The sequence below is a fragment of the Salvia hispanica genome, chromosome 6 (genome assembly GCF_023119035.1).
Source record: "Salvia hispanica cultivar TCC Black 2014 chromosome 6, UniMelb_Shisp_WGS_1.0, whole genome shotgun sequence".
Lineage (NCBI taxonomy): Eukaryota > Viridiplantae > Streptophyta > Magnoliopsida > Lamiales > Lamiaceae > Salvia > Salvia hispanica.
This window is the reverse complement of record NC_062970.1, coordinates 2,755,683-2,895,848: the sequence shown is the minus strand read 5'-3', so window position 1 is coordinate 2,895,848 and position 140,166 is coordinate 2,755,683. Positions and strand designations below refer to the sequence as shown.

The 140,166-nt window shown below is 35.5% G+C and overlaps 18 protein-coding genes and 2 long non-coding RNA genes across 31 annotated transcripts; 13 read left to right on the top strand and 7 right to left on the bottom strand.

Moving 5' to 3' along the window:
* Positions 1-8,938: 8,938 nt before the first annotated feature.
* LOC125192993 (axial regulator YABBY 5-like) lies at positions 8,939-12,036 on the top strand. 2 transcript variants are annotated; one of them, XM_048090684.1, is made up of 7 exons: positions 8,939-9,129; positions 9,468-9,602; positions 10,363-10,483; positions 10,574-10,622; positions 10,751-10,826; positions 11,045-11,113; positions 11,797-12,036. In XM_048090684.1, exons 1-7 carry the CDS (start codon positions 9,070-9,072, stop codon positions 11,842-11,844), a joined length of 558 nt encoding a protein of 185 aa, XP_047946641.1. In that variant the 5' UTR covers positions 8,939-9,069; the 3' UTR covers positions 11,845-12,036. The 2 variants fall into 2 exon arrangements, with proteins under 2 accessions (XP_047946641.1, XP_047946643.1); XM_048090686.1 differs by having other exon boundaries at positions 8,941-9,129; positions 11,785-12,036.
* A 3,691-nt stretch (positions 12,037-15,727) lies between these two features.
* On the top strand, positions 15,728-21,331 carry LOC125195702 (phospholipase D alpha 1-like). The gene is made up of 5 exons (XM_048093874.1): positions 15,728-15,849; positions 17,237-19,139; positions 19,217-19,443; positions 19,550-20,407; positions 20,556-21,331. The coding sequence occupies exons 1-4, from the start codon at positions 15,754-15,756 to the stop codon at positions 19,754-19,756; spliced, it is 2,433 nt and encodes an 810-aa protein (XP_047949831.1). The 5' UTR covers positions 15,728-15,753; the 3' UTR covers positions 19,757-20,407; positions 20,556-21,331.
* Positions 21,332-22,274: 943 nt separating this feature from the next.
* Positions 22,275-23,186, top strand: LOC125193632. The gene is made up of 5 exons (XM_048091466.1): positions 22,275-22,308; positions 22,403-22,483; positions 22,636-22,792; positions 22,868-22,950; positions 23,023-23,186. Exons 1-5 carry the CDS (start codon positions 22,275-22,277, stop codon positions 23,184-23,186), a joined length of 519 nt encoding a protein of 172 aa, XP_047947423.1.
* A 1,072-nt stretch (positions 23,187-24,258) lies between these two features.
* LOC125195703 (acyl-protein thioesterase 1-like) lies at positions 24,259-25,760 on the top strand. Its single transcript, XM_048093875.1, has 7 exons — positions 24,259-24,272; positions 24,360-24,429; positions 24,515-24,616; positions 24,813-24,963; positions 25,047-25,129; positions 25,481-25,574; positions 25,673-25,760. The coding sequence occupies exons 4-7, from the start codon at positions 24,839-24,841 to the stop codon at positions 25,752-25,754; spliced, it is 384 nt and encodes a 127-aa protein (XP_047949832.1). The 5' UTR covers positions 24,259-24,272; positions 24,360-24,429; positions 24,515-24,616; positions 24,813-24,838; the 3' UTR covers positions 25,755-25,760.
* Positions 25,761-26,522: 762 nt separating this feature from the next.
* LOC125195704 lies at positions 26,523-27,083 on the top strand. Its single transcript, XR_007171773.1, has 3 exons — positions 26,523-26,623; positions 26,901-26,937; positions 27,004-27,083. It is a non-coding gene; the product is annotated as an uncharacterized LOC125195704 (long non-coding RNA).
* A 1,420-nt stretch (positions 27,084-28,503) lies between these two features.
* On the top strand, positions 28,504-30,640 carry LOC125196054 (probable receptor-like protein kinase At5g20050). Its single transcript, XM_048094414.1, has one exon. It carries the CDS (start codon positions 28,629-28,631, stop codon positions 29,988-29,990), a length of 1,362 nt encoding a protein of 453 aa, XP_047950371.1. The 5' UTR covers positions 28,504-28,628; the 3' UTR covers positions 29,991-30,640.
* On the bottom strand, positions 30,041-45,757 carry LOC125193629 (dnaJ homolog subfamily C GRV2). The gene is made up of 20 exons (XM_048091464.1): positions 44,809-45,757; positions 43,016-43,249; positions 42,784-42,871; positions 42,478-42,686; positions 41,457-41,558; positions 41,290-41,352; positions 38,596-40,833; positions 37,513-37,875; positions 36,766-36,906; positions 35,758-36,150; positions 35,108-35,593; positions 34,256-34,479; positions 33,807-34,151; positions 32,980-33,274; positions 32,097-32,507; positions 31,682-32,027; positions 31,266-31,609; positions 30,855-31,004; positions 30,640-30,708; positions 30,041-30,461 (listed from the first exon to the last, which is right to left on the bottom strand). Exons 1-20 carry the CDS (start codon positions 45,262-45,264, stop codon positions 30,273-30,275), a joined length of 7,146 nt encoding a protein of 2,381 aa, XP_047947421.1. The 5' UTR covers positions 45,265-45,757; the 3' UTR covers positions 30,041-30,272.
* Positions 45,758-51,626: 5,869 nt separating this feature from the next.
* On the top strand, positions 51,627-53,128 carry LOC125191804. The gene is made up of 3 exons (XR_007171250.1): positions 51,627-51,830; positions 51,924-52,215; positions 52,993-53,128. It is a non-coding gene; the product is annotated as an uncharacterized LOC125191804 (long non-coding RNA).
* A 10,836-nt stretch (positions 53,129-63,964) lies between these two features.
* Positions 63,965-66,284, top strand: LOC125192657 (strigolactone esterase D14). Its single transcript, XM_048090278.1, has 3 exons — positions 63,965-64,254; positions 64,370-64,540; positions 65,629-66,284. The coding sequence occupies exons 1-3, from the start codon at positions 64,046-64,048 to the stop codon at positions 66,068-66,070; spliced, it is 822 nt and encodes a 273-aa protein (XP_047946235.1). The 5' UTR covers positions 63,965-64,045; the 3' UTR covers positions 66,071-66,284.
* Positions 66,285-66,873: 589 nt separating this feature from the next.
* On the bottom strand, positions 66,874-72,974 carry LOC125193168. Of its 2 annotated transcripts, XM_048090920.1 has the most exons (16): positions 72,833-72,974; positions 72,673-72,750; positions 72,269-72,318; positions 72,063-72,116; positions 71,905-71,957; positions 71,678-71,750; positions 70,966-71,027; positions 70,358-70,426; positions 69,630-69,735; positions 69,173-69,249; positions 68,545-68,651; positions 68,004-68,099; positions 67,856-67,923; positions 67,423-67,465; positions 67,204-67,288; positions 66,874-67,033 (listed from the first exon to the last, which is right to left on the bottom strand). In XM_048090920.1, exons 1-15 carry the CDS (start codon positions 72,896-72,898, stop codon positions 67,208-67,210), a joined length of 1,083 nt encoding a protein of 360 aa, XP_047946877.1. In that variant the 5' UTR covers positions 72,899-72,974; the 3' UTR covers positions 66,874-67,033; positions 67,204-67,207. The 2 variants fall into 2 exon arrangements, with proteins under 2 accessions (XP_047946877.1, XP_047946876.1); XM_048090919.1 differs by lacking the exon at positions 66,874-67,033 and having other exon boundaries at positions 67,057-67,288.
* A 5,950-nt stretch (positions 72,975-78,924) lies between these two features.
* Positions 78,925-82,850, top strand: LOC125193144 (probable inactive receptor kinase At2g26730). Its single transcript, XM_048090887.1, has 2 exons — positions 78,925-80,459; positions 81,851-82,850. The coding sequence occupies exons 1-2, from the start codon at positions 79,112-79,114 to the stop codon at positions 82,519-82,521; spliced, it is 2,019 nt and encodes a 672-aa protein (XP_047946844.1). The 5' UTR covers positions 78,925-79,111; the 3' UTR covers positions 82,522-82,850.
* Positions 81,217-87,105, bottom strand: LOC125193145. Of its 5 annotated transcripts, none has more exons than XR_007171535.1 (6): positions 86,974-87,105; positions 84,955-85,140; positions 84,574-84,770; positions 84,148-84,385; positions 83,743-83,960; positions 81,217-81,491 (listed from the first exon to the last, which is right to left on the bottom strand). XR_007171535.1 is itself a non-coding variant. In XM_048090888.1 (5 exons), the coding sequence occupies exons 2-4, from the start codon at positions 85,086-85,088 to the stop codon at positions 84,378-84,380; spliced, it is 339 nt and encodes a 112-aa protein (XP_047946845.1). In that variant the 5' UTR covers positions 85,089-85,121; positions 86,290-86,388; the 3' UTR covers positions 83,647-83,960; positions 84,148-84,377. The 5 variants fall into 5 exon arrangements, 1 of the variants encoding a protein (XP_047946845.1); XR_007171538.1 differs by having other exon boundaries at positions 81,217-81,485; XR_007171537.1 differs by lacking the exon at positions 81,217-81,491 and adding an exon at positions 83,010-83,209.
* Positions 87,106-88,540: 1,435 nt separating this feature from the next.
* Positions 88,541-93,319, bottom strand: LOC125192004 (NADH-cytochrome b5 reductase-like protein). Its single transcript, XM_048089454.1, has 13 exons — positions 93,056-93,319; positions 92,189-92,231; positions 91,848-91,923; positions 90,734-90,793; positions 90,606-90,656; positions 90,128-90,182; positions 89,967-90,037; positions 89,832-89,883; positions 89,515-89,592; positions 89,319-89,408; positions 89,127-89,240; positions 88,919-88,984; positions 88,541-88,845 (listed from the first exon to the last, which is right to left on the bottom strand). The coding sequence occupies exons 1-13, from the start codon at positions 93,200-93,202 to the stop codon at positions 88,789-88,791; spliced, it is 960 nt and encodes a 319-aa protein (XP_047945411.1). The 5' UTR covers positions 93,203-93,319; the 3' UTR covers positions 88,541-88,788.
* A 4,120-nt stretch (positions 93,320-97,439) lies between these two features.
* LOC125197287 (zinc finger Ran-binding domain-containing protein 2-like) lies at positions 97,440-98,362 on the top strand. Its single transcript, XM_048096011.1, has 3 exons — positions 97,440-97,830; positions 97,993-98,063; positions 98,153-98,362. Exons 1-3 carry the CDS (start codon positions 97,526-97,528, stop codon positions 98,164-98,166), a joined length of 390 nt encoding a protein of 129 aa, XP_047951968.1. The 5' UTR covers positions 97,440-97,525; the 3' UTR covers positions 98,167-98,362.
* Positions 98,363-102,321: 3,959 nt separating this feature from the next.
* Positions 102,322-103,523, top strand: LOC125194180 (xyloglucan endotransglucosylase protein 1-like). The gene is made up of 3 exons (XM_048092252.1): positions 102,322-102,661; positions 102,740-102,933; positions 103,017-103,523. Exons 1-3 carry the CDS (start codon positions 102,395-102,397, stop codon positions 103,390-103,392), a joined length of 837 nt encoding a protein of 278 aa, XP_047948209.1. The 5' UTR covers positions 102,322-102,394; the 3' UTR covers positions 103,393-103,523.
* Positions 103,524-104,568: 1,045 nt separating this feature from the next.
* Positions 104,569-106,108, bottom strand: LOC125194179 (F-box protein At4g19940-like). Its single transcript, XM_048092251.1, has one exon. It carries the CDS (start codon positions 106,045-106,047, stop codon positions 104,866-104,868), a length of 1,182 nt encoding a protein of 393 aa, XP_047948208.1. The 5' UTR covers positions 106,048-106,108; the 3' UTR covers positions 104,569-104,865.
* Positions 106,109-107,661: 1,553 nt separating this feature from the next.
* On the bottom strand, positions 107,662-108,102 carry LOC125193622 (LOB domain-containing protein 24-like). Its single transcript, XM_048091455.1, has 2 exons — positions 107,950-108,102; positions 107,662-107,877 (listed from the first exon to the last, which is right to left on the bottom strand). The coding sequence occupies exons 1-2, from the start codon at positions 108,100-108,102 to the stop codon at positions 107,662-107,664; spliced, it is 369 nt and encodes a 122-aa protein (XP_047947412.1).
* A 4,230-nt stretch (positions 108,103-112,332) lies between these two features.
* Positions 112,333-117,176, top strand: LOC125196170 (ethanolamine-phosphate cytidylyltransferase-like). Of its 3 annotated transcripts, none has more exons than XM_048094575.1 (10): positions 112,333-112,614; positions 113,303-113,707; positions 113,848-114,083; positions 114,429-114,607; positions 114,998-115,069; positions 115,429-115,496; positions 115,632-115,752; positions 115,951-116,016; positions 116,095-116,217; positions 116,823-117,176. In XM_048094575.1, exons 2-10 carry the CDS (start codon positions 113,355-113,357, stop codon positions 116,892-116,894), a joined length of 1,290 nt encoding a protein of 429 aa, XP_047950532.1. In that variant the 5' UTR covers positions 112,333-112,614; positions 113,303-113,354; the 3' UTR covers positions 116,895-117,176. The 3 variants fall into 3 exon arrangements, with proteins under 3 accessions (XP_047950532.1, XP_047950533.1, XP_047950534.1); XM_048094576.1 differs by lacking the exon at positions 112,333-112,614 and adding an exon at positions 112,705-112,821; XM_048094577.1 differs by lacking the exon at positions 112,333-112,614 and adding an exon at positions 112,822-112,956.
* A 1,559-nt stretch (positions 117,177-118,735) lies between these two features.
* Positions 118,736-125,034, top strand: LOC125192549 (SART-1 family protein DOT2). Its single transcript, XM_048090156.1, has 13 exons — positions 118,736-118,799; positions 119,570-120,512; positions 120,637-120,778; positions 120,890-120,944; positions 121,118-121,231; positions 121,349-121,445; positions 121,529-121,595; positions 121,697-121,756; positions 121,847-122,465; positions 123,084-123,448; positions 123,969-124,189; positions 124,491-124,575; positions 124,680-125,034. The coding sequence occupies exons 2-13, from the start codon at positions 119,626-119,628 to the stop codon at positions 124,752-124,754; spliced, it is 2,787 nt and encodes a 928-aa protein (XP_047946113.1). The 5' UTR covers positions 118,736-118,799; positions 119,570-119,625; the 3' UTR covers positions 124,755-125,034.
* Positions 125,035-125,752: 718 nt separating this feature from the next.
* Positions 125,753-132,810, bottom strand: LOC125195881 (galacturonokinase). Of its 4 annotated transcripts, none has more exons than XM_048094155.1 (15): positions 132,674-132,810; positions 132,377-132,542; positions 131,810-131,923; positions 131,394-131,465; positions 131,213-131,256; positions 130,557-130,710; positions 130,059-130,124; positions 129,549-129,628; positions 129,323-129,422; positions 128,085-128,293; positions 127,515-127,555; positions 127,410-127,438; positions 126,841-126,910; positions 126,634-126,723; positions 125,753-126,301 (listed from the first exon to the last, which is right to left on the bottom strand). In XM_048094155.1, the coding sequence occupies exons 2-15, from the start codon at positions 132,407-132,409 to the stop codon at positions 126,057-126,059; spliced, it is 1,347 nt and encodes a 448-aa protein (XP_047950112.1). In that variant the 5' UTR covers positions 132,410-132,542; positions 132,674-132,810; the 3' UTR covers positions 125,753-126,056. The 4 variants fall into 4 exon arrangements, with proteins under 4 accessions (XP_047950112.1, XP_047950114.1, XP_047950111.1 ...); XM_048094157.1 differs by having other exon boundaries at positions 128,085-128,257; XM_048094154.1 differs by lacking the exons at positions 132,377-132,542; positions 132,674-132,810 and adding an exon at positions 132,168-132,292.
* Between the last annotated feature and the right edge of the window lie 7,356 nt (positions 132,811-140,166).

Below are 140,166 nucleotides of genomic sequence, written 5' to 3'. Positions count from 1 at the left end.
TTCTTTTTCTCAGATATCAACATAAGAAAGTTCTGTTTTTTCTCTGAATTGTATCCGATCAAATATTTTGGTAGAACCACCGAAATTGATTTGATCTGAAAGTGATTTCATCACGACTTTCAGATTATCCGTTCTGTTTTCTGTTCAGTATATTGAATCTCCCTAACAATACATGCATACATAATTTCATAAGTTATCGACCAGAGCCACAAACGTGCCAGACTTTTTACTATCACCCAACATGATTGAATTTAGAATTTTAAAAAAATTACCCCACACCCACCCCCAAAACTACTCTAGCACCGCGGCGTGCCCTCGCAGTAGGCGGCACCACTTGCCGGGACGTCTCAGGTGGCGCGGCACCTCCCTCCCCTAGGCCTCCATTGCATATGGCCTTATACATCATGTCAAAGTGTAATGGACAAAATATTTGTAAGTTTCTATTAACAGGAAATAAAAAATAGATATTATGTTTGAGTATATATGTGATAGGACAAAAATATGCCATAAAAGAATTGAACAGTGGTGCCCCGCCAGTAAGTGTAGTGTTTTCATATCCACACATATCTTTACTTGTGTGCTTCCATTATTCTTAGACATGAGGCTCCACAAACACACAATCTATTCTTTTTCTTATACTAAAGTTATTGCCTAATTGATAACACATGGTCCACCATTTTTACAATATTTTGCATGTTAAAATGAATCATTTCTACTGACAATTATTTCATAGTGACTCATCCTCAATTTTAATCGAGATATTGATTTTGTTGTAATGAATCTATGGATTCTTTTTGGGGGAATGATTGACATCATTTTTGTTATTCTTTTGATATGGAATCCGATGGGAATATAGTGGTGAAATAAATTTGAGTCTCCGATCTCAAAAACTAATGATGAATATGTTTTCAATTCGACGGGATTTCATTTTTTTTTTCCTAATGAAATACTTTCATTGAGTTATAGGTTTAGTACAATGATAACGAAAATGAATTATGCCGCCAATTTTTGAAACATCTTGGGAAGAAATTGATCCGGATATAATTTTGTTTATTTAATTATGTAAAATTTTATAATTTTATTTTTCAACATTTAATTGTATTGTATTGTTTTACTTAATATTAATAGTAATTTAAATTAAATTGCATATCAATTCAATAACAATATGAAATCATGGAATGAAAAATAACTAGAAAAATAAAAAATGACAAAAATGAATATATTTTGTGAAGTGCTTAGTGCTCTAGAGTTATACATATAGAAGCATATGGATGTCAACTGAGCCAGTCTAGCAGATTTCGGTGCATTCCTACTCGGGTTGCGGGCCCATAAATGATAAAGTAAAAGAAAATGTATAAAAGATTTTCATAAATGGATAATGACTATTTTTATGGGACGGACAAAAATAGAAATTCAGTCTATTTCTGTGAGACGAAATGATTATAGTTTTTCAGCCCTAACCCTTTAATTTTAGCGGGCTTATCAAGTCAGTCCATCGAGTTCAGGTTGAACCAACATTCCTAATAAGCACATGGCGTAAGAATGTGTAAAAATAGTCGCTCAATCTATGAATAAATGGTTGTAAAAATGTGTAAAATAGTAGTGGAATGAATCTATGAATAATGGTTATAAAAATAGTCGTGGAATCTATTACCATAAGGCTAGCTATACTTATGTTACTCAAATTATTCTTTTTAGAATATTTAAGCAATTAACAACTTTATTGTTTAGTGAAAGCATTGAATTTGTTATTTATAAATGTAGATACATGCAAGTGTAACAAAATTTGGTTGCAACTCTCTACACATCTAGCCCTATAATTTTTCTTATGAAAATGTAAGTAAGTAAATTTTGTTATTTACAAAAATTAACAAACTTAACGTTAACATGCATCATATATAGACTTCAAAATAACTCATCACAAGATGTAACGATATTATCCCAAAAACACTACATAAATATATATAACAGAGAATATTGAGGATTTCTCATGGAGTACATGTTTTTATTTAAGGGACAAACTTAGTTGGGTACGCATTTTGCAAACCGTGGAATCAATGATCAAAACATTATTTATTAAGATGATTTATCAAATTCTAAAGCACAAAAAAGGTAGCAAAAATTGTATATGGTGCACATCCAATAACATTGCAATAGCACTTATGCCACCAAAAAAAAGTCAGTTGTTTTGCTGCTGAATCATATTCTTTGGTGAATTAAAATCGCATTTTCTTTAAGCAAAGTGATAAATAATATTCTTCACTACTTGCTTGCTGCACATGTGTATATTATATGCATTTTTTCTCTCATTATTATTTTAGTTCTATTAGTTACGGTGGAAAGCTGATTTTTTTAATAAGCCAAAGTATTCCTAAATATAAAAAATAAAGATCTAAATATTATTACTAATTGGTAAAATATTAGAAGGTGTATAGTATATTCAAACTTATCAATTGTTTTTCTTAAAATTTATCGCGAATTAACTATTGATTTCGACCAATTATTAGTCAAACCATGAAAAACTATATGTCTTCGCATATGTTCTTTAATTTATTATCTGAATATTAAAATAGGAACATTAGCTTAGAATTTTTCGGTATCATTTCAAAATTTAGTTTTTGTTAATTTCATACTCCATCTGTTCCATTAGAGTTGACACATTTCTTTTTTGTACTCGTCTAAAAAAAATTATTATGAATAATTAAAATGGAGAAAAAGTGAAAAAAAAATGCGTAATATATGCTAGTTACGCTAATGAAACAGAGGAAGTACTCCCTCTGTCCAGCATTAGGAGTCCCGATTGAGTTGAGTGTGGGTTTTAAGAAATGTTTGAGTATGTAATAATTGGAGTGTGTGATAATGGAATGTGGGACCCATTTGCATTATTATTTGTTTTATTCTTTGGATGTGTTTTTACTCATGCTTTTTAGTGTTTTATTTTATAATACTTTTATTTCACTTTTTATGAAAATGTCTAACCGGAACTCCTAATGCCGGTCGAATGAAAATGGTCAACCGGGACTCCTAATACCGGACGGAGGGAGTACATTTTATTTAATCCACATCAAATTTGCGGTGATTCCACTCCACGTTCAAGTACCCAAAAAGTTATTCGGAGATGGAATTGCATAGTTTTCCATAGTCAAGGTATTAATCGATTAACATTGACAGTTTATAGTATAAATGTGACATAGTTTGGATCGATTATATTTGATCGTAAGTATTTTCTAAATTTGTGTTGGAAGTATTGACCCTAAATATATCCAATCGAAAAAAAAAATAGTCTATGAAGTACTCCCTTCGTCTCCGATTAAGAGTCACACTTTTCCATTTCGGTCCGTTCTCAATTAAGAGTCACACTTCATTTTTACCATAAATAGTAAGTAGGTTCCACATTCCACTAACTCAATTAACTCACATTTTATTATAAAACCAATATAAAAATGAGTCTCACATTCCACTAACTTTTTCAACCAACTTTTCTTTACATTTCTTAAAACCCGTGTCTGATCAAAGTGTGACTCCTAGTGGAGGACGGAGGGAGTACTATCTTTTTTACTTGATGGATAGTACTATCAAGAACTATACTATCGGGACACCAATTAGTACTTATGATGTATTCTTTGTATTAAATAAAATAGATTCAGTGCACCAAACAAAATGATTACCTCCTATTTTGTACTATTGAAGTTTAGAATTTAGAGATCAAATCCTATGGTCAAATTGATCGTATTAACTTTTCTTATGATATTAAGATGCCCTAACCATCATAAGAGTGAGTAATTTATAAGGAGACAAATTATAAAGAGAAATTAAACAAAACAACGACGAAATTAATGATCTAGCCTGGTAAAATTAGCAAAAGCTAGAAGGCACTCACGACAAATACAAAAGACTATAGCTTCATAAACAAACACATATTAATACATCTAAACAAAAGGAACATGTCACAAAATCAAAGAATTGATCAAGAGAAGCGTAATTAAATTCAAAACTTTTTCCTAAGTTGGGATCTGAATTACCTAAATGTGTGAGTGCATTTATATTTCTTTTGTTGAAAAGTTTCAACTATAAAAGAAGGCCATTTAAATATTCATTTTCAAAATTACAGCCGAAATCAAAATGCTTCTTTCTATTCTATACCTGTGTGGGGTAAACTTATTGTAATTGTAAATGCTTGAGCCAAAATTGTGTGGTACGATTTTGATTAATTATAATTTTAATTTGAGCTAATTACTAGTATAGTATAGTATAGTAGTATAGTATAGTATAGTATAGTAGTATCTGCAAGTAGGAATAGGATAATCTGTGCACAATGGGCTATAGGCTATAGTCATAGGTGTCTTAGCAACATGTGCTTTTGTATATAAAAGAAGGGACATCTTCAATTAATTATTCCTCATTTCATTGACACTTGGATGTTTTTGAAAGTTGCGTGTATAAAATCTTCGTATGCCGACGAAGACTATCTTTCAACAATTAATACGTTTATTGCAGTATTAATCTTGATATATAATTAAATATCCATGAATGAATTATACTCTATATTACCTTCAATCTTGAAAAATGGTACTAGGATAAATTGTTAGCAAAAAAATAAGACATACTACTTCATTTGTAAGAGAAATATATTATGAATAAATAGAGATTAATTTTGGTGAACGGGCCATTATAAACAAGATTATACTCCTATTTCATGGATATAAGTAATTACTTAATATATACTCCCCCAGGTACCAAGTTAGATTATTTACAAAATAGATTCCCCGGGTCTTTTCTATGGATATCAGCAGTTTGAGAGTAAAATTTGAAAACTACTACTCCAGGTGATTATTTAGTTAATCATGTTCTTTTTCTAAAAATATCTCAAACCTTTTATATAACTGTCGATTCAATTTTTTCCCACAAAATAATATTTCAATTCAAAGGTAATTTCATTACTATTTTAACGACATCTTAATTAAGTACATATGTTCTATTTATATTTAGAAATTTCATAATTTTAATCGAGATATTGAAACATACAAACTTTTGTAACGATACGAATTTTAATGCATAATTGGTAAAGTAAGAGAGCGATAGAAAAAAAAATACTTGAAACATTATTAGCGGAAAGTGTCTCATTAAAGAGAAATTTTTTCTCCTAAAATATAAAATTTCTAATTTTGGATAGACCAAATAGAAATAATTTTCAATTTATAAATCAGTCAAATATCATGATATCTATTATAATAAGTATATAAGTATTATACACGTATAATATCATGTTCTTTCACACAGTATCGGAATATGTTATACTCCCTCCGTCCCTAATAATTTGACATCATTTGATCCGGCACGGATTTTAAGAAATATAATAGAAAGTGGGTTAAAAAAGTTAGTGGCATGTGAGTCCTACTTTTATATTCTCCCTCCGTCATATAACAAATGTCACACTTTCCTTTTTAGTTTGTCCCGCAAAAAATTATATTTTTAGAAAAGTTCCCTCTCACATCAATTATAAAATTATATTTTTACTCATCACTTAACAAACAAAATAACATCTTCTAAAATCTCGTGTCATCCTCCAAGTGTGACATCCACTATGGGACGGAGGGAGTACTACTTTTTAAAATAAAATGTGAATAATGAATTAGTGGAATGTGGGGTCTTCTTTCAAAAATGGTAGAATGTAAAAGATCAACGAATATTTAGGGACGGATGAAAAGGGAAATAAGTGACAAATTTTCAGGGACAGAGGGAGTAATGGTTTTCTATGGCAGCATATTGATATATTTTTAGTACTTAGAGCATCCACAGTGGGAGCGCCCTAAAGCCCGCCCTATGCATCGGGCGCGCCTTAGGGCGCCTCTGCAACACCCGCCCTATGTCATTTCCTTATTCCGCACCCTATGCATCGTCCGCGGATTATGCACACATTTTTGCATAGTCCGGCCTATCCTCCGCCCCATTATAGGGGGTAAGGACGATAGTCCGGACTATACACACATTTTTATTTTTAAATTTTAAATTTTTTTGTATTTTCTTCTATATATATCACCAATTTTCTTACTTCATTTCGCACCTTTCACTCCACTCTCTTCTCCATCTCAATTTCTCTCTAAATTCAATAGTGAAGTCCAACGATTTTCATATTTGCAAGCATAAAATATAAAAATAAAAAATAAATACTGACAATAGGATATGCCTTTAATTTGTGGTGTTTTAATATTTTTATTCTTGCTAATTGATATATTTACAAACATAAAAAATAAAAATACAAATATAAAATAGGAGTTAAAATTATAGGGCGGGCTATAGGGCGTCCCACTGCATGTGAATGGGTTGGAAGATAAAATGCTGATATGACGAAGGATAGGGTGCCCCATTATGTTATTCAAAATGCTCGAGCCTTAGATGAAACAAAAAATTTATAAGACGAGAGGAGTAATCCATAAGCATAATATATTTTCTAGTTAAGAATATTATAATAAATAAATTAATACTCCTATTAGCTAATAACTGATTCAATTATACCTATAACCTTCTGCTCATTCTTATGAATTTAGAAAAAAGTAGCAGTAATATTTTATAAGTATATTATACGATTAAATAGTACTAGTACTTCTTTTTGGCACATTATGAGAGAGAATAAAATAAAGAGATAAATAGTAAATGAAGTAAGAGAGTGAGATGAATATCGAATAAAGTAAGAGAATGCAGATGTGTTGCTTTTTGCAAAATAAGATAAAATAGAAAAGAGGAAATGATGCAGCTATAGTGGGACTACCGAAAAAAAAGTATCATCTACAATAAAATGAAAGGAGTACTACTTTTTTATTAATAATAATTATAATACTAATAATACTATTACTAATAATAATATATGATCACGAAAGTAACTCGACAAAACACAAAAATGTTGGCAATTAAAAAAATAAATACCTTACCATCGCTATAAATTAAGAAAGAATTGAATAATCGACTGTGGACTAAAATTTTAAGTGAGTAGTCCCGACCCAAAAAATATACTCTTGGCCTAATTTAATAAAGTATTAGGTCAACTTGATATGAAAATAAGTCCACCTTTTAGAAAAATTAAGAAAAGATGCTGATAAATGAAATAAACAAATAGTTTGTACAAACATTTTATACTCCCTCCGTCTCACTCAAGATTTCCACATAATCACAAATCTCGTACCAAATATTAAGAGAACCAACTCAAATAAACACCAAACACTCCAAATTGAACGAGCAAACAATAAAGTATTCCTAAGGAAGAGTGACACATACACTTAATTGAAATTATGAAAATTGAGATGATAACACCACAAAAAAAAAAAAAGAAATGAAAAATCAAATGTTTTAAGCTTCCAATTGAATCTCGGATGAAATTCGAAATTATTTTTGTTGGTGTTGTGACTTTTAAGTTGATGATTGGCAATCCCACTTAGAATTAGAATTAAACACATTTTTTTAGACATTCTAATATTGTTAGTTAGGAGAACAATCATGTTCCATGTATATGGTGGATGGGGTTGAGTTTGATATGTCCCACATTGTACCATAATTTATTGCTTCAGACATCGAAAACGACTTGAGATTACCACGTCTGTGTCGTCCAATAACAAGCTTTGTCTAGATGACGTGGATTTTCTATATCTAACAATAATTCACTACTTGAATATATTTATTACTCCATTCCATTATATGATGTATAGTCACTGTTTCACTGTATTATCTTTGATAACAACAAATAAACTTCTTCAAACCGACATAAATTGGTAAAGCAAAATTTAGTGTAGTTCAAAGTCCAATCATATATGTCCTCATGCAAAAATGCCAGTTGCCACCATCTGCTAATTAGGAAATTACTTAAAGACCAGCATGATTCATTTTATTGGACTTAGGAAATGTATGGTTAAAATATATGAATTGCATTATTGGGATAATAATGTACTATATTTGTAATTATGTATTTTTCATAAAAATTAAGTACCTCCCTCCAATTAAGGAGTACAAAGTGGGTATAACGACGAAATGCAATTCAACTGATAAGACGCTTTCTCAGTTAATAGATTAGAGGTTCTAGTCATTTGAGATGCGGATATATATATATAAGTCAAAGTCAAAATACTTAAACCCACTATAATGTCACTCAACACATACACTTCACAAATTAACACGAAATCAAAATAGGCCACTAGGATCAAACACAATAAATCAACTACATAATATATTTTCCAATCAACCAAAAATAGTCATGGAGCAGTACTTTTTTATTTTGATTTATCTATCAAAAACAAGTCTTTATGATTTCCTAATAAAGTGACTTATATTCTATTAATAACAATTTCAACCATTTTTTTCCTATCTTTTTCTTACTTTACTAAGTTAATTCGCATTAAACCTCATGTGGTCAACTATCGCGACCATTTTTCATAGACAATATACGTACATGAATGTAGTCCCGTCTAGTGAATATTGAAAAAATAAATTGTGAAATTATGCAAATTATTGTGCAAATTAAAATATCCATCATCAAATCACTTACTTAAACAATGGAAATTCAAACTCATAATCTTTTTTTAAAAAAATCAATCAATCCCTACATTAAGATTTTCACTACAATAAATTGTAGAGTGAAAAAAAACCGCCCCCCTCGTCCGCCGATAGCAGATCAGATAGAGATAACGAAAGAGACCCATTTTCCAAATTAAAAAAATACTGAAAATAAATTAAATTTGATAATACTGCCAAAACTACTTTCATCTCATCGAAACCCTAACCCTCAATCCTCAACCCCCTATGTATCAGTCTCAACGACGTCGTTTCACCCCACCTTTTTCCATTATTACTCTCTCCAATCTCACCTCACGCAGGTGGCGGTGCCTCTCTAGAAATCATAAATTTCTCAGATTCTACTATATTTTTATTTTATTTAATTCACACATAAATTTGTGTATGTGTGTATATATAATCACTTGTGCTTGCTCATTCACCTCAAAATTTCAAAGCAAAGCTACAAGAGAAAATTAGAGAAGAGAGAGAAAGATTTGAATTTCCCATTTTTGTTGAATTCATCTCAAAATGGATGTGTCCGAGCAATTGCGTTACATCCCTTGCAACTTCTGCAACATCGTTCTTGCGGTACAGTTCATTTTTTTTTCCATCATTAAAATCAAAAGAAAAAGGGTGGATTTATTTATGAATAAAGCTGATTCCTGAGCTTCAGTGATCAGATTTTATTTGGTGGTATTATAACATATGCTCCAGGCGTTTCCTTGTTTGTTTGTGGCGATGATCATCCTCATCTGTCCACTTCACCAATTCTCTCTCTTTTTCCTTCTTTCAATTCAAAGTCACAAAAGAAAAGATTTCACTATACTGTCAAAATTAAGCTTTTTTTTATTAAAGGCACAAAATTGGACCATTTTTTTTGAAAAAGTGGAGAATTTTAGGGTTTTCAAACAGTGTGAATTGTGCAGGTGAGTGTTCCATGCAGCAGCTTGCTTGATGTGGTGACCGTTCGGTGCGGACACTGCAGCAGCCTGTGGACTGTCAACATGGCTGCGGCGGCGTTCCCACCGATGCAGCCGCCCTCTTCCTGCCACCATTTTCAGGTTTTTATTCTTTAATTATTTAATTTCTAGCTTCTGAAATCTAGGGTTTCTGGATCTTGTTTATTTATTTCTTCATTTTTTTTAATTTTTTTTTTTAATTTTTGAAGATGATTACTTTTGGTTTTTAAATGATTAGGTGATTTGATGGATAGGAGATAGGGGTTTTATTTTAAAAAAAATAATTATATTAGGGGGAAAGTTTCTCTCTCTGAAATAAATTGTTATAGGAGTAGTATTTAATAGATGTAGATGTAGATACTGGATTTTGATCAGGAATTGTCCAGTGCAGTGGAAACACATGATTTTTTTCCTAGATTCCGGCTAGATCTTGCAACTGTCAATTCTAGCAGCCATTTTCTTAACTGAATCAGTCATTTCATTATTCTTGTTTTATCCTTTTCATTTTTTATTCATCTTCTGAGTAAACATCTTTTCAGCCTATCCTTTTGGTCTAAATGTGTGTGTGTGTTTGATTTTTAAATTATTTTTTCAACATTTGTTAACTTACTACTTCAAATATAAACTATAATTATGTACTACTACTTAATTATTTGTTTTATATTGCAGGCATCTAACAGCACAGATTCAAATTGCTACTTAAAACACTAATCAAACTTTTATGATTTATGAAAACTAATTTTTTTTGTGTGTATTTTGTAATTATCCCTTTCTTGATTATAAATGTGTTAATTTCAGCATATGTTAATATCACAAATTGAAATTTATAAGCTATAATTATGTAATGTGTTTTTTATTTCAGGCATCTAACACCACAACTACTCCAGCTGAGTACAAGGTTGATCTAGGCTCATCTTCTAAGTGGAACTACAAAATCCAGCCTTCAATTTCGAAGAAGCCTGAGCCCAGAATCGTGAATCGACGTATATTACTTCTTGATTCAATCAATTCTTATTTAATTTTTGCAGTTTCGAGTTCGATTTTCATGATCATGATCATGCTCTTGTGTGCAGCTCCGGAGAAGAGGCAGCGAGTTCCATCAGCTTATAACCAATTCATCAAGTAATGAAATTATCAAAATTTATATATTAGTTCAATTTGTTACTCATTTTCTTAGTCATATCTCATTATTATTAATAGATTGCAACAATTGATTGCTAATTACTCACACCATAAATGTACATAATCAGAGAGGAGATTCAAAGGATCAAGGCCAATAATCCAGACATTAGTCACAGGGAAGCTTTCAGTACTGCTGCAAAAAATGTAAGTTAGTTAGACCAAAATATCTACATTTAATACTATTTCATGTAGTAAGTAATATAGTAGTTTATAGTACAATTATTGCAACGAACGTGAATTGATGAAATAAAATACGAGATTGGATATGTTCGAAAAGGGAAATAACAATTGGACCACATTGAGAGGATTTAATTTGGTTTTGTGTACTGAGTTTGTGGAGTTATTATTTATAAATGGTGCAGTGGGCACACTTTCCTCATATTCATTTTGGGCTGATGTTGGAGACAAATAGCCAACCTAAACTCAATGAGGTAATGTCGATCTACCTTTCCATTTTCTCGAATTATACTTTTGTGAAAATCTAGCTTCATTTCTTCAATATATGAACACACACCTCAGCCATCCACAAAATGACAACCATTCGATATTATCTTTCCCTTATAGGAAAAATTGATCGTGCACCTTTTATGCCAAACTTTCTACATGCTTTTCATGACCAATTATTAAGCACATATTTATAGTTCTCTAACTTAGATATTTTTTTTTCTGAAATTCAAATTGCTTTTCCTGTATGTTAGACTATTTAATCTAGGCAATGACAGATCCAGTTGGGAATAAAAATATTGACAAATGTATCCAAAAAGTATATTTTTTAAGACCATATGTATTTAACTATATATTGTCAAAATTAATTGAAAAGTCCATTTTTACATAGGTCATTTATTTAAAATTTTATTTTGTCATTTGAGCTTTTTATTGAAATAAAAAAAAAAAAAAAAGTCAGTAGCTTATTGACTTCCATGGTTGTCTCAATATTTTTCTGTCTGCTCGAACTTCGAGGCTCTAAGTTGTTAATTCTTTGTGTCGTATTTTGAATCAAAAATTCAGAATCCGCCACTATATCTGGGGACATATACATATTCCTCTGTGTAAGATATGTGTGTGTGTGTGTGTGCATATTTAATTAATTTGTGTTGTGTAGTTTTAATTACAGGGGTCGGAAAAGCATCAATTCAGAAGGACAGCTATACGAAACAAGTGAAATTGATGTACATCAGATCTATGGGAATCCCTAATATATGGAGATATTTCAAGTTAAAGTTTATTTCATTTAAAAAGTGATATTATATCACGTATGTTTTTTAATGTTTTTGCGTGAAATGTAACTCTGGTAATTCCGTATAGACCATATGTAATACTCCATGATATTACTCCATGTGTTTATTTTTGTCAATTTGTACTTCCGATCAATATATAATTAAATTGGCTTTTGATTCTTCTCTTCCTGCTGTGTTTCCGCAATTCAGATTTAACTATACTTGTATATTTTTGGGAACAAATTAATGTGCTCAATATGAGTGTAGTTGAGTATGGCTTTTCGTTTCTGATAATTTGTAAGTTTATTCATTCAAAAGTTAGATATGATGGATTATTGACCTCGGCCGCACTATCAAGATTGCATATAAGTAATAGGAGAAGTATTTTTTTTTTTTGTTAAAATATGGAATCGAGATTTTGGGAATAGATTAAATCAAAGTTTGTAGCTTAGAATTGGGTTTTGTATTTTAAAATTACATCAAGTAGTAACATCTAGTGGACTAATTCCTATTCAAAATACGGTATGTAAATCAATTACAATCGTTGGATTTATCTCTTGAGATTTTCCACTTCTGAATAATAAGACTAGTGTGTCGGTTGGATTGTTATTGTGTCGATCTTATAACGATCCAACACAGTAGTATTTAATTAAGACAAATCTGAATATGATATGTTAAAAAAAAAAAACCATCAACTCGAATACAAACCATACTTGACATTTCAAATCCGAACACGACACGATCTTATTCAGGTTAATACAACAGATCAGCATAGTGATAATTAACTCGATAACAACACAAACCCGGCATAACAATCACATGATAACGACAAAAACCGATTAAGAAATGTTGCAAATGAGATGTGACAAGACGAATACCTAGTAGTGGAGGTTGTAACAATGAAGGAAATGAATGGAATGCAGGCAGCATATGAAAAGTGAGAAAACGATTACATAATGTGAATATAACAAAATAATACAAAAAATAATGAATTAAAATCAGGTATAAGTGAGTTATCTGAATCCAATTCAAACCCAATTTAAAATTACCATGTTGTTATCAGGTCAATTAGATAAAGATACGATCACAATAAGACTTGACACAACGACGCTAAAACATTAATTCTGTGTGTATTTGTGGTCGATGCAACTCTTTTGTAATTTACTTAATTCTTTCATGTAATTGTATTGTTTTAACCACGTACAGAGTAAATTTGTAACCAATTTTGAGATGTCCTCTCATGGAACACAAATTTATTTTGTTAATATCAACAAATATATAAAATAAAAACACAAAAGCAAAGCTATATAAAAAGAGAAAGTTTGAGCATAATTTGGCCACCGCCGCACTCTCCTTCCTCAAATCCACCGCCACTGCCCACTGCTTCCATCTGCAGAGATTCTTTATCAGGCAGCCAACCTTTAATTTCACTTCTTTTTGTGGCAAATTTATAACAACTGCGCAAATTTAAAGCATTTCTAATCATATTTATTTTGGTTTTATTTTTTATACTTGATATAAGATTTTAAGCTTAAAATAAAATTATATTTATGAATACATATTTGTCCAAGGGATTCGAGGAAATCGCAAAAAAATATTGCTAGATATAAATGAAGCTTGAGATTGTAGCACTGTAAATGACATTGTGAATTACAAATTGACGAGCAAGTATGTATGTTTATAGGTGGCCACTAAAAAAATTTCATGATATGGAGTTGGTAGATGATTTTTAGTTAATATTCTAAAAGCTGTATTTAGCCGCCATATTAATAAGAAATATGATAACTATAGGAAAGAAATCAACATCATTTCAATTCACCAAAATCTAAGGTGAATAATGCATATATTATTACCAGATGAATAAAACAAATGGGTTCGAATTTTGCTAGGAGCGCAAAATTCATTTTTATTTGTTCATCTCCTGTTCATAAAATTATCCAATTTTCATCTAAGGAGATGCATTCGCCAATTCTCAAGTGTATATAGCATTCTTATTTGATATTTTTTTCTCTATGGACAACTTGCAAACTTTTATATAATTCCAGCCTAAAAATCTAGTCCATCCGTCTCGGATAAGACGACACATGTCTTCGTCATCACAAGATTTAGGAATTGTTCGTTAATATATTAATTAGAGAAAAAAAAGGAGTTTATAAGTATTAAATGGAGAGTAAAAAAATCAATATTTTAATTAGAGAACTAAGAAAAATGATCAATATATTAATTAATTTGAGAAGATGATTTTTATTATTTCTAAGGATGGTGGGAGCAATAAGTTTGGATATGACGTGGCATATATAATTAATAATTGCGGCAAAAAGGTGGAAAATAAATTAGCTTTCTCGAAAAAAATGTATTTACTTTATTTCTTGTATTCTTATAGGAAGGAAATTAACTCGTTGTCCTTTTTCTCTTGCATCTATATTTGCCAAGAATATGCTTAGGCGGCTTTTAGTTCTACGCCTGAAAACTTTTGAGAGATGAATTACTGAATTATGCCTTTTTTTTACGTTATATATTTGTTAATTTTTTATTGGCTGATTATTTTATTTATAGGTTGATGAAATTAGATGCACAATAAAGCAACTCGCCTAAATTGCCCTCTTTGATGAACTAGTACGGTACAGATAAAAAAATTGAATTTCTTTTTAAACAACATTTTTTTTTATCAAAAGAAAGTAGCATTGAAAAATGTTATAGTACTAAATGTGAATACTACTCTTGATCACAACTCTAGTGTCTATGATAATATTATCTGTTTTGTTTTACATATTTATTTTGATCTTAATACCTGCAAAATCACTGGCTAATTAATTTATGTAAATCATAAAAAATAAAAGCTTAATTTATTGATTTTCTCTCTATAATTTTAAATATATAAATAAAATAACGTTAAACATCAATAACACAAGAGCGGTACTCAGAGCTGGTGCTTTGGTTTCTTGCATAATGTCCAACCCCAATAGAATTCTTAGGTAGCTGAAATTTTGCAGAAATATTAAAGAGAGTATTCAAAACAAAACAAAATAAAACAAAACTGAATTCAAAATATAAAACATAAACAAAACAATTACTAATATTGAATTCAAACTTTTTCCGGTGGGGGGGTGTGACATGTGAAACAATTTGCAGCCTCCCCAGTCATGATTTGTCAACCAAAAACAGCTCAATTTGCTAAATTTAATTGGACCAGTTTAGAAATACTCCCTCCGTCTCATAAGAATATGCACTATTTCCTTTTTAGTTCGTCACACAAGAATATGCATTTTTGAATTTTGTAAAGTTTTTTCTCTTTAGTGAGGTGGAGCTTATTCTCTACTAATAATACTTTAATTTTTTTTCTCTCTACCTCTCTTACTTTACCAATCTTACATTAAAACTCGTGCAAAACCCAAAGTTGATATTCTTTGGGAATGGATGGAGTACTATATTTTATGGAGTAATCAACAGAAACCCAAATTCGATCACCACAAATCATACAACATGTGCAAATTATACTTGAAAAATCAAATGTGACATACAACAATCCAAAAATCAGTACAAAATAATCCATACTTAAATAATCAAAATTAAATGTAATTATATTCAAACTCCAAAATACTCACCTTATTGAATATTTACTACACGCAAATTTCAACTTACGTAAACCTACTCCACAATTTGAAAACAATAATGGATGTCATGGCTGCTAACATAGGTATTTAATTAATTAATTTCTCTTAGATAGTACGTAATCGTTTGTGTCATTTCCTCGCTACACATTAAGTCAAGTCAATACAAAAAAGAGAAGAAGGAGTAGATGAAATATATGTGCATGCGTCGTAACTTTAGAGAGAGAAAATTAGAGAGAGAGAATGGAGGAACAAGTTTTGCTCCATGGAGATCTTCATGCAACTATCTATGAGATCGACAATCTTCATCTTGGATTTCTTTCCAACCTTTATCATAAGGTATTTTATTTATATCTCCATTTTTATGTCACGCCCAACTAATTTTTTATATATATGTACAACACTAGTTATTTCACTATTTGTGTGTGTGAGTTACCCAAGTGGTAGAGAGGCTAATGTCTGAAGCTAAAAGTCTCAAGTTCGGATCCTCTATGGCGTGATCTTTAAATTTAAATTCATTTATCCATAAAAAAAACACCAGTTATGTTTATCTTATAGATAGAATTGATTTTGAAGTTTAAACTCGTTGATTAAATTCATATTTTCATATATCATAAGTACTACTTTCATGGAGTGGTTTAAACGATAATGCATGTTTAAAATAAAAATGAAGGATCATTTTCACTTTTTTAAGCATTCGATTATAAAAATCTATGCAATGCATCTTCTTACTAGACAAGTTCAACATCAGTATTTGAAATTGAATTTCATTCATTGGTGTCGATTTTCGTTTACTTTTAGTGTTTCGAGTGTAATTAATTTGATAGTGAAATAATTAAATAAACTTTGCATCCCTATAGAAATTCTAATTTCTAATTGGGACAAGGATATCATTATTGACTGATAGTGAATGTTGGTGGAGTTTGTTATAATCTGTTACCTAATCCATGCATCGAGTTGGTGATTGGGTCATTTACATTTTACACCACTCAAAAGCCAAAAAAACTTTTATTAATAGAATATAAACACATACTATATATTCTATTTCACATGCATTTTTATTCTGGGAATTAAAATAATGAGAGTTTGAAAAAATGTAAACGTATATATGTGAATTGTGCTAAAAAATTATTCAGCTTGCTTATTTTCAGCCCACAATTCATCTCTGACGTTCATAAAAAAGATTTATTAGCGTAAATTCAGGTGTATTGTAATAGGATCCATCTTTACTGGATAATAAGTAAAATAAAAGGGTTAATAATAAAATCTTTTTACATATTTATGGCCCCGTGAATAATAATGTATGCCTGTAAAATCCGTTTTTCTACGAATATTATATAGTAGTCATTAATTTAATGCTATGATTAATAAAATAATTAATTAACATCATGAATTATATGTAATTCATTTATAAAAAAATGTCTTTATCCTTAGAAAAATGGTCGTTTCCACTGCTCCACACCCAACATCCATGCATGCATGGGTCATGTCAAATTCGAGTTATAGTTCCACTTTCAAATTTCAAAATTTTAAAACTTGAAACCCCAACACGTTTTTATAAGTTATCAATGCTTAATAAATTTATAGATTATGACACTTAAAAAAAAGTACTACTATTCAAATAGTTCATAATTCAATTAAATATTTTGAATATTTAAAATCATATTAATTCCACGAAATAATTTATAAATCAAATTTATACTTTCCCGCGATTAATCAATCATAGGTAGAAGAAGCCGGACATTTCAACAAGCACGCTTCGCGCCTCTACGCCACCATCGACTTAGAGAAAACTCGAGTCGGCCGCACACGACTACTACACGAACACGACTCGAACCCTCAGTGGAACGAATCCTTCCACATCTACTGCGCCCACTCCGCCTCCAAACTCGTCTTCAACATCAAGCTCGACAATCCAATCGGCACCAAACTCGTCGGAACAGCCGAGCTCCCCGTCGCCGACCTCATCCCCGGCGATCGAGTCGAGACGTGGCTCGACATCCTCAACCGCCGCCGCCAGCCGATCCACGGCGGCTCCAGGCTCCGCGTCCGCCTCCACTTCTACGACGTCGCGCGCGAGCGCTGCTGGTCGCGCGGCCTCAAGAGCCGCAACTTCCCCGGCGTTCCGTACACCTTCTTCCCGCAGAGGAAGGGATGCAGAGTCACTCTGTACCAGGACGCGCACGTCGCCGACGGATTCCTCCCTCAGATCCGCCTCGCCGGCGGGAGAATTTACAATCCGCGGCGGTGCTGGGAGGATGTTTTCCGTACGATCTCCGCCGCGAAGCATTTGATCTACATCTGCGGCTGGTCGGTGTACACGAAGATCAAATTGGTGAGGGATCCGGCCGGATCTGAGATAGATCTGGCTAGATCTGAGATAGATCTCGGCGAATTGCTGATTAAGAAGGCGAATCAAGGAGTTAGGGTTTTGATGCTGGTTTGGGATGAGAGGACTTCTGTGAAGCTGTTGAAGAACGATGGATTGCTTGCGACTCACGATGAAGATACCGGCAGTTATTTTCGTAACACAGGTGTGAATTGCGTGCTCTGCCCGCGCAATCCCGATGACGGCCGGAGTTTCGCGCAGGGGGTGGAAATCGGCACTATGTTCTCGCACCACCAGAAATTGCTTGTGGCGGACGCCGCGATGCCTAACGGAGGCGATCGGATTAGGAGGCTGGTGAGCTTCGTCGGCGGAATTGATCTCTGCGACGGAAGATACGATAATCAAAATCACTCTCTGTTCCGAACTCTGAACACGGTCCACGCCGACGACTTCCACCAGGCCAACTGCCGCGGCGCCGACATCCGGAGGGGAGGGCCGAGGGAGCCATGGCACGACATCCACTGCAAGGTGGAGGGCGCCGCCGCGTGGGATGTGCTCTACAATTTCGAGCAGAGGTGGCGGAAGCAGGGCGGGAGAGATCTGCTCCTCCAGCTGCAGGAGCTCCGCGGCGCCTTGGCGCCGCCGTCTCCGGTGATGCTCCCCGAAGATCACGACACGTGGAACGTGCAGATCTTCAGATCTATCGACGGAGGCGCGGCGTTCGGTTTCCCGGAGCTGCCGGAGGAGGCTGCGAGATCCGGTCTGATCAGCGGCAAGGACAGCATCATCGATCGGAGCATTCAGGACGCCTACATCCACGCGATCCGCCGCGCGAACAATTTCATCTACATCGAGAATCAGTACTTCCTCGGCAGCTCATTCTCGTGGCTGGAGACCGATGAGGTCAAAATCGAGGAGGTCGGGGCTCTGCATCTGATTCCCAAGGAGCTGTCGTTGAAGATCGCGTGCAAAATCGCGGAAGGGCAGCCTTTCAAAGTGTACGTGGTGGTGCCGATGTGGCCGGAGGGGTTTCCAGAGAGCGCGGCGGTGCAGACGATCCTGAGCTGGCAGAAACGGACGATGGAGATGATGTACACTGACGTGGCGGAGGCACTGAAAGCGAAAGGCGTAACCGCCGCAGATCTGAGAGACTACTTGACATTCTTCTGCCTCGGAAACAGAGAGACGAAGAGAGATGGAGAATACGAGCCGCCATTGAAACCGGAGCGCGATACGGACTACAGCAGAGCTCAGCAGTCGCGACGCGGCATGATCTATGTCCACTCGAAGATGATGATCGGTAATTGATGCTACATTTCCTAATTCTTCCTTCGAACGATGGTTGATTCGGTGTTTTGTTTTTTTGTTTGGTGGCAGTTGATGATGAATACATAATAGTTGGATCGGCCAACATTAACCAGAGATCGATGGATGGCGCGAGGGACTCAGAGATCGCGATGGGGGCGTATCAGCCGTATCATCTATCATGCAAGAAGGCAGCGAGGGGCGTTATCTATGGCTTTCGAATGGCACTGTGGTACGAGCACCTTGGCCTGTTGGACGACGCGTTTTGTCATCCCGAGAGATTGGAGTGTATACGGAAGGTGATGACAAGTGAATTAGCTCTTAAGACTTATACAATGATTTCAGCTCTCTTTATTTACGCTAATGTAATATTGTGAGATATTTATTTGTTTCGTTTGCTAATAGGTGAATCGTCTATCGGAGAAGAATTGGGATCTTTACACGGCGGAAACTATGGAAGGGGATTTGCCGGGACATCTACTCCCCTATCCCCTTCTGGTCGAGTCTAGTGGTAGAGTGAGTGAGCTGCCGGGAAATGAGAATTTCCCGGATACGACAGCGCCCGTTGTAGGCAATGTTGCTCAGTTCTATCCATCAATCCTGACTACTTGATGTTTCTAGTTTCTTCAAATAAATAACTATGCCAACACATGTGTTAATCCAAATTATATGCATTTGTATATGTTATTTCTGCTCAAGTGAGAAGTTGCATTGTAACGATGAATGTAAATATGAATGAAAACACAACACGTTTATTAATGCGTATCGAAAACGAGAATTAATTTGAGATTTCATTTGGTATTACTCCCTCCGTCCTATATTATTTTACTAGTAGTTTGTGTTCATAGTTTTGTATATGTTCAAAATTAAATTTGTGATTATTAGAATTTGATCAAATTTGAGGGTCCTATATTATTTTACTAGTAGTTTGTGTTCGTAGTTTTGTATATGTTCAAAATTAAATTTGTGATTATTAGAATTTGATCAAATTTGAGGGTACAATTAATCATTTTTTTATTGTATGTGGTCCAATTTTTCTTTAAATCTTAGTACTAGTATTTGTTAAATTATACTATAATCGATTATTAATTAACGAGTATTATTATTTTATTAGCGTAATTTTAGGATTAGTTGTTTTACCTTTCCATTTCCCTATTTATATGTCGTTCGCTTCACAAATTCTTCACAGTTCATCCACCACTAGGTCAAGGCCGCCGCCACCTCCACCACCTCCACGACCGCCGCCATTTATACGGCGCCGAGGTAATTCTGTAACTAGCTTGTTATCACTCAATCAGTTTAACTATTTCTATTATTTTGTGTTATGCTTTCTCTTTTCCAACACAAATCCATTTAATTTATTTTTCCAAATTAGATACTCCTTTTGAGCATATGCCAAATTCGATTTCAGATCTTTGCCTGTGATGCTGTTACTCTGTTTCGGTAGATGCTGATGCTGACTATATAGCCCTTCATATGTTTGACGAAATGCTTCAGAGGGTTTTTATTGGTTGGAAAGATCCTTGTTGCTGCAAATCTGACGTGGAAATTGTTGGCCGTGGAACTGTGTGAGTCTAATGAATATAATGGGTTGATTAATGGGTTATGCAAAGCTGTGTCTAGTGTATACGCGCAGCTGCAAACCCAATGTTTATATTTACGATACATTCATCGTCAACGAATGAATGTTGGAAGATGAGAATTGGATAGCTCATCCGGATGCCTACGGACAATGCGAACCAACAAGCATGAACAGCCTCCACCCAATGTTGTGACATATAATTCAATAATTGAAGGGTTAGGTATCTTTTAATTGATATGTTAAAGATGGTGTTTGATACGGGTGTTTCCCCAACGTCCTCAACAACGATACCAGTGAGTTCCATAGCCAGACCAGAACAGAGCGTGGCAGAGGGGGCACAACGGAAGAAGGGACGTAAGGCTCATACGCAAGTGGAGCCGAGAAGAGATGGGCGACCGAGACGGCAGCAGAAGAAATTTCCTAAGATATATAAATAGGGATTCTGTGTGTTGAGAGAATCAATCAATATATCAGAAATTTCCTAATTTTCTTGTGTCTCGTTAGCAGCAGAAGCAAGAAGAAATTTCCTAAGATATATAAATAGGGATACTTTGTGTCTCGTTAGTTTAGTATTTTGTTATTTAAATGAATATTTATATTTTGGACTTCTTTATTTATTTTTTGAGTCGAGCGTGATTATAAGCTCCGTATCGGGTTTTCTTGTTGGTTCTTTCCCGGTATGATCGAGTCGAACCAAACCTAGGGTCCTTAGATATATAAATAGGGATTCTGTGTGTTGAGAGAATCAATCAATATATCATAAATTTCCTAATTTTCTTGCGTTACTTTTCTGCCAAGTTTTCTTCACCACGGCCAAACCCTTGTTGGCGTGGGAATCTCGGTTGCTCGACAGAGATTTATCTCTGCGAACGGACCTCTCTCCGGCGAATCTCTCGCCTCTGCTATCGTTACGGTTTAAATCGTAACAGTGTTCTATTTGATATGAGAAAGAATGATAGATAGATGTATGCATTGGGCTGTATTTGTGCATCTTGGATTCACACTTGGTGTCACGTTTTAAGCTGCCGATTGAACTTCTTTGAAAGTGTAAAGATGGTGTTCTATTTGATATGACGAAGAAACTTGTAATAGTTTTCATTTTTATTGTGTTATACTACTTGATGATTTAATGTTCATCAAGTTTTGTCTAATTCTTGAAACAAATTTTTGATTTATGCTTCAGTTTTTATGCATTTGATTTTGAGGATCTGAGTCCGCTCTATGTTTGTGTAGGGGAAAAAGAAGTAAAATTGCATGCAAATTTTTTTTTTTAAAAAAGCAAAAATGACTCCCAAATAAATTGAGCTTTGTTTTTTAATTTAGTACTCCATAAATTATAAATTAATTACATTGATACAGTAATTTTTAAAATATTGGAAAAAAAAAAAAATCATAAACCAACAAACAGAGGTAACAAGAATCATGTAGACAAGTATTGCTGAGTTGTGTTTTTATAAAAGAATATAATTAATTATAGGCATAGCAGTAGTAGTAGTACTCCTCTTCTTTGCATTTTTTTTGCTGCTGTGTTCATTTATCGGAAGGAACATGAGCTCCATTGCCCCCTCGGCTGCAGCTTCTGGTTAGTCTTGGTTCATTCCTACCAATCATCGATGTAAAAGGGAACAGAGGAACTAAAAAGAATGAATAAACAATTTTTTGATTGCTTACCTTAGTCTATGGAAATTTACATGAATCTGGTGCAGCATCTGGGAAAACTTTTGAGTTTGGACGAACGCATGTGGTGAAGTCTAAAGGTAAACACGAAGCAACCATTGTGTGGCTCCATGGCCTTGGGGACAATGGCCATAGGTAATCACTGTCTGCTTCCTTCTCTCACTTGACAAATACATTTGACATGTTTGTGATAAATGATATTCCTCTTTGGTTCGATCGGTGTCTCTTGCAGCTCGTGCAACTCTCATTGGAGGCTTCAGCATGGGTGCAGCAGCATCGCTGTACTGTGCTACTTGTTGTTTTGCTCGAGGGAAATTCGAGAATGACAACGAGTTCTCCCCAAATATAAGTGCTGTTGTTGGATTAAGCGGCCTGCTTCCCAGCGCAAAGTTTGTTCCAAACAATACTCTCTTGATTGTCAAATGGCCAATTAATGTTATAATAAAATGATGCCACTTTTCCAGGACTCTGAGTCACAAATTAGAAGGTGTAGCCGAGGCTTTTGAGCGCGCTGCATCCTTGCCTATTCTGCTTTGCCATGGCCAAGGTAATGATAATAATAGCTTTTCAAGAGAGGGATGAACACTGCTGAATTCACACAATGTCTATGTTATTGTAGTGTTTGACAATTTCTCTGCACAATTACTAGTACATGTTTTGATGATAGTGGGAAATAACATTGCAGGGGATGATGAAGTTGCTCATGAATTTGGTGAGAGGTGTCATCAGAAGTTAACTTCCGTTGGATTTCGAGATGTCACGTTTAAATCCTATACGACGTAAGCTATGTTCTCCGGTTACCTAGCCTTGTTTCCCCTTGGTTCAAATTAATGATGGTTAAAAAATGTACTTATCATCCTTCTTTTTCTCTGTTTATTCCAATTTGCAAGGTTTTACGAAATGTATGTAATGTTTTTTGCAGTAATTAAGCTGCTGTATTCATTCACATCATTTGAGAGGAACACTGAGTTTCAGCTGCCATTCAACTGCTTCTGGTTAGTCTTGTTCGCCCCTTTTGGACCGCTCAAAAGGGCCGATTTGGCCTAATCGGCCCTTGGAGTCGAGCCGGAAAAACATTGTGTAAAATTATGTTTATGTTCAAAGGTCATCTCTTTACTTTAATTTCTTTTAAATTGAATATATTGTATTTATCGTAAAATACTTAATTTCTTGATGCATATCTTATTTCCGTTTACCAAAATGGACTCTTAAAAGGTTTTATTTGATCTAAACAATTTACTACTTCAGTTATATTGCTTTTGTTTTATTATCTTAATTAGAATTAAACTTTATTCATATTAGTATATATTTTTTTAATATAAAAAGATTAATATAAACATATTTGTGTGACATAAAATCTCTTTGCGTATTTAAATCATAGCATAATAAAAGAGAATTCTAAGTTTGGTATTGGGTGAATATAGGATGCATATATGCTGTTCTTCATGAAAATATATTACACCAGGGGTCTTTCTCATCACCAAATTTGACAATTATATTTTGTTCTCATTTCTCTCTTTTACCATGTGATTTAAAATAACAATAATCTTAGACTTCTTCAAAGGACAATCTTTTATAATTTCAAAAACATTCGTTTACACTTTACATAGATTTTATGTAGTTCAAAATTTATACTCCATATATAATGCTAGATGATAGAAATATATATAGTTCAAATTCTCCAAAAAGTAGTAATTTGATTAACATTGCGTTTTTTGGCTTTTAAGTGTGTAAAATTAAAATTATAAAAATAAAAATAAATTAATTAAATAATAAAGTATATTATTCTCTTCCCAAATTAATAAAATGAAGAAATAAATTTATTATTTTAAACATCGGTATAAGCATCAAATTATTGCCCTTCCAAATGTAAGGATGAATTAACATATACTAGTATTCAGTTGTAATGATTTATTTTAGTCCATCTAATAAATTATAGTAGTAATTAATTCACAGATAAAGTGGATCTGCCCAACTGCACCTGAACAACCAGTTGCTTTCTATGGAGGCTCTACATCAACAGCTTGTGAGTTTGAGTTAGTCATGTAACTAACTCATCATTATTAATTCCTCAAATTGAAATGCTGAATGATTTATTAGTATATGGTTAGGGTTTGATGTGAATGAGCTTGATGATGGCTATGATGATGTGGATGGTTTGGAAGCTTCGGCTTCGTATGTTGCAAGCTTATTGGCTAATGAACCGGCTCATAGTAAGTTTTTTTGGATTCATGTGATCGTAGGCTGATTCACTTCCTTTCAATTATGTGTCACTTTGTAACAGAAATTATAAAAAATTCTAAAAAAGTAATGAAGTGACGGTTTTGCCCCTTAAACGATTGCGTTATTCCGGTTGCAGCCTCTTGGATACTAATGTCAACTCACTTGGTTCGAATTTTATTTTGACAGTAAAACTCGGGATCGGAGGGTTCAGTATGGGTGCGGCCCAGTCGCTATATTGTGCTACATGTTTTGTAAGAGGGAAATTTGAGAATGGCGAAAACTTCTCCCAAAATATAAGTGCTGTTTTTGGACTAAGCGGTTGGCTTCCATTGGCAGAGTTTGTTCCAACACAATTAACATTTCCAAATTTATGTTTCTTTTCATTATCACAAAATGATTTCTTACCATTTACTTTTCCAGCACTCTGAGTTACAAAATAGATGGTGTGGCTGATGCATCTGCGCGTGCTGCATCCTTGCCTATTCTGCTTTCGCATGGCAAAGGTAAGATTAATGATAGCTTTTCTTTGATATTACTACTTGTTTTGCAAAATATGGATGTCAATCGGGTCGACTCATTGGGTTAAGACCATGTATATAGACTGTCCAAGTCCAACTATATTTTAGATGGATGAGAGTTAGTAGTATTATAAACGAAAATCATTATTGAAGTACTGAATTGGTTTTAAGCTGCATTAACATCTCTAGCCGTATTAACGTGGAATGAGGTAAAAGAATGTTGAACCACTTCAAAGGATCGAACATGAGTCTGATTAAGTTGGAATGAAACATTTCTATCAATTTCTCTACACATTTACATGTCTGATGATATGATACTGGCAAATAACAATGCAGAAGATGATATGGTTGATTATAAATTTGGTGTCAAGTCTTATAAGACGTTCACTTCAACTGGATTTCGAGATGTCACGTTTAAATCCTATGCCATGTAAGCCATCTTCTGCAGTTAGCATTTGTTCTCATAACTAATTACTTCAAATGATTGTTACAAATTTACAATTTACAAAAAGTATCATAATCATACAGGCTTGGCCACACTACTATTCCAGAGGAAATGGATGACCTCTTTGCTTGGCTATCTTTTAAATTGGGACTAGATGGTAAATGATGAAGGTCATATAAAATTAAATAACCATACTCTATTATATTTTCATAGGTAAACTTAGTCAACACCCTTGTATAATTCACAAAATATGTGTCGGTTAAAGTTTACTTAGTGACGAGCATAGACATCATGTATAAGTTTAATGTATGTGAATGCAAATGATCGGCAGAAAACCACCAAACAAGAATCGATCAAATAGTACAATAAAGCACACAAGGAGCTATATGGTTCGGTCGTAAAAGCCTGCATCCACGGAGAAGGCGAACTACTTTATTCACTAATGTTCCAAGAAATTACAGAGATGGATCGAAGCACCTCACATACTCAAATTACTCGTATCTCTCAAGAACTCTCTCAGTTGAATCTTGAAGAAGACGATGATCTCGCATAAAAAGTGTGTGATGTTGTCACAAACTAACTGTGAGAATTTATAATTATGTAATTTTGGGCTAGTGGTGGATTTTTTGGAAACCGCTATTTCAAATCTATTTTTTTTTTAAATTTATATTTTTTATTACGATCTCGATAGCACAAAATGATCAAGTTTCAAGGCACATGCTGAATGATATTAAAAAAATCTCGAAAATTTTTTGATATTATAATTTAGAATTTATAATTATATAACCTTGGGCTAGTGGTGGATTTTCTGGGAAAACCCCTTTTTTTAAAATCCCTCGTTTAATGAATGTATATTAAATTAAATATTTGTATATTTTATTACGATCTTTACATTAATGACTACTTAAACTATCCCATCATTATGCAGCTGGTGTGAGGAGTCATGAGTTTGGACCAACCTATGTGGTGAGCCCTGAAGGTGAACACCAAGCAACCATAGTGTGGCTCCATGGCATTGCAAGCGATGGGTATAGGTAATCAATCTCTCAACTCACAAATACATTTTGTTTTAGGATTGTTATATAACTCATTTTCACCTAATCTCATGACTAACCATCTCACCTCACCCCCTCCTACTAATTTGTCCATCTCCCTCTCCTCATTATTCTCCTCTCCACCCTACTCTACAACCATGCATAAGACTAATTTAATCCTAGCCAAGGTCTATTTTAGTGTATCTTACACTGCATCTCAAGACAATTTTGTTTCATGAACCGAACAGCCATTAATGTACATATCTTTAATTTGCAGCTGGTGTACTCTCTTTGAAACCATTGCCCTTCCAAATGTAAGGATGAATTAACATATACTAGTATTCAGTTGTAATGATTTATTTTAGTCCATGGAGTATCAGATAAAGTGGATCTGCCCAACTGCTCCTAAAAGACCAGTAACTGTGATTGGAGGCTCTACAACAACAGCTTGTAAGTTAGAGTTAGTGTAAGTGATCATTAACTTCCTAAAATCTAAATTCGTTTTGTGTTTGTTGAGAAAAAAATTTAAAAATTTAGAAATGAGAGGCAAAGGGAGAGAGAAGGGACAGTCAGCAGAGATGAATTGGGGACGTGAATTGGAAGGGGGAGATGAATTGGGGCGGTGGACGGTGGATGGTGATGATGGGGGCGGAGCAGCGAGAGGAAGGGACGGAGGGCGGAGCGCCGCTGCTCCCACAGCGGCGACGGCGGCGCGAAGAGGCAGAGAGTGGGAGAGATAGAGGAGGGAGAAAGAGAGAGAAAGAAGAGGGAGAAAGGAGGGAAAGAAAGAGAAGAAGGGGAAGAGCAGATGGTGCGCCGGAGCGATGGCCGGCGGTGGTGGCGCTGGAGTGAGGAAGGAGAACTTTTTTTTTTTTTTTTTAAATTAGGGTTAGGGTAAATGAAGTGGAAGAAGGGTGAGTGATTGGAATGGGAATAATAAACACACTCAACATCCAAATCATCATCCATGTCAGCATAAATGCCAACATCATCACACTCCTTAGTCGGAATACTCGACTCGGGAAATCGTGCCATAAGAGTAAAGTTCATAATTTTTTATGCAACATTTAAAGTTCATAGGAAAAATCAAACTTTTGTGAAAGTTTATGATTTTAGAGGAAATTTACCCTATGATTAAGGTCTTCTTTTCCTAGTCAAGAATAATCAGCTCATGCTATTGATACATACATCTACAAAACTTTGTTTTATCTTAAAATCACAACTTAATTTGAAAGATACTTCTAGCCCATGTTCTTAAATGAACATTATAAACCATATTGTCAAAGATAATAATGATAAAAGTCTCTCTATCTCTCTTTCTCACACACACACTTAGTTGAAGACTTCTTTTTTTGGTCTTAAATAAATCTAGATCTAAAGCACTTCAATATAAAATCTTGCGTTTTCAGTGGCGTCAATCCTTTCTCTATTGCGAATATATTGACCATTAGGAGTCACACTTCCGTTTCTATACTCGTTTTATAAAAATGATAGTAATAAATAGTTATAGTGCAGAAATGATAAAGTAAGAGTTAAAGTAGAGAAATGGTAAATTAAGAGTTAAAGTGGAGAAATGGTAAAGTAAGACTCTCTTATTTTATCATTTCTCCACTTAAATTATTTATTACTATCATTTTTATAAAACGAGTGCAGAAACGGAAGTGTAACTTTTAATAAAGGACAGAGGGAGTATAATTTATGAAATTGAAGAGAATCAAGTCGCATGTACAGATATATAGAGTATATAAATATGCAACTTGCATAACTATAACAACTAAATAAAAATTTGTATCAATTCATTAATCCAATAAAAAGTCTGAACTCCCTATTTATTTTAAAATTTCATTTTCTATAGTAATGAGAGTAGGCCAACGCCCATGAATCATCAAGAAGAAGTAAAACCAAAAAACTGGGAATAAGTCTTTCAATCATATTTTTAAATGCAGAATTGAATCGCTTACCTCTCAAATTCCAAGCTCTGATCATGGAAACAATTTGATCGGAGATGGAAGACAAAAGAGCAATTTTGATCTCCATCGCCGTAATCCTGCTGCTCGTGATCTCCATCGTCATCGCTCGACTCTCCCTCAAGCTCTCCAAGACCTTCTACCTCATCTGCGGCGCCGCCGTCGCCGCCATTCTATCCGTCGCCGCGATCGTCGTGATCCGCACACGCTACAATAGCAGGCGTAGGCAGCTCGAGCACCAGCTCAGCTTCCAGGGGCGCGAGCTGCGGATCGAGTACAGCTTCCTCCGCAAAGTCGCCGGCGTGCCGACCAAATTCCGCCACCGCGAGCTGGAGGAGGCGACGGACGGCTTCCGCGCGGTGATCGGCCGCGGCGGATCCGGCTCCGTCTACAAAGGCATACTCAGCGACGGCACCGCCGTCGCCGTCAAGCGGATCGACGGCGGCGACGAGCGCGGCGAGAAGGCGTTCAAAGCCGAGGTCGCCGCGATCGCCAGCGTGCAGCACGTTAACCTAGCTCGCCTCCTCGGCTACTGCATTGCGCCGCGCGAGGGAGCTCGATTCATCGTCTACGAATTCGTATTCAACGGATCGCTGGATAATTGGATTTTCCCCAAAATTAGGGCTAATCAGAGAAGCGGCTGCTTGAGCTGGAATCTCAGATGCAGAGTTGCGTTGGATGTTGCAAAAGCCCTATCCTATCTCCATCACGATTGCCGATCGTGCGTGCTGCATTTGGATGTCAAGCCGGAGAATATACTCCTCGACGGCGATCACCGTGCCCTAGTTTCCGATTTCGGACTATCGAAGCTCAAGGGGAGAGACGAGAGCCGGGTGGAGACGACGACGATCCGCGGCACCAGAGGCTACATTGCCCCGGAATGGCTTCTCGAAAACGGAATATCGGAGAAATGCGACGTTTACAGCTACGGAATGGTGCTGCTGGAGATGATCGGAGGAAGGAGATGCATAACTGTTCTTGACAAAGGGCATCACTCGAAGAAGAAGTTTCAGTTCTTTCCGAGGATTGTGGTTGAGAAGTTGAAGGAAGGGAAGCTGATGGAGGTTGTTGATGATCGGTTGTTGGTGGAGGGTTCGGGGGTGGATGAACGGGAGCTGCGGCGGATGGTCGGGGTGGCGCTGTGGTGCATACAGGAGAAGCCGAGGACGAGGCCGACCATGGCCGAGGTGGTCGAGATGCTCGAGGGGCGGAGGCCGGTGGAGGAGGCGCCCCACACGCAGATGCTCATCGTGGATCTCTTGTCCGTCGATGAGGACGACGATGATGATGACGGAAGGACGGATAATCGTCGCCGACAGCCGAGGGGTGCGACGGTGGATCACGGTAATCCGTCGTCGTCGGATTACTCGATGGCCTTCTCCGTGATGTCGGGACGTTGAGTCGGAAAAGGGTACGACAATTTTGACATTTATAAATCAAGAATCATAGGTTTGAGGTCACCAACTGTGAAAATGGGTGTATTACAATTTTGGTTTTGAAATACACAAAGTCATCATCATCTGAACTGCTGTACTATACAAAAATGATGACAAACAAGACATGGAAAGAGATCAAGAACTGTACATTTTGCTATACAAAGGGAAAAAATGAATACAAAATGCCTTTTTCTCATCATTCTTGTCTGAGCCAAGTCTATATATAGAATAAATATTGTGGTGTCTCTAGCCTTGGCTTCCATTTGAATCAGTGGTAGGGGGCTTTGATTGAGTTGAATGTGATGGAGGTGCTGCGATTGCGTACGTAAGCCTGGATGATGAACTCTCGATGAGACCGGCAACTCCCGCAGGTGAAGTTTGAGCATTTGAAGGGAGAAACAGATCATGCCTCTGATCTTTATAGGCATTCCATACCTGCATTGTGTTATTGCATAAGGCAAGTCCATCAAACTCCCCTTTTAGTTAATACAAATGGAGACGTATTTTTCGAAACCCAGCGTTGTTTCACAACGACGACTCGATACAGTGTGTCTTGAGGTCTAGATTTGTAAATATTATGCAAAAGATGAAAGATTGAGGAGTTGCAGCTTACACTTGAGGAATCTAGTATAGAACGCACTTTGGTACAATACGCCCCTTCTGCTGCAAATGCATGTAAAACCTAAACATAAACAATTTAAAGGTTAATGATTATTATCAAAGGTCGCCACACTGAAAACTAACATCGCCAGTTACAGGACATAGGAGTATTCAATAATCAAAACATCAATATCAGTAGCCTATCAATCAAATTTGTTAGATTCTGACCTCGATTGCAAGAACCCTGCCAATCGCTGCTTCTGACTCATTCCATTTCATCTGCGCAAAGAGCTCACTTCTTCCTCCAGCTCGCCAATCGAGAAGGCCAAGAAGGACTTCGACAAGACCAACCCTACAGAAACGATATCCCGTATCAATATTAAATCATACTGGCAGTGCAACTTCAAGAATATATATAGTGGAGTAGTATATAATTACAAAGCAAATCTACGACCTACAACCCGGTGCTAGTAGAGTGATATTGCATTATCTTTATACTTATTTTCTGCATTGTAACAGTAGCAACTAACTACATAATGTCTCATTATATAATGCACTGATTAGAAGTAATCATAAGACAGATTGATTTAAGTGGATGGTAGATCATCCTTGAGTACACTGAAAATACAACAGTTATACCTGAGGTTCATCTCTCATTTCCTGTTGGCCAGAGGCATGTTCGGCTGCATCCCAATCAACAAGATGCCCTTTCACCTGTTCACGATACAGATCTGAAGCCATAGTCGCAAGTTGTGCGGATAGAGATGCTGCCATTGCTGGGGTCCAAACAAGTTCTGGAGTCTCTGTTGTTTGCTCAAGTGCAAGGACAACTGCTTCACCAGGACCATCCCTGATCAGAGAGACGAGGCCATCAGGAAGAAATCTAGCCAGGGCTATTGCAACTCTGGGCCCATGCATTGTCTGCCCAACAAGCTTTCCTAGTAATGAAGCCGCTGCCGCTCTTTGCTGCAGCGGAATCTCTTCTGCAGAGAATTTCTATTTAGAAGCAAGACAGAAACATTTCAAAGAAATAACCATGTGTCAGATCAGTATACCTTTTATAGGCAAGAGCACCTCTAGAATGAAAACAACCCCACCATGCTTAGCAGCTGCCCATGCAAGTTCTGGTGTGCTTGCCAAGGCGTAGAGGACATGCAGAGCTCCTTCTCGACAGCTGGGAGATGAATGAAGCATCTGTAGTAATGTAAGCAAACTCGAGGTATCTGCGACCATAGCCTCCAAGCAAGGGGCAAATGTTGTCAAGCGTGATAGCACACTTAAACAAAGCTGGGGAATGTTGCTTGTAGAAGCAGCAGGAAGAGAAAAACACTCGAAGAGGGGTTTTAACTTTTCCTTTGAGGACACAACAGAAGCTAAATTGGGATTTTTCGTCAATAAGTGCTGCATTTACAGAAAAAAAAATCAGATCTCACTCAAGTGTTGAAATAACAAAAACAGCCCAATTTGTACCTGGAGAGATAGCAGACCAAATTGGAGATTCTTTATTAACTCAGTTTCCTCCCTGTTTGTAGGCTTCCCATCAACAGATGCTGAAGAATCATCAGAGGAGGGATGCTCGCCAGATGATTCAGTGGATACATCACCATTAACTTGATTAATTGCGGCAGGTGCATTATGCACAAGATGTGATATATAATCAACTAGGGCAAGACAGAAACTCTCAGGTTCAGTAAGTTCAGAATCTGGTTGATCATTATAGACTCTCAAGTATACATTGCCAATATACAGTTCCTTAGATATTGCTTCATAAAGAAAGGAATGTGAATCTCTCAGTTCACATGAGCCCTCTTGTCTGAGGCTTGCACTCTGCTCCTCCACAAAATTCAACAGTTCTGCTCGAGTGGAGGAATTCCAGATTATCTGCAAAACAATATAAAGACAGGTTGCATCATGCTCTATGTACATATAATATGGCACACACAACAGACCACTCGACATGGAGCTCCATACAACATTCATCTGTGTTGTGAAACTTCAAATCTAGATAATGAAATGCTAACTAACAAATGTTCGAATTCAAATCACTCATAGAATCGTTATGGGAGCATCATACCAAGTAATTAAAGCCTAAAAGACTTCGTAGGCATATGTTTGAGCTTAGCAATAGCAAAAATGTGTAAAATATATTGCAAGGGGGTTCTATCCTATCTCACTTTTCTACTTCTGATAAAAATTTTCTACACATCAAGGCATCTGAAAACACATCCAACAATAATTCCATAGAATTTCACAATCACAATTCACAAGTTAAACTAATATAATTACGATGCAAGAAAGAAAGCTACGCCTTGAGAAACTGAAGGACAAGAGATCTTTGGGTGAGTTCTCTTACCTCAGGAGATTCCAAGTTTGAGTTTAATATGGACAAGAGATCTTTGGGTGAGTTCTCTTTCAGCATGCTTGCAAGTTTAGGAGTCAGTAAAGCTTTAAGGGCATCAGCTGCAGCTTCATTATAGGGTGCCGGAGAGTCACTGCTGCCCAAACCACTAAGCCTTGACAAGGCATTAGATGCCTGAACAGCATGTGAATTTTTTGCTATTTGAACACTAGTACCAACACCATGAGCACCAGTCTTATCTGATTCCTCAGCAGTTGAATCATACTGAAGCAATAACGGTATTAGGTACCTGACCATGCAAAAAAGTCAGCTCTATAAGGCCACATCTGAAATGGAATGGACTCGGGAAAAAACAGCCTTTCACCAGAAACACAAGATGCATCAGGCAACTACTGCAATGAACTACAAATTGACATTGTTCATCAACTGCAGCTTCACACTTCATACATGGGTCTTTCAAAGAACAGTCCTCTAACGAAATTCAACAGCAGTTCAAAGAGGAACTTATTCTCAATAATAGAATATGAGACATTTTACAGTAACCTTCCTTCCAAGAAAATCTAAACAAAGCCTATTCCATTAGCAGAGAAGCTAGAGAGGAGCACCATGGTCCATAAGTACAGTTGCCATAAAAAATTTTATCGCTAAGAGCATCAAATCAGGGAGCAATCAAAGATCATCATAGAAAATGCATAATTAATCATAAAAATCAAATCATCTAACCCTAATTTCTTGCAAACATCCAGTCAAATGGAACTCCATTGTAGAACTTAGATAAAGTCATGAACCTAGACACATAATCATTACATAATCCCACTTACCAGAGGGCACCAGCCTTCAAAAGAGCAGTTTGAAATTCGGAGGAGATAGAAACATGAGCAATAGTCTGAAGCGCAGCATCAACAGCTGCTGGGACCAGCTCAAGTTCCGTGCAATGAACAATGTCATCAACTAAACCAGAGAACTCAAGCATTTCTGTTCTGGCACTTTCAAACTGACTTATGACAGAAAATGTTTGCATTATGTTGGCAACAATAGTGGCAGATGGTTCACTGGAAGGAGTCGTCGGTTGGACCACACACATGCATCGAGAAAGAAGAGTAGCAAGAAGTGGTATTCCACCATCCCTCACAAGCTCTTCACCATTCAATGAAGAGGAACCACACCTAAATTAGGTACACATTGTAAAGATTGTGTGAGCTGAATAAATAAAGTGGAGAGTATTTGCAAATAACAATGATATGGAAACTAAATGGAAGAGTGAGTTTACGTCAGCGAAACAAGCTCCGAGGCTGCAATTAAGAGAGGTGCTCGATCAGAAGAAAGAAAATTAGTATCATCTTTATCCACTGTAATGGCATTTAACAACATTGGATACCCAGCATATTTGAACGGCATCAAGACAGTCCCATAACGCCTGTATAGGATACATTGGCCCTTTAAGAGAAGCAACAACCTCCAAGTTTGAGGTCCCTGCAACCCTTGCATAGTTGCCTGAAGAGGATGAATACAGCATTTGATTAAGAAAAGATGGTGAAATACTATGCAAAATGACCTAGGTAATTACCAAATAATAGATATATAATCCAAATGCACCCTCAGCCCATACAAAGCATTTTTACTAATTTGGTATCATCTATGATAAGATGTTTAGCAAATGTCCCAACTTAAAATATCAACATCAGCTAGGACACCATCTCTCTTCTTGATATGGACAGTTTAAAAGTAAGCTAAATTTGCAAGAGCAGCACTCTAACCAATGAAAAACTTCTGGACAATATCTGAAAAGTATTTGTGTAACTCACTAAATGCTAGTATTTTTAGTCTCAATTGACGATAATAAAGAATGAAATTAAGAAATATGCTCCACTTGTCGATGGTTGATAAGTGGTAACAGACACAAATCTTAAATTTCTCTTGTTTTTACCCCAGTCCCTTGACACCATCTTTATTGGACCAAACTGAAATCACATAAACTATAGGACACCAGTATCTGCTAAGTTCCATTTTGTTTTTCTTTTACAATTATGAGACCTGGTTATCTGTTAAGTTCCATTTTGGTTTAAAAAATAGATGCAGTTGCCGATCTGATGAATAGATAAGATTTTAATCTTGAACGTACCTGCAGGCATTCATAAGCTTTTTGCACTCCTAGAAACTTCTCTCTCCCTTCAGGATTTTTGTCTGGGTGATATTTCATTGCAAGTTTTCTATACTGTCTTTTGAGCTTCTCCTCGTCAATATTCTCGATCTGCTTTGATATGTCCTCAAGTGATCCAAATCCTCGTTTTGTAGGCGCATCATCCCTTGTCACTTCTTCAATTGAAATCTCCAGTATCCTACAAGCTTCTTCTTCAGAAAGATCCATTGGCCTTCGAGTTAATTCCTCTCGCCACATTACCAGCAATGATTGCAAAAACTCAACATGTTCAACAATTGGCCAACTAGGAAATCTAATTTCATCACACAAGTTTCTAAGATAATAACGGTGACACCACATTTCATCCTTCAGCTCTGGATATGTAACTGGGGGCATTGGAGCATAATCATATAAGGAATGGCAATGTTGTGACAATTTCTGAGGGAAATCACCAAGATGCTGCAGAACCTATAAAAACAAAACCATAATTGATATTACTATTAGATGTATTACTTATGAGCTTCTAGGATAATACCAGCAGTATATATTCCATAATATTAATTAAATTCTCTGGAGAATGGTTTTGCATGATTAAGAGAATCTCAGAATCCTAATTGCAGGAATAGCAGTACCTGGCATATTAGATTCTCTGCTCGCATCTTATGTGTCCAAATAATTTCAGGAGTGTCTGAATCAGAGACCATTGCTGCTGCAAAAGCAACTGGCCCACTACGTTCCAGTACATAGAGCAATGACTCAGGTAAGAGGCCCCCCAGAACACTTCGTTTTGCTAAAGGTAGAGAAGAGGAGACTGCAGCTTCCTCCCCTCCATGAAAAGCTTGGTGAACATGAGTCATAGAGAAAAGCTGGGCAATTGAATGAAGATTAGATCCAGGATATGCCAGGGCAAAATAAAAGGCGCCTGTACTGTATAATCTTATCATGGCTTTGGGATTCCTGGTAACTATAGCCTTAAGCAAAGCAGCGGCAGCCTCAACTATGGTTGGTTCACCAGAAAGCAAAGCCTGCATTAGATATTATTCAGGCAAAAATGTTCTATATGATAGATAAATACAATTAACGTTCACTGCGCTGCAATCAGGAATAAAAAAAGAAACTGCTCAAAAATCAACAGTGATGAATGCATATATAATCTAAAAGAAGATGAAGAAAATGAGTAAGGCCACCTCCTAAACAAAGATATCATTGAAAGTTTACCACATCTAAAAGCTGATATTTTCCAGTAAGATACCAAAGAGGAATATTAATGACAAAGGAATTTAAACAAAAAGGGATGATGAGGAAAGCCATAGTAGAAACAAATCCTTGCAGTCTTTATAGTTTGTCAGAAAAATATACTCCACAAGTGATAACCCCCTTTCATGCAAGCAAATTACTATAAATTAAAGCCTCGGATGTTAACTCTTTGTAATAACGGGTGGTGGCATGAGATTAGCACTTTTGACCTTTTTGTTTTTCTGTAACCTCCTATTTCAGATTAACAGGTTATATAAATCATAGATAGGAAAATAAGTAGCTTTAGCAATTTACAGGATTTCAACATTAACGAGCACATAATATCTGAGGACAAATACAGACACCTGCAGATGACCAATTCAAGGACGGCACAATAATATCACCTGAGCTATATGTGGAAGACAGCGTGGACTTGACAAGATTCCCTTTACTCTAGGTGTCGGAGTAACAATCTCTCCTGCATCATCGATATCTGAATGAGCAGCTACCATGCTGTGTAATATGGAAAGTGCCACCTCTGCTACCTGAACAAGGTACCAAGTACCAACACATTTTAGGAACACTATAAACCAAGCAACACAACTACAGTTCAGATACATCAAATGACTGAACAACGCTCAAACTAATGCTATCTGATTCTTTTGCCAAGGCTCTGCTTGACTCCTAGATTTCCTAAGCCTACATGTACAGCGTAAAAGGAAACTCTTAATCATATTTATTACATTAACAACCAATATGGTAAATAAGTACAGATAATGGTTAAAATTCTGTGTTTTTATTTATAGATTTTTTAAAAAGTTTGTATAGAAAGTGTCAGTACCTAATACTAACATGCATTGGCTAAATCCATGACTTGAATGAAGGTACTCCTGAGGTTCTTAGACTGCTTGCTGTAGACTGATGACTGAACCTAGAACCATTTCACGCAGGAATTGAGACCAGTTCACTTAAAGAATTTATCGCATTGTGAGGAAAATTATACTAAGAGGGTGTTTGGCTTAGCTTACAAGCTCCTTAACTCCTTCAAACATCTTATAAGCTCTTGGAGTCATATTGATTTTCGAAGTAAATGAAAAAGTAACAAAACTTTCATGTAGTTGACATCGTTACCATGCTCTATAATGCTATACCTGAACTGGAGTAAGAACAGGAACTCGAACAGCCATTGCCCACCTAAGCTCACGGATGTCTCTTAGTCTCTTCCAGTCAGGCATCCCTGATGCCCAGCATCTGGTCGTCCAGTCAATTTCATTTTTTGACCAAAACCTTCTAACAGTGTCCTTCTCAACGGGCCCAACTTGGGTATTGTTCTTGTCGGTGACCATCCATTCTTTCAAGGGTTCCATGAAAGCAGTAGCAGCAATTAAGTTAGACTGCAATGGTATAGCAGTTCTTTCTGAAGCCTCGTGGACAACGGTTAGTAAATCAACAGCAAGCACACATCCTCCAACCAAAACACATGCCTCCACATTTGAAAGAACTTTCATCAAAACCTAAACCAAAAGCAGAAATGGAATTAGCTTAAAGATATCCAGATATTCAAAGTTTTAATTATAACAGTCGTGCTCTGATCCAGTAACAACATGGCCCTAGATGACAACAGGTAAAGCAACAGATCAATTGCAAACAAGAAAGATAAATAGGTTGGCAACAAATATTAAGGTTAAAATGAGGAACTATATATAGAAAATGAAATTTCATTGACAGTCAAAAGTAGCAAAGTTAAGCATGCATAAGTGAGTATGAGTAACAAGCTTCACTATTTCATGTGAGTATTGCACTGTGCCTCCCTTACACCGAACATGAACATCTACAAAATATAATGTGGGAATTACATGGCAGGTTCCATGAGTCCCTTTTTCAACTCAATTGGGTGTTGTAATAAAAACCATGACTGTGTACTTAGACTCCGGATTGATTGAGTCCATAAATGTGTTTTCAAAATCAAATACATGCCAAAATTGCTGAACTTTTAGCCTTCGATTCTACATTTGCTCTAGTATGTAAATGAATTGCAAAGACAACTATATAATAGCCCAAGTTTCTTTTGGTACCAACTTCAATAGGATGAGAAAGACGTAAAAGGCTACACCCTAATTTGTAGACTGTATATGTCTTTCCAGCTTAAATTCTTTTTACCAGAATTTTGAGTTTGATATTTTTTATTTCTACAGTGGTTAAAGGAGAGGAACTGGAGTAGTGCACTGACTTACCTTTAAAAGGAGAAGAAGCCGGTGTCTTAGAGCTCTATCATTTGTTCGATCCACTAGTACTGTAACATGTGCAGTGCCTTCGAATGGTCCTACCAAGGTATAATGTTGCTCATATACAATTGCCATCGCTCTTGCACAGAGCTCCCTGACTAAGGAACCACCCCCTCCGCCAAAACCATCTAATCTTCCCAAATCACACCAATCATCAGATGAACCCATTTCATCAGGAACAGCGCCATCTACCGTCAGCCCAGTGTCAGCATCACAGAGGAACCGATGATAAAGTGCTCTGAAAAATGCAACTGGGTCACGCAGTGGAAAGTCCTTAGCTCTACCGCTAGCTCCACTCTCAAGCAGCAGGCGCAGATAATATTGACCAACACAAACTTCCTTCGCCAGGCTAGGATACCGAACAGCAAATTCAGCATAGTTCCATGATATCTGTGGCATGGTCTCTTTCCCACTCACAGCTTCCTTGGATGTAGCCCCAGGAACAATATCCTCAGTTCTTCCTTTCTCAAGATCTAATTTGTGAACCTCAGCCTGCAAAGCTTCCATCAACTCCTGCCGAGTACGCTCATTCCAGATCAAGTCAGCACGATTGTGGTCAAGACCAAAAGCTCTCCAGAAACCAGGCCAATTTAATAGCAATCTTCCGCACCCCACTGGTGCATTCTCTGTAACCACCTGGGCAGGAGCAGGGATTCCTGAATTATGGGGGCTAGATGAACCAATATCAGAGTCAAGTCTGCTCGTGACATTTGCTCCAGTAGGCCCAAATGCTGCATAATTATCAGATGAAGCAACAGCTGATGACTGATCACTTTGAGGGACCACTGCAGCAGGAAGATCATTGTTGTCACTGTGGTGAATTCGCGAAGGATGAACAGACGGAATGTACCCACTAGCTGAATCATCTGCCAAGTTGCAATATCCTTCTAATCCTCTTGCATGTCCATTTATCTGTTGTACTTGCTCTCGTACGGTGCCTTCAGTGTCATTAACAGAAGGCAAGCCCGGGCCTTGAGAGGGGATTCCAACAGGACGATTTCTTCTTCGTTGGAGTAATCGCCTCTGTCTTTTACTCATCAAGGAAAGTTCCTGATTAGATATATCTTCATCTTCTGCTCCATTTGATCTAGTGTACAAATATGCAACCAGCCCAGGTGGTAGAACCCTAGACAACAATCCAAGGGCAGGTTGATAAGAATCTGCCCACAAAGCAACAAGTTGCCGGCTGACATCACGTCTTTCACCAGCAGGAAGGTAGAATGCATGTAATAGATGCCGCAGCAATGCACCATCACGTAAAGCGGCATCTCTCATTGATTCAGCAGCAACAGCATCTTCTTCTGCTATTGAACGCATAACTACAGCCACAGTTTCTCGGACACTTTCTGCAGGATGTCCAAATAATGCAAACAAGCGACGACGCAGCCCAGCTACGAGGCGCAGTAATTCAACAAACACTGTGTACTGGGTAGTTTCACAGTGTGGCTCGCATATCATAGCTTCGAGAACTTCAACAATGGTCATTGATAACAATGGTGAAACGGAGGTAGGTTTTATTCTGTTAACAAGAATATTCAGGTTACTTTGTTCAGCAAATAGTACAGATTTTGTATGCATTATTGTTGCATGTTGTTCTCCCTTAGTATCTGATAACATAGCTGTATCCCCTGGACCACCACCAATAAGCATAGCAATAAGCCCTATCGATTCAGCAGCTACTCCCTCAGAACCATTTCTGAGCAGGCCCATGATTCGTCCAACAGCAGCAGGAAATGACATCACATGCGAAGCAGCATTTTTTGACGAGAGCAACCTGCGTAAGCATCCAATGAAACCAATTACAGTAGCAGCTGCTTTAGGCGAAGGTGGTGGCAAGGGTAGGGACTCGGGAGGGAGATTTGGAGCAGCAGGAAGCAATGTGATCAATGCCATCAGAGTCACCTCAGGTACTTCAACAGTAGGGGGAACTCCACTAAATGGAATGCATGCATTAAATTCCCTTATCCTCCGCCACAATTTAGCTCTTGAACCAGGAATAGAGCCTCCTTCAGCCACGGCATCTTTTGCAGCTGCTGCAAGGTGTTTTAAATGCATTGTTGAGGATTCCATATCAGCAACAGGTCGCTGTGGCTGCTGGGGAAATAATAACTGAACTCTGCCACAAGGAGGATCAATCCGATGGCCAGGCATCGTCAACCTTGGCAAAACAGGCACTGGGCATTGACCCTGCACAAGTCAAAGCCATAGCATACTGAGCATATTTTGTACATAATTGCTAATGTAAAATCAATTTCCATGAATAACGGATGTAGAAAAAATTTCACTGCAATACTAGTCAAACTGACTTCAATTCAAAATCAGTAGACATGCATCCGGAATCCGTCAGACTCTCTAATTACTAGTTAATCGACTAAGAAACAAAGGTCTGGTTGATGATACTTCTTTTATAGTATAACCTGGCCTGCTTTAAATTAGCGGTTAGTTTGAAAAGAACAATATCCAAGTAGTGGGTCCAACTGCAATCATACAGGACTGAGATTGATGATAAAGGTTTTAGGTTTATTAGTTTTTCTTTTTAAATGGGTATTGTAGTGAAAATGAAATGAAACAATTGTGTTGGGTGGTTAGCACACTAGAAACTAAACCTTAGACGAGGAAAATTGCAGGTAAAATTTCACTTACTTCAGTTTGCAACACATCCAGAACTGCTGCGAGCAAGCTATCACGAGACGTGCTAGCATATACCTGAAATAATTATAACAGATGAGAATGAATCTTCCAAATCCTTTTCGTTAAAACCCAGAGTCTTGGAGCCTTAAATAGTGCACAAGTAAACCAAATGGACTCACATGAATGGGACATCCATCATTAAATTCCACAGCGAACATCTGTGGCTCCTCAGCAAATCGAACAAGAGCACCAACTGAAGATAAGGGCCTAACAATTACAGCCTGCACCAATTGAGTGAGAATGTGACTACAATCATCATATTTAGTAACATATGAAATAGACACTAGTTGCACACAGCTCCATGGAAATTAAAATCTCCAACATCACTGACTGTGCTCTACCAGTTTCTTCCACTTTTACAACTTGAGATAGAATATGAAAGATTCATGCATATTTGGTCAGAGTTAATTTTTTGGAATGTTAAAAAATATTAAATAGTTTTCCTTCAAACTTGAGATTCTGGATGAGGTGGTCATTCAACATTGCATCAAAGTCAGGACAAAGGCCCCCAAACAAAAAATCTCCGGTTCACGTATTACAGGCATGTAGCGTTAGAAAGGTGTATGGGGTGGGTAGCAATTAATTGCGAACACGTGAGGGGGCATATAAACATCAGATGACAGTGGCACACTAGTATTATTATTGAACAAACGTGACAGACCAGATTACTAAGTAGGAATGGCCCACAAGAAAATTCCAATATAAAAGTAATTAAACATAAGAGGAGCGATGTCGAATAGTGAGCAACCAAACCTGCACAGGGGAAGATTCCTCTGGCACCAATTAATGAATACATATTTCTTTCACACGAATTATATATGGTTAGATCAAGATACAAATGTGTGCAGCACTTATTCTCTTAGGTTAGGCTCCCAACAGTGTTAGGAAGGTTTTCTTGATTACAACTGAAATCAAAGCTGACCCTGCTTGTAAGGGAGAGACGGTCGGCAATTTCACACCAATATTTTTTTTACATGAAATGCTGATATGGAGCCTAATAAACAAATGTTAAAAGGTACCATTCTCTCAAAGGGTAATGTAGGCACCTCTCTACGGTGATAAGAATGTCTTCTTGAAAAGAACACATGAAAGCTCAGAGCATTTGATCCTAAGTAAATGCATTACTAAAGACGGACTTACTTCATAGTTTTCTGGGCGTCTTTCAACAAGTGAGGCCTTTGTTAGGATAAGTTGACGAAAGACAGCGTCACCCAAGTCCCCAAGTCCCCCTTTTGGTCCAATTGCAAGGCTTAAGCCAGAAGAATGTAGCATCCCATGTGCAGCAGTTCGCAACCTTGTAACAGACCAACCACCGAGAGGAGTTTCTTGGGCCCCGACAGCATCGTTACCTACATGTAATGTGTTTAAGATCAGAATATCCATGCAAATCAAATAAGGACACAATATGCTGAATGTTCAAACGTACAACTTGAAGTTAAATCTTACCCCTTCTTTTCACATATTCTGTGATAGTAAGTGACTGAGAGTTATCAACAACTAACGAAACTCCGACCATGGCGTTTGCAGTTTTAGTCTGGAAAAGAATGTTTAAAGAAAATTAACTTAAAATAAGAGAACCGCTCACAGATTTACCCTCCTATATAGCTTTCTGACAACGTTAAAACATTAACATGTAAGGCTAAAATATGACAATGCCAGCAAAACACATTTGGCATACCAAACTCGATATAATGGAAGCATTTGAAGTCCCTGAAGAAGCCTGAAATGCTTTAGATTTCCGTCCATATAGAGAACATAGAACAAACCCGCCACTATCACCATTTTTCCTCCCAAAAGCGTCAGAGAGAAGAAGTATGGCTGGAGAATCCATATCCCTGAAGTCCAAACACCATCGAAGATCTCCAGTCTTCAAGTCAATCACTTCAACTCCAATGTAAGTGACTTTCATTTTCTGCAGAGGAATACTTTAACATAATTACCGTGCACATTTTTTAGCATAGACAAGTTTCAGATGATAAAAGCTAAACCGACATGTCCTAGTAACAAGGGGGGAACAGAAATGTAAAAAAATAGCTGAAACAATGGCTGCTTATTTCTCGTAAGATTCTGACCATAGTAAAAGCAGGCTCCAAGTGTAAATATTCTTCATCTATCTGTAACCAAATGCAACTGCTATCATGCCATTCTTATCCTTTTCAATTTTATCATCCTGCTCCTGCTACTCTCGTCTATTTTTAAGCTATATAATACAGATGAAATGAACATACCCAGTCACCTCATCTCATGGGAAGGTATTCAAATCTAGTGTCATTAATCTAACCATGAATGAGTTAGTATACATTTTTCTGCTCAAGGTTGGAATGTATCCTGTGTGAACAGCCAAATGCTAGTATTTAATAGTTTAATTCAACCTCAGTTGCAATGAATTTCTACAGAGCCCGAACAGTTGCAGCAAGAAGAAAAATACAATTTTCTTGTCAGAGGTAGACACCATGCTTACCAGAGTATATGCTGGAACAAAAAACTAAAATAATGCTCCAGTTACCCACATAGTATAAAATGCCAACTAAGTTAAATAACTATCACAAAATTACAAATTACAACACCAAATAGTTATCCTAACAAGGAAACTGCACTGCCGTAGCAAGAATGCCCATATCACCAACTAAACAAAACTAGACAGCTCCAATATAGAGGAAATAATCAAAACAAGTGCAACATGATACTGTCGTCCTGTAATGGCCTCCAGAAATACTCCTATTATTCAGTTATGGTACCATACAGGAGAATGCAAATATTTGCTACAGAAACTTATTCAATAGAAGAGCACATGATACATGCTTCTCAGTCAATGTCGCCTTTGAAGTATAGACACTAAAATACATAACATATTAGGTATATATCATCTACCAAAGAATATGTTTTCCACACAAGACAAAAATTCAAGGCACCAGAATGAGAGTTCAACATAAATTAAGAGCATTCATGGAAGCATAAGTTCTCCCAAAGTTGTTCCTTACATGAGTAAGCTTCCTATGGTACAAGAGCTAATGATGGGATACATATACATCTCAATTTGGATGATAATAATAATGCAGCTCTTCACTCCCAGAAATTGATATTCAATATACTCCTCAAACTTCAGCATATAAACCCTGGTTTTGTTTCGCTTTAATGTCAAAAGGTAGTGAAGCCACTAAACGGGGAAATATTGCAATATTTTCGCTCCCTTTGCTATATCTTATTGCTACTGTTACCAAATGTTTGAAATATTATTATCTAAGCAGCCAATTCTAATTCCAGCAATACATAATGGATTCATTACATAAAAGCTTCAATCAGTAAAAATCTCCACCAATTTGCACCAACTCTGACAATATCGATTCTCAACAAGAAAGAAAGGAATGTAGTTCAGCTAGTAATCAAGGGAACCTCAAAATGAAACCAATAAATAGCATGGAAATCATCAAAGCAAGTCAAAGAAAAGAAACCAGTCATAATAAAACTTACAAGAGGGATCCATTCCGAGGTCCGCCTTCGTAAATGAAGAACAGGGAACTCCCCCACAACAGCGATTCTGTTCCCTCTAATCCGCTGCAGTTCAGTCAATATACTCGCCCTATACTTGGAAGAAAACTTCATCGCTTTAAACTTCCCACGGCCATCAGTCCGCACACTGATATTAAACTCATTAGAAGTCTCGTCCCTCCCAATGATCGGGGTAGCTCCTTCAAAATCGCTACCGACATCATACGAATTAGTCACGGCCAGCGTGCCTGGATCCAGAGTGATAATCGAGTGATTGGATATGCACAGAATTCTCTTGTAACGGCCGCGCCACGAGTGCTTAACGACGGCATACCGCGCCAGATACTCGGGCTCTTCAGGCGGCGCGGCAGAGGAGGCGGAGGGAGTAGGCGGCTGATTATCGGAGGGGGCGCCGGCGTGGCGGCTGACGAAGTCCATCTGAGGGGCAGGGAGATAGTGCAGAGAGTGGGGGCGCGGCCGACTAGGGCGGAGGAAGGACCATAATCCACCTGCCGGAGATGATGGCGGCAGAGGTCTCTGCCTCGACTGATTGGCACCCAGAGCTCCAAATCTGGAAACCCTAACTTGTCAATCAAGCTCTCAGATTTCAATTTCAACTGACGGCAGAGCTGATCGCCTCAAAAACCCAATCAATCAGCATCTGTGAATTAATCAGAAGATTGTGGCGAAAACGAATGATCTCTTGACAAATTGAATTAATCGAATCGAGGCGCTAGAAATTGGGGGCGATTGGAAGAAATTGGAAGTGAGCTTGAATCAAATTTTGGAAGTAATTGGAAGAAATTGATCTCTGCGGAAGATCGGAGAAACTTAATTGAAGAAGAAATTGATTGAAACAGTCACAATGCTCGACGCTACTATGCCCCCACCACCTTTTTTTTTTGTTTTTCTGGAATTATTTTTTTGTTTCTTTTTTCAAAAATCAGACACCTAAATCACCCAGAAAATCACTAATTTTGGATGAAATTGTTTTCGTCACATCACATACTATATTAGAAAATTAATGTGATTGATTGTGGAGATATGTTTGTGTTGTCTAAAATATTATATAAATATTTGAAAAACACAAAACACTCGTCGTCCATTGGATCTTATGATGCTAATTTTTTAATAATAATGTAGCTTATCACAATCATTCAATCTAAGGATCCAATGATTATGATTTATGCACTGTTTTACACTAAAAAACCTGTAAGGACCTTAACACGCCCCTTAATTTATAAGGTCGATTTATACTATTATGGAAGATTTCAGAATAGGAAAATGATTTTTTTTTACTATGCCAGACTTATTTTTATTTTCAAAATTATGTTCTATGTTTTGACTAATATAATCTTATGCTTTGGATAAATATGAATCGATTAACACTAACAAATAAATTCCGATAATTATGTTCTATGGAATCAAAACATAACCAAATATACTCATGTTTTTCATAGTTTAAATCAATTAACAATAACAAGTAAATTCCTTTAATTATGGAATCAGACTTAACACAAATCATTCAAATTTAAGTCTCATTCCTTCCACTTGGATGATATTTTGACTCTCACTTTCTAAACTGATTTTTCACAGTAATTAACTAATGTCATTTTAGACTATAATTAACTGATGTTGATTTTTAATGGTTATTATTTCGTTGTTTTCTTTAAAAAATGTTACTATAAGATATGATATTAAATACTAATGATAAAAACTTACAAATACAAACAAAAATAAATGAAAGTCATGTCGTTGGCTAGCGTCCTAAACTTGGATGAAAAATATAGATTAATTTTAATTGTGTAAATATATATTGTTGCATTAATGATATATGAAATGTATCGAAAAAAAATCTTGAAGAATTTTTAATAATGAAGCATATCAATCATGATATGATAATGTAACAGATGTCTCATATTCCTACAAATTAATATGTTTATGATATATTATGATTATAAATTAATATTTTAACTTAAAAAAACAAATTTATTTTAATCAAATTAGATAGAGGTTTAGCACGAAGCCTATGATTTTATGTCTCAGCCTAATTTATGTCTCCAGTAATGGGCCAAATAAAAGGTCCAATTATTCTTGCCAAAAGCAATGGGCCAAATAAAGGGTCCAATTATAATGCAACCAAAACTAAATATGTGGGCTAAATAAAACTTAAATAGAAAATGTATAATAGAGCCCAACAAAATATACAATGTTTTAACTAGATGAATCTTAAATGGAGTATACAACATGCAATAGTTTAGCTAGATGAATGTTAAATATACTCCAAAATTCATTAATACATCTTGCTTCAAAAAAAAATTAGTATATTATTATTTTTTTTATTGAAAAAAGTTTAATTTTTATCAATTGGTCACATGTTTAATTGTATACTTCATGTGTCCACGATAAGTGTAGGGTGAAGTGGAGTGCGAAATGAAAGTTGCATAGGGTACTACGTTGGATTTTTGGTAAATATTGAGTGTTAGTGAAATTTAATACTTCCCCCGTTTCCTCATAGTTAAAGGCAAAAAATTTCGGCACGGAATTTAAGAAAATGATACTGAGTGTGCTAAATAAATAGATAAAAAAAAGTAAGAGGGGGTAGTAGAGAGAGTATGATGACAATCGACCACGAGAAAGAACAAACACACGATAAAATTCAAGAAACCCTAGTTTCAAGAAACCTTAGTTATTTAATATAAAAAAATTGCGCCAAAAAAAAGACTATTCCCACTATTTATAAGTGGTCCAAAACCCTAGAGACGTGACAAGGAAATAATACCAAAATTGCACAAAATAAAATAAAAATTTAAAAAACACATTAAATTGATTGTGCCGTCCCTGCATCATACTCCCCCTCTTGAAGAAGACTCGACCTCGAATCTGCCTCCTCCTCTTCAGTTGCTTCGTCGGCACTATCGTCTTGATAAATTGACAAATCTGCCACATTAAATGTAGCCGACACATTATACTTACCCCGTAGATCCACTTTGTAAGCATTGTCATTGATGCGCTTCACAATTCGAAAAGGGCCATCTGCCAGTGGCTGCAACTTTCCCCAACGTCGTCCAGGAAAACGTTCCTTCCTTAGATGAATCCACACCAGATCGCCTTCCTCAAAAACCACCTTTTTCCGCCTCCTATCAGCTCGCAACGTATAGCTATCATTCTGTTGGATAATGCGATGTCATACCCACTCATGCAACTCCTTAAATGTTGCACCTGCTCCTCGGCATCACCACTAAATTGTCGGTAGAGGTACCAAATCCAACGGAGTAATCAGATTACGTCCATAAACAATTTGAAACGGACTCCTCCATGTGGTTCTGTTCTTTGATTGATTATAGGCAAATTCTGTCTGCGCTAACACCAAGTCCCACCGTCGAGGATTATTTCCAATCAAACTAGGAAGCAGATTCCCCAAACTTCGATTAACAACTTCTGTCTGACCATCAGTCTGCGGGTGGTGAGAGCTACTAAACTTAAGCTGCAAATCCACTCGTTTTCATAACGTGCGCCAGAAGTTACTCACAAACTTCACATCTCGTTCAGAAGTCAGAGACTTGGGGACTCCATGGAGCTTCACGATCTCTTGAATATATAATTGTGCAACCTGACTCGCGTCAAATGTTTTGTTGCAAAGAACAAAATGTGTCATCTTTGAGAATCTATCCACAACAACCATAATTGAGTCCTTCTGCCTCTGCGTACGTGGCAAACCCAACACAAAATCCAAGCTGGCATCCTCCCACGGTGCAGTTGAGACAGAAAGAGGTGTGTACAAACCCGCATTGTTGTGGTGGGTTTTAGCATTGTTGCATGTCTGACATCTTTCCACAAATCAAGCCACATCCTGCTCCATTCTTGGCCAATAGAAAATAAGAGAGAGTAAGGCCATTGTCTTATCTTTGCCAAAATGGCCAGCAAGGCCGCCCTCATGCACCTCAGAAATGATAGTTGCTCTCAATGAGCATTGCGGAATGCATAACCTGTGTCCCTTAAATAAGAACTTGTCGTGTATCATGAACTGCTGGAAACTCCCGTCAACACATTTTACCCAATGATCACGAAAATCTGGATCGTCACAATACAAGTCACTAAAAGTGTCAAATCCCACGACTCGAGTTTGCATCGTTGACAATAGAGAGTGTCGGCGGCTCAAAGCATCTGTTACCCTACTCTTTGTTCCCGCTTTGTGCTTGATCATAATATTAAACAATTGAATGAATTCAACCCATATGGCATGTCGAAAATTTAACTTATGCTGACCTTGTATGTACTTCAATGCTTTGTGGTCAGAAAATAACACAAATTCCTTGGACAAGAGACAATGTTGCAGCGATTCAACGCACGGATAATAGCATAAAATTCTTTGTCATATGTAGAGTACCTTCGTCGTGGCTCACATAACTTCTCACTAAAATATGCAATCGACATCTGATTCTGACTCAACACCCCACCAATTCCCACCTTCGTCGTGGCTTTGTCGCGTTGCTATATAGTCCAGCACGACTTAGGTTGACGACTTTATTCTCACGCAGCTCATGCTTTCGATTGCACTCTTCGCCGAGTTCTTGAATAGCAACGCTAACACTCCTCTGTTAGAAAATGGCACTTTCTTCGTGTTAGCATACAGTTGTTGCTCACGTAGCACGACAAAAATCTGCCCCAGGTGTTCCAGGTGTTGTGCTACTGTACGACTTAAAATCAGGATGTCATCAAAGTAAACTACTACGAACTTGCCAATAAATGGTTGAAAAACCTGGTTCATGAGCCGCATAAATGTGCTCGGTGCATTCGACAAACCGAATGACATGACCATCCACTCATACAACCCATCTCGCGTCTTGAAGGTTGTCTTCCACTCGTCTCCCGGTCTGAGACAAATCTGATGGTAACCACTGCGCAAATCAATTTTTGAAAATAAATGCGAACCATGAAGTTGGTCCAATAAATCATCAAACCGAGGGATTGGAAATCTGTATTTGATCGTGATCTTGTTGATCACCCTACTATCCATACACATTCTCATTGATCCATCTGCTTTCGGAATCATTAAAGCCAAAACAGCAAATGGACTCATGCTCTCTCGAATAACACCTTTCTCCAGCAACTCTAACACCTGTTTCGGCAACTCCTCATGCTCCTTTGGCCGCAAACGATACGCAGCCATGTTAGGGATAGAGGAATCTGGAATTAGATCAATATAGTGTTGTATATCTCGCATAGGAGGTAAACCAGACGGAACTGCGGCCGGTAGAACATCCGCATACAATTTCACAAGTAGCTGCACTGCTGGGGGGATATTCATCTCCGGGCTGTTACTCTCGATCACGACTAACACTGTCACGACTGCGCCTTGCGAAGGATAGCATTGCTCGGTAAAACGTGGCTAGGGGAGGGAATTAAGAAGAGGGGATAGAAAGGGGACGAAAGAATTAACAATAAGACACACAAGTACTTCTTCATAAGATAAGAGAAGTTCAAAAGACAATGAATGATCATAAAACCAAGAGTGCTTATCAAAGGTCACTAGATGTGAGACATTATTCTTACGACCTATATATTACAAAATACTACTATCATGCACAGTGGAAGGAGTTGAAATCACATGGTCATGTATATGAAGACACATGCCACGAAAGATCCTACAAAAGAGATGAGACGACAACCAACTCCTCTCAGCCACCATTTCATCACTTGCTCAACCTGCACATTTAGAAAGACATGCAGGGCTGAGTACGGGGTACTCAGTGAACACATTGCCGAAAGAAACACATATATACGAAAAAAAAAGTTATTATCATGCCATCACAGTAACACGCAGGGGTTTTTCTTAAAGGCCCAAGCTTATTAAGTTCATTTTTTTTATAAAGGTTGTCGACTAAGTTCATTCTAGCAATCCGTCATATCTGATGGTTCATTGTGTGTCGGGAAGGTGGCCACCTTCCACGATCACATTGACCGACCAACCCTTACGATGACTCACGGTCTATTCCTTTGTGTACACTAACTCGAATAGGATCTTGGTCCTATTGGAGCCGAATTCGATTCATTCATTCATTTGGCATTGCCAAACAGATAGGCATCATAAAACAAATAATTTATGGCACGATAACATTTTCAAAAAAAATAAGTGCGATTTTATCAAACAAAAATCATTTCATATATACTTGACAATTTTATCCACACTTAATGTGTTGGATATAAAGCACACCTCAAAGCTTCCAATTAAAACTCTACACAAGCTTGACCTCGGGATATCAAACTTCGCGAACTCGCCCTTCTTGAAAGAGTATAATGATTTAAAATTAGTCTTAAGAACATACATAAGGTGCATGACATGAAATGATCCTACATGGAGTATGCATCCTATGTTCGAGGTTCGATTCAGATAACTTTACTCCTTTAAACTTATGGATCTCTAAATTTTATAAAGACTTTAAAAGAAATTGGTAATTTATTTGGGAGATGGATTATTGAGCTCACACATTCCTTTCATCAAGAAATTAATAAAGTAAGGAGGGTAAGGTATTAATTAATCATAAGATTAATTATTTAAAAGCTTCAAACAATTCAAGCAACATTAACCCAAAATTAAGAGATAAGGTCCATTTCCTCACTTAGATTTCAAAGCCCAAATTTCGTCTTTCTTCTAACTCTTCGGCCTATACTAGAAAATTAAAAGACCATATTACTACTAAATTATTTAGCCCAAAGGGAGGCCCAAATCCTTAAGTCAAAGAAACCCTAATAAAAATACTCAAGGTCAGATTTTTGGGCAAAAGGACGCCTCCTTCTTCCCCTTTCACCTCACGTCCTCACTCTCTCTCTCTCTAATGCCGCACCGGCCATGGCGTCGCCGGCAAGGACGCCGGCCTGCCTGCCTGCCTCTCGTCTCTCTCTCAAACTCTCCATCCAATCGTCCCCCTATCTCGCGGCTTCTCCCTCTCTCTCGGCCGGCGGCGTTCGGCCTCCGATGCCGTCGCCGGTTGCTATTCCAGGTACATCTTCTTCTCCCTCTCATCTTCTTCTCTTTTTATACGCGCAACACATCCCACATCGCTCTCTTTTCCCTCCTATCTTTTTGAAACTAGGTGTTAGGGTGCCGTCGGGCTTGCCGGCATGCGCGAGACCAGCCGTCGTGACACGTTGGCTGTTGGGCAGTGACCGCACTCGAGCAACGGTGGCGTACGGGGCAGCGGCTTCGTGAGCAGGGGAAAGGCGCGCGTGCGTGGCTTCCGGAGACGACAGCAGCGGCATGCGTGTGTGTGTGGCTACCGAGAGGGCAGCAAGGTGTGTGTGGGTGCGTGGCTGCCGGAGACGGCAGCAGCGGCTGCCCGGCAGTGGCGTTGGCTTCCTCAAGTCTAGCTACGCTCTCGTCTTAAGGTTTCAAACTTAACACGATCTTCTTGGTTATTTTTTGTTATGTCTTGTTATCTTTGGAAAATAAGAATATAATGGCTTTAACAAGAGTAATTGACATGAAATTTGCTTTTTCTTCAAAATTGGTTCAAGAGGGAGAGTCGTTTTAATGTATGAGAAGAGTATTGCAAGGGTATTGACTAGGAGTCATATGTTCAAAGTTTAAGATGAGCATGAACTCGTAAGAGAAGTTTGGTCTATTGATGTTGATAAGGATGAGAATAATTGGAAAGAAATTTACTATCATGGTGTGCGTGAAATAAGCAAAATGTGATGTAAAACTATGAAATCAAAACGGTTTAAATATAAATACCTTGATGAATAGAGGAAAGAAATGTAGTGTTTAGAAACATGGCTTCCTTCTTCAAGTATCCATTAGGAAAGTCATCACTTTGAGATAAACATTGTTTTGGTGATTTTGATGGTGGAACAAAAGAGTGATGAAAGGAGGTGTAGCATTATTTATAGGCAAAGGGATCACATGGTTTTACATGGATAATTCTATGTTTCATGAGAGTAAATTATTACTCAAGAGTTATGGACTTTTTACTAAATGGGGCAAGTTGTCTTGTCAATCATCCCTCTTGCCTAAAATGGCAAGAATATTATGTCTCGTCGCTTAAAAAGACGTGAGCCGTTATTTAGAAAACGTGAGCCGTCATTTGATAAGCGTGCTTGATGTGATGTGATTTCGTCGATCGTCTCATCTTGATTTAACATGCTTCTTATCCTTTCGTGTAGGTATCGGGGTTCCAGGCGTGACTATTAAGCAAGATCCGGAGGGCATGGAGAGTATTTTTATTTTTACTCTAATGTTGAACTCGATGTAGAACGTGTACGAACTTTTATTTGAAGCTCGGTCTTCACAAACAGATTTTTATTGAGGAAACTACATCTATTTTAATAATCCTATTTTCATTCACTTAATCAAAAAATTACTTCGCGACGACTAACTCATAACGAGAAGTAGAAGAAATTAGGCTTGAAACCTATATATGTATATAATAATAGGTCGATTTCTAAAAGTCTTAAAATAAAAAGGTTGGGTGTTACAAACACGTAGCATGTTGGTGTCTCCGTTGCTGCTGCCACGAAAGTTGACCTTGTCAACAGGTTGCTATTCTCGTTGCCGATTTTGTTGACAACAGGATCACAGGTCTTATCCGGACAAGGGCACAAGCTGATAGTAGCACCGTCTTTTCTGAATGTGGACGTATTCTTAACCCATCATGTCTGACCCTGCGATCAAATTGCCAAGGACGACCAAGCAAAATATGGCGTGCATCCATAGGAATTACATCACACCAAACCTCATCTTCATATCGCCTCCCAATGGAAAATTGAACTAGACATCGCTTGCTGACCTTCAATTCACTACCTTTGATCAACCATGACAACTTGTAAGGTTGTGGATGAGCAACTGTTTCTAATCCCAACTTTTCGACCATGATCGAAGAAACCACATTCTCACAACTACCTCCATCAATAATTACGTTGCATACATTTCCTTTCGCACTACACTTGGTCTAAAAAATATGACGCAACCACTGCTCGTCCTCCGCAGTTGTCGCATTCAACACACGTCTAACCACCAAAGTAGCCCCCTGGTCCGCATACACCAACTCCGCACTCTCATCTGATAGTTCACCCTCGTTGTCTGTGCTGTCAAACGTAGGAATACCATCGTCAACCACAAACGTCACCATTTGTCGATTGGGGCAAGCAGTACGCGAATTGATCCATAAGAATACTAATGATTATTTGATTTGCAGCAGAAATTCCACAACTCAATGCCTTAAACTGGGTCTGGAAACTAAGCGATTGCAGTCAAACAAGGATGAAAAGTAGTACCGCTAGCAACCCCATGCCTCTTCCTGGCATTTGGTAGCACATAACCGGGCACCTTGAGCCATTCCCGGCTGGATAGATCATAAGTAAGGAGTCGATTCATTTGTCTTGACCTGAAGGATAGTATAAGTAAGCCTTTGTTACCCAGACAAGTCATGCTGATGTTCTTTCCATAGAAATCTAAGCACCATATGTTTGGCATTATGTCAACCTCCTTCCACAGCAGAGTCATCTTCTGCAACTCTCATATACACACGCATGTCGCCGCATTATTTGTTACCAGCCCCACCAGCTTGATCCTGCCCTCACTCTCTGCCAGTGTGTAATCACCCAGGTGAGGAGGCAGCGGGATTACATACAGTTTCCACATCCCGTTTTCCATCTTATATGACAACAATCCATCTGGGTCTGACCGCATAAAATACAGCGCCCCATCAACTGATACCGTTTGAGACTTGAAATTGGGTGCTAGTGGAAGCTTGAGACTTAAAACAACGCACTGGTGTTCTTGACAGCTGCCTCATTTCAATCGGTTTAACCGCAGGTTGTTTCACTGCCGAAGCTGATGGCTTAATTTGACCCGTGGACTGCTATTGCCACGAAAAGATGTTGCATCTCTTCCTGACCAACGACTAACTGGAAACATGGTCAACTGTTTCTCCACTTTCAAAGCGAGCCTGCACACCTCCTCATAATTCCAATATTATTGTAATTGTACTACATCAGCGATTATAGGACGGAGTGCCCCAAAATATCTAGTAATCGTTTGTTTGTCCTCCACATCAACATCGCAACGCATATTCAAACGATCAAATTCATTCGTAAAATCCTCCACAGATAGATCTCCTTGCTTACAGCCATGATATTCAATAAAGCCTCCTGCCTGAAATGAGCTGGAAGAATTTTTCGACGCAATAATTTCTTCATCTTTTCCCATGATTGAATTTTCCCTTTTCGTTCCCTTGATCACTGCTTTTTTGTGTGCTCCCACCGCGGAACGGAGGGAGTATCAAACACTCGTTCAACTGTATTCAACCAAATGATACGCTCGGATTTTGCACAGTTTTAAGGCCATTATTTGGTCCGTTTTGAGTGTCAAAGTTGCATTACATGTCCATTATTTGCATATTTTATCCATTTTGGTATTTTGACGTGTTTTGAAAAGAGCGTCAAGTTGGTACCAAGATCACCTCAATCGGAGTTATGTGGAGAGAGTTATGGCCGTTCTACCAAAGTCGCGCAAAGCTGCCTGCTGCAGTTTAGGCGGAAATTTAAAGAAGGAAATAAGATATTATTTTGTGAAGCCAAATATTTTCCTTCTACTATGGGAAACGAAAATTACATCTTTCCTAATGCTTGGAGGAAACTTATTACCAAATTTAAATCCTTCTCAAGAGTCAAGCCTATATATACCTCATAACCTCATTCATAGAATTGAACCCTTCCATAGCCCCCAAAAGGGGAGCCTTCATGGCTCCTCCCTCCATTCTCCAACCCTAATTCCTTCATCCATCATTCCATCACTATTCTTGGATATTGAAGCAAGGCAGGAGGAGCATGGAGACTTCAAGATTCATCCTTGGGTTTTGTTTGTTTATTTCATGTCTAGTACTTTAATTATTGTTTTAGTTCATCTGTCTATGGATTGCTAAACAATAGAATTTTGAGGTTTGATAGTATTTGACTTTTATGTACTCCCTCCGTCCCGGCTAAGATGACACATTGCTTAGCCGGCACGGGATTTTAGAAGTTATTGGTTAAAGTGTTTAATTGGAGAGATAGAAGGTGGGTGTAAGTATTAAAGTAGAGAGATAAAGATAGATGGATATTTTAATAGGAGTGAGAAAAAGAGCGTATTAATTGGAGAGAGAAAGTTACCAAAAAAGAAAATGTGTCATCTTAGTTGGGACAAACTAAAAAGTAAAACGTATCATCTTAAGCGGGACGAAGGGAGTAGTTCTTTTTATGTTTAATGTTCAGAACTCGTTTCCACTTGATTTTTCTTGAACTTTTGTTCGACTAATTGGTCGTTACCTTGATTATTGTCAATCTTTGATCGGTGATAGCTTTGATTGGTTTATCTTATATGTTCATATAATAATTGTGACATGAGTATTGATGCATGATAGGGAGAGATCGTGGTAAAACTTGAGTCGGATGAACGTAGAACTAATTAGAATAACTAAAGAGTCAGTGAAATCATTATCCTTGAAATTCCTCTATTTGCCTAATTCTATCTTCTTTGCTTTTATTGTTTTAATTTATTTATTTATGCTTAGTTAAACCAAATCTCTTGTTTCTCTAGATAGTATTTGACGCTTAGTACATAATAGTCAGTTGCAATTATATTCCCCGTGTTCGACAACCCGGTACTGACCTTTAGCTATACTAGATCTACCCTGTATACTTGCAGGTATTTTTAGTGCTAATAAAAGGTGCATCACCAATCGATGAATTCGTCAGGCAAGGCTCGACCTTCAAATTTTGGAATCTCAACCCTCATGCCGATATCTCGTGTCAGATCAAGCCCGAATTTGCCACGGCGGGGGCCGTCCAGATTAGCGAACGGATCGACGTCTTCTCCGTCGTTATGGATGGATACATTTGTATCCGAATTTGCATCTGTCGTGGTCTCCAATTTATCCAAGCGTTCTTGGAGAGCTCTCAGTTGCTGTCGCAGATCGTCGTTCTCGACGTCACGCAGATCTCGTTGTCGGTTCCCGTCATCAGCTTGGGGTTCCTCACCATGACCGCCACGACCACGTCCACGACCACGTTCGGCCATGGATTATCAACCTGGATCACGGATACCACTTGAAGACAATCGACCACGAGAAAGAACAAACACACGATGGAATTCAAGAAACCCTAGTTTCAAGAAACCTTAATTATTTAATATAAAAAAACTGTGCCAAAAAAAAGACTATTCCCGCTATTTATAAGTGGTCCAAAACCCTAGAGACATGGAAAGGAAGTAAATACCAAAATTGCACAAAATAAAATAAAATTTTAAAAACACATTAAATTGATTGTGTCGTCCCTGAATCAGAGTAAAGTAGAGAGAATAAAGTAATAGAGAGTAAAGTAAGAAAAAGAAAAAAGTTACTATATAGGTAAATGACTCAACTATGAGGGAACTTGCCAAAATGAAAAAATGACTAAACCATGAGGGAACGGAGGGAGTACTATTAGAAACTGAAATTTGATACTATTAATTAAAAAATGAATGGATTATATGAGTACTAAAAGAGAAACACCATGCTAAGGTAGATGATGAAGAGGGAGTATAATACATAAAATGTTTTTTATAAGCAAATAAATATAAATTTAAAGATCACGTTATCGTATACTTAAATTTGATACTTTTAGTCTCAGACATGATACTACCACTTAACCAATTCACAGACACCACCAGTAACATTATTCTTTAATTACTATCGAAAGATATTAAAGACTACTAATACTTATTTATTTCAAGGAGAAATTAACCAACTCACAGACACCACCAATAACATTATTCTTTAATTACTATCGAAAGATATTAGAGACTACTAATACTTATTTATTTCAAGGAGAAAATGGTCTTTCGTATTTTTTTTTACTATATTAGGAGTAGTAATATTATATCGATAAATGGATAAGCATTAATGCAAAAACAGACTTTAGACCTAACCCAAAACGTCGCAATCCAAACTTTTTCTTTGTGCCTTTTTCCTGTTGTTTCTTCAATCCATCAATAGACTTTTTATTTAATTGATTTTCATATCATAGATTAGCAATTGTTTGAATAGGTCTTTCTTAATTGTGTCATAGGCATTGCAAATGCATGCTGTATAAATTATAGTACTCATTAGAAGATTAATTCATGTTGCGTGAATTTAATAATAAATTAAATATTTTTGTGATTGGGAATTGACCCAATTTTATTAACTTTTAAGTAAGATAATATAGATAATAAATGAGAGCAGTTCCTGGTAATAACTTTTTTAAAATTTGAAATTTGAGAACTGAAAATTATACTATCATCTCTTAAATATATTAATATTAGTTGAAAACACAAAATACATCAGTTATTGATATTGAGTCAAAAACTAATTATACGCATGAATCATCGAACTGATATTAAGTAAAGATATAATCTTGCAAACCGAACATCCCTAGGAGTATTGAATTTCAGCTTGGTTTCGCTACCAATAGTATACAAAAAGTGAAAGAGATCTGATTTTAAAAGTACTACATTGATTAGTAGGTTCTTTGTACAATTTATTTTGTAAAAATGATGATTAATAATGATTAATATTCTTCACATATAGAAATGTACGGAGTACTATTTTTAACATGTTTAGGATGGTTGGGTGATTACTTATTTTAATCTTTCATTAAATCTCAGGCAATGTTGCGAGGAATATGTCTACTTTTTACAATTTTTTTGTATTTTTAAATTTAGACTATTTTTATAGTTTACCGTAAAAAATAGGGAAGCATCATAATCATAATAAATGCGTCATTCGTCCATAAAAAAATAATCTCATTTTTCCATTTTAGGATATTCATAAAATAGTTTCATATAAAAAAATGAAAATTTTCTCTCATAATACTTTACCCATTTTTTTCTCATCTCTCATATTTATTCACTTTTTTTTTTCCTTCTATATCTTATTTTACATAATTTTTTTCTTCTCTCATAAAATATTACTTTCATATTAAAATTCGTGCAAGTCGTATCATTTATAAATAAGACTATTCTGCATGAACGGAGAGTATTTAAAGGAGGTAGGGTACAATCCAAAAAGTAACTTTACCAAATGGATAATATTTATCATGTGATATAATATTGTGACCTCAATTTATTGTGCAAAGTTGTTCCAACTTCCAAACTGTTTCATCAGTCACATAAATGTAGCTACATTTATTGCCACAGCATTGCAAATATAAATTCATTTCTAGTATTTAATTGATGTACGATCTTACCTCGCCGACCAGTGGTCACGAATTAATGTTAGAATATTCAATTTCATTTTAATATATATGAGTACATTTATATTTTCCTAAAAAAAGTACTCCATAATTGTGATTTTTTCTAGCCAAATTAGTTAAATCGAACGTTTGGGTGATAAAATCTAATTCTTGGTCGATGAGATCTAAGTTCATCTACCGAAACTGAACCATCAAAAATGTCTCATTCATAGTTTTATAAAAGATTTTTTATACACATCGTCTCATATGTAATTTAAAATTATCATATAAAATACTATATATAAACATAACCTCTACACTTCCAATCATCACTCTCCATATGACCCAATTTATCTTTCACCAATTAATATTGCCAATAAAATTTACTCCACAAATTGATTATCACAGCAATCCAATGCAGTAAAATATAGTTTTGTTATAGTAGTTGTATAATTTAATGATTGACACTAGAAAAACAATTGCACTCCAAAGTCCAAAATACATATCTATAAAAGTCAGTAATGTCGCGTAGAATTTTAATGATATAGAGAATAAATAAATGAATAAATAAATAGATTTGCTTGATTTGCCTTTCAATTTTAAAATGAAAAATCGTGAATATCAAAACATGGTAGGGACCATAAACGCAATAATTTCGCATAGCAATTAAGATAGACGACAAAGAGCACCTTTTTGGTCTCTAGACTTTAACAATACAAAGAATCTATACTAACATACCATATTACAAATAATAATATAGTCCAAATAAAATATTATCCTAGAATAAATAATATCTGCGATGTGTGGATGTGATTTCTATTCACCCACTTTTGTAATTATTTAGTTCACCCCAACTCCCACTTCGTCACGAAATTAATAGGCATATTTTTCTATTGATTCACAAAAGACATTCCCAAGTATACAAAAAGTCCAACTCAATAAAAGTTAATTAGTATTTTTTTCACGCTTAAAGTTTGTTTTAATTTTTAGAAGTAAAGTATGTTTGTGATCTTGACATATTGATATTCAATAATTATATTTAGATTGGTTAATTTAATTGGGGTTGACCTTTTCAATATCTGATAATCGATATTGGTATTTCTTTATTTGAGTAATTAATCATAGTATATATTAGTACAAGATTAATTAGTTTGACGTTAAAGTCCTTATAAATCCTTGATATTTGGTCAATTATCTATTCTAATCATCTTGAGGTACAATTATATTGATTACCAAATTCTTTATGAGTTATCAACCATTTTTTTCTCAAATGATAATTTAAGAGAAAATTACCTAAAAAGAAATAAAAAGGAAATTCATCCAATTATAAAAATAAAAGGATAAGCAAATCTACAATGTGAATTCGTGCTAGATTCCATATAAATTTTATTTGTATTTTGAATCGTGTTTACACAGTGCATGATCAATGCAATACATTAGTATTTTATTTTTTTTATTTTCATGTGAAATGAGTAAAAGATAATATAAAACGTATGATGATTGAGCTGCCATGATTGACTTTAGAAATTAAATAAGGTAGGAACACTTCACTTTTCAAGTGAAATAAAGGCTAGAACAATGTTGCATAAATGAATTTTTTTTGGATCATTGATTTAAGTGTGTGAATATTCATGAAATTAAAATGAAAAAAAATCAAGAAGAGACCAAAATAGAATTGTACAGCCTACTTATCTTGTGGTGGATATATTATTTAAAAGGTCAACCACAATAAATGATTCCAACCAAACATATCGACAATTTAAATCGACTGATTTGGATGCTTCACTCATCTAATTAATGGAGTATACGATTTTCATATATATGGAGTATAAAGTTTTGTTGTATAATATAATTTTGCTTTCAATACTAATTCTTCACTTAAATAAAACATCGATTTAATTTTCGGTAAATCAGATAGATTATTGCAATTGCTATTTATTTATGAGTTTTGGCGATTGCAATACAGATAAAAAATATTGTCCATAAATCACAAATGTAGTCAAATTATGGTGTGTCCTGCACTTTAAAAAATTTAAATGATAAATCATCAAATTTTGAAACTTTAATTGGTTTTATTGCGATTTATCATTCAAATTTATAAACCATTTTGTATTATATGATCTACTTTTTGTAAGTCAATCTCTTTATACATTTTTCTCTCTTTGATTTAAAGGAGGAAAGTGAAGTTTTTAGCAAAAGTCAATCTCTCCCCCAGATCTCTACTGAGGGAATTTCAAAACGGAATTTTCACTAAACATCTCTCTCTTCAAACATAAGTCCCTATTCCCTAATCTGCAATTAGGCTACATTAAGTATTAGAATAGAAATTACAATTGATTTCAAAAGTTTACCTATAAAACATTAACTTCGTTAGAAAATATTCATTTTTCGCTAAATATACACACTAAAATATTGTTTATTTACCTAACTCCTAATGGTTGAAAAATGAGGCGATTCTAATTAAATAAAATTTTCCACACACATTAAAACAAAATAGGGAATAATTTAATGTATTATTTATTTGAATAATTACCTCTAGCATTAATTTGGATTTAATATCACATTCATACATCCATTTTTATCATAATTTTGCATGTGATGGATAACACTAAAGATATATATACCATTAAAATTCTGCAAAGTCTATTAGTTTAGTCTTGACAATATAAACATTAAAATAATTTATTAGGAGTATTATTTTTTAACCACTAAAATATTTTTGTTTTTGTTCGTTGGACATTATACAAACAATACATGTTTCCTGAATATAAGGGAAAAATCTCGAATTCAATGGTACAACATATCTTTCATGTGTAAAACAGAGGAGTATAGGTTCAATTATATACCTTTCTTTATTTGAGTAGCATTTGTCCGATTCAATTAGTGGAGGGAATAATTCAATTAAACATGGATATAAAAACATTGTATTCGAATCTTTCTTTAATACAAAAAGCAAAATTTTGGAGCATTCGTTCTAGACAAGTAGATTTTTTTATTTATTATTCCTTATGTAACTTTCAAAGTTACTCCATAGGACTATAGGAGTATCTATATTTCTTCTAGGAAGGATATTAGTGTCATTATACATATTATTATGTTCAAAGATCAACGTCACACGAGATTATACAATTGAAACATATAAAGAGGTACAAAATCATGTGATGGTGTTGTCATATACAGTATGTGAAGAGTCAATAAAATATGGACTCATCTAGTATTAGTTATGTAGAAGAAATTGGAAAATCAACATATTTGACAAGAACGATGAAATTGCACATTGGTCTCTATAATTACTAATTAGGAGTACTATAATAACTAATAAGTCATGGTTAGATATGAGAAGTCCCTTTCATGCAAGCTGCGTGACAATAAATTTATGTAATGATATTATGCTTTATTTTTTGGAATTTATTAAGATTAGGTTTTATAGGCTTAGGTCTCACTTTTTTAGGAAATTTTACATAATTGAAAATGTTTTCAGGGTTTAAAGACCTCTTTACAAATATTCATTTACTACATTAATTTTACCATTAAAAAATTAATTTAATTAGTTATTATAGAAAACATTCCACGGTTGGTGTGACCACCTCTTGTATCATAATTACAACCAAATTTGGACATGCGAGATTGATGCAGTGACTTTAGATAACTACTTACAATACCATAACTTGTATTGATACAAAGAGTATGAAAGTCATTTTGGCAAAATTCAATTATTGCGTGAACCATTGTGCAAAATTCATACTATTACAACAAAACATATGATAATTATTAATTCAAAATTTTGAATTCGAATTTTTAAAATATAGTTTCTTCTAAAATAAATTTCGGCGTCCGCCCCTGAACCCCCATGTGATCCAATCAAGACCATCTAAAATTCACGCTCAAGGACCAATATAAATCTCAAATTACGACGTAAGAAGTAGTTATTTCGAAATTTATACAACTATACACAGGCACATAATTTTTTTACTTTGAAGCTTGTCGCCTAGCTAGGATTTTTACCGCGATTTATCACCTCTATGTACATGTACATTTTTTTACCAACCACACATTTTACCGATAATTCCATGTTTTTCTCAGTCATATGGAGTAGTACTAAAAAAAGTGTTTTAAGTCTCCAAATGAAAATCATGCGTGGTCCGTGTGGATAAATTGACTAGCTAGTAAGTAGAGTAACACATATTTTGATCATTTTCTCATCACATCAAATATATATCCATTTTTCGTTGCAAAATATAAAACCAAATGAAACTAGATTAACAAAAATGATAGTACTAGCTAATACAATCCATGAAATAAAGTACTCCTTCCGCTCCTAAATATTTGTCACATATTTTCATTTTCGTTCATCCCAAAAATTTGGCATCTTTCATTTTTTGTCATATCTAATAGAGTAAAGGCCACAACTGGTACTGAACATATGTCAATTTTATGATTTTAGTCTTATACTTTATCTTTTGAATTTTTGCATCCTGAACATTTTAACTCGGATCACAATTGGTCCTACACTAATAATTCCATTAATTTTTAAACGGTTTTAATTGACCGATTTTTAAACGGTTTTAACCCGAATGGGACTGTTAAAACTATCAAAATCGGGGTAAAACCGTTTAAAATATGAAGAAATTGTTAGTTTATGACCAATTGTGATCCGAGTTTAAATGTTGAAGATGCAAAAGTTCAAAAGATAAAGTATAGGACCAAAATTGTAAAATGTGCATATGTTCAGGACTAGTTTTGGCCTTTACTCTATCTAATAATGGACGCTACATTCTACTAACTTATTTTCACTTATATTTTATACGTGTCGGGATCAAATTGTGATAAATTTTTGGGAACGGGAGGAGGGTATATCTAAGTTAGGCCTTGCCCACTTCTCTATATAACCTAACAAGTATAACAACAAACACCTCACTAATTTATCCACCCACCAAATTACCTTCCTCTCCTCTCTCTCTCTCTCTCTCTAGAAACAGAAACAAAAAGGATGGTGATGAGAGAGAATCTGGCGGCAACGATGAACGCCAAGCTCGTCGGCTCGGGCAAGGAAACCCTAGTCCTCGCACACGGCTACGGCGGGGAGCAGTCGGCCTGGGACAAGGTCGTGCCCCTCCTCTCCGCCCGCCGCCGCGTCCTCCTCTTCGACTGGTGCTTCTCCGGCGCCGCCAAAGATCCATCCCTCTACAACCCTAACAAGTACATACATACATATATAAATTTAAAAATATACCTTTTCAATTAATCAAGCTTATGTATATATATATAGATGTGGAAAAAAGGTAGCAACAAATTAAAATTATGAAAATTGCAGCTACTCGAGCTACGATGATTTCGTGGAGGACCTAATCAGCGTGATGGAGGAGATGAAAGTGACGTCATGCGTGTTTGTAGGGCACTCGATGTCGGCCATGGTTGGCTGTCTTGCTTCCTTGAAACGCCCCGACCTCTTCTCCAGGCTCATCCTTGTTGGAGCTTCTCCCAGGTTTTTTTTTTTTTTTTTAATCTACTTTTGCAGTTTTGATCAATCATGAATTAATTGTTTAATTTTTGTGTTTTAATTGTGGATAATTGAAAAGATAGAGAAAATATGGGACTGTGGAGAAAGATTGATTATGTCATTTGAAAAAAGTCATTTTTGTCTGTTTGTGTGAAAGAGAATACCAACTGCAAATTGCAACCATATATTAACTTCTTCTTTTAACGTTGAATTATCGTAATTCTAACAAGCCCCAAATTAGCAAAAAAATCAAATGTGGTCATGTGCGATTCCATGTGACTTTATAAAATCAGTAGTCTCATGGTGAAAAATTACTGCGTCATGTGTGTCTTAATTCATTGAGGTGAGGCAGATGATACACTATAAGTTACCCCCAAATATTGTCCCACGTTGACCTGACACGAGTTTTAAGAAATATAATGAAAAGTGAGTTGAAAAAGTTAGTACTATTTTTATAGATTAGTTTTATAATAAAACGTGAGTAGGAATGAGTTAGTGAAATATGGGGTCCATTACAAAAAATGGTAGAAAGTGAAATGAGACAAATCTTGTGGGACGGACTGAAATAGAAAAACGGGACAAACTTTCAGGAACGGAAGGAAGGAGTATTTTAATTTGTCCACTAACTATATTTAATATGTTAGTTAGTACTAGTATTTAATTATACTAATTTAATTGTGTGGGTGACCAAAAACCATTTACACCACTCATTAGTGATAAATGAAAATTTGTTAAGCATACACTTTATAGTTCTAATAAGATCAGTTCAACTTGCATTTTCAAAATAATTCTATATATTATGTTTTTGGCAGTTTATGTCATTTGTAAAGTGTGAACCTGATGTGTAAAGATCCAAGCCACAAAATGTTTAGTTTTCACTAGAAATAATAAAAATATATTTAGTGGTTCGAGTGAAAAGAAAACTACCTAATTGAAATAGCAATTTTAAGCCTCAGAAAATCCCACCTTTTCATCTAATTCTTAAGTATCATGTTGAGAAAATAATTTTCATATTTTGTGGAGAAGATTAATTTAATAGATGAACAAATATAATACTAACATGACAAATACAGGTATCTAAACATCGAAGACGAAGGCTACAAAGGAGGTTTCAATTTATCAGACATCGAAGAGATGCTAGCAAGCATCGATTCGAAATACGAGCAGTGGGCTCCGGCCTTTGCTTCGGTGGTGGTGGATGCCTCCGACCCTCTTTCCATCGAAAAATTCGCAGTTTCATTGAAGAAAATGGGCCCACAAACAGCTCTCTCTTTAGCCAAAACAGTGTTCCTTTCCGACCACAGGAGTGTTCTTGACAAAGTGGTGGTGCCTTGCAACATCATCCAGACCAAAAACGACGTCGTTGTGCCATTCAGCGTCGTCGAATACATGCGGAGCGCCATCAAGGCGGAGGGAGGGTGCGAGGTGGACATCATCGACACCGAGGGCCATTTTCCTCATCTCACTGCGCATCTCCAATTTGTTCAAGTTATTGATAGAATTTTAGGGTGTTAAGTTATGTTTCTTTTTCTTTTTTCTTTTGAGGTGATGGTTATATGTGTTTGGTTTGTTAGGTGAAAGCATATGTTTTGGTTTGGAAGTGAAAGTATTGTGTTTGGAGATTTGTGTTATACACTTGTGGTAGTTTTTGTATATGGATGATTGGAATGTTTAATTTTCTTGTGTTTGTTGACAAGTTTAATGTAAGGGTTCGTTTGTTTGTTGACAAGTTTAATTTAAGGGGTCCGTTTGGCTAATTATATTTAATTGTCTAAATACTTAACAATTAAATTTAGATTTTTAATTGAATTACTAATTAAGAAAATAATGCTAACACTTAAGGTACTAGAATATAAAGTATTATCTAGAATATAAAAATTGTACTAAAATTGGCTTTAAAATAATAGCAATAATAATTATTACAACTATTATAGTAGTTATTATTGGTATAAACCAGAGTGATGCATAATATTAAAACTTACATTAAGATTTCTTTGTAAGCTATAATTGATGACATAATAACAACAATAACAATTATTATTATTTAAACGTAATCCATATTAGCAAAAATTACATTTGAATTTGTTTAGTAAAGTCATTAATTGATAACTTACTAAGAAAAATATTAATAAACAAAAAAAATAGTAGAAATAAAATTATGATATTGTTAATTGTAATAAAACAAGTTTATTAAAAATAAGCCTGGTAAATGTAATTTAATGAAAAATGATTGAATGCATTATGAGTCAGAGAGAATATATCATCTTGAAGTTATTAGCAACTATGTGGTCAAAAGTGTAAACAAACTGACATCAATAATTTTATATTGTGAGGTAGTGTCTCAATGAAAATGAACTTAAGTTTAAAACTTATCAAAATGACAAAACGATGTTGTATATTGTTTTTAGAATGTTGATATAATCTTCGCATCCTCCCTGGCACCATAACTCAGTTGTGTTTCTGAATGATAGAGTTTACCTATGTGCAAGAGAATAATACAATTTGCACAACAATTATTTATAGTAAATATTTATAAAGAATGCTAGATTGTTGATTTACAAGAAATTGATGAATGAACAGTTTGCAATTATGCAATAGAAAATAAAAACTCAACTTTTCTATTTCACAATATTGAAAAAAGAACATACAGTTTTATGCGTTGGGGTCGTAATACTTGTCCAGCACATTTTCGGTGTAATCTCCAAAAGAAATGGATCCCTTTGGAATAATAAACTGTAAAAAAATACCAACACCATACAAAAAAATTTGAATATGTACATATAAACAAACTAATTTATCTGATTGAAATATAGATTCATCTCATATTATGTTGTCATGGTATGTGTATAGAAAATCAATTGACTCACCTCATGAATGTTCACCGGCTCTGGAAAAACAAGCTTTTCATCCCTGAACATAAAAAGCCTCTCTCAGAATTGCATGAGACACAACTTTGTTAAAGTTTTAGATGCCTATTTCTGTGATAATCAGAATTTCATGTGACGCTTCGTTTCACCCTTATGTTACAATGCATGATGGCAAGTGATCTAGATCAATCTGATTTATGTTATAATGAAGAAGGAATTGGATATGAAAATATTGGCTTTGCACAGATATAAGACCAGTTAGAGGTGGGATCTAATTCCAAAAGAAGCGGGTTTTCGAAGCTAAAGATGCTTATCTTCATAAAGGTTAGCCCTTCTGTATGGAACAGAGTTAGAAGCATACTGATAACCAGATTCTATTATAGGTAACTTAGAACCAAATATTGAGATGGAGAGATTTTGTGAGTAAGCATACCAGTTAGGTTGCATAAATAATGCAAATGTAGAACGTTCAACACCAGATGCCACCTCGCCTTTTGGTGCCTAAATATCAAAACATGGTCAAGTGGTAATTATCAACAGTGCTTCCATTAAAAGAAGAGAGATTCAAATAGCCTGAATACCCGAACACAATGTGGTGTTGCGCATAGTTGACCTCCTGACAGTATCTCCGTTGTTTCACCTATTTGATAGGCAATTTCATCTTCCCCATACACCACCTATACCGGTAAAAGCACAGAAGATGACAACTCATTACCATAATCGAAAGCAAGTCTTAAGACAAACTCATATGATGGTCAGTTTCACGATATCGTAACTACATGTCGACATAGAATAACACAACAAAGTTTGTACCAAGGGATAGGGGTCAAGAATTTGTACATAACATCTAGTCAAAGTTTCTTGGATTTTTCTGGACATTCAATTAAACCATGCATTTCCTATCTATTTTTGTTGTAGTATAACTGAGAAAAATTATGAGGCTCTTATTGCAGACACCAAGAAACAACGCTCTCGGATGCAACAAGTGTCCACTGCTATCACCATTACATCCCTCCTCGTCTTTTTCCCTTATCCTCTCTTTTGGTTTTTGGGTTTGTAATATTTTGAGCACATAAACACAATCAAGCCTTTAAGTAGGACAATGAGCAGAAAGATGTATACTTTGACTATTTGACCTGAACGTGTTTTTACATAAAGGCCTGCAATGCTGTCTGGACAAGGTATTTCTGCAGTATCTGTATCCCTCGTGAAAATTGCACGAGTAAGACCTGTATAAGGGATGCCCCCATCCATTAGTCAAAATAGAAGTAAAGACTGAAACAATAGAACATTTCTCAAGGGAACATGTGTTTTCTACTTTTAAGACCCTTAATACACTCTTTTAGTCTTATTAGGGGACAAAACAAGGGAAGAAAACAAATGGAGATAAATAATATGCGCAACAAAACCACAGAGAGATGCAAGATCTTATCCAAGAATTTCATCAAACTTTTGTGCAACTGAATAAATAATTGTAATGTACTGTAGTTCGAATTATGCTTTTACAGACAGCTGATTTGAATACCAGCATTATACTTGTAGAAGTGTACAAGTAGTCAAGCACACCATTCAGATTTCAATAATGCATTAAAAAAATAATAAAATCATGTATTTCATATATTAAGCACCATATTATCATAATAGCCAAATCTTCACTAGGGAACTAATTAGCCAAAGAACCACCATCATACAAATGCTACCTCATCTATACTAGATCCGATATGGTAATACAAGATCTAAAATTACATACCTGTAAGGGAACCATGATCTGTATGCCATCCACACCATGATGACATAGAGCCACTATCACCATCTACAAGAGAAGTGCTGTAACAAAGCCATTCACGAAAGTTTATTTTTTTAAGAAGAAATATTTCTTCCATAATTTTTTAAATGATAGTGATCTTTACTACGTGTGCCTATTACATAAACTAGTAGAGCATACGTGCTTTGCGAGTGGGAGGTCAATACTTTTGAAATTAATCAGTTTGTTAAATCTTTGTAGGAGTACATTTTAAGGAGTAGCATTTTTTTCACAAGATACTGAGATACTAAAAAATCTTATGTCCCATTTTTGCAGTGTGGTGAGGGATATTATGTCACAGTAGAGGGAACTGTTCATATACACGGAGAACCAGTATAATCATAGAAGAAAATACAATGACCCTGAGAATGCTCCACATAACGTTATAAGAAAAGAAGTGTACCAATCATGGGATGGAAAATAATAAAGGAGACGGCCTTTGTGGCATCGAGATCGAAGAAGTATTTGCTGCAAACTTCCATTTTCATGCTTTTTCAACCCATTTGATGCTAGAAAAGTCCAGATCAAGAAGCAATATATTAGATTTCAAGTAATGTATCACAGAAAATGCAAAATAATGCCCTTCAGTGGCAAAAGTTATTATTAAGTATTTATGTTCTTACCACTTTTAGTGCATTCAAGTTATGGTTGGATTGTTTTACAGCAATAAATAACAGTTAGTGCTAAAAAACTGAACATGTATCGAATTTCAAGCAATTTCAAAATATAGGCACCCATAAAGAATTAGTTGCATCTTCATTCCATAACTAGGGTTGCACAACATTTTCTCCTTTTCACTAATTAGACTAGAGGGTTTGAAAAATATTTTCCAAGCAACAGCCAGGATTTTTCTGTCAAGAACAAAGATGAGAACCCTATATTATAAGCAAGCAATAGATTGTAGGAGTATGAGATAAAATTTTATAGAATGACTAAGGTCCATGTTTTTAAGTTTCAAAAGCAACCAATTGAGATTGAATATATTGCATGAGTGTTAAATGTATCATTCTGCACGCTGGATATCACTTACTTACATGTATAATGATCATAAAAGGACAACCTCAAATAAATCAAATTGACAATGGAAAAAAACTCATAGCAAGTAAACAAATCCAAAGATAAAGAACTTACTATATTGATCACAATGGTGTGCCAATAGTAACCCAACATCCAGTATCAACATTCCAAGAGCTTTAAAGGCTACACGTGGTAAAGGCGAAAAGAAAAGAAGTGAGGTATCCAGACTCCAACCAATGAAAGTTTACAAAGAAAGGAAAAAAAACTACCAACTTTCTTTCGCATATCACTATCCTAATAAACTACTGTATTTGATGAAAACGATAAACCATTTGATTTATAAACAAACATTACAAGTATTGACTACATACTAGAACAAAAATATACATCAAATAGGATCAGAATCAGTGATCAGTACGAAATGTTGGAACTTCAGCTCCAAACAATAATCAAGGTTTTTCAGAAGGAAACACACAAATACATGAAACAAATATTAAAGTCACATACTAGGTCGACAGCAAACTAAAGATGTTGAAAAAAGTTTCTAAGTTGCATCCTGTATAAATGGTTATCGCATTATGAGAAATTTTCCAAGAAAAAAGTTGATACAGAAAGTACACTTAAAACTCCGATAAGTTACACATTCCCTGACTGGAAATTAAGGTCGATAATATGTAAACGATTTATTAGACAGGTTCAGAGTAGCTAGAACCAGCTCATACCCAGTTCAAGTTCAGGCAACACATCATGAGGCCATATATTTTGTCCACAGTAAGAAGGATACCTAATAGAAAAAATCATCCGAACCATCAGAAAGTATAGTAGTTTCCAATATAAAAATCAAGTGGACCTTTTAAAAAGCATTTATCTTCTATGAGAAATAGATCAGAACACAATTATCAGCCAAGTACAGAAATTTCTCAATACGTATTTAGCAAATGTCAACATGGGTGGCATGCAATTAATATAACCTGTATAATTTCGAGTTACTATCGATTATGCATAATTGACAGCCAGCAGATACTTGAACACCCAAAAACAACATGACATGAAAAACATGACAGAGTTGATAACATTTTAAAACTTGAATACCCACAAACAAACATGAAAAACATAAAACAAACTGAAATAAATTCATGCAGGACATCAGCAGTCAGATCGGAATGTGAGTACTGAAGATACAGAAGGATAATGAGAAAGGACCTAATGTTACAATCATCAAGTTTCCGCTTTAAAACATGACAGACTTGATAACATTTTAAAACAGGCATAGATACTTCACAACCTATAATTTTTCAAATTCAAGCAGGTACACACTGTGTAGTTAATTTAATCAACCATTCACTCTTCAGTGTCAGTCTATTTAGCTATCTGTTATCCAATACCCATGATATCGCTGTTACTGCTGACAAAAGTAATTGCAATGGTTATTACCTTTTAACAAGTGATTGGTCATTTGTGGGGACATCAAGTATCGGATTGGCATAGAATGATCCCTTTAACGTATCTGTTAAACAGAATCATACTCGCATGAATGAAAAAGTGTTACGAAATAGTAACATAGACAGTTAGATTATGTAGAAACAGATATATATGACTATATGCGAGGAAAGACAGAAAGCTGATAAATTCTGCTTATCCTATCCAGGGACCCAAATTACCTGGTTTTCCGGACTCAAGTTTTTCTTTTCCATGACTCCATCCAAAATTGTACCTACAAAAAAACATGAAAAGCATGAGCAACTTGAACTAAAGGCATCAGGACATCACCAGTGAGATCGCAAGGTGAGTAACAGAAGACATAGAAGAATAGACAGACCTACTGATAGGATCTTCAAGTTGCCGCTTTACATCTTCCGGTAGGCTAGCTAATCTGATTTGAAATCATTACAAGGTTACTGAGAGGCAAAGAGCATGGAAAATTTTAATCTACAGATGACTGAAGAAAATCAAGGGTCCATTACGTTGGCGTAAACAACGCAGAAGACATAATGAGAATAGCTAGCTAGCTCATTGAATTCATACCTAGGTGCAAGGCATAAAAGATTTCGACGCAGTAATTGATAACCTGGCACCTACAACAAATGGAACCAAATGCAATCACAAGGTTAATATTTATGTGCTACTCTATGCATTCTGTTCATATGTTGCAACAATTAGGTTAAAAAATCCTAGGTACAATTCTCTCAAACGCTATAAGTACTGTAATGTAAATAATCAACAACACCACATTATTGACAACACCAATATTTCCCAGCCAAATTCCAACAAAACAAACGAACAGAAAATTTTACTAGCTATACTGTTATCCGATTCCACAATTGAAAAAACTAAACGCGGTATACCAAATTTATGTTGAAGTGGTGGTCAGCTGCAAATTGAATGTAAAAATTCAGTAAATAAAAGAAACAGGTAAAATTACTCCATACATTCGATACGGAGAGAATTCCGAGGCCGTTGGGGCCAAATCCGAGCTCTATTTTATCCGATAAATCAGCACTTGTATCCTGTAGTGGAGAACGATGTATCAGAACATATGCAATCCACATAACTACCAACTCAAGCACAAGTATTGGATATCGAGATTACCTTCAATTGATCGTAGGAGATAGTAACCGTTGAAAGCGTCGGAGCAGCATGAGTTTGCGAGGACATTTCAGCAACTGATCGAATAGCAGAGCGCCGCGGTGGAGGCGGCAGAGCATAGCATTTTATTGGGTGCCGTCGATTTCGTCGCCGTTAATTAGGAATTTTAAATTATTTTCATTTTAATTAACCTTGAAATTTAAGATATTTTATGAAGATTTTATTTTTATAATTGAAACAAATCTAATCTTTATTATAATCATGCAAATAATTTTTGATTAAGTGTTATATCCCTCCATCCCATAAGTGAGACTAATTTAAAATTTTAATATCCTATAATCATGCAAATAGTTAAAATAGGTAGTATTAATTAAATTCCAATGATATGTAGATGATGGTTCAATATACAAATGCATGTTTTTTATTTACATAGTATACAAACGCAGTAGTTTTAGATATGCATGACTTATTTGAGAGTAGCATAAAATATATGCTAAGCATTATTATAAGTACTCATAAGAATTAGTGAATTACTCATACGAAATAGTAGTATATAAGTACTCATAAGTATTGTTCAAGTCACACTCTAAGAAAATCGACTATTATAAGAAAATAAATTCCAATGGACTGATATTATAATTGCCTTCATTTATAAAATAATAATAATAATAATTCATCACGATTTTCCCGTATGAGAAGATTAAATTTCATAGTAGGTTCTAATTAATTGAAGGGTTTTTGGCTTTTTAAAACAAAACTTTTTTCCGAATTTTGGTTTTTCCCATGAACTATGAGATTTGTTTTTAAAACCACGAACTTTCATTTCGTCAGGATTTTTCCAACCCGACCCGAATAGCACATTTCCGACCCGAATAACATAATTTAAAATGTTAAAGTTGTGTTTTGTTTATTCAAAAATTGTCATTTATTATATAATAATTGTGACTGTATGTATTATTGTGCCAAATCGGATCAAAGTAATCAATTTAGTGACAAATAGGATCAAAATTGACATGTAGACAACCCGGGTTTCGTCGTTGACCCGCCGGAGGGAAATCCTAATGAAATGAAAGTTCGTGGTTTTAAAAACAAATCTCATAGTTCATGGAAAAAACCGGAATTTGGAGAAAGGTTTTTGTTTAAAAAGCCAAAAACCCTTAATTGAAATCATACTACCTTTATTTATAAACTAGTAATAATATTGCATCACAATTTTCTTTGACGATAATAGTATACATTCTTAAATTTTATGATTACCTTTGTTTATACATCGATAATAGTATTTATTTTTTAAGAGCTTTGCATATTGGATAGTTGACATTAATTCGTAGCAGTAATATTTATTTTTATTAAATTCTTATGGAAGGTCTTAAAGCTGATATTCTTCTTGGTCTGATTGGGCTTTTATAGATTAAAAAGATATTGGGCTTTTATGGATTAAAAGAATGGGCTTTCGTTATAACTACTTATACATTTCATTTTGAACAAATGATCATCCATCTCTAGAATAAATAGAGACAAGTAACAATGTAAAATGACTTCAAGCATTAAATAAAATCATTAATAATTATTTTCTTTTTTACTAAATTTAATTACAAAAAAAATTATTGCCAACCATATTGTAGCTTTCAAGAGAAGAGTTATAAAGTATACTCCATGAGTCCATGTCCTGGTCAACCTCCTAAGTCCTAATAAATACACAATTCATATTTCTTTGACTATAATTAAGGATTTCAAGAGAAGAAAAAAGGACCCTTTGTATGGTCACCATCTTAATAAACTTAGAACAAAAGGGGTATCTTTGAAAAAATAATAAATTGATAATTTTATTTAATTTTCAAGTCTTTTCATTTTATTATCTCTTTCTAGTTTATACTATAGAGAGATATAGATATGGTGATTTGACTTCAATGAAGGGCATATGAAGTAAGAGAAAATGTTATTTTGAAGTAAGTTAATTATTTTACTAATATATTAATAAATAAATTGATTTTTATTTAAACTGGAACTATGACAAATCATATTATAATAGCATCCCTCATAAACTTATTCACATGCTAGTATAGTATTTCAAGACTTCAATAAATAAATAACATAAATGCAAGGTGAATAAATTAGACAATATATTTGTCAATTAATTAATTGTTCATGTGTCCCCGACCAAAATACGTTTATTTTGAATGAAATAGAATCTAAATAGTACTACGTCATTTTAATTTTGTCTGCATGTGTAACTTGTCACATGTTCTAATTAGACTTAGGTGCTTTGTTTTTTGTAAACAGCCAAATATTATTTTGAGTAAAAAACAACCAAATATTTTTTTTAGTTGAAAACAACCAAATAATTACTGTAACTATTATTGATATGGTCGAAGCTATTGCATATGACTTATATGTCGTTTTTTCTTGCTTTTTAAACATGATCTATAGTAGCACTCCATAACTTATTATTACACAGGAATAAAGTTTAATAAAAATATATTTACAAATAGGAGTACTAAAAAAGGTCAGCTCCACACAACAAATTGGTATTGCCGCATAAATTTTGTATTTTATGTAGCCACCATCACTTGTTATAATAATCTCAATTAGGTTTCACCAATCTTCAATTAAAATCTATTATTAATTTTATACCATAGTTTATTAATTGTAGTTAGAAATTTAATTAGTGTAAATGTACCGACTTCTCAACCAATTCGATATCTTTACCCCAAATAATGTAAATAATTGTGATATTATCTCCTTTGTGTCAAATTATTGATGTTATAATCGATAGGTGGTTTTTCACAAATTGACATAATGTGACGTAATTGTAGTTTGACTATAGTATGACACAGTTTTCTATTAATTTTCAAACTCAAAAATCAAAACAATTTCTTAATCACATATATGCATAGTAAGTACATATATAGAAGATGTTATAGGTGATCTCCCTTGTTTTACTTGTCTTCATTTTATACATTTTTGCATAATTATGAAATTTTCTTTGCATTTTAATCATAATTATAACCATAATTGTGGAACAAAAAATATGCATTATAATCATAATTCCACTAACACTTAGTTGATGGTCCATACTTGCAAAATTCGGAGACCACTGGAAATCATTATTCATGAAGCGATATAGAGTACTATGGTCCAATTAACCAACATTAAAAATAAATGTATTCCTAACTAAGCCCCTCTATTCACATGGAAACTGTAAAGTCACATTTTGGTACAAATATTTTCAAACTTCACAAAAATATTTCCCCATTGCATTAGAGAATGTGCAAAGCGGACGCACAACATGCAACTCATCGAACTGATATGTAAGAAAACCGTGTGTAAATTCACGCACCATTGCCCACCTCGACCAGTGTGTGGATCCGTGGTTCATGTGCACGCACCATCTCTTAGCGATTGATTTCGATTTTAATGTTTTTCCTTAAAAATAAGAAATGAGACAATTCTTCAGCGATTTCAAGATAAGGCCCCATCCCAGGACAAATGAAGCATTTTATATCGGACGTTGTTTTACAAAATGATAGTAATTAATTAGAGTAGAGATAAAGTAAAGTAAATAAGATAATAGTAATGTATATACGACTTTCTTCTATATTATTATCTCTCTTACTTTTCTCTATCTCCACTTTAGATGTTTATTGCTATCATCTTTGCAAAACAACGGCTAAAAAGTGATATCCCACTTATAGTAGGACATATGGAGTAATATTTTTAGATGGTTGTATGAGAGCTCAAAAAATTCGTTAATAGCGATTGTGAGGTGCTTTAGAGTGCTCGTGCATTATGCATGTTCGCCAATTGTCGATGTGGAGAGAAAGGGGGAGAGAGTTGGCTGTCATCCACACATTGTCTATCTTGACTTTTTCCCATTTGGTTAGCCTTTTCTTTTTCTTCCCAAATGGAACCTTTTCATTGTTTGTTCTCTACTCAATAAAATTTTCCAACTCATATCTTTTGCAATTCTTAATTGAAGACGATGGTAAGAATCAGACTAATTAGTGTTCATTATTAATAAGCAGTTAGTTATTTTGTGTTCGTTATTACTCATATAAAGAAATGATATATAATGCACTTTAAATTAAAATATCATTCTTAGATTTAAAATGTCAGGAAAGGGGGGTTGAGATTTCATGTGATTTAGAGGTTCGAATACATATGTTCCAATCAAAATTCATCGGAAATAAGAGCTGCAAATTGATGGGGCATTCTAATTCATTTGTAAGAATTATTATAATAAAAGCTTTTTATTTGTAGAGATACCACCTAGTATTTTGAAGAGAATTTTTTTTCTCTTTTTTAAATAAAAAAGCTGTCGGCAACATGTTTTGGTTTTTTGTTGAATTATCGAGCTTAAATAAGTGTCAAAATTTTGAAACCCATACATATTTACATGATATACATACAAAACACATTTTGTCCCACCATACCAATCCCATGTGTCACTCTTGGACTAAATTGATGTCAAAGATATACAACGATAATTGTCCAATTAAATGAGAGTATTAGATTACACGTATAAACAAAATTCTACTAAGTAAATTAAAGATGGAATTGTCCCTAAAGTGGAGTTAGATAATTTTTGAAGTAAATTATTTTGAGTCTAAATTTCATCAAAATGCTTAGTAATTTGAATACGTGCAACGTGATCTTCCGAATATGATTTATTAAATTTAGCAATAAAATAGTGACATATTTATAATCATTATCATTAAGAGGAGTTTGGCATGAAATGGGGCAAGTAATATAATTGGCTGAAAGAATAAATAGTCATATCTGTAGTGAATCAAATGCAAGTCCAAGTAATGGGGTATGGCCGTATGGGGAAAGAAGAAAATTATTTGTACTTAATACTCATTCCCCTTCAAAAATAAGTCATTAATCATTAAATAGAGATAAAATAAAGTAATAAAAGAAGATATGGGGCATGTTAGGGTGTCACCACCTTTGAAAATAATACCAAACCATCATTTCTAGCCAATCATTTGTACACGTGGACGAATAATAAGCTGTAATGTGGCAAAAAAAAAAAAAAGTTAAAAAAGACGGCCAACAATATGTTGTACACTGTACAATATATTTTTCTTGAACAACAATATCCAACACGCTAGACAACAATCAACAATCTATAGATTGTTGTCTAGCGTATTGAATATTGTTGTGTAGCGTTTATAATATTGCAATATAAGTGGTATCATGATATCACTTTAGAGGGGTTGTCATTTTAACACAAACCAAGAAGATAGAGTAAGATATAAGAGAAAAAGATTTTTTTTTCAAGTTATTTGAGACAAACAATGGTTGAAAAACCGCGATAGAAGAAATGATAGTAATAACTAAAATACTGTTATATTAATAAAAAAAATAGTAGTACTTCTTATGTTCTACATAATTTGTCTCATTTTTCTATTTTGGTCCGTCCCACATAATTTGTCTCATTTCATTTTATACTATTTTTGGTAGTGGACCTCATATCTCACTAACACATTCCTACTTATATTTTATTATAAAACTAACATATAATTTTCAACTCACTTTTAATTACATTTCTTAAAATCCATGCCCAGTCAAAACTAGACGAATTATCTAGAATGGAGGAAGTAATAAATTTGATAATATAAAGAGTAAATAAATTAATATATTAAAGATATGATAGTTTAGAAGTGTATATAAAAATTAAAAAAAAAAAATCTAATGAGGGATGGAATCACCAAAATAGCAAATTGACATAAAAGTATTAAGATTAGACAATTTTAGAAAATAATCAACAAAACAGGACAGTAGTAGTAAAAAATTTAACAATATTTGCACTTATCTGGGATGGAATCCTATCGACGGTTGACCGTCAAAATTTAAGGTCGAATATTCATATTCAGAATCTTCACCAGTTCAACAACACACTCGGCACCCATTCAATCACATCATCAATATATTACACGCAAATAATCCGAACGCTCCGTCACAAGACAATTACAAACAATATCAAACTTCATTTTATTTACGACCATCTTCTAAAGTTGCGAGACAGACCAGAATTTGGCCGAAGCAATTTCGGGTTTGAAAGAAAGTTTGAAAAAGATGAACAGTGAGGACAAAGCGTCCAGCTCCGCAATCTCTGATATTATTGCTGCTTTGTTTCCAAGCGTAACTCTAAAGCACCAAACCCACGAAAAACACACACTCCCCTCTCTCTCTCTTCACCCACTCACATGCCTTCTTCTTCACACTCATGGCTATGCTAGCTCCTCCCTCATGAATTGATTCCCCTCCCTCCATCCAATGCCCACCACTCCCCCAACAATGCCGTCAATCTCATATGTCACACTATTTTTAATTTTATTACTACTATCATTCTCCGGCGGCGGCGCCGAGCCCACCGCCGACAAGCAGGCGCTGCTCGATTTCATCTCCAAAGTCCCCCACGAGTCCCGCCTCCGGTGGGACCCATCCCTCTCCGCCTGCTCCTGGGTCGGCGTCTCCTGCGACGCCTCCAACTCCTCCGTGCACTCCCTCCGTCTCCCCGGCGTCGGCCTCATCGGCCCCATCCCGCCCTCCACCCTCGGCCGCCTCTCCTCCCTCCGCGTCCTCAGCCTCCGCTCCAACCGCCTCTCCGGCCCCCTCCCCGCCGACCTCTCCAGCCTCAAATCCCTCCGCAACGTCTACCTCCAGCGCAACCAGCTCTCCGGCGAGTTTCCGGCGAGTCTCGCCGGGCTAACTCGCCTCAACCGCCTCGATCTCTCCTCCAACAACTTCACCGGCCCGATCCCCTTCGCCCTCAACAACCTCACTCACCTCACCGGCTTATTCCTCCAGAGCAACGGATTCACCGGAAAATTGCCTAATCTCTCCGCCGCGGCGGCATCGCTCGACGCCTTCAATGTGTCTGACAACCGCCTCAACGGCTCCATCCCCGCCGCGCTGGCGAAATTCCCCTCGTCTTCCTTCGCGAATAACCTCCAATTGTGCGGGGCGCCATTGCCGCCGTGCAGCCCCTTCTTCCCGGCGCCGGCTCCGTCGCCTGATCTGTCGCCTCCGCCCGGAGTATCCGGGCAAAAGAAGCACCGGAAGCTCTCCACCGCCGCGATCGTCGGAATTTCAATCGCCGGTGGATTATTAGCCCTAATCCTCCTACTCGCCCTAATTTTCTTCCTAATTAAAAGGAAAAAATCGAATCAAACCGCCAAATCATACAAACCGCCTTCCACCGCAGCTGCCGCGGCCGGATCAGCAGCAGCGGCAGGGGCGGCGGAGATCGGGACGTCCTCCTCCAAGGACGACGTCACCGGCGTCTCCGGCGAAGGCGGAGAGAGGAACAAGCTGGTTTTCTTCCAAGGAGGCGTGTTCAGCTTCGATTTGGAAGATCTGCTTAGGGCTTCGGCGGAGGTGCTGGGGAAGGGGAGCGTAGGTACAAGCTACAAAGCGGTGCTGGAGGAAGGTACAACCGTGGTGGTGAAGCGGCTCAAAGACGTCGCCGCCGCGAAGAAGGAGTTCGAGCAGCAGCTGGAGATGCTTGGAAATGTCAAGCACCCAAATGTGCTGCCGCTTAGGGCTTATTACTTCTCCAAAGATGAGAAATTGTTGGTCTCTGATTACATGCCTGCTGGCAGCCTCTCTGCTCTCCTCCATGGTAATGTTTCTTCTTCTTCTTCATCTTCTCTGTTTTTTTTTTTAATATTTTATATATTTTTTTTATTGTTTTCTACTTTTCTTGCATAATTTTATATGTTTCCATGATTTATGGTCTTGCTTGTGTCATTCCACATAGGAGAAGATGGATTTGGGAATTTGATTACATGTGCAAATGATTTTGTGTGGATTTCTTTATTGGAGAAAATGGATTTTGGTTTCTTGTTTAGTCTCAAATCTTAATGTCAATTATTGGATTTCACTACCTAACTACCTCTGTTTCCCACTTTCCCTCTTTATTGTTTTTCAAGAATTATTATGGGATGCCGAAGTTTGGTGCTAGGACTGTTTAAGTGCCATTGACACTCTTTATATGATTAATGTAGTTAGCAATAATTAAAGAGTTACCTTGTTTAGACTTCTTCATTAAGGATTGGAGAGGTATGATTTTACTAAAAGTTTGGCCTTTTTTTATTAAGTAGTATAATCTATAGTATTAGAAAAAGTCTACATTTTCTTTTTTCAAGGCCGGCCCTTCACACTGTTTACATTTCAATCAAGCTATGAACTTTTCAAGCTAAGTGTAATTATATGATTATATATTGGTGGATTATTTTTCATATAAAAATCAGTAGCAATGTGCATGCCAGTGCCATTGGTGCCTTTACAGTCCCTCAATAATTCACATACCTTTCCTTGTGTTTAAAGTCTTGATTTATTTTTATTTTTTTTTGTAAAAGAAAAGTATGGATGCATATATATATGAGGCAAATAAAATGGAAAGAATAGAAGAGATGATGCTACTTTTTCCTCTATGTATCTCTATGAAATGTGTCCTAACTTTTTCTTTTTAAAAATAGTACTAATAATAACGCTCCTCACCCATACATTGCGGTATTGATGTCACATGCTTTTGACCCATGTGCCTTTATTTTAATCCGGAAATTTGATATTTTCCATAAGTGTATCTCCTTTGGCCAAAGCACATGTAGTGTGGACACAGTGACATACATTCTCCATTGTCAATCTGTCGCTGATGAAATAGATTAAGAATTAATTTGTTTAATATAAAATTAAAAAGAATAACAAGACAGTTCAGCAGACAGTTCATAAATTACTGTGATGGTTATATTAAAATATAAGGTCATGCTCTGTTTTTTCACCTTGGATGTAAGAGATATGCTGCATTGTAATGAATGATCTTTATTCTGTTGTTGCTTTTATTTGTTTGAATAAAATTAATAAACTTAGAAAGTTCTTAAAATCTCTGAACTAAATTGAAGGTGTGTTATCTGGCTGGAGAAAAAGATTGTTTTTTTTTTTATTCTTTTCATTCATCACCTCTACTGTGTGTGGAATATATATTAAATTGGATGTCTGTGTGTTGTGTAGGTAGTCGAGGGTCGGGGCGAACCCCACTAGAATGGGACAGCAGACTGAGGATAGCGGTGAGTGCTGCAAGAGGGCTCGCCCATCTCCATGTGTCTGGAAAGGTGGTCCATGGAAACATAAAGTCTTCCAACATCCTTCTCAAACAAGACAATCTAGATGCTTCCGTATCTGACTACGGGCTCAACCCTCTCTTCCTAAACTCCTCCACCCCTAACCACCGCGTCATGGGCTACCGCGCACCTGAGGTTCTTGAGACCCGAAAGGTCACGTTCAAGTCAGATGTCTACAGTTTTGGAGTGTTGCTATTAGAGCTCTTGACGGGGAAGGCGCCTAATCAGGCCTCTCTAGGCGAGGAAGGGATTGATCTACCAAGATGGGTCCAGAGCGTTGTGAGAGAGGAATGGACAGCTGAGGTGTTCGATGTGGAGCTAATGAGGTATCAAGACGTGGAGGAGGAGATGGTGCAGCTTCTCCAGATAGGCATGGCTTGTGTTGCTATGGTGCCAGATCAGAGGCCGACGATGCCGGAGGTGTTGAGAATGATGGAGGACATGAACAGGGGGGACACTGACGAAGGGCTACGCTCCTCAGACGACGCACTGAGGGGAGGGTCCGACAGCCAGACGCCTCCCCTGGAGTCGAGGGCTTCACCCCCGGGCCTCACACCATAGGTAGCTCGGCTCGGCTCGACTCGGGTCAAGTACAGCAGCACCCGTACAAATCTGGGAAATAATTGGAAGAAAATCCTGCAACAAGTGCCAATGGGGATGGATATAGGTCTGAATTTTGAAGATGCAGGATGGTCCAAGAATGAAGAATTGGTTATCCCTTTAGCTCTTATATTCTTTGTGAAGGCCTTCTCACCTTCTCTTGTTTGATTGTGCAATGATTTTTCATTTTTTTTGTAGAGCATATTAGGATTGTTTGTTGTGTTGATTTATTATGTAATCTGTTTGAGATTTGACAGTGTCAAGGAAACAAACTGTTTTCTTCTGTTTAATTCTTTCCTCCAGTAATTCTCTTCTTGTCTTTGGCTTTATTCAACAACCCCTTTTTTGTATTTATCAAGCTGTTTTTGATTTGATTATATTCAAGCAAACCCCCTAACACGTGGAACAATCTAATGAGAAACAACCAAATTTGTGTAGACAGAAGCCAATAAACAAGAAACCAGAGCTATTTCTGTTCTGTTTTGTTCTGTTCAATCACTTGATTTACTAATTCGATATTCAAAATATAATTAATACAAACCTCTACATTATAACTACTTTGCTGAAATTAGATTGGCCCCTTATCTCATTTCTTCTATCCTTTTCTGGTAAGATGTCCCTTCTTCGTGAAGGAATTTGGTGAGAAAAGCTAAAGAGAAAGGACAAAAGAAAATGTAAAACCTTGAACGACAACACATGTTTGGTTAAAGCCTTCATCATGAAAAGTGTAAAATTGAAGCTAAAGAAGAGAGGATCAAATTCAACACCAACGGGAGTGTGAAAATTCCCTCAAAAGCAGTCACCACGACAACGACTTTTAAAGTTGGATCCTATGCTGGTGCTACTAAAAAGAGTCAAGATTGAACTTTAAGTAACACACTTTATATAGTTCAATATATTTATAAATCAGGCAAATCTCATGAAAGTTACCTCAAGTTTTCTATCTAGAGTGAGAGGTGGATTGAAGACTTGAAGTGGACCCTTTAATTTAGATATGTTAATGAGCAAATGGTGCAACCACAGATTATTTGCAAATTAAGGATGCTTATGAGTTAATAAAAACAAAATAAACAAAACAAACAAACATCACAGAAATGTTAGCTATAACCACTAAAGCAAAAAACACAGATGCATAATTCCAAGATTTTTTCTAAAGCATTTGAAAATAAGATTGAACTCTACCTGTGCTTCAGTATCTATTTCCTCTTCCTCGTCCTCTTACGCTTCCCCTGAATTCAGTTTGAGCGGAAGTTCCAGTAATCATCTCTTTCAAAACTGAACATGCTCATCTTTATACGTTTTGCATCGGTTCAACCGGAAGCTCCAGTGTCATCTATTTTGAAACTGAACATGCTCATTTTTATACTTTTAGCATACATCATACGAGGATCGTTTCGTACCTAAATGCATAACACATAATATGAGTTTAAATACAAAAACTGAAAAAATCTATAGGCATGTTATATGGATCATGGACACTCCAGCTATGCTGATGGTGACTATAGCAACAGAAAACAGAAATAAGGTTTGATGCAATCATCAAGATAACCAGAATGGTGCACTCCATATAAAACAAGAAATGATTACATGATTTTCCTCCAAATCAAATTGCTTCTACAGCTGTCTTGCAAGCTCCTTATCTTGAGTGTAATGGTGATGCTTTGGGGACCACTTCCACTCTTCCTCTTTTCCCACTCATCAAGTGTGAGCAAAGATGAGTCGCCTTCGGTATCCTTTCCCATACGCCTCAGAAATTTAGAATTGTGATCGCCAAAACTAGGCTGTCTTGTCTTCTGTAGAAGTTTCTGGGCAGCCACTTAACTTACTGTGGCATAAGCACCAGAATTAGCAATCTGAAAATTAATATTTGAAACTTTGACATGAAGGTAATGTTGGGGTTGATCCATCATCTATAACACCAGAGTGCATCCAGGTTGATTCTGAGAAGGCTGGATCAAAATCTTTTATGCAACTCTATTTTTACCAAAGACCCATAGGCTGCATTAAGTTTACCTTTTGGTCTTTTTGAGGCAGTTGCTTTCTCAGGCTTTCCTTCAGTCGTGTGAAGTGGCTTTACTCCATTAGTTTTCTGAAGCTGGACAGTCTGACTTGGAGCAGTCGTGTGAAGTGGCTTTACTCCATCAGTCTGACTTGGACTTGGAGCATTCACCCTTGCAGCAAGACTTCGTCGATGATCATTTAAGGTGTCCCTGAAATCCATCCAACCCAAAATATTACAAGTTCGCTTTAAATAATGGAAAGTTATGTGGAAGGAACTCCCAGAGGCTACATCATCTGATTAGTCCATCCAGTGACAATTGAATGAATGTTAGCTTCTGTATAACATTACTCAAACTGATTACTGGCTTAAGAAGAGTTTTAAGAATTGGAAACCTTGGCCCAAGGCTAATATAATCAGGAAATGATGGCACATGAGTGTACTCTATAGCAGTTATTTCAGAATGTCCATCAGTGAGCTTCAGTAGTAACAGCTGCCGGTTGCCTGAATTTTCTGAAGCCTCGGCCATATTACTCTGAGATATATGTCTGCTTGAGCACACCTGTTCAATAGTGACAGTTCTGTGAAAGATCAGATAATCCATGAGTACGTGTTTCTTGATAACACAAAGAATACAATCAATCAAAACAGGACTTTAAGCAGTAAAAATCTTAAAATCAAGTGTAAGTTTGCTCGAGTGAAGAAGTGTTTCAGTGGATATGAGGGAAGAAAAATTGGTTCTGTAGTATATACATATATTTATAAAAACTGGGGCACCGAGCTTTTAATTGTATTATTCCAGATGCAGTAGTTCAGTCCAATTTTTTTTTTATTTCAAATTCAGTTCTAGTCTCATATAGCAGAAAATCACAGCCATATGAATCAGTGCATGCTCGGTGAAACGTGAGCAATAGCCATTTGTGTATTTTTCCTGTCAGGAGATGCTCGATGCTGGTACAACTAAAAGCACATGAAGGAATGGACTGATACAGCATATAGACATGTTGATTTGCAGCTTAAAAAAACTTTACTCCCAAAGATAACTCTATCATGGACATGCTTGTATATCAAAATCCAGAATCATGTCATATTGATTCGTATAAAATCTATTCAAATACTATGCTTACAGAGGGTAAATTACTACTCCATACTATATTATGTATAGGAAGCTGCTATATATTGATCCGTATAAAATGTAGACGACATTTATTACAGAGCGCACTTACCGTGTGCGGGTGTACAAAACTACTCATGACTAAACTGTTACGATTTACAGAAAGGCTATATAAACCATTCTGGTTCAGCAGGATGCATGAGAAAAGCACATTTCCCTTCCCCTTAGGCCTTAGCCATCTCTATATTCCTACAATGGTTGAAGCTTTCTCATTCATACACTGACACGCCTTTAGTTCAAACAACTACATTCACTACAAAAGTCTGTAAACAACTTCCACTTAAATATCTTCGATCACTTTCAGGTTATTTAAACACAAATCTAACATAAATAAATATACAGAACAAATCATATATCAGCATTGCATTTGAGAGCTTGGTGGTTTGAGGCGAAGATAATGAGAATGAGGAGTAGGTTCCATTCCCCTTGATTTTTGCATACCAAAAGAGGGGAATCATTCCCATAAACCAAGCCACAATACTATTTTCAATTTGCATCAGTCAGGGATTGCAATTTGCAACGAAGAAATGAATAAATACATCAAAATCCGACTTACCTTTGTTCGCCGTGTTTAGAGCATCCACAATAGGGGTGACACTTTGGCCGTACGTTTTTTGTCCATAGCCACTTTTTATTTGTCCACGGCCAAAAAAAAAAAAAAGTTTCTGCAGCAACAGTGGACATTTTTTTTAGCCACATTTCACTTTATTTTATTTGTTGTATATTTTAATTCAATTACAATTAAAATCATCGGACTAAATATAATTAGATAAAAACGGCTAATAAAACAAATTAAAAATCTCATGCTTCATTCCACAAATCATCCATGATAGCAATGGAAATCTACAAATTTTTAGAGATAGAAAAATTGGATAGAAAGTGAAATGAGTGTGAAGATGTGCGTGGAGAGAAGATGAAAATGGGAGGAATATTTATAATAAAAATAATTAAAAATTCGAATTTTTTTTTTTTTTTATAAAAAGGAAATCGGCGACCGCCGCGGCGGTTTCGCCGTGCAATAGATAGCAGCGGCGGCCGCCGCTTTTCTCTCTCCTCCGGCTCGTCCTCGGCGCATTCGGGGCGAAAGCCCTTCTGCCCCACAAAAACCGTCCGCCTCCGGGGCGGACGCTTCCACCACAATAGCCAGCCGCGGCTTAGCCGCGATCGGGGCGGCCGCCGCGCCGCCCCTATTGTGGATGCTCAGAATTGACAAAGCTACACCAGTGGGGAGATAAAATACCTGAATCACAATCGGAGCTTGAATATGAGAGGTTTTGCTCAGAAGAGAAGGTCGCGGCAAGCATTTTCCCCCAAACGATCGCTAGTTCAGAATTTGAGAAGCTCCGATTCAACTGAATCGACGGTGGCAGAATTATTGTCCACAATAGTAACGCCGCGGCGCTCTATTGGGCTGGACGAGGGTATGGGCCGCGGCGCTCTATTGCACGGCGCCGAGAGCCGCGGCTGCGCCTTATTTTATATATTTTTTTAATTTTCTGATGACGAGAGCTGCTGTGAAACCGCCGCGGCTGTCTATAGCAGGATGGAAAGGCGCCGCGGCGCCCATTTTTTCCGTTTTTTTTCAAAAAAATATTTTATTAATTTATTTCTATAAAAACAACCTCTTCCTCATTTTTTACTTCACATTTCCACACTACAATTCCACAGCCATATTTTCATCTCTCTAGGTTTATTTTTACTATGCAAAGCTACGACAGTGATTCCCCCGGCACCGAAGAATCGCACTGCAGCGGCGGCTCACGGGCTATCGACCTCAACGAAGAGGTCGAGGTCGAGGAGGAGCTCCCCTCCGATGCCGGTGCTTTCGCGTCTGGATCCCGCTCGGGATTGTCTGCTCCGGTTGAGGAGTTGGACGAGAACTTGGACCTCCAGATGAGGAGGCTGCTGATTGAGGTCACTGAAAGCTACGAGAGGTCGACCGACCCGATCGCCAAGGGGATGTACTTCGAGCTCATGCAGAGGCTTAGGGGTGAGCTGGGGATGACGGCGGCGGGGGGCGGAGATGGGGATGGAGATGGAGATAAAGCGGCGGCGGGGGACGGAGATGGAAAAGGAGATGAAGCGGCGACGGGGGACGGAGATGGAGATGAAGCGGCGGCGGGGGATGGAGATGAAGCAGCGGATTCCGATGATGCCACCGAGTGAGCGGCGCCGTGTTTTTTTAGTGTTTTTAGTTAATTGTCGCTGTATAATTTTCCCCTACTTATAATACAACGAATATATTGGTTTTTTTTTTTTTTTTAATAAATGATATTTTTTTCTAATAATGTGATTTGTGGCTGTGGCTAGACAAGTTTTTGAGGCTGTGGCGTGACTGTTCTGCCTCTATTGTAGATAGACACTCTAATGACTAAACGGATAAATTTTTTTTTTTCAAGTGATATGTTTATTTGATTGAATGTAAACTTTTAATCATTTTTCATTAATACGTGTATTATTTTTTTCATTAAGATGTCGCGTTTGTTATCTTAGTTGATATGGTTATGTAACTTATGTTTTCGAAATGAGAATTTCGATTACTTCTCTCTTTTTTGTTCTTTTCTAGCGACAATCTACGTTGATTAATTATAAGAAAAATATTCACCGATTAGCATTACAAATGAAAAAAATAAATTTTACACATTTCTTTAATCAATAAAGAACCATCTTTATTCACTTTTTTGTTAAGAAAAACAAAGACCATATCGTTCGTGCATGGGTTAATAAAATTCAATTGACTAACGTTTATAAGAGAAATTAGGATGAACTTTTACCCCAGTGGTCAAATGCTTAGCCAAAGCCCAAACTCATCAAATTTGGAGGACGAGTTTATTGATCTTTCAAAGACGTTTGGTTCCAATCAATCCACGCTCTATAAATAGAGAAATGCTAATACAAGTAATCAAACTAAAATTTCAAGAACTCTTCCTTCAATGTGGGCAAGTATAAGGAGGAGCAGCTTTCGTCATCATGGATCCACTTTGAGGTTTTGCATTCAACATGCATAAGCATATAGTGTTACAAATTCATTTATTTCATCAAAATTGGCACTCACTTAGAATTTGTAAACCATATCTTCAGTATACCCAAGCTCCTTGAGGATGCCCTTCAGCTGCCAAATCAGAAAAAGGATAAGGATTCCGCAAGGAGAGAGATCGAGGGTTCAAGGGTTTAAAGATGTGTACCTCTCCTTGCGCCCGATCTTTCTTGTCACCGGAAACATGACTCATCATTCCAGGAGGGCCGCATACCTGACCAAACAAGCAAAAAGTTCTTGAACAATCGAAAAATTGTGAAGAAAAAACGCCAACTTTAAAATTGAAGAAATGGGTAGTTTTAGGGTATGCTTACACCTTGAATCAGAGTCTAGCTTTGATGGAAGAGAGAACTTACAAGAACGAGAGTATCATTACTAGGGCGTGGCAAGCCTTTCACTACCATTTGCTTCGATACGAAACCCTGACCTCCCAACCAATCCTTAGTTGGGTTATCAACAGTGTAGAATACCTACAAAATGCGAAAAAGTATAAACAGATAAGTATAAAAGAAAATAATTTGAGACTTTACACAGTACTAGTGATGGACCTTCAAGTTAGGATTGCTGGCAGAAAGTGTGTCGAGCTTCTTTTTGAGAAGTATATCATCAGGAGTAAGATTAGCGTAGATCAGAGAAACCTGAAAGGAAAACAGCATTATCCAAGTTGTCCATATAAACAATCGACTTTCACAATGATTTATTTGTCGATTCAACAAAACCAGAAAGCTTTGACTTACAGCCTACCTGAGTATTATCATCAGGGTTCTTAAGGATGGCATCTATCACCTGAAGCATTGGAGTAATTCCAGATCCTCCTGCAATCTGAAATATAGACAAACATGCTGTGTAATGAACTACACTACAATAAGTAAAATTGAATTTGAACTCTTTTTGTTTTGAGGGATCAGTTGGGGTATCTAGAAAGAACTCTGACACACTCAAGGGGTCAAATTTATTTGCCCACCTAATAAGGGGCATGAGGCTGTAGTAGCATTTGATGAAAAAATTTTAGTATGGAATGAAATGGAAAAGATGATAGAATAAAATATCACTAATCTTACCATGCCAATATGTTTTTTCATATTTGGACTATATCTGAATTTCTCAATGGGCCTGCCCATAAAAAGTGTATTAGTTAGTAGGCAAGTCAAATGAGTAACCTTAACTATAGCTATTAGCTAATGGTACATACTTACCCTTTCACTTCAACCACATCTCCTGGCTTTAAGCTAGCAAAATGCTGACTCATTTTACCTTCTGGGTACACCTGTAGAATGTCAAAACAAATTGATGTTCTTTTGAGAAAAACTTACAAAAATGAAAGATATGCATATAGATCTATGTTCCAAAGGAATACCTTGATGAGCAAATCGAAGTAACCCTTTGCATCTGGATCTGAAATTGGAGTGTAGCTGCAGAACAACAAGCTTCAGAATTAATTTTTTTACTACAGTGCTGGTTGATCTCGGGGTACACTAACTCGTGATGCATCTCAAAAAATACAAATATCTTGCTCTTGCAGATTTATATTCAACAGATATATCCTCAGATTGGAATGGTATTAAGAATGTGAGTGATTTAGCTTATCTTAGAACTCCTAGTTGCTTATTTTGGTTCATAATCATAGAACTCGAAATGTCCAAATTAGATGCAAAATGTCATGTATGTAAGGTATAAAACTTTCAATTTTATGAACATGAAGGCAAAAGCCCATTAGAATAAATATGTATATGCATAAACCTCCAGAAGCATGGCTGAATATTCTAAGTCATCATCAAGTCAAACATAATATAAATACATACATGCCATCTAAAAATAGTAGTAGTATGACTTACGGGCGAATCACATATTTGGTTTTCCCTTCAGCATTTTGACCATTTGGGGCCCTACAAGACATTCAATGTTGAGTGATCATTTTATATACAAAGAAGTGCATAAGATGTATAAGTTTCTGAGTGAGTACCTTGTAATAAGGCAGGATGCAACATGAAGACCTAACTTCAGATCAGGATCAAACGAAAACCTGCCATTTATAACAGAATAAGAGTCACCCTCAGTAAAACAATTTGAAGTCAGATGCATTTTTCAGCAATTCCTCTGCAGTAAAAGATTCCCTGAAATGTGGACATAATTTCAAATTTATAGAATCAGTAGACAAGATTCTTTGAATGTTAATTGCCATGCCTCCCCTCTGGCTTTACCCGGGCCAGGGCACCATCTCCAACCCCCTTGCTTTATATCTAGCACAGTAACAGTTTGCATTGCATTTTCTTACTAGCACATTAAACTTTTCAATTTGCTATTGGTTCTTAGATTATTCTACCAAAGTTATCAACCAATTTACCCCTAACCATCCAAACTTTACCTTAATTTGGGATGATTTTTACTCTTCTAGGTTTTTTTATAAAGTTCTGGGAAGTCTAGATACTAGATCTAAGATATTATTGTGGTCTATATTGACATGTACACCAATAATAGGAACAATACTGATTTTATTACTAACAATATCCTTAAGTAGATATTCAAAGTGACTGAGGTCAGATTATTCCATGAGTATAGAATCTTTGCCAGGAGACTTTGAGCTCAGATTAACTAGAGTCTGAGACTTTGAGCTCAGATCAATCAAAACACAAACAAACGGATCCCCAAGTCTTTTCACAAGCATAAGTTACTTTGAATTTCTTTTCACAATAGTGCCGGATGCCGCTCACAGGATAGGATATTATGAGTCAATACTGTAGGGGCCGGCCTTTTTTACTGTATTCATTTAACTAGAGATATATACTAATCTCCATATCAATTCAATTCCCATAGATGCACTCATACATACATACATACTATAAATATGACGAATATCTATTCAGAAACCTACAGCGTAATGAAAGCAGAAATGGGGCAAGTTCCGCGCTTAACCAGTGACATACGATAGCCTAATTTAACTTCAGCATTTACATATATTAAGTGGTATACTAAAGCACCAAATGACGATTTCAGTTACAAGGAAATATTCTGACATAAGGGAGAACTAGGGGTCTGAGTGCATTACTACTTGAGGGGCCATAAGATAATAGGATAACCTAAATAATTGAGTATTGTGGCTGGCCTGCGCCTTCTCTTGGAGCTTGAATTCAATCCATTTATCAGGATTTAAGGCTGAAAAGAAAGAAAAACATTAATTGTTTAGGGGAAAATTGTTAAGATAGTGCAGAAAGAAATTACTTGCAATCTTACTTTTTATTATTTCACATTTTATGTACAAAATTTCCCACTTTAATTATATAACAAAACAAGCACGAGGCTTAGCTCAATCTCAGTGAAGATTAATATGATTTGATGCACAAGATTTGAGTTTTAGAAATCATTGAAACCAGTTTGAATTTATTAGTCAGTAGATCCAGTGGGAGGAAACAGCACGTACCAGTTTGTGGTGCATCTTTTTCATTGAGTTCATCTAAGTACCCCTGAATTACACACAGCAAATATCATATACTGAAATAGGCATAAAGCAAATAATTATATAACAATCACTTTTTACATATTTGGTTAAAAAAAGCATGAAGACTTGATTGGCCGAGCATCAACAGTAACATACCCTCTCAGGAAGTCAGACAACAGCATAGTTACAGTGCGAAATCCGTTTTTACTTAAGATCCCCAAACATATGTAAATATATGAAAATATAACTATGCACATGAACAACACACACAGACAATTGCAGAGTAAGCAATGCTAAGTAGCTAGTATTCAACATGAATTTAATAAAAAGACGAACGGCTAGAAAGCTGTTCGGAGTTTTATCCATTTTATGGCATTTGCCTGGTTAACAAGTAATATCATTTGCATTTCCAGTGTTACTCTGATTCCTCCATTTTGTGATTATAAGTGAATAAGTGATGTTGCAGCAGTTAATTGACAACATATATGCAATCAACAGAAACGATTTTACAATTCTTAATCTGTTACTATTTGACTTCCACACTCCCAATGTAAAATCCAGCTGAGTGAACACTGACACATGCATTTCAATTCACTCTCTCCAACCACTTGCACAAAAGTGTAACAACGATTCACATCCAAAATTCCTGGACTAAGGACAACACTAACCATATCCAAGCTTGATCGCAAACAGAAAGCCGCGGAAATATATCAATTCAATAAAGCAGTTCAGCGGAAGAAAACAAACAACGGATTTTCACATAAAAAGGCACAATTCGTCGCTCAGCTTTTGATTACATTGCAGCAAACCTCATTCGGTCACATTATGAAAATCGAAATGAGAAATTACCAAATTCGGCGACGAATAGAAGTAGTAAGCTGAGATTCCACCGGAAATGGCGGCAAGAGCTCCGAATCGAAGGCGAGGAGCGGATTTAGTCTGGCATCCGAAAGCGATCGGGGCAGCTTTTGCGAGTCTTCTGAAAAACGTCGCCATTTGAGACACCAAATCCGAAATCGGAGAGTGGGAGAATGGAAATATGGAGATCAGTGGCTGTGTATCGGTTGTGAGGGTTTTGGAGCTTTGAGTTTTTGGCAATTTAGTCCTTCCAACTAATTAACGAGAACCTTGTCGAATTCCTATTTCATTTTTATTTTTACTAAAATCAAACTAGTACACCTTGGTCCTTCAATTAGTGTCCTATTTTGACTCGGATTTTAAGAAATGTAATGAAAAGTGAGTTGTAAAAGTTACTTCCTCCATTCCCTATTGGGAGTCACTCTTTGACAGGGCACGGGTTTTAAGAAATGTAAAAAAAAGTTGGTTGAAAAAGTTAGTGGAATGTGGGACCCATTTTTTTATATTGGTTTTATAATAAAATGTGAGTGAATTGAGTTAGTGGAATGTGGGACCTACTTACTATTTAAAGTAAAAATGAAGTGTGACTCTTAATTGGGGACGGACCGAAATGGAAGAGTGTGACTCTTAATGGGGGACGGAGGGAATAGTAAATTGTGGATCCTACTTTTATATACTAGTATTAGTTTTGTAGTAATAAAATGTGAGTAAGAATGAGTTAGTGGAATATGAGGTCCACTATAAAAAATGGTAAAAAGTGAAATGAGACAAATTTTTAGGATGGACGAAAATGGAAAAATGAGACAAACTTTCGTTGATGGATGTAGTAGTATTTATACACTATTATCTCCATTCGTAACCAATAATCACATTTTTAATTTATGTCCTTTGTGAGAAATACAGTTATGAATGGGATTAAAGTGATATAGAGAAAATCATTATATATTTATTGTCTTCTAAGTTATATTAAGATCAATATATTTTGATCTTAGATAGTAGGAGTATTTGTTTATATTTTACTTTACTTCTTAAATGGAGTAATTTGTAAATTTTATGTCTTATTTTAAAATAAAATCAATATAATTGTAAGTTGTTTTCCTTGTTATTGCATTAAGTTCAATTTACGCATTTTATATTTCATATTTAAACGTATAGTTATAAGTTAAAAATTTGAAAATGTAATTTAATCTTTTTTTAAAAAGGAAAAAGATAAATGTACATAAATTGTACATGTACATAATATCTTTAAATTTTTAAATTTAAGTGAATATAATTAAAAATTAATTTTGTTATTTATTGTACTACATGTAGCAATAAAAAAGAAGTGATATAGAAATTTTATATCGAATCGTAACATGATTTCGAGCTTGATTTGAATTAATTATACAATATTTAGTAAAAAAAAATTTATTTTTTTGCTTAAATATATACATATTTGCATAAAAATTTAAGTGTTTTTCGAAGTGTTGCAAAATGATTAGTATGAAATTTATTTTAAATCAATTAATGTTTATAAAATGATTTTCAATGTAAAATGATAAAAAAAAAGTTCGGTTATGTACTTACAAAAATAAGTCCCGGAAATGGAATCGGCGGTTGACAGTTCCTAACTGAATCACATTCCTCCTTCATGGCCCGGTTAATTATGGTTCGTGTCTTCTCACACTGGAACCAATGGTTTTTTAAGTGTGGGCATTGCTATCTGATGCAGTTTTGGTGGGAAAAGACCAATATTTTCAAATTTTTAGAAACATGGAGTGTTCATGCTTGATGGATTTTGGTTATTTGGAATCATTTGAGGGTGAAAACATTTACTATTTTCTTTCATTTGTGAATATAGTACTACTCAATTGCTATACAACTTTGATTTTAAGATTTAATCGAGATTCAAGAAACTAGGATTTTTTCGAATTTTCATTCTGTTTTATCTTTGGTTAGATCATTTTTATTGGGCTACAACATCACTATCCACCACTAGGCCAGCTCTATATCTTATGTCACAATCACAAAATGAGCTTTTGGAATTACACTAAGCAAATAATCAGTTAGAGAGTGATGAGAAGAACAAACTGCTGTCAAAATCCTTCTTATTATGAGTATCCAATAATGCAAAAGCAGTGGCTATTTTTCTCATCACCCACAATGGAAGAAGATGTGGATTCTTGCAAGTATTATTGAGAGAATTAGACCACTTTCTCATCTTCAGAATATAGAACAAGTCAGCTCTCTAATTTTGATTTCAAATTTATTTATTTTTTAGGTGTGGAGTAGAATATAATATTCATTTTGTCTGGTGAAAAATGGTGGTGGTTGATGATATTCTTCCTTATCAAATCCTAGGTAAAAATGAATTGGTTGCCATGTCAGCATATTGGGCCAATATTCACACTCAAAAGGGACATCAAAATTGATAGATACAGTATGTCAAATCCTTATTCACATTTGATCATTACAACAAATTGATGTGTTTGAGTTTGGATTACTTCAGCCTATCTAGTTTAGACATGTTCTGATTAACTTGCACACATGTTGTTCTCAAGTAATTTGATCATGTTTAAATGTACTCTTGTGTCTAGTCAATCAATTCAAAGAAATCAAATAGAGAGGAATATTTTTTTTATAAAGAAGAAAAGACTCGAATCACCCCGTAGAGGGCTAACAAAGAGAACAAGATCCCGTGCAAGAGCAGCGACACAATATTTTGCATGGATGAAAGAGAAAACTCTGGATACCGAACTTCAGTCCACAATCCGAGTCTCTTCCCGACATCCTAGTTTGATTCGTTTTGAAAGATTACTTTACTCCTCAGACATAATGAGATCTCATAAAATAGAACTCCAAAAATATTCTTGAACCAATAGAGAGGCATGTATAAATGGAACTTTTGCATGTATCTATATGCATATAGTCATGTAATACTAACTAATTATAGATCAAAAATTAAATATTTCCAATCTCTATTACACTAATAATATATTGCTTCTTAATTTTGTTGTGTGACATGAAATTATTGAATTGTTAGTGCAGTTGTTTTGGACATGAATTTTTTTTCTGCAGAATATACTCTTATCCAGTTGTGACTAAGCTTCATCTCACATGATTTTTTCTGTTGATCAATTTGGCTCCCTGATTTCTTGCAGATGTGTGTGTGATTGAAGAGAGAGAGAAGCCATGCATTTCATAGTATTGTGACAATAAACACAAGGGAATATAATATAGTATCTTGTGCATTATTGCAAGAAAAAGAGATGCTGATTGAGTAAGGTGATGAAGACCAATGCTGGCAAAATGTAACATCTGCTAGTGGACAACATCTTCCATATATCTTCAAATGGATTTATATATTGAATTATTGGTGTGGAATTTGTCAATGCATTCATATAAAGAATCAATTCCACCATGTGAAAATGTCTACATGTTTTCCCCCGGACCACGTAGTCCTACTCATGCATCGATCATCGACACGTTTATCGTCCTATGTGGCATCCACGTGGCGAGGGAATAAGCTGACGTGTCCATGCAGCCCCCCACCTCCCAAATAACATCTTCCCCTCATAACACCTTACCAGAAATGGGCAAGGAATAGAGAATAGCATTTTCAAACTCTTTCCCCCTTGCAATAATGCACAAGGGAATCATCATCCAAAAAGGTTGCATTATTTCATTATTTGGGAAGAGAGAGACACTTGTTGATACTTAAGGGAGCTAGTATGTGCATAATGGTCTAGATTTTTTATAATATTATTGGAACTATCAAAACGACGTCGTTTATAACTATAAAAACTTTCATGCTAACACGGAACTTGAACCACGTCGTTTTATAATTAAAACATACATTAAAAATTTAAAAATAATTTGAACACCCAAGAGCAAGTTTGAACTGATAAAACTAGGGCTAATAAACCGAGAGAAATTGGCTGTCCTTGATGAAAAGATTGAGACGAAAGAAATCGCGATACTGTTTAACGAGATAACTGTCTAGTTTTTCAAGAGCATTGAAACCGCTTCATGGATGAAAGCAGAACCTCGACACTGTAAGATTTTCCAATTTTCTTCATCATGCCCTACCTAAAACTCTTAAATATTCTTTATATAGGACGGAGTATATATTTTTGTCCTTTTTGAATTGAATTCCTGGCTCTGCCAAATGTGGTTAGCTTTGTGCCGAGCTCCAAAGCCTAAAATAAAATTGTTTGATGCCAAATATGTGATGTTTGCGTCACTAAACACGTACTTAAACAGTAACTAATTCAGGTAGAGTCGGGTCACACGTCTCTAGCCCCTAGGGCCATGGAGAATGGCCCCCACAACAAAGTCCATTCCACTAGTATAAAACCCCCCACACCAACTCATTCTCCAAACCCACCAACTCCAAACAAAAAAACACTACCTTACTACAAACAAAATCCACCTCTCATTTTCTCAATTTGAGAAAAAACAACAACAAATATATACAAGAAGATGAGCAGGCAAGGAGACTGGATGTGCGGCGCGTGCCAGCACCTGAACTTCTCGAAGCGGGACTCGTGCCAGCGGTGCGGGTGCCCTAAATATGCCGGAGCAGCCGAGGCGGCTGCCTACGCAACCGCATTGCACAAGAGCGAAGTTTTGGCGGGAGACTGGTATTGCGCGGCCATGAACTGCGGCGCACACAACTACGCTAGCCGCACCAGCTGCTACCGATGCTGCGCCTCCAAAGACTATTGCGGTTATTCCACCGGAATCATGGCCCCCGGCTGGAAAACCGGCGACTGGATCTGCTCCAGGTCAATATAGCAACTTATTTACTTTTTTTTTAACGACCTTTGGCCTCAGACATTACCAGCCAACTCACACACATCTTATTTACGCTTTCTAATTTTTCAATTTCTTCACTCGTAATATATCTTTAATTATTATTAACTATATTTTTAATGGATGTGAAACAGAATTGGATGTGGCATGCATAATTATGCTAGCAGAATGGAGTGCTATAAATGCCAGACACCTAAAGATTATGGTATGCTCTATAGTTATGAAAATTAATTCATGTAACGTTTCTATTTATATTTTGGTTATTTATTTATGTATTTTTTTTTCCCTTTTCAGGAGGTGCAATGTGATGTGATGATCGTCACTGGATCACATGACTAAGCTAGTGACTGCAACTCTCTTTTTTTTTCTTGATTTTTGCCTTTGTTTTTCTTCTTTTGATAGTAGGATTTTGTCTTCAAATGTTTCATCCAAAAATGTATGCTAGCTGCTACATGTTTCTGGCATGGATGGATTGTTAGTGAAATCTCTTCACCTTTTCCTCCATTTTCATGATTTTTTCCAAACTAAATTAACAATAGCAAAAACGGATATCTAAATGAAAATTGAGCAACACTGAGTTTCATGCAAAAAGAAATATAATTATTCCATTAGGGACACTATAGTACGCGCACCCTCACGGTGTGCACGTGTCAAACTCGACGCGAAACCGGGTTTGGCCCAACCAAAAGAAGGGGAAAGTATGGAGACTGGCAAGGGAGGGTAAGGTTGTGCGCATCAAAGAGTTTGTCTTATTCCATTAAAAAAAAAACATTTCAGTGTTGGTTGTATATATGGAAAACGATTGTTCAATTTTTTCCTTCTTAACCTCTGGTCAATTTTCTAACGACACAAACCAATAAGACTGTATACAAATTTTAAGGAAATTTTCAACCTGAATCTTATTTACACGATCAAAATAATATTGGTAGTCCGAATCCAACCAAAACCCTAATCGAAATTGTCATGTTCTGAGTAATTAAGTCGACTCGATAAGGACACAAACCCGATAAAAATTGACAATAGCTTATTAAGTACTCTTGTGTATGTTTACGTCGAGTTTTCAAGTCATGTCCAAAATTGTCAAGTAGAATTAACGAATTGATTTCTTACAAGTTCAACTAGTTGAAATATATATGAGTTGTTGATGATGATAGACAGTAGATAAGAACCAGATGCTCGCTCTCCTACTTTAAGTCGATATACGAGTATGAATGCTACGTTGCCAGATTATTTGCCAACATGTCATTACAACATTGGACACCTCCAAACCTATCACATGAAACCGTTAATATATTCAAAATAATTATAAGATTCGATGTATATTCGTCGTGAAATTAATGTCATTCGATTAATTGGGTGACAATAACCTATATACGCTATTAGGATACAAGGGATTTTATTAATTAGGAAATGGATATAAGTTTGAAACCAAATTCTTACTCTAATTATGTACTAACACACTTTAAAAGGTTGTCCCACACACTCCCATCTTTATCACTTTGGGAAGATTCCATGGTGCTTAATTAGTTAATACTATCAAATATTGATGGCCATTGATAATTGGACAAATGACTAGAACTTTTAAAAACCACAAATGAAGCTTAATGGTGTAATTAGGTTGTTAGCACAAGCCCTTGACAACTAACAAGGGTAGGAGTGGTTCTATTCATAGCTCCCATTTACTCACCTTTATTTAATAATAATAATCATTATTGCTATTAATAAATATATTATATTACTATATTGATTCTAATGTTACATTTCTTTGTTAATTTTTCACCATTTTCGTTTACCACAAAAAATCAGCATAATCAGATTTGTCTTACTTTATCGTCCTTAATACTTTAACCTTTCTTAAATTATTTATTTTATTCTTCTCTTTATTTATCTAATACTAGTATATTATTTCTTCATTTAACTTACAAACACTCACTTCTTAATCTTTTTTGTCCAACAAAACCTAAGATGCGAAGGATGGAATATTATTTTTAAATAAGAGATTTTTTTTTTTTTGTAGATGGCTGAAATGACAAAACAAGAATATTTTTATAGACAGGTAATATATATAGTACTCCTACCTTTGGTGGGCTGTCATGATCCTAGGGGTAAAGGCCCAATATGCATTTGTATTATAGTCGACTCGTAACATCAACATTATAGTCTACAAATGGGAACTTTAGATGAGTTATTTGCTTGTTTCAAAAAATTATGTTTCATAATATTAATAATAATAGTTCATTTCATTATATGATATCTGTTGTAGGTGGCCGACTTATGTATCTAAACATGGAAAAACAAATTCATTGCATAAAATAATAGGTGTAACTAAACATGAAGAATGCATTATGTCTTTATAATTTGCTTTGAAAATGGAAATTACTACTTCCTCCACCCCATAAAGATATGGACAATTAATATGGCACGAGAATTAAAACAAAATTGATAAAGTAAGAGAGAGGAGGAGAATGGTAGTTAAAGTAGTGTTAGTGGATAATGAGACTCACATTATTAGTAGTGTATAATGGTGGTATAAGTTGCAAAGACAACAAGATTTGGATGTCGCTATTCTACCATGGTTCATTTGGAATGTCGAAATAAGGTGGGTCTTTCTAGGCTTGTACACGAATTGAGATTTTGAAAAAAGGAAACTTTCTGGCTACTTGGCTTGTGGACTCGAGGTTAGTGCCATGGTTTTCCTTTCTCTTCAGAACAAGCTCTCGAAAAGTACATGATTTGAGGAGATGGTCAAACAAAAGACAAAATCCATAACTCGAACGAACTGGGAAATGGTCTTCAAGCTTGGCCACTTTATCATTGAGTAAGTTATACTGATGTTGGTTTGTTTAGTCGTTTTTGTAGGTTTGTGTTAGGACTTTTTATTGAGCTATCTTGTTTTTATTTTTTGACTTGATTTTGCTTTATCTGTTTGGTTGCCTGCTTGTGTTCTTTTGTAGGTTATCAAAAAGAATATTACAAACATACTATCAAAAAAAGAAGAATATTACAAACAACTGAAATGAGAAAAACTACAAGATTTTACTTGACAAAATCTTGAATTGGCCCAAGACTTCTAAAAACTGAATTTGTCAAGAGATCAAGACTAAAATTCATAAAACTTAATCTTGTTTAATATATCAATCCAAACACAGGCGTCAATTCATCTTATAATCAACATCTTAAGCACCAATCAAAAGTCGTTATTAAAGACCATAAAATTCATGATGTGGGATTAGTTAATTAGTTCATGAACCTTCATCCCATAAACTGACGTGGATGGTTAATTATTTGTCGCATCAATCTTTCTCCTAATCTAACAAGGATTGAAATCCTTATCTTCATGTAGAGTAAGTTGGGAACACTAAATAATTCATCATTCTTGGATAATCATCACAAAATATTTAACACAAATTTATATGAAAAATATCTCAAACCTTATGGTAATCGCTACAACGTTTCAATTTTAGCTTAAAACTATACTGAAAAAAAATCTGACCATGTTATCCCTGGAACTTGAAGGATATGATTGGCCCGAAAACACTATCGTTGAGACATTTTCGTCAAAACGCTAAAACGATTGGACCGAATCGAAGATTTACCCAAAATAATTTGCCAAGAAAAGAGAGAAAATATAACACAATGTGTCACGCCATTGAAATGAATTACTTATAAGAAAGCAACACTTATTGAAAGACAGTAGTTGACTAAAGAGTTGAGACTTGAGAGTGACACAAATTGGTGTTAAGTGGGAAACTTAATTATTTGATAAGAAGAAGATAACGCCATTTTATTATGCATGCCAAACCACACAATTAAAACAAACAAGTAAAAATAGATAGTCTCACTTGATCACATCTAAGTTAATCCCACCACTAATAAGTTACAAAAACAGACTAATCAATGCCAATAAATCAAAAATACTTCCCAAAAAAGATGTTTGCAAGTATCAAGACATGGTAAATCTTACAAAAAAGATGTTTGCAAGTATCAAGATTAAACTTCATACGTACCCGAGAAGGCTCGAACCCATAACCGATAGAGTTCAAACGCACCTCCATCGTCGTGTCAAGCTCGTCTCGTTTTCTATGATGTGGCCACTTACTTGTTATTGTCTCAACTTGCCAGAAGCAAATGATGTCCAGCTGCTTAAAACCCCTATTTTCTAAGTTCAGAAAAAAATAAATCAGTCATCAGCAGACAGCTGTGAGAATAACCCCCAAACACACCCATCCACCCACCCCATCTTCCTTGAAAGCTAAAACTAATGTCTATTTCTTGATAGAATTCACCAAACTCCCACCCTTTTACAAAAATGCTAAAAAAATTGGGTTTCATGCATGAAGAATTGATCACTCTCACGTCGTTACCTTAGCTGTCTCTTCTCCTATTCCATTTCCACACGCATGCATCCCTTTCCCACCAAGTTATGCATTATTTCACTTCCAAAAACACCCTATTTAAACCCCTTTCTTCACTCTCATGCTCACCACCAACTTCTCTGATACAATTCAAACCAAGATTAAGTAGTTCTCACCTCAGATGAAGAAGATGTTGCATCTGATTCTGCTATTGCTATCAGCCTTTGCTGGGGCTGCTCTCGCTGGCGGCAATTTCAACCAAGATTTCGACATCACGTGGGGCGAGGGCCGGGCAAAAGTACTCGAGGGTGGGAAGCTTCTTACCCTCTCCTTGGATAAGGCTTCTGGTTCTGGATTTAGATCCAAGAACCAGTACCTGTTTGGGAAGATCGACATGCAGATCAAGCTCGTTGCTGGTAACTCCGCTGGCACTGTCACGACCTACTATGTAAGTATATGCTCTTTCTCAACTGAACCATATGGATCATCTGCTTACTTAGTTCTCATCTTGCTGCTTCTCTTTCAGTTATCTTCCTTGGGGTCGAACCACGACGAAATTGACTTTGAGTTTCTGGGGAACCTCAGCGGGCAACCTTACATCCTGCACACAAACGTATACACACAAGGGAAAGGTGAAAAGGAACAGCAGTTCTACCTCTGGTTCGACCCGACAAAGGACTTTCACACCTACTCGATCTTGTGGAACCCTCTCGGCATCATGTAATTTCTTCACAATCCTTCTTATTTTAAGGTTTCGGGTCCTCAGTTACAAACTGAAACTCAAGTGGTGTTCGAATGTGCAGATTCTCAGTAGATGGAACTCCCATAAGACATTTCAAGAACCAAGAGTCGAAAGGGATATCTTACCCCAAAAACCAGCCGATGTGGATCTTCTCGAGCCTGTGGGATGGGGAAGATTGGGCGACAAGAGGGGGGCTCGTCAAAACTGACTGGACAAAAGCCCCTTTCACAGCCTCCTACAGAAACTACAACGTGCTGGCTTGCACTAGCGCTTCCGGCTCCTGCTCCTCGTCTGCCAGTTCATGGTTCTCGCAGTCACTGGACAATACTGGGATAGAAAGAATAAAATGGGTGCAAAAGAACTACATGATCTACAACTATTGCACCGATTCTAAGCGCTTTCCGCACGGTTTTCCACCCGAGTGCTCCATCATATGATACAATACCAGAATTAGAATACAAGCGATAACCACCTGCTGCACACATGTATGTATACAAGTGTTTGTTTTATTCTTTGTGATGAGTTGAATAAACATAAAACTCTTAAGCAGTAAAGCGAGCATTATGCATACAGATGTGGGATTCACACAAACAGATTCAGCAATGTTGACACAAAATCACACTGTAACTGCACAAAACATCTTATGAAGAACTACTTATCTGAGACAAATTAAGAGCTAATGGTTATGGCACCCAAATCGGACAAGTTTTAGTTATCATATGACATGGCAACACTTTGAAGTCGAAGCTGAATGCTTCGAGTTGCAAGCATTAAAAGGCCAACATAAGAAGATTATACTGCAGAAGAATGACATCAGAGCTTCACCTTTTTAAACCAGAGTCGGGGCAATAGCCTGGAGACTGGAGTGCTCCTATATTCTGCAAAACGAACGCGAACTGAGCAAGAACAGATCTCTAATGAGCGAAAGGGAGCACTCCTTAGAATTCACCATCATAAACATACCCATTTTATTCATTGAGCGAAGACAATTACAATAAGAAGGGCAAGAGTGTCAAGAGAGCTATTATGTAAGACAAAATATTCATCAATAAATCCATGAGCATGTACACCCTGTTTCTAGAACAACATTCTCTGTTATAATCAGGAACATGAAGTACATGTTTCTTCAATTTCATAGAGAGTTTCACAGGAAAGAATACCCCCTAAGCTAGTAACGAGAAAAAAAGAGAACAGAAAAGGGAGAATTTGAGACCTGATGCCAAAACATATACAGCCATATAGATGGAATATGAAGATCACAAGGTAAATGCTGATTAATAGAGAATAAACGAAATGGAAAACCACAAGCAAAATGAAATAATCCCATGGAGCTTGCAAGTCAAAGGCCTGTTCAGTCTGCCCGAGTAGACGTGTTGATTGGAAATGAGTACAACTATCATTCCACGATTGACCTCGAAGATGAGATATAAACTTCAAGTGAAGAAAAGTCAGAAGATTAAAGTAATAGAGTAAGGCACCTCATAAGGCAGACAGTCATATATAGCTGAATCAAAATGAATTTCCATACAAACATGCCAAAGATTGATTCATTTTAGCATCATCACGAGGTGCACGTTTACATAATACACAAAACAAAATATCTGGCGATCGTATGTAAAAGGAAGAATTATAACAATTCAAGTCAAATACAATGTCTTTCATAAATCATACACCAACTAATCACTCTTAAAGCATAACAACTTGGCTATCAAAGACCACAAGAATAATTGTCCAAACGAAAATATGAGAAATAAGCATTTGAAAACTATTATAGTCTGGTTTCCCTTAAGAACCCAAAAAACAATCCCTAACAATTAGGATTGAATTTGGAACCAGACAATATCAGGACACAAGAAAACAATCCTGATTATAGGCATCAGTTGAAGTGCCCGCCCCACTAAAATTTGGCATCAAGCATCAATATCTATTAATTTTTTCAAGGAAAAGAAGCTCTCAGTGCAAAGCCGAAGCCAATTCCACTCCCCAGCAATCAGATGGTCCATCCTTTTGATGTGCTTCTTCTTCACGTCGTAGTAGTCAAGACTCTCCTGCTTCGCATCCATCACAATCTTCCCGTCCCGGTAATCCAACGGAACGATGAAGTTCAGCATGTCACTAGTATACCCATTCATCAAAATACTATACTCCTGAACCCACTTGTGATTCTCAACATCTTCCAACACCCATATATCCATAGTCATCGGCCGTGTCTCACTATCCACCAAGCACAACCTCCCTCCTAGCTCCACCAGAAACCACGTCCCATTCGGATCAAAACGGCCCTCGGGAGGAGACACAGTCCCAAACTCCCCCTTCTCCAAATCAAACGACACGATAGCCTCATCCCCCGGCTGATTGTACTCATCCCAAATCATCCAATAGAACACATTCTCCACCAAAACCCCCCAACCACGCACCACAAACGGACAATTCGCATCCACCACCTCCCACGCGCAATCCTCCCCGTCCCTCAGCCTCAGCACCTCACACCCAATGTCATAATCCACATGTAAGTCCAAGCTCCTATCAAACAAATGCACCAAAACATACTCCCCCCTCTCCTTCACATACCCCATCCCCGCATTCACCTCGCCCGACGTGCAACAGCTCGCCTCGGGCAATTTCATCGTCACCTGCGTGCTAGGGTTACAAGCGTAGAACCCGCTATCACTCACAAAGCAAATCAGATCCCATTTCGAAGGCAACATCTCAATATTGTTCTCGTAATCGTATAAATGCAGCGAGAAATCAAGATTTTTCGAAACCCCATCGAAGCTGAGGGAGGAGACATCAACCCTAGTGCATTTATTGGGCAGGTGCGTCTTTTTCACTAAGACTATGTTCGGATTGGCGAGAGAGAGCTCCCTGTGGGCGGAGATGAGGTGAGGATCGGTGATTAATTGAAGCCATTCCTTGGAAACGGATTTGAACTTACCCAGGGATTTGACCGGCAGGCGGGAGAGGATGTTGATGAGCAGATCGGTGGGGAGGGAGGGGGACATCGGAGGGTCGTCGTGGGGAGAGGATAATGGCGATGCGGGGGGAGGGGAAGAGGGCGGCGATGGGATCCGCATCGGTGGCTTTTTCTTCATCTTTTTGGTGCTGATTTTAGCAGAGAGAGACGGAATAATGGACTGACGACGACTTTGTTGAAAGGAAAGTTGACTCTGTCTTGTGTGTGTTTCTGTGTGTGTGGAAAAAAAGTGGGAAAAATCAGGAAATTAATTACGTTTACTGTATTCGAGTCGTTTCATCATAGTTGAGGCAAAATTTTTCTGCACGAAAAAGTTATCATATATAGATATGACTCAACTATGAAAAAACTTACAAAAATAAAAAAATGACTCAACTATAAAAAAACGGAGGGAGTAAAATGATATTCATATTAGCGATATTAATATCTTGATTCGAAATAATCCAAAAAAAAGAAAAGAAAATAAACCAAAACAAAGTAAATACATAGCTCAAAAAATGTCTGGTTATTCCCAAAAATTTTGGGCGAATTATGGCATATTCCATTAACTATAAAAAATATTATTGGAATTCATCTATATTTTAGTACTATGATTTATGAGATCAATATTCTTAATTGTTATTTGTTAGGCGGATACTATATAAATCTAAAATTGCCAATAAATTATTAAAATATTTTTGATGATGGGTAAGTGATCGAATGAAATTTTTGGAGATAATACGTATTCCGCGAATAGTAGTCACATTTTTTCATTTTAGTCCATCTGCGAAAAGAAGTCCCGATTTATTTTTATTGTCCCATATTCCACTAATCATTCTACTTGTTATAAATTTTGCATCTCACACAACAAAATTTTTCTTCGAATAATGTTTTACCATCTGAAATTTTCTTTTTCTTCTTTTTAATTTATATCTCATTATATACATTAAAAAAAGTGACATGTCTTTTAATACTAAAAAAAATGCATCAATGTTCACAGTCACAGTGATATACCGTACACGTTAATGCGTAGTAGTATAAGAAGAGCACGACAAGCCGACATCTATGCGATTTTGTATATTGGACAAAACAATTAAATACTCCTATAACAAAGATATAAAATCTCATTCTTATTTTATAATAATGTTTCTTTATTCACATAATGTTTCTTTTAATACTTTTTGGGACGTTTCTTTACTTGCATAATGTTTTTCGTCTAAATACACCATCTATCAATTTATTACACAGTAACTTGAATCAAATGAAAATGCTCTACTTTAAAGGATTGAGAGAATAGTTGATTTTGAAATTACCACTCGAGTGTTTATGTTTTAAATTACTCTCATCATAAATTCTTTAAGTTTTGTTTACTTAACTGTAGTAACTAGTTTGCAAATTATATTAGTTTAGTTTTTTTCCAAAAAAAAAGGAGTAGTTGTAAACTCCCTCGTTGAAAATTTTAAAAATACCGGGACTTCGTTATTGATCATGAATGTGATTTCAATTTTACAAAGATTAATATATTGGTCGGTCATAACCGAGTAAACGATTTTTCCACTAATCAACAACCACTTAACTCAGGTACGTTGCAATTTTGAATTTTGTTGTGCGTGGAAGTCGTTCTCAATCATAATCGAGTATAGTGCTCACAATATCTAGTTATTATTTGGTTCCATGAAACTTATTATTCTATAAATAAAAGACATAAAACTTAAAGAAAAATGATCCATGAATTATAAGGACGAGTGATAACTTATAACATAGGAAGAGATTGGTCAAGCAAATAGGAAGGTTGGAGAGCAGTGGTAATAGCGGCCTTAATGGTAGCTAACTGGTACTCGGCAATCTTTAACTGTTCATTCAACTGATCGACAATCCCAGCACATCCGTAAACAGGATCCTTGATCCTGCAGTAGGCCTCGTAGCATAACGTGTTTGCTGCTTCCCCCCGATAACTCACTGGAAGATCCTACTCGTCTCGAAAAAAAAAATCGATATTTGCATTTACTAGAAATATATGAAAATGTGTATTAACTATTACCTGAAGTATTTTTCCAACATTGCTAGCGCCAAAAATCTTGTGAACATAAGCAAATCGCCGCGGATTGTTTGAAGGAAAATATGGCGCGAAAATGCAGTCCGACGGGCATCTTCTCCTCAAATGCTTGCACGCTGCGCACCGGCTAGAATTCATCCTATTCCAATGTAGAATTACGTCCCTCTCTTCCTGTATAGTGGAGTAGTATTTGCTTATCAAGAAGATCTAACATTGGATTTTGATTTCTAATGCTACATTTTATAGTGAGAAATAATTTTGTAACGGCTATGTCTTTAAATTGTGTTAATTTCACTAAATTTGAGATTCCATACTTAGGGATTAGATGGCTCAAATCATGCACAATTTACATAATGATTTTATGCTTTCCTTTTTCACATATAGTTGGTTTCACATTGCTGTATGGTAAGTGCTAACAACATTTTTCCTATTCATATACTATAAAAAAGTTTTGTGGCTACACTATAGTAGAATAGTTTGGCCATTTTACAATAGTCTCCACGTATAAATATGTAATATTCGAAAAACTAATTATTATCATATATTCATATTTAATTAAAATAGCATCACAATTCAAAATAATCCATAAAAAACATTTGTCAATTATAAAGCAAAACAAATAATTAGGATTATGTAGTTGAGAAAAAATCGTGCTATATAATATTTTGATATGACTTTTTCGAGCATTTCCTTTTACTCTGCCGACATCTATTGTAGATATTAAATTTCCCATAAATAACGAAAATATTTTTGGTGATGAGTAATTAGTCTTGTAATGATATTTTGGAAACAATATTGGTTAAGGGAAAATCTAATTACATTAACGTTACTAAATTTCAGTCGTTAAATTATTTTGACAAAAACTACTACTCCTATAATGTGTGGTTTTCCAACTCCATCAAAAGACCATCACTTTTATTTTTGGGTCATTTCCCCACTAGTATGATTACTTTCTATTTTTACTTAATACTCAGTGTTACAGAATTAAATTGAACCACTTTTAGAGGGTAGAGAGCAGAGCCAGAGCATATTTATTTGATTTTTGGAATTACTACTTCTGTTTGTACTTTGTATTTTGAAGTTGAAATAATGGATCAATAATGGTAACAATTAGTAGGTGATACTCCCTATAATGGAGTATATAGCAAGTTGGAAATTTTTCAATAATGGAGTATACAGCAAGTTGGAATTTTTCCCAAATGGGCTATATAGCTGTTATGGACTACCAAATATTAAGATACTAGGCTGGGCTAGATAATTGTTACGAGCTCTCAAACAAGTGTTAGGGCAAATTGCCAAGAAAACAATGAACCAAACAAATCGTCAAGTTTGGATTCATTCTCGATTATCTCATGGTGAAAATTTTCAATCGCCTATATATAATATATTGTTCATATTTCTACACTAAACAATACTTCTACCATCTTTTTTTTAATAGAAATTGTTTAATGCATTGATGGTGTTGTTTATGTATGATTTTTAGGCTGACATGTTACATACCCCATAATTTTATAATAGAAAATCACTATTATCATGAGATAATTGAAAATAAATCCAAACTTCTTGATGGATTATAATTTCACCAATATGTCCTAAGTATTGAATTCGTGATGATGAATGTGATTCCAAATTTACAAATATTAAAGTTTGTTGGTAGAAAAAACATTTATAGCAAAAAAGGTGCACATTGGTTAGGTAGGGGTGGGGATCACTTGTTCTAAATGTCACTAGTGTAGTCAACATTAATCTAGAGGTTTCCTATGCTAGCTTATATGTAAAATAAAGTGTTTGAATGTTATTGTTGAGAGATCTTAAACAATATAAAGTATTTTTAAAATGTCAAATTGACCCAAAAATTGGAGTGATTATTGGTCAACGATGTTTTATTGGAGTATAGCTTGTGAAAAATGTTTCTATCGCAAGTTTAAAATTTATATTTCGGAATAGAAAATGAATTTGAATGGGGAAATTGACATGAATGTCATGGAATGCTCATTGATATTCTAAATTTGGAAAAGTAATGGAGTTGGAAGTCAATTGTTTGTTAGAAAAGTAATTGAGTTGTAAGCCTGACATGTGTGTGTTTGTTTAACGTGAATTTCGACATCAACTTGGAGTCGAATAGAAAATCTGTTAGGAAAGGGGTTGTAGCCTCATTCTAAGAGGATTATGATTGCGATCTCAATTCAAACGCGGCTTGGCCCAAGCCGCTGTTAGGGAGATTTAGAATATTGAACAAAACGGAACGGATAATCTGAAAGTCGTGATGAAATTACTTTCACATCAAATCAATTTCGATGGTTCTACCAAAATATTTGATCGGATAAAATTCAGAGAAAAACAGAACTATCTAATGTTGATATCTGAGAAAGAGCGTACAGAATCAAAACAACAATCGATCAGATTTAATCAAGATGAAAAATCGTGTTTCAACAAGATGAACAGGTGCGTCTGTTAATTTCATAACCGAAATTAACTGATTTTCAAAAGGTTACCGAAATTGCAAACTAGTCCTTTGACTTTCAGAAATTACATTTTCGGATGAATTTCTCACACAGCAACTTCAAAAGGTTACCGAAATTTCTTACACTGCCCCTTGGACCCCGCTACCCGGGGCTGCGTTGGACCCCGCTACCCGGGGGCGTTGCCCCCGAACCCCCGTTCATCTAACATCATAATGAATTCAAATAACCGTGCACTCCGCACCTCCAGACTTATATGATGTCTCATTATGACAATACTGATCAATCAAGTTAATTCAATTACACTAAAATATCCAACAGCCGCAACTGTGGTTTGGACACACTAGATCACACTCCATGTGTGGTCCCATGCTACACCGTGTACCATGCAATGGCACTCTGCACTTTGCACCGCACCTGTATAAACGCGGTCCAACCCTATTTTTTTAGTTAGTGCTCTAATAACCGAATGGTCATAAATGAGGCTACATAATAAACATGCTTTTTTCTTATAATGGCATGATAGTAGCTATTAAAATGTTAGAAATATTCAAATATTTTAAAGTAATAAACAAATTCAATATTTAGAAGATAAAATGTCGTGTTTAAAATGAAAGCTATCCCCAAAAGAATTTTCCTTTCTTAATCTAGAAGTTGCAAAATATGATCACGGGACGGAATCACCCAAACAATTCATATTATAATGAAAAGTCACATCTTCTTAATTTCTTTTTAAAAAATAAGTGAACCATTCTCTCTCAACCTAACAACAATACAAAATCATATACTAATAATAATAAAAAAAGTAAGTATCGATTAGTTATCAACTTAATCGATCATTATTATTTATGCATGCGTTAGAAGTTTGAACCTAAATTAGTCAAAACAAACAATCAAATGACATAATCCACTACACCATACTTACGGCATGAGACACGCATATAGCATTAAAATAAACAAATATTCAACGTGCCAAATACTATTGTAATTTTCACTAATATTTCTATAAGTACATTAAATACTACTCCTTGTAAGTTGTAAGGAATAATTCTCTTTTTTTTGGAGAATAACTTTTATCAATCCGATTTAATTAATTCTCTATTTATCAAATGCGCTAAAATTTTTCACAAAATCAGTTTTTTCCATAAATTCACTACAAGGGACAAGTTCATGTTTTTCTTTAAGATCATGGAAAATAACAAATTAGATTAAAGTTTATGATTTTAGAGACTCGTTAACTTTACTAAATTTCTCATTAAAATAGTTGCTACACAGGTGATATTATTTGACAAGTAATATTAATTAGATGGATGAAATATGATCACTTGGATCTGAAATCTCATAGTAAAATATGAGTATAAAATATTTGATTATACACCTTTTACGTAGCATCAGATTTAGTAAAGTAATTCAATCTCTAGAATCACAATTTTGGGCCTAGTTCAGTATTTCATTAACAAAAAATTTGGTCAGAAAAACCACGAACTTATCCTTATAGTGAATTTTCCATAATTTGGGAAAAAAACCGATTTCGTAGAAAATTCACTACAAAATCTAAGTTTATGATTTTTGCGACCCAACTTTAGAGTTCGAAGGAAATATTATATTTCAGCCAAAGTACAATTTTATAAATTAATATTCCATTACAAAATTATATAAAGTTATTTTAGAAACTGTGAGATTAACTAGAAATTACATAATTAAGATTTTGATTTTGATCTTGTTTAGAACTAGGAGAATAGTCGATATAGGGTGAAAAAAATACTAGTCCTATAAGAATTTGGAGTGACAATGATAAAGTGGGGTCACAGCCAGATTTTAATTAGTGAATAGTATAATGTCATAATTTATGAATAGGAATGTAATAGCGTCCGCATCAAACAGATCACAGCATACCCACCTGTCTTCTCTTAGAGCTTAAGAGAAGTGATTATTCATATATTGCCGACGACCGAATCTCAAATTCTGTGGTCACCATCCAAATTTCAAGATATTTAACCCTTTTCTCTTCCCATTAAATCGCCCCTTATTCTCAGATTCCCCCAATTCCTTTCCCCCTTTGTTTTCTTTCTCGAACCAAAGATCCAATTTTTATTTTTTACCATTTTTTCTTACGGAGAAATTGCGAGATTCTCATTTGTAAATCGAGCAAAATTGGTGACGCGGGAGGCACCAACCGGGGTAAAAGGTGAAGAATCTCCACTGACACGACGCCCCTTTTGTTTTGATTCCCAACTTTTTGTGCAATTTTTACATCATGGAAATTCATTTTTATACTCATGGTTTTGTTTTTTTGTGTGTGTGATTGTATTTAATACGCGTATTTACTTCCACACTTTTTTTTCCTGTAATTTCTCGAAGTTCCCACCAGCCTCTTCTATCTGCTTTTTCTCTGGTTCGTTGCAATTCGGTTTTATTCGAGTCTCAAATCTCTTTACGTTGCGTGTGGTGACATTGTTGTTGAATTGGTATTTATTGAGGATGTGGTTGAAGAATTTGATTTGAATGAAGTGTCTTTGTGAAGATTGTGGTATGGTGCTCGTGTTTTATGCAGATCTTGTTTGATCTTGTTCTCAAAAATTCATGGCATATTCTTCAAATTGTTAATTGCTCTGATAAAATTTTATGCTTAGAAATGTTTTTGATTCCATGTTTTCCTTCTCAATTTTGTTGTTGATCTACTTTTCCTTCCTCACTGCATGTCTACCTTTTGTTGTATTTTGATTTGAGTGTATGATTTGGGGTATGGTAATTGTGAGAGAAATTCCTCTAAAATTGAAGTGATTGAACTTAGTGATCTAACTCAAGATTCAGAATTGTTGTGATTTCATTCAAGGTTTGTGCTTGTTCTCACATTTGGTGTGATTTCATTCAAGGTTTGTGTCTCCTCTTGTATTGATTACAAAGGACCAAAGCAAGAGAAGGCAGATGGAATTCGAGAGCAGCAGTTGGATAAGAGATGGGGTCTGTTTCTACCCCCATCTCTTTGGTGGTATTATGATCACTTGTGCGCTGCTCAGTTTCTCAACGAGCTACTTTGGTATGATTGGTGTTCCAGCCATGCCTCATCTTTTCCCCGACTTGAGGGTTTTCCACAAGAAAAAATCTGCAAAGAAACGTGTCCGTGTGTATATGGATGGATGTTTCGATCTGATGCACTATGGTCATGCCAACGCACTGAGACAAGCTAAGGCACTTGGCGATGAATTAGTTGTTGGAGTTGTCAGTGATGAAGAGATTATAGCCAATAAAGGTCCTCCAGTTTTGTCTATGGAAGAAAGGTTTGTATTTGATGCACTACGATTAATATTGTTAGTACTTATAGCATTTTTATGTCCTGTTAGCATTCGTTGTTTCCTGTGCCAGCAAAACATATATAGAACTTTGAAATGATTAAATGCTGGATTTTTAAAAATCTCAGGCTGGCCCTTGTTAGTGGACTAAAGTGGGTGGACGAAGTCATTCCTAATGCTCCCTACGAAATTACAGAAGAATTTATGCACCGACTTTTCAAGGAGCATAAAATTGACTATATAATACATGGTGATGATCCTTGTCTTCTTCCTGATGGAACTGATGCTTATGCTCTAGCTAAAAAAGCTGGTCGCTACAAGCAGATCAAACGTACGGAAGGTGTCTCCAGTACGGATATTGTAGGTACTGTATTCCTCGTATTCTATGATTTTAGTTTCTGGTAAAAAAAATGCTGACTTGGTCTTGTTGGATGAGGCCTACAATGTTTCTAGGTGTCCATTTTTTTAATGTTTTGCTCATCGAACAATGATCAACCAGATATCTATATGAGTTTATGATCAATCAACTTCATGTTTATGCTACAACCTATTATTTATTTTTTATTTAATCAACTTATTGAAATTTCTTATCTCGTGGATTGTAATAAAATTATAGGATAATATTCCCCAATTGGTCATTATTTCGAGTTTTTCCATCATAATTTGATTACCATATCACATTGTAATTCTTGCATCGATCTGTATGCAGGAAGGATACTTTCGTGGGTGAAGGAAGCTAATGCCAAGAAACCATGCTCAGAGTTACCCCAAGCAGATGAAAGTGAAAGTGTAAACAGAAACACGAATAACAAAGTCCAAGTAAAGGGTGCCCAGGTCTCGAGTTTCCTACCAACTTCGAGAAGAATTGTGCAATTTTCAAACGACAAGGTATCTTTGCATATCTTTTACTCCTTATGGCCATAATTTGGACTTACCTTTAAGCAGTGAACTTGCTAGTCTTGCAATGTCTTACCATTGTTTCTAAAAAAAATTACAATGAAAGAAATTTGATATACTTCTTTAAGATCTCATTTTTGTTTCTTATAAGTTTTAAGATTAGATTCTTTATAAATAGAGCAACTGATAACAGAATTAAAAAAGAACTGAAGTTTTTTATTGTTCTAATGTGGTCAGGTATTCACATCGATAACTTAGTAGCAATGCTGTTAACAGAGTGTTTATGTTGTGGGTATTCTTCGGTTAGGCATTCTAGATAGATATTCCCCTCTTTTGGCCGAAGGATTTGCTGATAAAATTTTGTTTCCTGATAAATTACAGGTTCCTGGACCAAATTCTCGCATTGTGTACATCGATGGTGCTTTTGATCTTTTCCATGCTGGACATGTGGAGGTATTCTTGAATTTTCTGAACCTTCAGTCCTCGGAATGCTCTTTCAACTAGACTTAGCTTCTTTGGATTTTGTATTTCTTAATTACATAACTAAATTACATTCTGCACCTGATGACAACCGAAGGGGATTCATGAACTAATAGCTTCTAAAGTTACAGAATCATTCAAACTGAATATTTACCTGTTATGTGTGTAATATTTTACTTGGATGCTTACGGCTATCCTTTGTGCCTTGGTTTGGGTATCAAGTTTTAGTAAGGAAGATCCAAGTTTTGAAAAGTTACAATGTCAAAAATAGAAAATACTCCCATACTCTTTCCCATTAGACTCAGTTTTTGCTTTTGCTTTTCGGTTTACAGATTCTAAAGAGTGCCAGGGCACTTGGTGATTTCCTTCTTGTTGGTGTTTATCCCGACCAGACTGTGAGGTATGGATCGTTTCCTCTGTTTTCAATCTCGTAACTTTACTCTGATTAAAGTGATAAAATCTGATCAGTACTTCTCAAATCTCAATCTGTCAAATTCCTCACCATTATTCATTCTCATGGTTTCCTTTTCTGCAGTGAACTTCGTGGCAGTCGTTACCCACTGATGAATCTCCACGAACGCAGCCTTAGTGTGTTGGCATGCCGTTATGTTGATGAGGTCATCATTGGTGCTCCTTGGGAAGTCACGAAAGATGTGGTAAGGTGTTTCTGCATATTAATGATTTTTATGACTTACTGTCGAAACAAATGACTTCAATCCAGAATTCGTAGCTCAAATGATTCCTTGCTTTTGAACTCCAATCATATCTCCTATATAATTTTACACTTGCTTGGGCTGGGTTTTGGATGTATGTATTTATCTTTGTTATATTTTCTAATGTTTGGTGTTTTGTAGATAACCACGTTCAACATATCTTTGGTCGTTCATGGGACAGTAGCTGAGAAGAACCCTCTCTTGAACGTAAGTTCAATAGCTTCTTACTCGTGTATAGGATAATGATGAAAGCACAATGCTAAAAATGGTAATTGCATTATGCAGGGGAAACCGGATCCGTATGCGGTTCCAAAATCTATGGGGATTTTCCAGACGCTGGAGAGCCCGAAAGACATCACTACCACTTCAATAGCAGAGAGGATCATTGCCAACCACGAGATTTATTTGGTATTCTCCTCATCTAACATATTTTGACGGTTTGACCTTAGTTGGAGTCTTTTCGACATTGATTTTTATAGAAAGTTCTTGACTTTAATATATGAAGCTGATGGGAGGAAAAAATGAACAGGACATAGAAGGATATTTACTTGTTTTATATGGAGTTTCGACTTTGATTAATTGATCCCCAAACTACGAGAAACTATGCAAATCTAATACTCCCTCCGCCCCAAAATTTATCGATTCGTATTCATTTACAAGGCGTTCGAAGCTAAATGCTATTTTCTCTTTTGGCAAAAATCAACTCTTTCAACTACATCTTATCTATCCTCTCTTTCACTTATCTACTTTATTCTCTCTCCACTTAACTCACTAAACATCACTTTCTTAAATCTCGTGCTGAAAAGAAACGTCTCAATTAACTTGGGACATAGGGAGTATATGTGAAACTATAAGATAGGTTTGTATGGTTTCTCGTAGTTTGGGTACTAATTGGTCGAAATCGATACTACTTCGTAAGTTTGTGATATTCATGACTATTTATGTAGTCTCTTGGATATTGGCTCCTCATTGCTTCTCAGATGATTAACGGTGCCTTTGTTCACTTTCCACAGAAACGGAATGCCAAGAAAGAAGCAAGTGAGAAGAAATATTACGAGGAGAAGACATTCGTGGCAGCTGACTGAGGTTAGGCCAGAGACGAGGCCCTGGAGAATTTAGAGATTGATGCTCCCCTCCTGTTGAGGTGATTCATGGGCAGATCGAATCCCTCTATATAGTTTTGTTCTTAGGAATCCGTCGAGAAGAAGAGAAAAGAAACAACCTAGGACTGTCGATTCTTTTGTAGCATTTTATTCTGCTTTTATATAGCAGTTTCACCTCTGTGTTTGTAAATTATCAGATGCCGCCTTTTTTATTCGTTTATTTTTGGGCATCTCCGGCTTCGGTAGAGCCCTATGGGAGGCCAAGTTGCGCTTGTTTTGCTATCGAGATGAGATCCCGCTTCGTAGCTCTCGGGTTCGACAAAAAGTATGACCGAGTCGCCACGGCTATGGGGTGAATGGAGAGTGTTTTAAAATAAAAGGACAATACGAAAATCAAATTGATGTTAAAGATCCATTTTCGACTTCAGTTAAATTTCTGTTATGGGTTGTGTTATGCCATAAAAAACTTACTATTAGAATTAATTATATAAATATCATTAGATTAATAATTAGAATTAATTATATAAATATCATTAGATTAATAATTAGAGTTAATTATATAAATATCATTAGACCAGTTTGTTCACTTTTTAAATATTTAATTAATTTCCTTTTTCATATCATTGAATATTTATCCAACCCAACTATAGCTCTTTTGATAGTTTATCAATGACCACCACAACATCATTATATTTTTATTTTTGTACTACTATTATTTTGTAATAATAATATTATTACAAAAAATATTTATTATTACATAATAAAATTTATAAAAAACATAATAATGACAAACTAAAAAAATACAAATATAAACAAAAAAAACTTAAATTACAATAATTGAAATACGAAATTGGTAATACATAATTGGTGCAAAGATATAGCAAAAAGGAAACCGAAAATATGAAATTGTATCAAAGAACGAAGAATCATAGGAGGAAAAAAGATGAGATTTTCTTGTAAGCAAAAATATAGCAAACGTGGTTTCTATCTATAGAGGAAGAAAATTATAAACTTTGAAATAATTTTTATAATTTTTTAATATAATATATTCAAGATATATATATTTTACAAATATATATATCAGCCAATCAGATTGGCACAATCTCATTTTAATAATAAAGTGTAATATATATTAATAAAATAAAGGAAAAAATATTTATAGGCCTAAATCCTCATGGGTTTTTACTTAGTGCTCAAGTTTAAAATTTCGTTTAAAGAATCTCACAACAAACACGTCATAAGAGCATCTCCAACGCCGGATGTCCGGTCGTACTTCCGCGACGGGCGACCGGGACGTCCGCCATTGGAACACATCGCCTCGGATACGGATGTCCCATGAGGACACCGGATGTCCTCGGATATCCGCGTGACGGGCGGGCGGACGTCCGAGTTTAATTTTATTTTTTTTTAATAAAAAAACTCTATATATAATTTTTTTTTGTTTATTTTTTTCTTCTGAATCTTGTATGTTTTTTTTAATGAAGTTGTTAATTTTTCCCGTTCGTATTCGTGTCGAATTTTTATTTCCGTAAACGTAAATTGCTTTATTTGTGAATTTGTGAATTTTTTTTATTGCGGTAAGTTCGCGTGGGAAGGGCGGATTGTGCAGGTAAGTCCTAGTGACGTGGTAGGAGGTGTTTATGGGAAGTCCTAGTAGAAGTCCGTGGGGGACATCCGCCCACCGGAGATGCTCTAAATTTGATAAATCTGGGCCTGATTTGTTACCTTATATTTATGGGCCCACAAAATAAGTTTCCTTTCACATTCGGCCCAGTTTTAATAGTTGCTCTTAATATATACACACAAATCTTCGACATTGAATCTCTCTCTTCATTCATCATCTTCTTTTCCCGTCGCTCGCTCTCTCGTCTCCAGTTGAATTTGAAGGTGATTACTGTACCTTTCCGTTATTATTATTTGAAAAAGTGATTTAGATTCATGTATTCAAAATGTGCGTGGATGATTTTTCGGTTTATTGCTGTGGTATTAGTTAATTGAAACCCTAATTCCGTCCCTACTTTCTTCATTTGCGATGAATTTGAGGTTCTAGCATGAATTTATGTAGTTAATGATTCTCTTAATTTAACAGAAAAATCAAGAGCTTTCGGGTTTTGTTGATGTGTGTGTGTGTGTGTTTATTATCGCCTATTTCACATCATTAGGTCCGGGCAATAAGGTAGGGTTGTTATATGCTGTTATGTTATCGAGGATGGATATTGCTGTCCGGAGCTCGTTCGTTGAAGCTAACTTCTGTGTTTTGTTGATGATGGCTGAAATCCTTGAAATTTTTTAAAAACTTCTGCTGGTAGGAAAAAAAACTTGGTTATTATTAGTGCTTGAAACAACTAGATATCTAATTGGTTTTCAGGAGTCAGTAATTCAGTATTTGGGTTTTGCTTCCGGAGAATAGCGGATGCTGCTTTTGGAGAGTTTTCTTATAATTTTTCTTTATATCGTCTGCTACTTGGCCCCTCTTTTTGTTCAATTATTTTAATGTAGTTTAGAAAATCAATAAGTTGCATGTCTAATGCTTGATTCCTTTGGTGGTATAATGGTATCAGTATCCTTGAGTGCTTCTCATCGATCTTCTTGAGTTATTATTTGATTATGTAGATGTTAGTCGCTTAAATAATTAATTCATTTTTTTGTATCCTCAGATATTTTGTGAACACTGCATTCGATCTGAAGGCAATCATCATTAATCTTGTAAGTCATGGGGGTGGATTTAACTGATCCCACGCACCGCAGAAGTGTTGAAAGACGTGATGGAGGTGACAATATGAGGGAGAGATGGACAGGAGACTATGGTGGTATGGGGGAAAATGAATCTGACGAAGCACTAGAGTCTGGCAAGAACCGTGGCAAAGAGAAGAGCAAAAGCAGTGGCCGTAGGGAGGAGAAAGATCACAGGAGTAGGGATCGAGAAAGGTCAAAGGTCCTGGACAATAGTAAGGAAAATAAAGAATCTGAGAAAGATCGATCATCCACTAGGGATAGGAGGAAAGAGGACAGGGATGAGAGGGAGAAAGATAAAATTCGTGATAAGGGCCGAGAGCAGGATACTGAACGAGACAAGCACAAAGAAAAAGAGAAAGACAAAGAGCGAAGGGACCGTATAAAGGAAAAGGAACGGGAACGTGAAAGGGAAAAGGAAGCGGAGAAGGACGCCGAAAGAGGACGGGATAAAGAAAAAGTAAAAGAGAAGAGCCGAGATAAGGATAGAGACAAGGAGAAGGAAAAAGATAGATCAAAGGATAAGGAGCGAGAAAAGCACAAAGATAGGGAGAGGGAAAGGGAATTTGCTAGACATAGAGGTAAAGATACAGCTGAGAGAGAGAAGGGGAAGGAGAGAGACAGAGAGAAGGAAAAGCTGGCAGAGCAAGAGAAGGATAGGGCAAGTGACAGAGATAAAAGTAGTCGAAAACAGAAGGACGAGAGCAAGGATGGCCAATCTAGATTTGAGAATGATTATAGTCACAATCAAACTAGTAAGCACCAAGTTGATAACTCTGATGCCAAGAGTGGTGCCAAAAGTCTTGACCAAACTGAGAAGGCTGATAATCGTGAATCAACATCTAAGTTAGAGCAGCGTATTTCTAAGTAAGTCCTATTCTGGGTATTTTAATTACATTCTTATTTTAAATAATTTTCTGTAGCATACTGTTTCTGGAGTTTAATTTCTTTCAGTCGTAGACTTACAGGTTAATTTCTTTCTCTATGTCAGAATGAAAGAAGAAAGGTTGATGAAGACGTCTGAAGGTGCTTCTGATATTTTGTCTTGGGTTAATAAGAGCAGGAAGATTGAAGAGAAAAGGAATACTGAGAAGGAGAAAGCATTGCAGCTTTCAAGAATTTTTGAGGAGCAGGTAACATTAGCTTTATGTTTAATTTCTGTTCAGTTTTTAGTTTAGTTTGATTGTCCTACTTTGTTTTCTTTTGAGTGGAAGATATTGATAAGTAATTGGTTTGCTGAACAGGATAATATGAATGATGAAGGAAGTGATGATGAATCAGGAACTCAAGACATAGCACGTATGTTACCTTTAAACTCATGCATGGGTGTCACTTTCATACTTAGAAACCTCTGTGCTGCATATTTTTGAAGTAATTCTTTTTAAGTGCTCATGGAATCCGTAAATTTGTATGATGGGACAACTTATTATGATCAATGCGCTGAAATTTTGTTTTCTATTATCTATTGGCAGAACACTTGGGTGGAGTCAAAGTTCTCCATGGACTGGACAAAGTACTTGAAGGGGGTGCAGTTGTGCTAACTCTCAAAGATCAAAGCATACTCGCTGATGGAGACATCAATGAAGGTATTATTTATGTACTTCTTTCATAGCATTTATATGCTACTGCTTCAGTTATTTTCATCTTTTGGGGTATTTTCTGGACTCAGATTTCCTAAGGTGACGTTAAATTGTATATACCAGAGGTTGATATGCTTGAAAATGTGGAGATTGGAGAGCAAAAGCGAAGGGACGAGGCTTATAGAGATTCAAAGAAAAAAGTTGGTGTTTATGATGACAAGTAAGAAAAAGTCATAACTGATCTTGATGATATCTCATGATTTTTGTTTGACTCATTATCTCTCTTTTATTTTGTTATATTAGGTTCAATGATGAAGTGGGTGTAGAGAAAAAAATGCTTCCACAATATGATGATCCTATCGCTGATGAGGTTTGTTTAATATTTTTTAATTAAGTTATTTTTACGTGTGTAAACACTGTGCTCAATAATATATTCTTTCATTTACGCCCTTGAATTATTTGTTGTGACAGGGGTTAACTCTTGATTCGAGTGGAAGGTTTTCTGGTGAAGCTGAAAGGAAATTGGAAGAGGTAAATTATTCATTTAGTGTATATGATGATTGGTTTAAGTATATAACTAGGACTATTTCAGTTAACTTAGGTTTTGTAATTCAACGCCAGCTCCGAAGAAGAATTCAAGGAGTGTCTGCAAGCAATCATGGTGAAGATCTGAATCCAATTGGGAAGACATCAACAGATTATTATACCCAAGAAGAAATGGCCAAATTTAAGAAGCCAAAGAAAAAGAAGTCTTTGAGGAAGAAGGATAAGCTGGACATAAATGCCCTTGAAGCTGAGGCTATAGCTTCTGGACTGGGTGTTGAGGATCTTGGTTCTAGGAAAGATGGGAGACGACAGATTCGTAAGGAGGAAGAGGATAGAATTGAGGCTGAAACGAGGAGCAATGCTTACCAATCAGCATTAGCTAAAGCAGATGAGGCATCTAAGTCTCTCCGGCAAGAGCAAGGGGTTACCATGCAGACAGAGGAAGAAGATGCACCTGCTTTTGGTGATGATGATGATGAACTCCGGAAATCATTGGAAAGAGCGAGAAAAATAGCCTTGCAAAAACAAAATGGAACAGAAAAATCTGGCTCCGTGGTTATTAAGCTCCTAGCCTCTCGTGATGCCAATGTGTCAGCTTCTGACAATCCAAATGAAAGTTCTGGGGATCAACCAGAGAATAAGGTTACCTTCACAGAGATGGACGAGTTTGTTTGGAGCCTACAACTTAATGAAGGTATGCAACTATTAAATTCCTGAATTCTCTCTCTTTCAATGACCTGTTTCAATGACCTGTGCTTAATATTATTATTTTTTCGAAGTTGTGTTAGCCTTAGGACTATCAACTTAAGAAATTATACCAATTTAGAAGGCTATGTTTCATAGAAACATATAGCTGCTGGTTTTAGTCATACCTTTTACTAGCATTGGTCATCAGAAAGATGACTGACAGTTGGTTGGTTATCTAATTTAGATAAAGCTTGAAATCATCTACTGATTTGTCTTCTGCTAGCTGCCTACCTCATTTAATCATATTTGGATGTTTAATCAAATTCTATTGTTAGTTGTGCTGGTTTTCTGCTCGAACCTTTATATCCTTTCTTGTGTTCTTTACTGTGCTTCCCATTAACACGTTTCCTTCTAGAAATAGATATCTCTGATGCTCCATTAAATAATGAACATTTTCCAGCCTTTTCCTTGTTTATGGCATTTAATCATGCTTTCACCTGTGGCTTTAACAACTAATTGACTTCCTTTCCTATACGTGGAACTTGACTCTGTGTGCCCAAATGCTGGGTGATAAGCAGTATTTTTCTCCATTTTAATTCTTATGTTTTTCTCATACTTATCTCAGAAGAGAAAAAACCTGCAAGTGAAGATGCCGTCTTCATGGAGGAAGATGTGGCACCCAGCACATCTGATCATGAAATGATGGATGAAGATGGTGGCTTGACTGATGTACAAGAGCCCACTCCAGATGAGACCCACACAGAGGAAAAAGAAGAGGAGGTGGCTCCAGATGAGACAATTCATGAACAGGCAGTTGGTAAGGGTCTAGGAGGTGCGCTTCAACTTTTGAAAAATCGTGGGACTCTCAAGGAAACTATTGAATGGGGTGGGCGAAACATGGATAAGAAGAAAAGCAAACTTGTTGGCATAGTAGGTGGAGATGGAACTAAGGATATAAATATTGAGCGATTAGATGAATATGGCCGGATTGTAAGTATCTTCTCTTTTACTTCATATCTTTGTTTAATGTTTACATGCCGTCTCATTTCTCAATAGTTTCTTTTTTATTTCAATTCTCTGAACGGCTATATCATGGTCTTCAGTGCATATTATCCCTTAGATGATTAAGAGATATATCAGTGTGACCTGAATAAGTGCAGAATTCTAGATTTCAAATTATGATGCCATTCTTTTGCAAAATAGATTATCAGCCCAATCCGCTTGTTTAAGTTGGACCATGCTAAGTGAGAACTAGTTAGCAGAACAGATTTTATGAGTTCCACAACCTCGAATCTTGAACTAGCTATATTCATAAAATTAGATGATTCAAGCTCATGCTACTTTTGATTCCCAAGTAAATCCTTAAATGTTACTTTATGTCATAGAAATAAACATTGAACTACTACTAAATTCTAGTTTGCATATTGAGAAAGTGGAAATCTGTGAAACCTGCACTCTATACCTGGAATTAACCAAATCTCTCTAATATGTTACTTTCCTTTCTCAACAGTTGACACCAAAAGAAGCTTTTCGTCTACTCTCGCACAAGTTCCACGGGAAAGGCCCTGGAAAGATGAAACAAGAAAAGCGAATGCGGCAGTATCAGGAAGAGTTGAAAATAAAGCAGATGAAAAATGCTGATACACCATCACTTTCAGTTTCAAGAATGAGGGAAGCTCAAGCTCAGCTTAAAGCTCCTTATCTTGTCTTAAGCGGCAATGTCAAACCAGGGTACGATTTTTCTATTGTTCTTTTTTTCGTTTCATTATGTGTTGCCTCACTTACACATGGAAGAAAACTTTCCTTTGCTTCTCCATTCTTGTTCCTAAAAAAGTTCATCCCAAACATTTACCAGTAGTTGGCACATTTCTGAAAAGATTGCTATATCATCTGCTTCTTCTCTCCACTGCTACTTCTGCCTCATTTTTCTCCATTCATGTTTTCCTTCTCTCCCAAAATATCTAGATGCTCTTTGTTTAAATGAACTTACTTTGGCTCTTGTGTTAATTATATTTACACTTAATGTTTGCAGGCAAAGTAGCGATCCACGGAGTGGTTATGCAACTGTAGAGACAGACCTGGGTGGGGGCTTGACACCCATGCTTGGTGATAAAAAGGTAAGGAAAATAGGTTTATCTTATATTTATGATGGGGCTTTAGCTTTTCTCTTTCTGTAGTTTATAGCTCCGTAACTCATGTTATTTTGCTTGGTTGTCTGTAGGTTGAACACTTCTTGAATATCAAACGCAAGCCCGAGCATGGAGACACTCCTTCTCCAAAGAAGCCCAAAAAGTGAGCACACTATAATTCCAGTGCAGAATGACGTGACATTTGGTCGTAACTATTAAGCCTGTCTTCTAATAGCACCGTATTTTTGGGATCTGTCGGAAGTTCGATGTCACTATCTTTTGTGCTGAGTTATAAGTGTTAATTTCACCCCTTCAAATTGGCATATTAAACCGATACCTTACTTTCTTGAGGAGTTTTGGTACTTGCTAGATGATCTATCGTTTTGTACATTGGAATTGTTTGGCATATGACTGTTTAGTATCCCTGCTTTTATTGAACTTTTATCATCTCCATGGCTTTATTTACATTAATCTATATTGAATTTTTGTCATAAAAATATTAGTAAATTTTGTTACTACCATTAAAAGAGCAGAACTCACAATCTTCTTATACCGAAACGGGGTTTATCTATCTCATATTGCCTTTGTGATGGATTTTTATATTCAAAAGGCTTATAAATAATTAATTCAAGTGAAATGTTATGTTCCATATTTTTATTGGTTTGATCATAGGTGTTCTGAACCTTGCTCGATCGAGTTTACGGATTAATACCATATATTTCTCTGAAGAATTCGATTAATATGTCAGTAAAGAAGTCAAAGAAATATATTGATCAAAGGCTGTTTTCTTACTTTGTACTCAATCTCATGATTTGTACCTCAAGGTTATGTTCCATATTTTAATTGAACTTCCATCTGTGATTATCGCTCTGATTTGGTTCATTTTTTTGTTTTGTTTTGTATTTTGTTTCTTAATACTTTGAAGAATTTTATTGACTTTTATACAATTGTATAAAAATTAAATCTTGATTTCTTATTTTATTATTTATTTGAAGTTATATAGAAAATGAACAATTTAAACTTCTCCTTGAGGAATTTGTAAAATAAAATACGTACGTATTATAATTACAATAAATGTATAAAATTATTTTTGCCGTATAATATATTTCTCATTAAATAGTTATCAATATAAGCTCTCGACTTTCATCAATAAAATATTCTAAAATACAGGACAATATGGAAAATCATTTCCAAAAATTATAGTGTATTTCGAATGTCGAGTAGGATCGTCGAGTACTCGACGAGAAAATACATACATAGGATCGTCGAGTACTCGACGAGAAAATACATATGTATGTGGAGTACATTTCTGGGTTATATATATTGAATTTCCAGTCCACTAGTGTAGTACTACACTTCTCAATGTTGAAGCTGCTACAACTTTGAGCATTATTGCAGGGCTCAAATGAATGAAATATGGATTGCGTTTAAAACTAAGCTTTGTATTTTGTATAACTGATTTGTTGAGATCATATGACGCAAGCACAATCACCTGCATCGCATATCAAGACCATCTTATCTTGATCGATCTGGCTCGCCAGCTTAGGTTGAACCTTAGTGTACTCTTTCCTGGTAAACGAGGCAGCCTCCAAAGCACGGTCAGCGTCTACAAATGCAATGCAGCATCCACGGAACCCTGCACCGCTGAAACGCGCTCCAAAAACACCTGGTGCTTTCACTAGGATCTCGTAGAGTTGGATAAGAGGCTCGCAACCTGTTTTTGTTATGCAAGATAGAATCAACTGTGAGATTTTCCGCATTATAGTTCGCAACAAATGTAGGTTTCACCCTCGGGTTAATTTGTTCGGAAATAATTGGTCAAGTAATCACAAATACAAACAAATAAACACATGGATTATTTACTCAGTTTAATACGATATGAATCTACGTCTACGAGTCTTAATCCTAGTAAGAATAGGAAGGGATTTGGCCTAAACATATATGTACAGAAGCCCATGAACGTGTATGCATGGAAGAAATAGTAAAATTTTTGAAGAATATCACATTTGTTACTACTCCAATAGATATATGGTAAAGATGTCTTACCACTTTCGTAATTTTGGATAGAACTCAAACCGGATGCCGAAATCAGCTTCCCAAAATCCTCTAGGTTTCCAGAAGCCCAAGCCTCGAGACCTTGATGTGATTTTTACGGAAGTGTCAATAGAAAAATATTGGTTTGCTAATGAAGATTAGAGACAAAAACTAATAGTTCGAGGAGATCTATCTTTCTGTTAAGTGCAAGAGCAGAACCTTTTAAAACTCGCTTGTTCTCGGAGAAATAGTGCTCTGCTCTTCTCAGAAGAGTGGCATCTAGTTTGCTCTGCACCAAAGCCGTAAATATTAGCTTCAAAGGTCAAGGCCGAGGTAGATAACAAAGGCTAGGTCAAATCATCATCGGGAGTTATACTATCTGGTAAGAGTAGACAAGGGTGATCCCTGAAGGCTCGATAGGACAGTAACCACATGACCTCTGATTTGGATGGAGATTGGAATGATGTGAATGTCTGCTTCTCTTCATTTTGATCTTAATTGGAGTATAAGTTATCTTTAAAGCAGAATAAACAAATATTTTTTTTTCTTAGAGCAGGAAGTGTTGATAGTTATGGCCTTACATGCATCAGTTAAATCTTACTCATTTCAAGATTATAGACAACTGCCCAACCCCAAATTATCAGAGATGTCATCAGTGAATAGTGATCCTGATTCCTAAGCAGAAAGTTATGTATAAAGGATCGACCTTCTTCAAAAAGAATAACTAGCATAGAAAAAAACTACTACTCCACTATATATCACTTCAAAAGGGTGAGTAAGTAGCACACCTTGTGCTCCTCGTAGACTTCCGGTTCAACTGTAGAATTTAACAGAATCTGAGCACCAACAACAATAAGCACAAACATTCAAATATAAGAAAGCTGTGCACGTACCATTAGATAGGATGGGTTCCAACCCTTCAATCCCAGAAGCCCTGTAAATAAGCAGACATGATTAGGAAAGAGACCGAGACAACACAATATATGGTTGACTGTCTGGTGCAGTTTTATGTTAATTGTTAAACATAGTATAGTTATCAAGCAAGGACTATGACACATGCCTTGCAGGGACTGAAAGGGACGGAGATCAGATTAAAGGGAGAATATCACAACCTGTTTTAAGAGATTTTATTATGATGGAAGACTACCAAGTTTAGAGCTGGGGTTTGTGGAGCCTATTTCAAGTTTGGGGTTGAATGATTTGCAAGGTCACGACTCATGAGTGTCAAACCCAGAGTTAAATCCATGGTTTTCATTTTCGTTTTGTTCTTCGTTTTAAAGTTATTAAATATCCATTTTCATAGAGTCCAAATCCACTCAAACCAACATCAGTCATTCTGATACTATATCCTTCTTGCACAAGTTGGAGGTACTATTTGTGTCAATATAATATGATAAGAAATGCTATGTTTTTCTTGAGGCCACACAAACTACATTCAGGACATGGTCTAACAAGGATCTTACTGAAGCAGAATTCTTGCAGCATCCCGACATTCTGCAACTCGAGAATTATAACCGGGATTTGTTGTCAAAGCCTGCTTCAAGCCTGAAAATGCGAGTAGTATCTTGAACTGCTTCTTTATCACATTAAGATTTCTATTCAAGTCTGGAGAGCTTATAAGTCTGTGCTCTTTGGTCTGCACAGGAAGAGCAATTTCAACGAAAGCTTGTGACTGAAATGGAATGAGATAATCAGTAGCTGTCAGAGAGTGTCACTTAATTAAGTCATCTGTCTATGTAAAACAATGCAAAACAGACAATGATTTGAAATTTAAAAGGAACCAGCTACAACCTACTGGTTTAACAATTATGGATATGATCAGAGCAAAGTTGTAACCTTTTACTATAAAGCTGCATAGATGCACAAACAAGTAAAACAAATGATTAATACTGTGACAATGATTTGTAGAATGAAAATACATCATCAGTCAAAACCAATTCATTTTAGCTAATAGTGAATGAGTTCAGAGCAAACAAACCTAGTAAAAGCAGGCTATCTTATCAGAAAATGTGTACTCTTGATTCTATGTACAGCAGTGGTGATTGTTCTAGAATAACCTACTCCATTCAAGTGTGAAAAATATAACTACAACCTCGACAATAGGTCTACCTTGTCCTCATTGAATGGAGGAAGAGTTTAGACAGAACTCCACTAAGTTGTAAAGCATTAACCAGTTTAGACTTGAAAATAAGTGAATTTTGTAGAAATGTTTTAAGAAAAAAGCTTGCCATGTGTAATTGCTGTGTCAATAGACATGCAAAACCATGCAAAGAAAGTGTACAATAACTAACAGAATAGTGAAAGATATTGTTGAACATTAACACGGGAACACCACAAGATAACATTCCAATGAAGCATCCTTTAGAAAGAAATTTAGAAAATTTATCCTTTTAGACATTCTGCTATCATAATTCGCAATCAATATCCATTAGCTGGTCGGATCCATTATAGAAACCAACCCACACCCAAACTTTTTCAAAGGTCAGCTTCAGAAACTAAAATCCCAAATTTTCTAATACATCACCACTCTTTGTTCTTTAGTGTGAAATATAGAGCCAAACTCTTTAATAGGAAAGCTATGTACAATAACATGATGGGAAGCATGGACCATTGTGAACCACTATGCAAATTATACAAGGCACACAGTTTGAAAAAGGTAAATCCTGATAATATGATTTTTTAAAGACAAAAGGTTATTTACCTTACAGTCCATACAAGTTAAACAGCCATAGCTTGAAAGCAATATGGCTGATTGATCCAATATGCCATTTCTCAGACCTAAATATTCATTTTCAATTAACCTGCATGTTTGGTGAAGTGTGATCAATTATTATAGGAGAGACTGAAGGAGAAAATAATTTACTGTATACAGATACAGAAACAAGGAAAAATCGAGCCATTGATTTAAATTTATCAGATATCTGTACCTGTCATATTCAATGTTCTCTGTCGGAGATATTTTAAGGTTATTGGCACTTTCAAAAGCCAACAGATACGCCACACCAACCTGTCTAACAAGAGATTTCCGTAACCACACAGGAAGAAGAGAAAAATGATGGGCTGCTGTAAGATTCATGGTAGTGCATTCAGAAGGTCATGGCTCTAAAGATTTACATATGAGATATTAGTTTTGTCTCCCATGCCATTCTGTAGTTAGATGCTCATGGAATAATTCATACCCACTACCCAGAAACAACAAAGCATAAATTGAATCTATTTTAGATATCATGCTAACTATTTACGAGGCAAATTTTAAATTGGCAGCAGAACATAGTAGCGAACAGTGAATCAGTGAGATCGGTTTTCAGCAACAACATGAAAAGAAATGGTAAACATAGTAATTACAACATGTAAGAGTGCTTTACTATCAAGCTAGAAACCAATCAGCTCAGCATATAACATAAAATTTGTACGGGAGAAGAAGAGTGTACACCTACAGCTGCTGAAGAGCTAAGCCCTGAACTGTCTAGCCCCTCGTCGCCACGGATGAATCCCACAATGCCCTGCAAGATAACAATAAAGTTTGTTGGATATAAGGACACTGATATACAACTATGAGTTATCCACCATATGGATGAAAAAAGTATTCCATAAAGATTGCAAGCATTTATGTCAGCAGAGATATGTGTTTTTAAATCCCTTTATCAAAGCAATACCAATAAAGCATGACCATAATAAAATTATATGTGATGCCTAAGCATATAAAAGTAAATCCTCATAATATCTAATTGCAAGCACAGGAAAAGAGCATCCAAACTGTCAGCTTCTATTTCCCAAATGACGGAGGTTTGGTCGGCACAGGACTGTACTATAGCATAGTCTGAGTGTACTATTTCTTACCTGTAGAACTCAAATACCATTTCTCAATTGCGAAAGTTGATCTGGACACAAAATTAAAGCACAGTTCATTAAAGGAGGCAGGAAAGCAAGAAAACCTGCTTTAGATGGTTCCCTCTTTTCTGTAATGCATAAATTGCTCCTCTGGCATAATTTCCCCAGCCACACTCTTCCAGTGCAACAGACGAATTTTTTACACCACCTGAATTATTTGATTTGGAAGCATTTCCAGGCAGTTGCTCTTCATCCACCCTGTGAATCCGCCATGCAGAAAACTTTATTCATGAGCACATGAATGTTATACCCCAATCATTTGCATTTCTACTCGGTGGAAGAAAGAGAGAGAAATGAACACAAAGCATGTGTAATTATCAAGCTATCTTTCTATGTAAAAGCACCAGTTTCCAACAATTTTAGATTCACAGAAATCAACTTAAACAACTTTTGACAGCTATTGGCTCTTCAAGCATAAATCAGCAATAGGCTAGGTCTAGGTACAATATTAGCTACTTGAGTAAGATAATGCACGAGTAAAAAGTTGGATACCATCATCATCATCATGATATGGTATAACAGAAAGGATGCAATTTTAGGGGCTTCGAAGTAGGAACAACCAGTTTCCATATGGTGGGAGAGGGAGATGGAGAGAGGGAGAACCAAGATGAGTGCTGACTAAATCATAATATATCAGAGAAAAAAAAAATGTTATTGTGTTACTGAAACTCAGAAATCAAAATGATGCTCTAGTAATCACCTGAACTTAACTTCACCTTTAAATTGTCCAGATTGTAGAAGAACCTACACAGAAAAATAATGAAGTAAATCACAGGAAGTAAATTTCATTAAAATATTCTCAAATATGCTCGCCTCTTGGAATCACATTAGTTATACATCACTGCTACACCTCTTGATGTGGTGTTTAAAAAGGGTGGTACCTGACAATCACTGGACGGAACAAATCCAAGAATTATACCCTTATCGATTGTCATTGCTGAAACAGTCCCACCCTGTAACAATGATACCAACTAGTAAACATAATACAGATAAAGATGTCTAACTAACAAACAGTTACTAATCTACAGTCTAGGATCTATTGCACATAGCAGATATCATTAATTGCTTCAAGTGTTAGGTAAAAGATAAAGATGTCTAACTAACATAAACTCTTTTAAGGAAACTCATAACAGTAGACATTAAAAGCTCAGGAGAAAACATGCATTAAGTTACACTATAGCTTCATCCACATATTTTCATCACTAAAGGTTTAACGAGGCTTGTAAGGCCACTAACAACAAGTAAACTATCAAGACTCATAAAACAGAATCGCTTTTAAAAATGACATAATCCATACCTGATGGTCAATATGAGCTCCCAGTGGACAAATCCTATATGGGGATACAACAATTCTGACCTCCTTGGCATCACATCCAGACATTGCAGCAACCTTTCTTCTGATTGAATTCAACTGAAACATGAAGTACTTCACATTAAGCATAATTTGAACAAAATCGTTTAAACTACATGTGCAACATATCAACATTCAATGACATAAAAATGGATAAAATCAGATTGGACAAAGCCTACTACTCAGCTTAAGGTTAATTTCCTGAGTAGCAAGGTTAACAATGGCTAACATACACATGCTATTTTGTTTTTTTTTTTGTTTTTTTGCGTTAATACACACATATAGCACGCGTGAATCGTGATACCTGTTTAAAGCGGGTTTTCTCTATCAACACTATTGCCATTGTACTTTCTCCTCAATTGAGTATCAAAACAGCAGTTAAATTGCAGTAAATCAACAATAATCCAGAATAACTCAAATCACAGCTGCATCCAATCCTAGAAATTCTAGAGAAATCAACCAAAAACTAAAGCTCATAACGCCACTACAGCAGTATCGCGAATCGAGATTTACCTCCGGCTCATGAGGCCAGCACGTTGCACCCATCCTCACAAAATGCAATCAAAATTTTCCAATCCAGCGGCTGTTTGAGCTGGCGCGCGTGTGTGTTTGTGTGTGAGAGAGAGAGATAGAGAGGGAGAGGAGATGCTCGCGTAGCGTTAAATAAATATCGAATCAGCTGAAAAAATTAAAAAAAAAAAATTGAAAAAAAAATAAACTATCAAATCAGTTGGTAAATGAAGTAATTATAGTGTTGTTGCGGTTGAATGCTGTTTTCAGTGGGATATGGAAAACGCTTAATTTATCTACCGATTTGAGTGAAGACGAAGACGAAGACGATGATGATTATCAATTATCATCACTTTAGCTAATGATTAACGATGATTTCAACACGCCATCTCATTCTCATCTATTGATGCATTTACGGTATTTGATTTGAATTGAATTAATGGAGTTTACGAATGAGGATTACCAGATAAGGAAAATTTATTACGAAAACGATAGATCCGGGTCGGACCCGTTTCTCCTTCTCGGATCCGACCCGCCGACACACCTTGTTTATTCCAATTTATTTATTTATTTATTTATACACGAAAAAAAGTTTATTTAGTTGTAACATAAGAGAAAGTTTTTGACCAAGTATATTTCATTTCTATGTTTGCACATATTGTAAATTTGCTATAGAAGGAATTACTACTACTACATAATATAACGGATATTTACTCATTCAAAATAAAAGAATTGTTATAAAAATTATGAATAAACTCATATTAGTTTGTTAATACGTAATTTTAAGATTAAATTAATTTTTATATTGTTGTTTGATTAACAAAATTGAATGCATGGTAAAGTAAATACTTTTGCATACTTATCATATTTCATCAATGGGTGCGTTATATTGTTAACTATTTAAGTTGCTAACTCTGTTAACTCATCAATATAGTGTATTAAAAATGTCAATACGGTGACATCAAAATATCAACACATTACATTGAATTCAACAAAATTATGTGTTGACATTTTAATGTCTTCGTGTTGACATTTTTAATATACTACATTGATGAATTAACAAATTAACAACTTAAGAAAGTTAACAATTGATCACTCCCCTTTCACCGGTTACATACTCCATAATTTAATATTGTACCAAAGTATTTTGTTTGAGTGATAAGACACGATTTATTAAATAATTCATTTTAATTAAGAGTGTATGTTTGCAAGATTAATTTGATGATGGATAATTCGGCCAGCATATAAAATATATAATCACTCAAATGGATTATTATATCACCCCAAAATTGATGTGATTACTCACTGTCAATCAATGATACTACTAATTTTCTAAATAACTGCCATAAAATCAATATCCATTTTTTACCTCAATTTATTCATTTTTCATAATTATAAAAATTAATTCCCTTTTTATTCCATTTTTTGCATTCCCGCTACATGTGATACTTTGAATCTTCTTTATTTATAAATTAGGTTTCGACTCAAGTTACAATAATATCATGACCTGTAATAACTTTTTAATTTAAATTCTCAACGATGATTTATACTACAATGTATTTTCGAAACTTCAAATTATAGTTTCAGGTCGACAATGATCCAGTAAGCTCTATATATAAGTAATTAATTATACAAGCAAATAATTTCGTGTATCCATAGCAAAAAAGGTAGGATACAATATGATAATTGGTAGAATTGGGCCCACAAAAGAGTTTGTTAAAACCCAAAAGTTGAATTTCCCTTTTATGGGCCAGGCCTACAATCTGTTTCTGGTGATCCGGTTGACGTGCTGTTTTCAATTTCACCATGAAAAGAAATTACTTCACATTTCAATCACATTTCACCTAAATTAATTACAGGCTAAGGGCTCGAGCTACTAACGTCATTGAATAAACGATCATTCATTATTCATCTCCAATTATTTTAGCAGGGTATATTGTTTGATATTGTCTGATAAAATATTATTTCAATGTTCCTAAACGATAGTTTACTATTCCTTTTATTCATGAATAGGAGTCTCGGTTCACTTTTATCATAAATGGTAATAGGGCCTGACATTCCATCAACTCACTCTACTCATATTTCATTTAAAATTAATATATACAAGTAAAACTCATATTCCACTAATTTTTTCCAATCCATTTTTCTTAACATTTCTTAAAACTCGTACTGCCGAACGGAGGGAGTATTATCATATTGGTCCGCCACCAAAGTTACTTCACTTCTATTTTTAGAAGTTTTTCACCATATATTAGTATATTAATCTTGTGGATTTCATGAAGATAAGTTCATCATCTTTTAAATTCTTATAATTGAGGCCATGCAAGAGCTCAAAAACGTAATAGAACCAGTTATTGAAGCACGATTTTAGCAGTAAGACGTTTCTCTTTTACTCAATACATAATAAATTGAGTATTATGTAAACAAATTAGAAATAATTATTACTATATATTCTATAAAAACACACCATTGAACCACTCTGACCTTTTAGGTCAACGACTAAGCAATTACTACAACATTATTATGGAGTACAAATCTACTTTTTATGAAATGTTCGAGAATTCAACTTTGCAAAATCAAATGAAAGTTAAGTTGCGAAAGCTACTGGTGTAATATATAAATAGAATCCAACTTGCGTTTGGTAATTAGATACCTACGGTATGGAATTTCAATAAAACAAAATTATGCCGCCGCATTATCTCTTGCCACACAAAATTAATTTAACAATTATTCACAAAAAAACAATAATATAGTAATAATAAATTCGCAATTTGCAATTATGATTAATATTATACTAATACTTAATGCACACTTAGTTACTTACCTTATTTCATCAATTATAAACAGAGGTGGATATTAGTTTGTTTTCTCATATTTTTTCCACCAAAATTATTCAGAGATAAACCTCTCATTCAAAATGCTACTCTTTCTTTTTTGAGTTGTAGTACTCCTATCAAATAAGATGTGATTTGTCAATATTTAAAGTAAATTTTTGGTTTATTATCTCTACTCATTCAAATATTCAAATATTTTTTTTTCTATGTTTTAACACATTTAACAATTCTACCAAAATTCAGGTCTCAATCATTCAATAATCAGGTTATCTTGTATGATATGTAATGAATGTTTATTATTCGGTTTTAAAATTTTAAAAAGGTAATCAAATATTTTTAATCAAATATTTTTAAGATTTTCAGTTATATTTTCCTTTTTTGATATGGGTGATTAATCAGTGATTATTTAGTTGAGTATTTTACTACTGGAATTTATTTATCTCAAAAGTGGCCTCTCTGGTCACCAAAAAGCCCATATACAACATGCATCTAAATATATAAATATAGACTTCTTATCAAACAAAATTAGTAGTAATATTTAATGAAAATCTTAGTTTATAAACCGTTCGGTGCTCAACTTGTTTTTTATTTTTATTTTTTTGTAAGAAAGAGCTTGCATTTTCTTGAATTAATTGGACAAAAAATGCATATAATATTATTGAGTCGTATAGGTTAAGAAGTTGTCTTTTCTAACTGAAGATTTTAATTGATATTCAATGTTCCATGTGACTCAACAGTAATTTTTCTATCCATATTTAAGAAAATCACACATATTTGTACGTTTTCGAAAAGTCAAGATATTCGATATCACCCCTTCAAACTGACATAAAGGTGTTACTGTGTGTGTAAAAATTCAAAGTGACAACCAAGATTAAACTTAACCATCATTCCAAGGTGATTATGAAATCTCAAGCATGTGCTTAGCATAATTTGGGGGTCAGATTTAAGGAATTTCTACTTGATTAGCACAAACATAGGAATTTACACTGTCCCCGGATTTTATATCACATACTTAATTGTACTTTTTTCTTTAAATTCCATATTCATTGGTTTACTACTTTATATGTCCATGATTAGAGTCTATATTAAGTTCGTCATGAGTTTTAAGAAAAATATACTACAAATGAAAGTGAGTTGAAGAAAATAATGAAATGTAAGTCATTATGAGTATTTAGTTTTATAATGAAACGATTTTATTTACTATTTATAATAAAAATAAATCGGGCCTCCTAACTGCAGTTGGATCGAGATGGCAAATCAGAAGTTCTAATTGCTGACATAGGAACTAAGTATAATACTCCCTCTTTTCTAAAAAAATAAACAAACTTGTAAATGACATGAGTTTTAATGTACAATTGATAAAGTAAGAGAGGTGGAAGAAATAAGAGAAAGAGAGGATAAAGTTAGTGGAAGTACTACTGTATTAGTGTTAGTGGATTATTGGATCCACGGTAATAATTTTGTATAATTTGTTAAAAAAAATTCATATTTAGACGTGTACTAATTTTAGGAAACTATTTTACTTTTCTCTTTAGGACAGGAGAGATCGTTTCTACAAAATACATTGATCATAAGAAAATGAAAATAAAACGCTCATTCAGAAATATACTCCATTTGTCCACTATTAAGTGTCATACTCTCTTAGGGATTAACACTAGTTTTTAAAATATTTCCTCCACCTAGATGTTACATTTTTTTTTCATACAAAAAATTGACACATTTTCTTTTCTTAAAAAAAATACTATATAATTAATATACTAAATATAAAATGTAAAATGGCTCTGGTTATTAATTAAAATGTTCATCACATGCAGCTATTTTCCCCGTTCTAGTAAATATGACAAAATATTTAATGAGACAATATATTTTATTTTCTTTTAAAAAAAGTTTAGTGATAGTCCCTAATTCTTGGTTATAGATTATAGCGACTTTAAGTCTCTAACCCCAAATAGTCAAATTTATTTTATAAAATTTAACAAGAGGCATGTGATAACCAGAGCCATTTTACAAAAGAGGCAAATTTCAATAAATTGACTGGTGAACTAATTTGTTATTTAAGGGAGCTTAATATTATATCAAAGCGACACATGCAATTAGGATTATTATACTTGGTTGAATACAATTTCTCCTCTACTTCCTAACCTTGACTGCTAAACATGTCTTTTTTAAATACTATTATTGGTGAGACTATTTTTTTTTTCGAAAATAATAATGGTCAATGGTTATAGCATTGGATACCAGTGGACATAATTAATCGTTGAAATAATAATTGTAACATCTGATTAACAGTATATAAATATAATATGTTAACTGTAAGCACTGATTTGCAATTTGCCCTTGGTAGTCAACATCGACGTAACATAAATAAAATATTAAGTTAATTTTAATTAATTCTATAATCATAAATTGGTATGGTTAACTTCAAATGTAAGATAGAATCACACGGAAGATTCACTCTAATTAAAAAATTAAAAAAGCTGAAATAGTACCAAACGATAGTAAAATATTGACTTATGACAACGAATTTTCAAAATGGTCTTTTCAGAAATAAAGTCCTAGTACTACTAACAAAATACAAAAAAAAAAAAAAAAAGATCAAATTTTTAAAATTCATTGGTGTAAAATAAAGGTAAACTTAATTGTTACAGTGTATCTCGTAAATGAAATTTATTGAGGCGCATAAATTAAGTTATTCAAAGTCATCAAATATTGGTGAAGCCAATAAATTGCCCTTTACATTTTTGTATATAAAATAATTGTGTTCCTTTGTAGGGACACCAGATAGTGTAAATAAATAAATTCAAATTTCGTTGTTTGCCCAATCTCCAAACTTCAAAAAAATTTATTTGACCAAATGAATATCACACGATTCACACGTCTAGTACAAGCAATGCATGCAAAAATTATGAATTTAAATAATATACATAAAATACATATCATCTTTATCATTATTTTTTAAAAACTTGTATACGTCTTCATATACTAAATACTCTCTCCGTCCCAGATAATTTTAGACACTTTGACCCGGCTCAAGTTTTAAGAAATCTAATGGAAAGTGGGTTGAAAAAGTTGGTGTGATGTGAGTCCTACTTTTAAAGTATTAATTTTATAATAAAATGTGAGTAGGAATGAGTTAGTGGAATATGAGGTCAACTACCAAAAATGGTAAAAGTGAAGTGGGACAAATTATGTGGAACGGCCCAAAATGAAATATTAGATCGAATTATCTGGGACGGAGGGAATATATATATTGAGAAACTTAACTATTTTTATATAAATTCTTACCCCAATTTATGAGACCTCGAATTTATTTCGTTTGTAGCTTCTTTTAAACAGTTTTTTTTTTTTTTCTTTCATATTTTAGCAATGTGATGTTATTTTCGTATTAAATATAAAAAACATGCTAAAAAAATCGTCTAGATATGCCTACTAAGTTTGTCAGTCAATGGAACCTTTAATTGCGTCTTAAAATTTGTAAAATTTGCTAAATATATACGTAAAGCGTGCTTTATTTTAAAGCAGAAAGATCATAAAATGTCTTGCACTTTCTAATGTTTTAATAGTACTCCTATTATTTATTTATAGAAGAAATGCTCATGGTCGAAGCACATAATAGTTCATAACAGAAACAATAATAAAAACACTATAAAAATAAAATTAAACGTTCTATTCAAATCATTATAGATAAAAAGACATTAATGGATAAAAAGAGTTGCCATACATCCCCACATTATCTGTCAATCTCATCCGCCATCGAGAGAAGTGATTTCATCTAAAAAATACTAAATGTTTATGGAGTATTAATTATGTGTTAATAATTCATTACTTATAAGTTTCGTTCAAAAAATAATTTTACCGACAGTCACTAATGCTGTGTTTTAAAGGACTAGAAATTGACCCTAACTAAGTTATGTAATGAATAATGGGAGTGGGATATCATCAAGTGGACGAGTAGTAAGAATTAAGGGACCATAGGTATCTTTAATATAGTATACTATATATAATAGGGTTATTAATTAAAGTCTGAAATAATATGTAATACTAGTATATTCAATATTTGGAGTTTAGATTCAAATTGGGGGAATAACTTAGATAGTTCCATAAGAAACCAATACGATAGTAACTTAGTATATCAATTACTTTTAAAACAAATTAATTACAAGTATTTGTTTAAAACCCATAGAAAGCAAGGCTAGTGATGATAAATAACTTTTAAAATTTTGGTTGCCCACACTAAACCCTTTTCAATTTTTTCAAAAATAATTTTGTAAAATAAAATTTGAGATTTTAAACTATTAATAAATTATCAAAATACATTAAATAGCATTTAAATATTAATTAAATTAAATTATTTATATATGTATATTGCACGGAGATAAGAGATTCGTTGTAAAAAAAAATTTAATAGTAGATCATATAATTTACCGTAAAATAATAATAATTGTATTAATTCTGCTTTTCAGGAAAGAATTAAAGGCCATCAATAGGTCGTTGGCAAGTATATAAAAGTTACAACAACTTTTCTATGATACAAAATAAAAGTAGCTTTAATTTAAGGAGGTTAATTTCATTTAATAAAAAATGCTTTTCATTCTTTGAGGTATTTATCTCTCTGGTTGTTATTTGCTGTATACTTTTAATTATGAGGGTAGCCACCTTACTAATTAGTACATGTCGCTTTAGCAAAATTCTATTAGAATATGTTATTACAAAAAAATTCATCGATTATTGGTAGTTTGCATCACCTAGGTGGTTAAATTTAAAATTTAAATTCATCCTCCCAACTCCTTTTCTCTTATATCCGGGTTTTAAAATTTATATAATTGTATGCATATGTGTTGAATTTATTCACACGATATTAAATTTTATTTACTACTCTATTTAATTCGTGCCAAACTCTTTTATTAAATCACACCCAAATTTCTCATCATAATATACTATATATTTTGTAAAAAAACA

Coding starts and splice junctions, on each gene's coding strand:
- LOC125192993 (XM_048090684.1), top strand. CDS start 9,070: ATGGATGTGTCCGAGCAATTGCGTTACATCCCTTGCAACTTCTGCAAC. Junction 9,130..9,467: donor TCTGCAACATCGTTCTTGCG/GTACAGTTCATT, acceptor TGAATTGTGCAG/GTGAGTGTTCCATGCAGCAG. Junction 10,623..10,750: donor GCTTATAACCAATTCATCAA/GTAATGAAATTA, acceptor GTACATAATCAG/AGAGGAGATTCAAAGGATCA.
- LOC125195702 (XM_048093874.1), top strand. CDS start 15,754: ATGGAGGAACAAGTTTTGCTCCATGGAGATCTTCATGCAACTATCTAT. Junction 15,850..17,236: donor TTTCCAACCTTTATCATAAG/GTATTTTATTTA, acceptor AATCAATCATAG/GTAGAAGAAGCCGGACATTT. Junction 19,140..19,216: donor CCACTCGAAGATGATGATCG/GTAATTGATGCT, acceptor GTTTGGTGGCAG/TTGATGATGAATACATAATA.
- LOC125193632 (XM_048091466.1), top strand. CDS start 22,275: ATGAGCTCCATTGCCCCCTCGGCTGCAGCTTCTG. Junction 22,484..22,635: donor GCATGTGGTGAAGTCTAAAG/GTAAACACGAAG, acceptor TGTCTCTTGCAG/CTCGTGCAACTCTCATTGGA. Junction 22,793..22,867: donor GGCCTGCTTCCCAGCGCAAA/GTTTGTTCCAAA, acceptor CCACTTTTCCAG/GACTCTGAGTCACAAATTAG.
- LOC125195703 (XM_048093875.1), top strand. CDS start 24,839: ATGGGTGCGGCCCAGTCGCTATATTGTGCTACATGTTTTGTAAGAGGG. Junction 24,964..25,046: donor GGTTGGCTTCCATTGGCAGA/GTTTGTTCCAAC, acceptor TTACTTTTCCAG/CACTCTGAGTTACAAAATAG. Junction 25,575..25,672: donor ACGTTTAAATCCTATGCCAT/GTAAGCCATCTT, acceptor ATAATCATACAG/GCTTGGCCACACTACTATTC.
- LOC125196054 (XM_048094414.1), top strand. CDS start 28,629: ATGGAAGACAAAAGAGCAATTTTGATCTCCATCGCCGTAATCCTGCTG.
- LOC125193629 (XM_048091464.1), bottom strand. CDS start 45,264: ATGGACTTCGTCAGCCGCCACGCCGGCGCCCCCTCCGATAATCAGCCG. Junction 31,610..31,681: donor GGTGCTCTTGCCTATAAAAG/GTATACTGATCT, acceptor AATTCTCTGCAG/AAGAGATTCCGCTGCAGCAA. Junction 31,005..31,265: donor AAATGAGAGATGAACCTCAG/GTATAACTGTTG, acceptor GTATGATTTAAT/ATTGATACGGGATATCGTTT.
- LOC125192657 (XM_048090278.1), top strand. CDS start 64,046: ATGGTGATGAGAGAGAATCTGGCGGCAACGATGAACGCCAAGCTCGTC. Junction 64,255..64,369: donor TCCCTCTACAACCCTAACAA/GTACATACATAC, acceptor TGAAAATTGCAG/CTACTCGAGCTACGATGATT. Junction 64,541..65,628: donor CTTGTTGGAGCTTCTCCCAG/GTTTTTTTTTTT, acceptor TGACAAATACAG/GTATCTAAACATCGAAGACG.
- LOC125193168 (XM_048090920.1), bottom strand. CDS start 72,898: ATGTCCTCGCAAACTCATGCTGCTCCGACGCTTTCAACGGTTACTATC. Junction 72,319..72,672: donor GAATTCTCTCCGTATCGAAT/GTATGGAGTAAT, acceptor CATTTGTTGTAG/GTGCCAGGTTATCAATTACT. Junction 70,427..70,965: donor GTTGCCTGAACTTGAACTGG/GTATGAGCTGGT, acceptor TACCACGTGTAG/CCTTTAAAGCTCTTGGAATG.
- LOC125193144 (XM_048090887.1), top strand. CDS start 79,112: ATGCCCACCACTCCCCCAACAATGCCGTCAATCTCATATGTCACACTA. Junction 80,460..81,850: donor CCTCTCTGCTCTCCTCCATG/GTAATGTTTCTT, acceptor TGTGTTGTGTAG/GTAGTCGAGGGTCGGGGCGA.
- LOC125193145 (XM_048090888.1), bottom strand. CDS start 85,088: ATGGCCGAGGCTTCAGAAAATTCAGGCAACCGGCAGCTGTTACTACTG. Junction 84,771..84,954: donor TATATTAGCCTTGGGCCAAG/GTTTCCAATTCT, acceptor GATGGATTTCAG/GGACACCTTAAATGATCATC.
- LOC125192004 (XM_048089454.1), bottom strand. CDS start 93,202: ATGGCGACGTTTTTCAGAAGACTCGCAAAAGCTGCCCCGATCGCTTTC. Junction 91,924..92,188: donor AAAAGATGCACCACAAACTG/GTACGTGCTGTT, acceptor CTTTCTTTTCAG/CCTTAAATCCTGATAAATGG. Junction 89,593..89,831: donor TGAAAAAACATATTGGCATG/GTAAGATTAGTG, acceptor TCTATATTTCAG/ATTGCAGGAGGATCTGGAAT.
- LOC125197287 (XM_048096011.1), top strand. CDS start 97,526: ATGAGCAGGCAAGGAGACTGGATGTGCGGCGCGTGCCAGCACCTGAAC. Junction 97,831..97,992: donor GGCGACTGGATCTGCTCCAG/GTCAATATAGCA, acceptor GATGTGAAACAG/AATTGGATGTGGCATGCATA.
- LOC125194180 (XM_048092252.1), top strand. CDS start 102,395: ATGAAGAAGATGTTGCATCTGATTCTGCTATTGCTATCAGCCTTTGCT. Junction 102,662..102,739: donor GCACTGTCACGACCTACTAT/GTAAGTATATGC, acceptor CTTCTCTTTCAG/TTATCTTCCTTGGGGTCGAA. Junction 102,934..103,016: donor TGGAACCCTCTCGGCATCAT/GTAATTTCTTCA, acceptor TCGAATGTGCAG/ATTCTCAGTAGATGGAACTC.
- LOC125194179 (XM_048092251.1), bottom strand. CDS start 106,047: ATGAAGAAAAAGCCACCGATGCGGATCCCATCGCCGCCCTCTTCCCCT.
- LOC125193622 (XM_048091455.1), bottom strand. CDS start 108,102: ATGAATTCTAGCCGGTGCGCAGCGTGCAAGCATTTGAGGAGAAGATGC. Junction 107,878..107,949: donor ATGTTGGAAAAATACTTCAG/GTAATAGTTAAT, acceptor CGAGACGAGTAG/GATCTTCCAGTGAGTTATCG.
- LOC125196170 (XM_048094575.1), top strand. CDS start 113,355: ATGGAATTCGAGAGCAGCAGTTGGATAAGAGATGGGGTCTGTTTCTAC. Junction 113,708..113,847: donor GTTTTGTCTATGGAAGAAAG/GTTTGTATTTGA, acceptor TAAAAATCTCAG/GCTGGCCCTTGTTAGTGGAC. Junction 114,084..114,428: donor CTCCAGTACGGATATTGTAG/GTACTGTATTCC, acceptor ATCTGTATGCAG/GAAGGATACTTTCGTGGGTG.
- LOC125192549 (XM_048090156.1), top strand. CDS start 119,626: ATGGGGGTGGATTTAACTGATCCCACGCACCGCAGAAGTGTTGAAAGA. Junction 124,190..124,490: donor AGCGGCAATGTCAAACCAGG/GTACGATTTTTC, acceptor TAATGTTTGCAG/GCAAAGTAGCGATCCACGGA. Junction 124,576..124,679: donor CCATGCTTGGTGATAAAAAG/GTAAGGAAAATA, acceptor GGTTGTCTGTAG/GTTGAACACTTCTTGAATAT.
- LOC125195881 (XM_048094154.1), bottom strand. CDS start 132,206: ATGGCAATAGTGTTGATAGAGAAAACCCGCTTTAAACAG. Junction 129,629..130,058: donor GGCTTAGCTCTTCAGCAGCT/GTAGGTGTACAC, acceptor CTTGTTAGACAG/GTTGGTGTGGCGTATCTGTT. Junction 127,556..128,084: donor GCTGCAAGAATTCTGCTTCA/GTAAGATCCTTG, acceptor GCTTATTTACAG/GGCTTCTGGGATTGAAGGGT.